The following is a 134,617-nucleotide window of genomic DNA, read 5'->3' on the forward strand; positions in this document are numbered from 1 at the left end:
CATTATGCCTTCAATCGCTACATTTAAATGGCTGAGATGTGTGCAATTTGCAGTGTTATACACAAATGATGCTAAAAGGTCAGTTGTATGGTTGAGTACGGCATGTTGGGCAACTTAAAAAATAAAAAAAACTGGGCAAAGGACACCGCTGTATACAGTATACACCCTTAAACCATATTCCGGGCGGGCTCTGAAAGGTAAGATTCCGGGCAGGCAGGGCAGGCTTATCAGCCCCCCGTTATTTCTCGAAAACCACGCATCGACGCAGCAAACGGCGTTTGATAGGTCGGTCAAAGAGCTACAACTTTTAAATAAAAATGCGTCAGGTCAATATTGAGGTCACCAGAGGTCATAAAAATAAAATGTTATTGAAATAGTAACCTAAGTATAGTAGATAAAACTTTTGAATAAAGACATAAAATTGACACCATTGTGCTTCTCTTGTCGAGGCGATTCGAAACAAATACTTGATGACCTTCATTAAGGCCAATTTAAAACTTGACCTCTGGTGGGGGAGAGGTCATGACCCAATAGGGGCGGGGTTGATACGTCACGTTGTATAGCAAACGACGCGTGACTTGGCAAGGCAAGCAGTTTGGTGCCACTTACATGTCTTTAGCGCCAATTTATCATGGTTTATTGACAAGCAACTATTGATGACCTCGCACGAACTCAGATGACCTTTTCCTGTCTCTGTCAGTAAATGATACCTGGATCGTCATAGATGATTCAATATGTCAAAATCCTGAAAGACTTGAGTGGTTTTGACTCGTTTCCACAAAGCGGTGCGCATTTCAAATTTATCCATAGGCTTGTAATGTAAAGATAATGAATCTGACCTGACCTTACCTCAGGTCATAGATATACAAATTCTGAGATATACAAAATGGACATAACGGTAGGTCATTGGGGGACCCACCCATAAGTTAAGGTCATAAGGCCAAAGTGGGTCTTAATTTCATTAAAGGTGACCCATAAGATAACAAAATGCTAAAACTGAGCTGAAAACCATTTGGGATTGAGAGACTCTTCAAGCTTTGGCCTATTGACAATACACTAAGAGGTCATGACCATAAAATGTCTTTGAATGACCTAGTTAGGCGCGGGAACCGGGGGGGCTAGCGGGGGCTGAGCCCCTCCAACTTTTCGGCTGGGGGGCTCATTATGTATTTGAGCCCCCCCCCCTCCTCACAGCTGGAGGAATCAAAATCGGAAATCTACCAACATAATTTCATAGATTCATACAGAGGCACAGGAACCGGGGGAGGGGGCAGTGAGGGAAGCTTGCCCCCACAACTCTGGGGCCGTGGGAGCAGTGCCCCACAACTTTTCATGAGACCAGGAACTATTAGGGCAGCTTGTCCTCCCCAAATTAGGGGTAAAGTTAGAAGGGCTCAGCCCCCGCTAGCCCCCGGTTCCCGCGCCCGGCGCCACTGCCCAAAACCTACACTTATAAACATGGTGTTTTCCCCTAAACTGGATTCAGATTGGGATCCTGAACACAAGTACATACTTCAAACAGGTTAGTGCACAATGTAGGGCAGCCCTGCATTTTGTTGAATTGATCCGGAGCCAGAGTACCTACATCATTAATTGACCCCGAGGCCTGAGATCTTGTAAAGAAATAGCAAGTAGCGGCTAGCCACATTTCAAGGGTAGTCGTAAAGCAGGCGTAACACTTCTTTTAGCAACCAAGGAGAGGTGCTGTAGGTTAGGTTGTAGGTTGTAGGTTTTAGGTGGTAGGTTTTAGGTTTTAGGTTGTAGGTTTTAGGTTGTAGGTTTTAGGTTGTAGGTTTTAGGTTGTAGGTTGTACTGGTTAGGTCAGGTTTGGTTAGGTTTGGTTAGGTCTATTTTGGTTTGGTTTGATTAGAAAGCATCTCTGGGTATAGTGACCATCCGGCCCCGCTCCTTGGTTGCAAAAAGAAGTTGAAGTGTGACGCCTGCAAGTCCGGCCCAAACAATCGCATGGCAAATCGGTACTCTGCAATACCAGTATCCAACAAATAGATGTCTACAAATAATTTCCACTTACCTCACAGACTTCAAAAAGCTCCCAGCACAAAAAAAAACACAAATTAGTACCACCCAAAGCTTTATCTCTTCCAAATCCCAACACTGACACCGCCACGTGGTGAGCCGTGCCGCGCCGATAACACCGCAACAAAAAACAGTGTTGTTGCAACTACACAAAACTTCATCATACTCTAATTCACGGGTTTCTAAGATACATAATATAATTAATTTATTTTTACACTTTTTTAAAAATAAAACAAACGTCTATTTTGATCGCTTCACATTCCACAGACCACACTATAAATCATATCATGTTACGTTTTTGCTGCATGCCCGCGCTAGCCCGCGCTGATCAAGGCGTGCGTTTCCGAGCTTCAACACAGAGCCAGCCGATGGTGGCGCCGTCTGTGGCAGATATTGGAACTACGAACCATCAAATTTTTTAGTTTAGAGATAGATGGCGCCTAAGGTGGACAATTTTTGAGTCCACCGAAACAGACTTGTTCTTTCGGATACGTTTACGTCCAGCTAAAAGGTGTTCTGTGCGTTTATTTTTACGTGGACTTTTTGGGTCCACCAAAACAGAATGTCCACAGTAAATCAGAAAAAAATCTTGAAAAGTCCACCTAAACCAGAATTTGGAAAGCAACAGATGGTTTGATGAGAGTCTCGGCGCTCTGATACATCCGTTGGCGATAGGTGAAGGAAATACACCACTGGCGCGGCATCTCGCTGAGGAGTGTGGAGTTCTGAGAACATTTATTCCAGCGCACGCATGCTCTCAGAATGGTGTCTAGTTCACATCGTTCAGCGTGCACCATCAGGACATTATGCTGACGCACTCGTGTGTTTTTGTTCCTGCCTGGCCTTGCGGCGAAGCCCTGCGGCGGGCGCTGTGTCACTCGGATCGTTTCTTTGGCCCGCTGACCCGCCGGTCCTGACCTTCTTTGTCACTGTGTTTTCAGAGGCCGGCTGCTCCCGTTGTGGTGGTGAACCGATGACCTGGCCGATCAAAGTATCACACTGCTCCGTTCACCCTCCGTGTCATCTTTTTTGTTGGTTGATCCGTGATGCTGAGACACAGATCGCGCTTGCTCTCTCTCTCTCTCTCTCTCTCTCTCTCTCTCTCTCTCTCTCTCTCTCTCTCTCTCTCTCTCTCTCTCTCTCTCTCTCTCTCTCTCTCTCTCTCTCTCTCTCTCTCTCTCTTCTCTGTGCCTTGCCCACCGCCCAGTCATCTCTCAGTAGCGGCGGAACACCGTCAATTAAGGGGGGGGGGCACTGACGACTTTTGGTCCCATTCTTTCCATGAAACGCCCATAGGGTTAATGTTAAAATGCCAAAATCAAAGGGGGCACGGTGCCCCGGTGCCCTCCCCGTTCCGCCGCCTATGTCATCTCTCACTATCTTTGACTACTGTTCGCTTATATCAGTACATTTATCGGCGTGTCCTGTGTATTGTGCAATATCTCTGCGGCTTCGGTAGAATGTCAGCCTTATTGATTCCAAGTCTCCGTAGTCCCTCAGAACAGTATTTCTCCACCCTATGCCCCTGCGCTGATGGCCACTGTGGCAGCCCACCCTGACCAATACCCAAACCTCTGGGTGGTCTCCACTCCGACCCCATGTAGCCGTCATCCCTCCACTACTTCTCCGGTGGCCCACCATCACTGCCATGTTCCGCTCCCAGACCACGCCACATCCCTTCCCGCTCCCGCGCATTGCACATGCACTGTGTGCACTCGCAGAGGGTGCAGCTTGCACGTGACGGCGGCATCTTACAGGAGATCAGCTCTCGGATGGTGTCGGCGCCACAGCGTCGCCCCGACGCCTCCCTGTCCGTCACTGCACATCAGCATTAGCGCCGATCGACATCGGGCGTTTACGGCGAGCGCTAAGCCTGTGCTGAGGTTTACGGATGACAGTGTATGCAATTGTATGCATGCACATTGCACGTATTCAGGCAGCATACAGAGATGGCATGGAGGTAACACAGGAGGGAGAGGTCAGTGTAGACGGCAGCTATACGTTTGTGGCGCAGGGCCGACAAAGACGGCGCCAGCTCGTCGGCAAAGCTTTACAGCTTCACAGAGGAGCGACGAAATTAGCGCTCGGTGGGACGCTGGGGACGGCGATCTGCCGTCATACGCCATTTGGCGAGCGACCTCCAGTTGGGAATAGTTTGCCACCGTCCCGCCGCCTTTCGACTGATTGAAGCACTTTACGAGGGCGTAGAGCGTCTCTGACGTCAGTTCCGCTGTCGTCGCCCACATTGCGTCGGCGGCGTCGGAGCCGACTTTGTGTCGACGATCGTCACTTGACGCAGCGCCGCGCCAGTTGCCACCCACGCGGCCGTAATCCAGCTCGAAGGAATGCCTCTCACGTGTTCTTATCAACAGTCGGCGGAGCTCTTTCCACATAATTAGGGAAAAACATCACGCCGACCAAAAAACATGCCTGCCGGCCTGCGAGCTGCTGAATAGCGGCATTTTCGCGGAGCCGCTGGAGCATGAGAGGATGTTAGAGCACGTCAGTCGACAAGAGGGTCGACCCATGTCATTTGGCGCAAGCGGTGTCTCACGTCATTTGGTTGATCTCGTGTAAGTTGAAAAGAAAGAGTGATGAGATTGAATTCAGGGGCTGAAAACGTTGAATAATATCGGTTGAATTGAGTGTTGGCAAAAATCAATACTAGCCATCTCAAATCAATCAGAAAAAAACCTTTCTCACGTCAGTTGTAGGAAGCCTTCCCAAGGCAGTTGGTGGTAGTTCCGCTTTAGATCAGTTACTGGAAGAGCCGACCCACACTCTGCCGCCTCGTGGAGTCCCGGGCCGCCTCTGTGTGTGTATTTATATCGGCTTGTATACGACCGAAGACCCGCGGCGCAGGCCACCGAACCGGCAGCTCGTTTCATCCTTGCCGCCCCACGGGGCACGAGGGGCCGGTCGTTCTCTATATGCGGTAGTTCTGGGAACCGACGGGTGGCACGGGTGCTCTGAATTTAATCAGTGAACGGAGAGAGCACTGGCCCGTTCAAACGTTCAGCTTGATCTATCTCTTCTAATCATGGACTCCGAGCCCTGTAACGGAGGCTCCTGCCAAAGCTAATGCAGTGGCATTCATTATCAGCTCCCCGTTAACGACCATTAATCCTGAGGATTTATCGCTCCAAGTTCTTGAGCGACGTCATTCATTTTACACCAGTCAACGAGCTACTGCCACACCTCGCTCTGATGCAGCCGATATGGGTTCGCCATCGCGTTTATCCAACCACTGCCTGAAACCCGCAGTGCACATGGGACAATGGGACATGCAGAGGACGCCTGATACCCACCTCATTGTTGATCCTATCATGTTTTTATAGAATGGAATAACACGTCCCATTGAAAAACAAAATGTATGGCGTTCCACCGATTATTCCTACGTGCTGCACTCCGCAGCGATCCTGGTGCATTCTGTCCCAACGCGATCCCAATGCAGTCGCAATGCAGCCCAGGTGTTCTCGATGCGATGACCTCCCAACGTATCCCGCCCCAACGCAATGCCGATGTTCCCATCCACGACGATCTCGACGTGGCCCTTCCTCATCCAATGTGTACCGTGCCGCGGCAATCCCGATGTGTCGCGTTCCGTCGGCCAAAGTGCGGTCACGTGTTGTGCGATCGATCCGAGCCCGGACCGCCGTCAGATTAGCATAGCCAGCGGGGCAGTAAACCGAGCGGGCTCGGCGCGACGGGGCCTGACGACGGGCCGACGGGCCTGACGACGGGCCGACGGGTCTGACGGCAGACCGACGGGGTCTGACGATCGGTGGCCAGCCGACACAGAGGATCAGCCCCGGCTCATAGATCCTTTACAACAGTCGGGCTTTCAGCTCGAGACCAAAGCTTTTGGGATTGAAATCGACGTGGCATCCGATGCTTTAATCAGGTTCCAGTGTAGTTTTAATCGGATTATTAGAGTAGTTTTAATTAAACGATTGCTTGGAAGGAGTCTAGCAAGTCCTTTGCAAGAAAACATGCAAATTATTATTGAATTACGGGATAAACGTAGGTATGTGTGTGTGACAGAAACTCACCTGCGTAGGGCTTCTCCTCGTAGAAGTCTCTCCTCTGCTGCATCTCCTGGCTGAAGAGGTCCGGCACCATCTTGTAGACCAGCGTTTGCAGGGTCGCGTCCGCCCTGAAATAAAAGGACACCTGTTACAGCAGGTATCGGCAGGCACCAAACATAATTGGGAAAGAAGTGGCAAGGAAAATTCAGCTTACATCGTACTGAATTTTCCAGTTATCGTAACGAGACCTGAATGCCGTGAGAAATAATGATACAGCTTGCATCCCCACATAAAGGTAGATGGCAATGGGATCAGAATCGAAGTGGAATACCTACTTTATCAGCACCACTACGGTGCCACCTATGTGCAGAAAGGCCGATAACTTCACTGATCTTGGTGCTGCCATCGGCCCTCCTCTGGGATGCTCGAAGGTGTTGCAGGGAGAGAGTACCTACTGCGCGGTGTGGAGTCGAGGGGTGCCGCAACACTCCCAGCCATCCGTCTCAGCAATCCTGTTATCAGGCGTCGTCTTGATGAACGGCCTGCCCAGCGCTCTGCCCAGCCCAGCCCCCCGGTCTTTCCTCACGACCTCGCCCGCTCACTCCGAGCTCACCCGAGGCCCGACCCGCTCACCACGAGCTCAGCTCACGGCACGGCCTGCCCAGTGCTCACTCCGAACTCAGCTCACGGCTTGACCTGTTCTGGACCTGCTCAATGCCCAGCGGTCTGTTCCTGGCCTGTTCCTTACCTGGCCTGCTGAACACGACCCAGCTCATGGCCTGACCGGTCCCATGTCTCAATGCACTGTCAGAGCTATCGGCCACGTGCCGCTTGCCGATCTAGCCGTCGCCTCCACGGCTCGGCGGCTCTGGCGTCTCCCTGGTCCGCCGACACAGGAGGTGAGGTGCTCGGTGGCCGCGTGCTCAGGCCGCAATGAATCACTCGCGGCCAGATGCTATCGAGCGCCGCCGCCCAAAAGCGGTCTCTATGCAAATTGCGCTGCTGATCGGACGAGCGGCCGCCGAGCGGCTACAAGCCATCTGAGAGGCCGGCAATGGCGCCGCGCGACGGGCGATCCATCTGCCGGACGATGCGGACGATACCGGACACGGTCCGATTCCGACCGATCGACCAATGCACCGTCTCGGGCAGACGGCGAGCCCGGCACAGGTCAGCGGTAAGACGCTCCAGATCACACTGTACTCGGCTGCTGAATACGGCCCCTTTTTGTCAGGCTGTTGTTGGAGCGAGAGATATGTCGGCATGTCTAATGCGATTTGACATGCGTTTATAAGCAGGGGGATTTGCATGACCCGTGAAATGTAGGCTAGCAGTAGCTAGCGTGTCACATTAAGGCAAGGGTTATGGCTGCTAATTAATAACCTAGATCAATTTGTGTCGTGGCTAACATTTTGGTAATCGTTGGGCACTCCCCCAATACAGTTGTCGACGAAACCAAGGACCACCAAATAAGGAGCATTCGAGCATTACCCGAGCATGATCATGAAGTAGCACCGTCCGAAAACTTCCAAAGCCCGGTGCCGCCCTTTGCCCGGTAGCTGCGCCCCTCAGCCGTCGGCTGTCGGGTGTGACGAACAGTCGCGTGACAGTGTCTGACAGGCGGGTCTCGTCAGACGGAGAGCCTGAGGTCCATCGGCGCTGACCAATCCGCGACGCAACGGGACCCAATCGCGGCGGGGCGGCGGTCGCAAAAAGGCCGCCGCGGTACCGACCGATGATCGCTGGGATGATAAGAGAACGGCTGGACGATTGGACCGCAAGGAGATACATGAACGTTGAGCGACTGGGCGGGAGGACTGTAGATTGTCCTCTACAAGAAAGCTGAGCTGCAACAAGAAACTGGACAACAGTGGACGACATGGCTGGAAGGCAGGGGACACACTAAACGTTGAATACCTGAACGTTGAACAGCTGAGCTGTGTGGGGAAGGAAGGGAGGACTTCATGAAGCTAAAGGACTTCTAAACTCGAAAGGCTGAACCGCAGGACGACGAGCGGCTCCCGTGCTGGACGGATGAGCCGAGAGCCCTCCTGTGATCGGAAAGAATGAGAATCCGCGAGAAAGGAAATGAATAAAACAAAAGTGAGTTCACGGAAAGGACACGACAACAACTCATTGCCCAATGGCGATCTGAATGAAATCGCTGGTATTGGCGTCCCCCCTGAAAATAAAATGAAATAAACTCAAGCATCGCGGAGATTTCCAGCGATTTGTGAAATGCATGCAACTCCTGAGCAGGGTTGTGCTCGACTCAAAAAAACTTGCCGACTCGACTCATCATTCAACTTCAGAAAGCCCTGACTCAACTCTGACTCAAACAAGGAGCTGATTTTTTCCCTTGACTCGACTCATGACTCAAGCGGCTCAACGAAAATATGAGTTGACTCAAACTTGACTCAAATTTTTGTTGAGTCAAGTGTGTTGACTCAAAATTGACTCAGATAAAAAAGTTGTTGAGCGGGGGGGGGGGGTGAAAAAAAATCCGGCAGCAGGGCCAGGCCTAAGTTGTTAAGCGGGGGGGGGGGGGGGATGAAAAGCTTACCTATCTGTATAATATATTGTTTCTACTTTCTAGAAAGTTGAGTCAGCTGACTCATGTTCCTAAATGTTTTTGACTCAACTCAATGTCATAAGTTATTTTACCGACTCAACTCTGACTCAACTCAACACCTTTATATTTTTTTCCGACTCAACTCTGACTCAACTCAACAGCTCAACATTTTATCCGACTCGACTCAAATCTGACTCATTTGAGTCAGAGTTGAGTCAAACTTCTGACTCGACTCATGAGTCAAGCACAACCCTGCTCCTGAGAGCACAATACAGCTGCTCAGTGACTGGTGGGAATTCGCTGCAGTGTACCGTGCAATTTTGACGCACGTCCATACAGAAGATAGGCACTTACGTCTTACCCTGACGGATGACTGCAATCGTGGCACGCGACACTGAACATGGCGCCTCTCCGATATCGGAGAGGTGTGGTGCCATAATTGACACGGCCCATCGGGGATTAAATGTTCCCAGAGCAGACGAGAAATTCGGCCGAGCTTGTAAAATATCGCTGCATAAATTTTCAATTCCCCATCTAAGCCCTTGGGGCTGAAGTTTGCTGAACAGCAATCTGGTAACATCGCAGCTGAAATAATGTTGATGTGTTGAATTTCATGGCGCAGCACTCTAGGAATTCCACGGCCGCTGGACAAGTTTTCGCCATCACAGTTTGACGGAGGCTATCTGGAATGTCTCATGTGAGACCACCGCAGAGTTGTCGCCAGACCACACAACCAGCGGGATCGTTTACCTCAGCTCAGTGCCTGCCGGAGCATGTATCTTTGAGCACAGTATGCAATTATGTATGGAGCATGGATGTGTGCCCTCTTCGGAAGGCAATAAATCGCTGCGAAGTGGTGGCCACCCAAAAGGTGTAATTCGATGTTCTACGTTACGTATAAATCGAAATCAAAATTTGGAAATTACCTTATGAATCTAGCACCTATAGTTGCAATTCGGTAGATGGAAGGCTGTGATCATTGAAAAATATCAGTAAAACCGATCTTAGGCTGAATGATCACTTTATTCTTACGCATAGGCCTTCTTTCGAAAGTTCGAGAGTCCTTGATGGGTGTATCCCTCGACACTTTAGCAACCCTTGGCACGTCGTCAATTGCCCGAGACTTGAGAACCCCTTGGTCCGGTAGACTGGATGGGCCGAAGACTGATTTCCGAAGACTGGATGGGCTCTTGGCTTGTCATCTTACCTGAACTTGAGGATCCCTTGTCATCTTACCTGGAACTGGAGGATCCCTTGGTGCTTACCTGAGACTGCCGGAGCTCTTGGTGCTTACCTGAGACTGCCGGAGCCCTCGGTACACACCTGAGGCTGGAGGAGCCCTGGTCCTTATCTGAGACTGGAGGAGCCCTTGGTTTAGAATCAGCATCTTACGGAAGACTAGAGGAGTCCTTGGTTCTCACCTGAGACTGGAGGAGCCTTTGGTGCGGTGTATGGTCCCCGCACAGACGGGACAGCAGCTGCTCGACTCCAGGTGGCACAAGATGCACGACCGACAAACTGAAACAACAACACGCTATGTGTCACAAACAGCGTGATACAGATTGCATGCCATGGAATGCATGGCACAAAATTCATAATGTAGAGTGCAAGACCAGCAAACTAACAAAGCCACTGGCAAAAGGTCACGGACAACATGGCACATGACAAAAATGTAGGAAAGAGATGTAGCACATAATTCATGGTATAGATAGAACGTACGATACACATTGCGAGATCGACAAGCAGACACAAACAGGCAGTGTCAAGCGCTATGACCCGTAAAGCATGACAAAACATTCACGATCGACATTCTGAATCGGCCAGACCGGACGTTTAACAGGCTCACTTTCGTGGGTTTCATTAGAATGAATAGAGCTATGAATGCTAGTCTCAATTTGAATGAATGAGGTGAAACCGGGAGGTGATGAATTATGGATCATGCAGTAAAACATTCAAATCCCCCGGCTCATTTAAATCTGGAGCGAATTACACATTACAGTGCACACGGCATACAAATCATTCTCGTTCGATTTCCCCTGCGTGTCGCACCAAACCTCAAATCACCACATCGTTGGGAGAGCTCAGAGCAGTCGGCCACCCTCGCGGGCGCCGTCTCAGATCATTAACCATAGACTCGTCACCGTCCGGCCCTCCCCACCGCCCCATCGCCGAGCATTAGATCAGTCCAGCGAGCGACTGCACATGCCGCATGTTATGCATGCCAAGTACGTCCCCGTCTGCAGGGCGCCCGGCCGCCAGCCGGCGGCGGTTCCAGGAGCTGGCCAGGGTGAGCTGGTTGGTAAACAAGTTGGACGGCAGGCAGGGCGGCGCGTCCAGTTGCTATCGAGTCTGCAGGCGCTGATGATGGATGAGTCAGCCAGCGGGTCGGGGGCCGCCAGGAGCTGGCCGGTATGACAGCTTATTTATACCGGTGAATCGTTACCCGGAACGGCAGCCCAGCCAGCCCAGCCAGCTAGCTAGAATACCAGCCAGCCGGCGAGCTCTGCCTAGCCAGCCCAGCCAACCAGCCAGCTAGCCATCAATGATCTAACCAGTTCACGCGGCCCAGGAGGCGGCCTTGGGGCCCGGGAGCTATGAGCACTGAGCAGCTCGGGCTGCTCGCTACTCAGAACAGTCTGGGCAGCCCGGATGGCGGAAGATGGTAAGGACACCCAATTTGCTGTGGACGGTCGTGCGGCATGGGTCACTTAGCATGTGTTACAGCATGGTTTACGGCGGCACGGGTGGGCCACCCGTGTATGCATAGCAGGAGCGGCAAGGACGGCTAGGACGGTGCAGGGAACTGTCAGAGCAATTGAAGACGGTGAAGTCGGCTCAAGCAGACGACTCCTTCGCCGCGCACTTCATTGACCATTCCATTCCCAGAAAGAATGTCTCCGTTTCTCCCAGCCGCGCCTAGCCAGTACAAACCACAGCGGCCGGTTTTGGGGACAAAAGAGTCACTGAGAATCGTTTCCAGTTGTTCCGCAACAGGGGATCGGGCCGGGCGGGCGGCGGCTTGATCTAACATTCCTGAACCGCCAGTATTGCATTTTTGCCTGACGCGGACGGGGCTCTCGCCAGCCGGCCGGCCGCCCGGAGACTGTGATTGTTCTGCAGCCGAATGGAGGGGCTGATCTGTTGCTAGGGTCGACAGTGAACGACATGGTCCCGAGCCGTGGACAGCATTGCTGGAAGACGCGGTGTTGAGGATATTGGATATTGATTTGCTGTCATGGTCGCCGCGATGCTAGCCTGGGCCTGGGTTGAAAGAGATTGATTGTTAATATTAAATAATTTAAGGTGAGCTGTTGATCTAATTTCATTTCAGTGTGTCAGGTGTGTTCATGTGCAGATATGTTTGTCAAGGAAACTACGATATAAACAAATATTTCTCAATGTTGAAAATATCGGTCTGCATACCGACAATTGATTAGATGGCCATAATTATGATTCAGTGCTGAAAGGGAAAAGAGCATTTAATTAGAAGTAGTTCTGTACTTTAATTTTCATTCGTTCCGAGCTTTGACGTGACAATCAATCTGATATGCACAATTGTCTTCACCCACATCTGATAAGATGCATCATTATACTAGCAGGCCTCCTCGGCTAAAAATGTTTTGCAACTTTACCAGTCCCACCAGGCTTACCCACCAAATCCGTCTCCCCATTTTTTCATTCCTTTCTCCATGACTTCCAAGCTCGCCAGTCCGACCCGTAGCGACAGACACTCAGGGAATTCGGTCGAATGACATCACTGTCGGAGCAGCGCGGCCTCGGCCACCGTGACCAATTCGTGAGGTCATCAAGGGTTGAGCTGACTGTCTGGGATAGCAGCGCAATCGCGCTGATCGCTATCAGGTCATGTGGTAGCTACCCTAGTGTATGAACTGAGGCCACATGATGTCCGCCCTGACCAGTTGCAGTGATTGAATTCACGTGACTTACAAACCTAATGTTGCCTCAGGGCTCAGTATCAGAGCACATGTCGCTTCCCATAATATGTGTATTTGTATTTGTATTTACCGAATAAGGTCGCTCCACTGGTGCAGGGCTATTCTGCGACCTTCGTCATATACAATGCAATATGAGCACACAATGAACACTTCATAAAAGACACCTAATAAGACCTTGATAACACCGATCAATACAGTGGACCTAATATGACATGTGCCTTATTTCACGTGACTACCACTCCGACCGGTGTCGCAGGTCATGTAGGGTGCAGTGCCTTATGTGATGTGACATTCACCCTGACTGCTCCTCATGTCACGTAACATCCACCCTAACCGCTCCTCATGTCACGTGACTCCCACCCTGACCTGAGCCTCTGGTCGGGTCGTTGAGCTGAGCTGCAGCACCGGGACCGGCGGGTTCGACTGTGAATCGTGGTGAATCGTTCTAATGGACGGGTTTGTGATGGATTAGGCCGGTCGCCGGAGTCGGCACCGCGCAGTCAGCTGCGATCCATCAATCTGGCGGCGGCAGCGCCGGAACCAATGGCAGCCCGCACAACACGGTATCATCTATCATGGGACTTTTTCTTATTGTCGTAGGCAAAGGGTAAGTGCGTTAATTTGTATTTATGTGAACGTTCTTGTGATGGTTTTAGAAGATCAGGCTTTTTGTTACCGGCCACATAACGCTTACCTGGGATGGAAAGACATGTTAGATACATATATAACTGAGTCTTAACTTTTGTATCATGTGCTGCAGTGCCAATGCGACAGTGATATTATGAACATGATGACTACAAGGTGCTAATGACTTGTCATTTATCTTCCGCTAATAGTCAGTTTCATAATCACACCGCCCTCGACACCCTCATGGCTCCCACTAGATTCATCACGGCCGTCTTCGCCACCACCTCATGAACTGCCACCGCCAACGGTTCCAGAGCTGGCGTCACCACCGTCACCGCTTTCATCACTGTCACCGCCTCCAAAACTGCCGCCACCACCACCACTACCGGCTTCATCATGCCACCTCTATCCACCACCTCATAAGCTACCACCACCAACTCCACTATTTAGTAGTTAGCTTTCATCACTGTCACAGCCCTCAAAACTACCGCCGCCACCGCCACCTTATAAACTGCCACTATGACTACCGGCTACATCACAGCCACTGCCTTATCTGCCGCCGCCGCCGCACCCACCGCGGAACAGTAGTAGTCCCGCGGGGGTAATTAGACCAGTGGGAATGGCCGCAGGCGGCGCCACGTGCCGGCACGTGCCACGGGCGGCCGGCACGTGGCGGGTCACCGCGGTGCCACGTGCCACGCCTGCGTTCCTGATGGACTGCCGAATGGTAGTGGCTTCCGAATGGTAGTACTGGCTACCGGCTACCGGCGAGGGGATAAGAGAGGGGAGGAGGGAAGGAGAGAAGTGACTATAGAGACGGAACTCAGTTCGATCTGCGATAGCTCAGGTAATTCGGTCGGCTCCGGGCTCCCATCAGATGCTTTGATGAGGGGTCATCCAGCCCTGCAATAGGTTCAGGTAAGGAAATTGCATGTCGCATGATTGTCACATGATTGATGATATTGCGTGTAATCATAGGCTGTAGGTATATTACCATTAAACGAAGGAACATATTTTAACAGATTACAGAACAACTAACTTTTATGCATAGCGGGTAAAGGGCATATTATTACATATATGATAAGCACAAATCAGGGCTGTCGCCTGTCAGTTAGGATATTTGTTCTGTTTAGTTAACCTGCCGCGTTTTGTCGCGCATCTGTCATGTCCTTTTGATACCCGACATGCAACTGTCAAATGACGGGTTAACCCCGGGTGATTCTGTTTTCAAAATGATCCGTTGTCAAGACTCAGAACCGGACACATCAGTTTAAATTTGTTTTTATCATTAATCGCTTGATTTACGGGACTGGGATTACAGGCTTCAAGAAACAATCCCTTCCCTGACTCTGTATAATTAGCGTCGCATAAGGCATTGAGAAAGGAATGGCAGCTGGAAAGACACTGTTACTCATCGTCGTAACAACCACCACATATATCAACAGATGCAGTTCACGCGTTCAAGTTTTGTTGCACATCACTAAGACACTATTCAACAATACGGGTGAAATTAATGCGAAAAGTGTGTAGTGATTCAACTACAATGCTGCGTGTCTTAATTGGACACCGAGGAATAATGATGAAGATGAAAGTGGCAGTGCTCTAAGTGAAGGTGTTAAACATAAATCACGAAAAGATCATGCATGAATCAAATCGAACCGGTATCGCGGCGTTTAACGTCTCATTTATCTTACAGATACAGTCATTCAGACTAAAATGAATCATTTGGCTTGACGGAATCAGGCGCGGATACAAGGGGGGGGGGCCATGGGGGCCATGGCCCCCCCTTGGCCGATTTTTTTCAAAAATAAAATAAAAAGTTAAAAAGTTAAAAAGCTGAAAAGGGGGCCTCCTGAAAATAAAGTGGCCGAAATCCGATGAGTTTTTTTTAACCTACCCACTTAGTTATTTCTTAGAAGACTAGCTGAGAAGACTTCTTTGTTAGAAGATTGGTAAAGCTTTTCATAACTTGGAGGTCTCTTATACTCACAGAGATGACCACTTTTACAGGGCCTCCTAACCTGCACAGAGGGCCTCCAAGCCTGCACAGTGCACAGATGTTGAGATGTTGCCTGAACAGCTAGATAAGCTCAATAGACGCAGTTTTTTTGGGGGGGGGCCAACAAGTGGGAAGATGGGGCCTCCAACAGGTGGGATTATGGGGGGGGGGGGCCTCCTGGTTTCTAATGGCCCCTCCCTTGGAGATTTTCTGGATCCGCCCCTGGACGGAATCATACAATCAATCGATGCAAAACGCTCATCACGCACTACCTGTGTACGGGTGAAGCGAATAAAGTCTTACATCTATAAACCAAAAAAGCAAGTCATTGCAGTAAACTATAAGCAAGTTATGAGGCTCTCCAGAATGAAAGCTGTTCTTCATAGTATGTGTTTCTGAGCTGAGATCGCGAACTAAACTCAGCTCAGCGAAAAGCCGCCAGCAGGCGTGAAATGAAAAAGGCCCAGCTTTCCATAAAAACTACGTCAACATACGATTACCCGTGCTGGGATCCCGGGCCGGATATGACGTCACCGTGACGTAAGCGCCACTCCGATCGATGGTTGGTGCGTGGCTTCTGACAGTGGGCTGTGTGTGGCGGCTGGCAGCGCAGACTGAACTGGGAGACGGGGAGGGGACGGCGCATAGCACGTGGTCACCCGTCCGGAGGGTCACGTGGGCAGCCATGGAATCATCGGATCAACCAACTGACGTGTTACGTGGGTGACTCGTGGGGTCATGTGAGCGGAGACGTGGAAGGAAAGCTAGCTTGGCGGTTGCGGTGGATGTTGCGCTGTGACATGATAGACAAGGTGAGGTATTTTTCTGATTTATGAAGGCATGTTATTGAACACTCATTCAAAGCACTGCGCATCGTATTTGTGCTAATTATTTTTTTTCTAGAAAAACAAAAACAAACATTTTCTAAATTTCATTTTTTCAAAAACCTTTTGAAGCACTACACATATGCACATAACAGCAGGATCGTCTGTAATTTTTTAAACGCTTCTGAATTATTATTCTTGCTTGTTGGAAGCTTTAGTTGCAAATACTTTTCCCACTACTTGCATGCCACTGCTACTACCCAACACGACCACGACGGTGCGGCGTTGCGGCAAGTGGCGGCGGCAAGTGGCGGCGACGGGCGGCTGCGGGCGGTGGCGGCGGCGGGCGGCGGGCGGCGGGCGGCGGTGGCGGTGGCGGGTGCCGCTCGCCACTCGCCCGCGCCACCGCCACCCACCGTAACCGCATACCGCCGCTAAGGCCTCCACTGCCGGCGCCGCAGTTGCAGGCGGCAATTCTCTGGGTCACACGCGAGTCGGCGGCATTGTTCGGGTGCCGCCGGCGCGTGCAGCCTGCTGACTGTTGTCGGTGTGGGACGGCGCGGCGGCTGACCTACTGTACCCGTTTGAGCCGGGGCCGCCGAGGCCGGCTCACTCGCACAGAGAGCTGCAGACTGAGCTGACCCGGCCGTGGGGATGGAGGAGGGGGAGGGGGTGAGGAGATAGGAGAGGCTGGGAGGGACAGAGGAGGGACTGTGAGGAAATAGGAGAGGCCACTGGTAAAGAGAGAGGGGCATGCGCGACGGAATAGAGACCGTTGAGGTCAGACAGAGGAGGCTGAGGCGAGTTAGGAAGAAACAGAGAGGTGTGAGTGTGACTGTGAGGAAGATACGACTGAGAGCAGAACAGGAATGACTGAGACCAGAGCTGTGCAAAGTGAGACCGAGACGGAATCAGGAGTAATCAAAACAAAGAAGACAGCAAAATGACGAAAGTTGCGAGCTAGCCAAGCTGAAACCTAAAGCTCGGCACTCGACAGCCGTGCATTACGATGACACCGTTAGGCGTTAGTCGTTGGCAATGCTTTTAATTTTGCTAAATAAGCCATCGGATATGTTCCTTATTGAACCTTGGTGGAAGGAACGTTTGGTTGAATACCTCATTCGAGTTTAGGGTTGAAGGAAATCAGTAAAATGGAAAAGTGTTAAAGGTCGTTAACATTCTCCACCACTGACATTCCGGAATATAAAATGAGCGCTCGTTTTCCCGGGAACAGATAGAATGGATTTCCTTTTTCAGCTCCAAACGCTGGTCGCCGCGGGAGCAGTACGGCCCGAGAATGGATGAGCTCCGCTCTCCAAAGAGCAGCTGTTCGATCGGCTCACGCCACTGATGAGGTCATTAAAATGCCGCCGGGCTGCAGCTTTTACAGCCCCAGCACAGTCCGCCCGCGCCGCAGTCAGCTCCAGTCAAAAACCTGAGCCTCCGACGAGAAAAATCTGAAATGAAAACTGGGGGATATGCTGCATATGTTGAGCTCACTTTTAGCCAAGCTTATTCATCACTACAAAGCACAAAATTCAGTTCAGTATGAGCAAAAACTCAGCAAATTGAAAACATTTACATACACACAGATCTGACCGACGATCAGTTCGCCATCTGCATTGGTCAAAGTTCAGAAACATTACTAAATTTAAAGCAACTTTTGAGACTTGCAGCTGTCCTTCAGACTGACACCAATCCGGCTGCCTACCAACGGTGGTAGTTTTGGAGCGCCTAGACCACCGGTCGCCAGTCGTAGCGCGGAACTGGCGCGAAACTGGCGCGGAAGTGGTGCCTTGTGCCATCCAGTGCGGTCCGAGTTCGATAGATACCTTATTGACCGCTGTCAGCTGGGTAGCGCCGTGGAGGGGGCACTCGAGATACGGGACGAACGGAGGAACATAGTGTGACAAAAAGACACCGCTCCGAGACAAGAGAGACACTCCGAGACAAGAGAGACACTCCGAGACAACGGACACACCGACGCAAAGAGGCACATAGACGATACACATAGACAGTATGGCGCAAATAAATGTGTGAGATGAACGAGCAGCCGGGCAAAGAAAGGCAAGAAACATTGCCACACAAAACATCATCGACATTAACAATTTGGAAACATCTTGATACAGGCAGAGACAGTCTTGATATACTCGAATAATTGAAAAATAGAGACACTTTTTCACCCGGAGACAAATTGATGCGTGTTCCAAAGGGACATCCTTACACACATCGATACGTATGGCACTAAGGTAGAAAAACACCACCCGTATGTAACAAAGAGATACGCAGAAACTCAGAAATGCACTGCACACAGCGACAGGCTGTCACGAAAGAGGCGCCGATAGTGCGGAAGGAAACGTTGTGGCATAACGTCCGTGTTCATATCCTGTCGTCTACGGTTCTAGACAAAGCCTGCATCCGTTACAGGGTATGTCACAACACACAGAAACCGCAGTCACTTATCATAGTTTGGTGAGAGGGAGAGAGATAAGGAGAGAGAAAGAGAGAGAGAGAGAGGGGGAGGGAGCGAGAGGACTAAGAACAGCAAAAAGAAGACAAGAGTTTTTACCTACGTTCGAGGTTTTTATCGCGAGGTAAAACCTACGAGCCGTAGCTCGTTCCGTGGGGCAGCACCGTTCCAGGCAATAAAAACTGCGCAAGCAAAAACTGCTTCCATACCTATGGCTAACGGGTCAGACAGACAGGTCGCATTCTTCACTATGCTCTTTTTGTCTGTTTTTTTTCTCAATCACAAAACCTACTACACACAAAAATTACAGACGTATCGTGAAACCGTTAACATGACACATGGGGGGGGGGGGGAGGGGGCGGTACTCACATGTGTGCAGACATTCGACGATGGTGGTGGCATCGATAAAGTATCCGGCACAGAGGACACAGGTGATGTGTGACCTCAGGTCACCTAGACGGGGTCGGCCGCCCGGTCGCTCCGCCGGGTCAACGACCGCCGACGCCATGGCACCAGCACCTGTAACCGATTAGTCATAGGTCAGACACGGTCCGGGTTCAGAGAGCACAGCCAGGTGTCACCCGACGGCCGAGTGTCACATGACAGTGTGTGTCAGGCGTGCGGTCATCGACACAGGTAGCAGTCACACAGAAACAGCTGTCACCACAGCGTTACTGTCAGCCTACACCACACCGGGACAAACATTCGAGCCGGCGGCTCTGTCAGAGGCAACAAGTGGGCGCGCATTAGAATTGTTAATCACCTTCCGACAATTAGGAGCTGGCCAGACGGACTTGGTGCACTGCTGACGACTCCACATCACTAAAGTCGGCACCACTCGCATCAATAATAAACGCACCGCACCATTCAGCGGGCGTGGGCGCGCAGTTTCTAGCTACCAAATCGCTCCATAATTTGTCGGGGAGTGGTGATAGAAATGGAATTGTTTTCAGCTCTCTTCAATCGCCGCTAATGGCGGTGGCGGCAGAGGGGTGGTGATTTTCACGGCGGCCGCCTGCGGGCCGCTCATCCATCATTCGATGAGTGAGACGGCCTCGGCCTCAGCAGGGAGAGATTCCTCTCTTCAGAGGCTCCTCGGCGCTCTCTGCCTCCGGCAGGGGACAACAGAGCGCCGAGACAGGGAGCGAGGCCTTACAACATGCCTGAACAACTCACAGCGACTGATACAAATGTGAACTAGTGCATACTGCATGCAGGCATGCAGTGTTCGGATCATCCTACAAAATTAATGCGTAATATTCGTGTGATTGCGAGGAGCGGACGTTCGGAATGCGGCGGGGTTCGGCTCTGATTTGGCGCCATTTTACCGGTAAATTTGGCGCCACGTGCAGGCACCATCTGTTTCTGCTAAACAGTCGGCTGCACCCCTGCGCCGCTGCCTAGCGGCGGCTTTAATGGACGCCAGTTTATGAGGTCGTTCTGTTGAGAGATTGCATCCTCATTCCGGCATTCATTCACGACAGGCTGCCGCCGCATAGCCACCCCTGTACAAGGACAACCACCTCACCAATGGGCATCGTACAGCGGAATGAACACGTGCAGTTATACAGCGCATTGTCGAACGCTGAAGCATTGAAATCTTAAAAAGCCATCTCACTTCTTATGAATGTTTAAGGTTGATTTTTATTTTTATAGGTAGCGTTTCCTAGCTTTCTTCGAAATTAACTGTCGACAAATTAAACTCCCCATTCAACGCTATTATAGAGTAACTGTTTTGACGTGGAGCACACAAAACGTTGTGAATGTGATGAAGACAATGAAAAATGAATAACTGTGTCAAATAAAACACAACTTTTAAAATGATCATAAAAATGCGTAAGCAGCATCGCAGCGGCTGCATCTATTTCATTTATTATTCCACGAAATTGATATCGTATATAAGCTCGATCCAATGTCTCAGTTGAGTCTGTTTCGCCGTAACCTCTTCTTGACTTTCATCCTAGCTGTTCTAACGTGACTCTAGCCTGTGAGTTCATCTCTCTCACCATTGCTGTAAAGACCACGACCACAGACCAAACCCCACCTTGCCCCAGTGCCTCAGGCCGTAGACCTGCATGTCATGAGAACCCAAACTGAGTTTATAGCAAAAGGGTACGTCTCCTGTGCCTGCATAAAACGGCATTTAAAAGAGATTAGATGGGCGGGAACATGCAAGGCGTAACAATTAAATGGAGGGCGGCGCACTCGCCGAGGGGGGGGGGGGAGAGGGAGGAGAGGGTGGTGTGCGACTTGGCTGACCGGTGCAGCGGTATCCGCCTGATTGACGATGGCGCTATGGCAAATCGATTATAAACATCGAGGGATGGTCTCATTGTGATTTACAATTGGTTTTGCTGTCTGCAATACCAAATAAAGCACTGCTATTTGATCATTATACAGTACAGTACCTATAGTAGCTGGTTGGAAAAGTAATAAATTAAAAGCAATTAAAGCCATGAAGCTATGATCACAAGTTAGCAGAGCTACGGCTAGCGTACTTTGCGGCTAGCTACTCCAACACAATTTGCAAGTGATGGCTCCATGTGAATGTGTTGGCTGAAATGAGTCACGGACGGCTTAACCGACGCTATTGGGGCACCTATCAGACAGGACCACCCTCAACACTTAATGCTTCTCATGTGCTGATAGCACCCGCCGCCGCCGCCGCCACCTTTGCCGCCGCCGCCGCCGCCGCCGCCGCCGCCGCCGCCGCCGCCGCCGCCGCCGCCGCTGTCGTACGGCCCAGGCCCAATATGGTCCGACGGGCGGCTCGGTAAGGTCAGCCGGACCCACCGCCACTGATAAACGGCCCGTATAGGCGGGCCCGTGTGTGGCCCGCTTTGGTGTGCGGTCGTCGCCGTAACCGGCAGCTCTTTTTATGATCCGGTTCATTACCTTCTATGAGCCATTGGAGCTGCCAGATTAGGCAGCGTTCGGTTGCCGCGCCGTCCGTGATAGGGCAGACACTAGACAGTCGCCACCTAACCGATAGTGATTATTGGTGGTGGCGGGGGAGGCACAACCTGTCGTCCCACGATCTACTGGGCCTCATCTATGTCAGACGGGGCTAGCGGAACAAATCAGAATGCGAGCCATTCATCTCTTGATATGACCTTATCTGCGCATCGCTGCGTCACAGGTGCATCAGCAGAGTAAGTCTCTTCCCTAGGGGTTGAGATGACAGGAGCCTTTCCAATCGTCACCAACAAATTACTAATTAATCGGCAAAACGGACCAGCTCACGGCTGCACCGTTCCGAAACGAAGGCTCAGCGGCGGCGCGTAGGCCCTTCTTGCTCGCGTGTCGGCGTCTGGCGTGGTAAGAAGGGCCTACGTGCGGTCGGCCGGGAAATTCATTAGTGGGCGCGCCTGGCGGGCCGCGCGCGGCGGCCGCGGCGGCTGTGCTCCTCGGGAGCCGAGCCGGAGCCGGAGCCGCGGCGGCACGTCGGAGCACAGCCGGAACCGGAAATGGGACGAGTCGGCACGGTCGGTGGCGGCGAGTTCGCGTTCAGAAGCCCTCCGACTAGCCGAGAGGAGGCGGTTCGGTGCGTGGGAGAAAACCGGCAGCCGTGGGAACCTGTCGGAAAAGCGTTCGTCCCGCTTGAATTAGACTGAATTGGGAGCGAGATTGGCTCGGGAATGGGAGAGTGGGGCGTACGGGCGTTTATACAAGGGCTGCTTGCCCAACACATGGGCAATACATGAGTGAGGTATGACCTGGCACAGAACCCGATCTGGGTTCAACGCCACTGACTTCCGGAAGCTCACAGCTGAGATCTATGAGTCTGAGACATGATCCCGCTTCAAAGACAATGCCGGGCTGTCTCACCAGTGATACACTCAGCTCAGCTGCCGCCTGTCGGTCTCAGCTTCACCGGTCAGTTGATACCAGCGCCCACGGTCCGCCAATCAGCTGATGTCGGCGGCTGATCAGCTGATCGGCGACAGCGACTCGCGGCGATCAGCTGATACGCCGTGTGAAGTCAGCTGATGACCTTGTCTAGGACCGGCTGGTCAGCCTGGGACACTCCTGTGGCCACTAATGAATGACCGTATTGGGTGCGGGGCCACCGCCCGTCTGGGGCTTCCTGGTCTTCGGAGGGGGGGGGGGGGGGATGCCGGTTAGATCCATTGGGTCCTGGCGACATTCGCGTGTCGGAAAGGTCTGTATGAAATTGGTATCGCCCAAGACGTGCCCCCTGAAATGCCAAATGTTCGCTTTGATATTACCTATAACTATAACACGGATATGTAGTTCTATCAGTCAAAATGTGGAAATCAACACAAAACTCCCCCAGCATGGCTACCGTTAGACGTCTGGTAACAGGTGACAGCCGTTAATCGAGATCTGAGGCGCGATGACCATGACTTTCGGTCGCATGATCCAGAGTTTTCCAGACGCTCCGTGCCGTCGCAGCGGCATGGACAACAACAATGCAGTGGTGTCCATATTTCCTGGTCGGGCGGGTGGCCACGAAATCGGTAAACCAGCCTCAGTGTCCCGTGCTGTCCGAACCGCACTAGAGCGACACGCAAAAATTCACATGACCAAGCATCACGAAAAGTGCCAGCTCAATTCATTAATTACAACTGACTTAACTGTGAGTAGTGACCTGGGCCCCTCACTAATCGAACAGTTAAGTGCGAGCTGCACCTATTGTGTTACCCCCTATTCCCAAACGGAAGCACTACGGCTCTCAACCACGTGATTTCATGACCTCCGTGACCTCTGTGGCAGGTCGTGACCCTTGGCGCGGGGTCGAGCGCCACTTTGTCGTCGTTACTCAGGGCCGTGAGTGTTTCTGACCGCAGCTCGAGTTACTACCACCGTGTACTACACGCACGTCACGAACTGAACACCGCTTACTGAGAGCATCAATTACATTTGGTAGTTTAGTTGGTGGTTTACAGTTCTTAGCGGAAGGCATGCAGCATAAGCGAAATTTGTGTATTCTGGTACGAATAACAGCAATAATCACAATAATCAGCATTTTTTACAATGCCTAGCACTGCAAAATATGTCACTCCAGATTGCACGTCACTTATGAAGAATGACGTAAATTTTGGAGAGCCTTAATCCTAAAATGATTAATATTGTTTTTTCACCTTTTACCTATAGGTATTGTCAACACAATCACACATTAAGTATGCGTTAATGTGCCACATACCTAATTTCAATCCTAGATGTCCAACAGCACCACTGCTGTCATTCGAAAAAGTTGACCATCGAGCTGAAGCCTTCTCACATTACACTCTGGTCTTATTCTCTGACAAACCCGTTCGCTTACATATACCCGTCCGGCGCGGCGTTGGCCGGGGATGTCGGGCGGACCACGAGTGCTGGTGGCGGCTGGGGCCGCTATTGTTCTCTAGCAGTGCTCCGGTGTGGCTGTTTACGGTAATTTAATGGCCGACATGCCAGTAATGATTCGGGCCAGGCGCGCCGGTCATTCCACGCTTCAGTGAGCGACGACCGAGAGAGACCGCCGGAGTGGAGAGCGGTCGAGTCGAGAGTCGAGAGTCGGAGTTCAGAAACAGAGAGGTGATATGCATAGACGAGAGTAAAGAGACGAGAGACGAAGAGTAAATAGTCAAGAGTCAAAAGACGAGAGATTAAAGACAACAAGCGAGAGTCGAAGAGTGAGGGTTCATAAATAGGGAGCTGGCTGATAGACGAGAGACGAGACGGCGAAAGACAAAGAGATCAGTTACGACTTACGAGAGACGAATAATCGAGACACGAGAGACGAGATACAAAGACGACAGACGACAGACTAAGCAACGAGCAGTGAGCCTCATAAAGGCCGGTCCCTCCCTACCACCTGGCACACAGGGTGGTGGCCCCACCCCACCAGGCGGCAGGCCTCTCGCTGTATGACCTGAGCCGCGCTCGGCTCAGGCGCCTGCATAGCGCCGTGCCAATTAGGGCCGCCTTAGAAATCGACCTCACTGACACCGGGTGCCGGCCGTCCATTCAGAGGGAAAATTAATGCCGGCCGTAATTGTGGGCAAACGTTATTTCCGGCGGCGATTAAATATTTAGGCCTGGTTAAACATCGATGGCGGCCAATTAAGAATGCGTATGGAAGGGGAGCTAGAGTACACATTAGGGGACAGGACCCTGCGGAGGGGGCTGGCGGGAAAGGGCTGGGGCAGAGACAGAGGAATGAGTCCAGCTGGAACTGACGGCTGAGCCTGGCTGGGAGGCTAAACGGCTAACTGACCAACAACTCAAAGCAGCACCTGGCTTTGTGTCCTTAGAAGCTCACCAGCTGGTCAGCAGTTCCCACCAGCAGCTGGTGAGTGCCGTAGCGTTCTCAAATCAGCTCACCAGCTGGTCTCAATGAACGGCCAATCACAGACACCGAGCTGAAATATGAGCCAATCCGGCCGGCGGCTGCTCCCACCCGTCACTCTGCCAGCCAGCCGGCTCCCATCCATCGCCTTATATCCCACCGTGAACTCGCACGCTCCGATCTGATAAAGCAGCGACGGTGACTCTGTAGTCTGTTCCGCTCGGGCGCCTGCCGGTAGCGACGGAATATTCAGATCATCGTCTGAGTCGCCTTGGTTAGCGTTCCGGGAAAACTCCCGGTTGAAGCAGCTCAGGCCTGACGGTCTGCGTCCGGGCAGCTCCGGGTCCGGGTTTGATCCAGCATCTCCGGGTTGAATGGGACAGTTCCGGGCTCCGTTCCCGGACGTCCCTGCTGTGGTGCACTGGGCTGTAGACGACGAACAAAGCTCACAGCTCGGCTGCAGCCCTGGATGGCTTTCTCCGCACCGGCTCCGGCCTGCCGTGGCCTCGGTAATGGCGTGCGAGCTGGAGCCCAGCTCCAGCGCCAGACCCGCCACCGCTGCTAGGACGGCGCCGCGCCTGACTGGGCCGACAAACGAGCTTTTAACGGCCCCGGCACGACGACAGCGGCGGCGGAACGACGGTGGAAGGGCAGTGGAACGGCAATGAAACGACGGTGGAACGGCGGTGGTATGACGACTACCGTGGTGACACGACGCTAGAACGGCTGTGAAACGGCAGAGGAACGAAGGTAGCGGTGGAGTGGCAGCAATACGCATGCACGACGGCAAAATGCGTTGGTTGACCACTCTTTCGTCCGCCCGTGCTACCATCCGTTTCTCCCGTGCCTTCCATGCCACCACCAACGCCACCACCGCTGCTCGCCATGTGCGCCGCGAATCAGCGCTCCATCAGGTGCGGTCCGCCCGTCGGCGGCGGCGCGTGCCCCATGAAGCGGCGGCGGCCGCTCTCTGTCCAGATCCCATCTGTGGCTCGTGACCGGCTGGCGGGTCGATGGCGGCTCGATCGGGCGTCGTTCGAGCCGCTCCCGGCGCCCGCCGCGCCCCGCGAGACTCGTTGGCAGGTGCTGCGAGTACGGCGAGAAAATTGCACGGCGGCACGGCGCTTGCAAATGCGAGCCAAGTATTTTCACCGTGGTGTTATCGCGGAAAAAGATTAGGGCAAGAAATAAACCTTTTGATACTGACGTTAAATTTGAATGGGTGCTATTAGACGATGGAGGCCCTTAAAGGGACCCTCCCACCTTAACATTAGTTTTGAGTTGAGATAGCCAAGTTTGCGGCCAGGCTCAGAAACCACCATTTATCCTGGTCGCAACCCCCGCAGCTTTATGGTGTTCAAGAAATTTCTTCCCTTTACTTGCAGGGTGGGACCAGCGTGGTCCCTATCTCTTAACCATTACGGGAATCTGATGACGTCATCAGGCTTTCGAACGTCCGTTAAATGTTTGACTAAAACGTTTTGTAGCACGCGGTGGTATATGCTGCTTTGCGCGCAACAAATGCTGCACTTTCAAATAAAGTCGCTAGGAACAGCGGAGATCCCAAAAAGTAAACAAAAGTAAAAGTCTAATATCTTGAAAACCGGTGAATATTTTTCGATGAAATTTGGTAGATATTCGTTTTTGCTCTTTCTGAACCGAGCGACATCACTTTCATGCCAATTCATTAACTTTTTTGAAGGTGGGAGCCGGAGGGTCCCTTTAATAGGAGTGCTAATTAGTAGTGTCGGAGGATTGAAAAGGTGTCGCCGCGCTGTCATGGTCTGCCACCCTCACCGCACCACCCGCACAACACCCACCACCCGTACCACCACCCGTACCACCACCACCAACACCCGCACCACCACCCGTACCGCCGCCACCGTCAGCTGGGAGTCAGCCAGGTCGGCGGCGGCGGCGGCGGCGGCGGCGGCGGCGGGTCGACCGTCACAGGCGGCGCCCCGCCGTGTCGCCGATAAATAAAACATGACGTGCCGCCCTGGGGCGCGACCGACGACTCGGCCGCCGCCGCTCCCGCCCCCGTCCGTCGTCGGCACAGGTGGACTAGCACAGGTGCCAGAACAGAGAGCAGGGCTGAGCGAGCAGATGGAAAGGTACAGGTCTCGCGGGTTTTAGCGGCAGATTTTGCCCTTATGAAATTTAGTAAATTTCCGGCTATGTCTTCTTTGTCTTAAGCTTTTAAGGATTGAGCATGCGATCGATTTATTCGTACACAAACTACACATGCTTGCCATGATCCTCTAAAATGGCTTCATCGTATAGGTATCGACTATCGATTAGTTTCTGAGATATATCCGGAAATGTAAAAAGGCAAAACTTACCGCTTAAACCCGCGAGAGCCGTACCACACAACTTGCTAGGAACAAACCCATTTTAGTTTATCAAAAGACGCGATTAAAGTGGCTGCTGAGGACAACTATCTGATCCGCGCCTGTATGATTTAGTTCAATCAGATACTGTCTGGTCTGTCCATTTGGATCGCATCTACCATGACTCGACCGTTGAGATCCACGACCCTAGCTCCTTGCATGACCTGAACCACGTTAGCCCACTTCTTTCTCACCTCAGATGACCTGAGATGGCGTCGGGAGGCTTTACACGGCGAGGAGGAACTGTAACGGCTCAGTGGGGTTAAAATTATTGAGTGTTGGAAACCAGTGTTCGCCACGGGCCGGGCCAGCCCAACGGGCCACGGGCCGGGCTGGGCTACGGGCTGGGCCGGGCCCCCAAATATCATTAGTTAACGGGCTATGGATGGGCCGGGCCAAGAACTTTGTGCACTATGGGTTTTGCGACTAATGTCAATTTAAGAAAATTTGGAAACTGATGCAAACAAAACCCACTGGGAAAATACAAAAACTAAACCAAATTTAAGCAATGTGAAAGAAAACCTACTTGATATTGAATTTAGGGAATCTTGAGAATTATCCAATATCACATCATGTCACACATAGGAGGGTTTTCATAAAAATTCCGCAACCAAAAAGATCAGAGAATCTCTAGCATCATTAGTTTGTTAATAAAAGTTAAAATGTAGTCATCAGAACAACTTACTTAGCACTACAACTCCAAAAACTAAGAAGCCACTCAACAATGATGGGCTACAGGGCTACATTAAGTTAACACTTATATATGGCGATAGTGAGACAATTCCAACACAGTCTTTTTTCCTTCACCGACGGCTTTTTAACGAACAGAACCTTAAAAGGATACTCACAAAACACACTGTAAGTAACGAGGAACTCTACAGAGTATTTCGCGATGAAAGCTTCTTTAAATGTCCATAAATTTGTCAAAATAAATCACAACAAACCAGCCCCTTCTCAACAAAATGTGCAATCATGGCGGCGGCGCTATGTTTATGTGGCGGCATCTAGGTAGTATACACAACAGTATATCAAATAAATACGTTTTTTAAGTGAGTATCAAGGTGAAAACAAAATTAAACCAATGAAAAATAAAACCAAAATCACGAAGTCTGAAAACTCGAACGAAAAACAAAACAAAAACTTGATCATATATGTTTTATTATACAATTCGTCAGAATCGCTACCTGCCGCAGCTGCGACAATCAAGAAGTGTTCGCTCATTTTCGATTGATGATGATGATGCGTACAAGTCGCAAAAGTACCCAATGACATTTCAAGCTTACCATGTTTTCTGCTTACGCTGCTAGCGATATCCATATCTTGAAAAGAGCCTAACATAAAATAGCAAGGAAAGTAGCAGATAGTTGTCCACAGAGATTCGGTTGACACGTGGGCATGAATTGAAAATAGATTAAATCAGTTTTGCTGATAAATGGATGGATTTTCTCTTTTTTTGGAAGACAGTGCTAAAGTTAGTGTCACCTATTTTGTATGCTTTCTCAGGCTTTTGATATTGCAGCATCTATGGAGTGAATTTAACAGCAAGGTCAATCCCAGACAGATTCATCAATTCCCATAAGTCAAGCTTTTTTTCTGCTGGTAAGTGCTGGGAAGTATAGAGTATGTTGCAAATACTTCCTTCAAGTATGCATTAGAGTCACCAATTATTAATGATAATGTTCACACACATCAGCTTGCAAGATAACTTTACTCATAGAATGTAGTTAATATAATCATGTAAACTTTTTATAGGTGTGTAATCATGACCTAATTGACTGAGGTGCTTGCTGTTACTGTTAAAATTTGTGCCATAGGTGCTTGAAATGATTATATTCATTGAAAAGAAGGGAGTCATGATTGCCATGTTAATATTCATGCAATTTGAATTGTTCTCAAAATAGTGTAATCAATCATGCTTATTATAGCCATAGACTAAGACAATAACTAGATTGCTATTTTTGACGGGCCGGGCCGGGCTGGGCTTGGAATATTTGCCAAGAGCGGGCTACGGGCTGGGCCGGGCTCTGAACCCATGGGCCCGGGCCGGGCTGGGCTGGGGATTTTGGGGCCCGTGGCGAACACTGTTGGAAACCGTCGAAGGATCTGTTTATGTTGCACGTGGCTCTGATTAGCGACGCGAGACTTCGCCTGCCGATGTGAGAGCCTGTCTAGTGGCATGTGGTGCATGCGTTACACTATGAGAGCCCAGATAGTCGGCGACATTAGAGCCTGCCTAGTGACATAGTAGCCAATTGATATCCTAGTCTGAATGGAGATATGTGACTCTATCTACTTCAACAATCGGCGTGCCAAGCGACCATGCAAACCACCATCACTCACGCCATGAAAATCCACCGTGTGACCTATTGAATGGCCTGTAAATGCCCCAAAGCTCGTATATCGACCAATAAACATGTCATACACAGAATCACACCGGCTGATTTTGGTCAGCGTAATGGCGTCCGGAGTGGTCAGCGGACCATTTACTGAAATAACGACGCCGTTATATCGATAAAGCGAGTGATCAAGCGAGTGATCTGAGCGGCCGCAGTTGCAATAGACAAGCGAGCGCCAGTCCGGATAGACCATTAGGGACTGATACACAACAGGTGACAAGCATACATTGCTCTATCTACGTGTTCCTCAGCTGCCAAGCATACATTGCTCTATCTATGCCTATTCCCAAAGACACATGTGCAGATGCAGGGCTCCAGGAGGCCGAAGTTGCACTGCCCACATGAGCACACTACATCACAAAGATGCAGCACGGCACACTGCCAACCATGACGCAGACGCCAGTACACAGACAATTTATGATCATCTCCCCGTGCCGGATTCGGGGCGCGACATACAGCGGCTGTGACACCGGTAAGAAAAATCACCTGTCAACTCGGCCCCCGGCGGCGGCGATTCAGACATTAGATCTTCCACCGCGCCGCAGCCGGCAGAACTCCAGTGGCAACCCGCGGCTGAAGTATATCGTAACGATTGGCACCTGTTCATGCACGAGTTTCTAATTCCATCTGAATTATGAATGACAAATACTATGAATACAAATCAAAGACATGCTGCGGACCGGTTTTCCAAGAGCTCCGTCGGTTCAATTCGGCTGACAAATCAGCGTCCGCCGGATGTAACGTGATATGTCATGTGGCTGTCATGTAGTTCAGCTGACAGTTGGCTGACAGTTCTGACAGCTCGACCGTGCAGCCGGGCCGGAGCGCACACAGCGACGTCCGTGATCCCTCCCCTCCCCTTCCGATGCATCCCCTCCCCTCTCCCCCTCCCGGCACGCTATGTCGACAAGGCCGTGACGGCGACCTCGTCCGCCGCTCCGGTGAGCTGATCTGCAGCGCGTCACGAGCTCCGCGACTGCACGGCGTGCCGTGGCGGGGGCGGAGGCGGGGGCGGCGGCGGCGGCGGCGGCGGCGGCGGCGCAGATACCGACCGCAGACCGTTACCTCCACCGGGTCCGAGTCCGCTTGGGAATCGGTCGCGCCTCACTGGAGGCAGGGACATCCAGAGCTGTAGCGATAAAGGGCTGGCGGCTGCGACAGAGGGCTGCGACAGCCGCTGTCTGAAAGTCACCGAACCGTGACAACTTGAGCTGCCAGCTAATGACTGTGACAGAAGAGTTATATGTTGGATGGTGTCCGCGTCAGTGTCCCGAGAGCGTTGACACGGATGGTGGTGTCAGTGCTACTGCCATTCTAATATGAGATCCTCGGTGCCCGTGACAGTTTCTTGACAAGTGCCATCATTGACACGGATGTTAGGGTCAGTGCCACAGTACTGAAAATTTTACAATTCTCAAACCGATACCGATATTGAGCGCGGGATGAAAAATTCGGGTCGCTGTAAAAACGAAGCTTTCAAAATTTGCCGCCCGCAAATTTACGATGCTGAAATCTGAGCGAATCGAGAATCGGCCAGGATTCAGGAACATAATAAAACGACACTAAAATCAACTCGACGCTTTCTATCAGAAGCTCAGTGACCAGTAATCGGTAGCGCTGTGTTCACATGCATCGCCTCGGACGACCGCCAAGGGCCTAGATATCAGCCAGCCGAGCTCAGTGAGAGGAAGAATTGTGGGTCTCTTTTTGTAAGGCTGGCTGGCTTTCGTGGAGCGGATTAACTCTGACCCGCCGGTTAGCGGGATAACTCTGGCGCCACCAGACGCGGCTATGTTCCGCGTGGGTGGATGACGCGTCTGATGATGGCCGAGCTTGCGAGTGAAAGGTATCTGATAAAATTGCATGTTTCTGGAGAACAAGGAAATAAGAAATGGAGGATGAGGCAGGTCCGGTAGGTAGTTTGTTAGCGGCTTGTTGCTGGTTGCCCTTCCTTCTGCCAGCAGTACGAAAGATAAGTGTTATCCGTTTATCACAGACTCCGTGCTTCAGGACGGAAGCAGGTCTTATAGCTCACGCGACACGTTACGGCTAGTTTGGACCAAAGCGCTTCGACATGAGCAAACATCGAGGTACGGCATGTCGCATTCTGTAAGTACATCCGTGTGCGAGGAGACGTGCATTGTTAACCAGCAGGGCGATCGTGTCAAGCTGTCGCTACAAAATGAACGTAAGCTGCACCCTAAACCGACGCAGCCGGTTACACGCATGTAACTGCTCCCAAAGTAGCATTAACAACATAGCTTAGGAAAAACAACGCAGGCTAATCCACCACTTGCCAAGTGATTATACGGTTTTTATCATTGTAAGCAGTTAACCTGGCATTCTTCTTAAACTTCCCGTCTCCAGAGACAAGGAAGTGCCCACTTCACCACTGCCCCAACTGCAACTCTCCCTATACATTTGTCAAGGCTTGGCGCGAGGTACCGGCCCCTCCGTATAGCTGTAATATATCATCGTAATGGGAGCGGCCGGCAGTGTCCTTGCCAGACCGGCCCTGTGTCGTATGTTGTGGATGACGTGTCTGGGGGCACAACCGCTATCAGTGTTCCTGACTGCGGCGCCCCGGTGCCGGCGCTAGCCTTGGAGTCAGCTCGAGCGGCCATGACCGCTTTCCGTCTCACGATAGCCCGTCCGGGCCGTCCTGTCTGTTCAACATGCTCGCGTACCTGTCTGACAGGACTTCATGATGTGTTGAGAGTCGCCTGTCCAATCCAAGCATCCCATAGCTTGTCAGGCCGACAGAGCCCCATGGTTCTTCATTGCACGCCGGACAGTTGCCGGCCGTCCCGTCTGGTCAACCCAATCCCTCACCGGCCTGACCAGACTCCTGCCTGGTCTGCTGGCTAGCAGGCTGGCTCGATGGAGGCCACAGTCGAACCGACCGATAGACGGCCTTCGCAATCGACCTTGCCCGCCGTGCCACTACCGCCTCTCGGCTAGGATGGAGTGGCATGGGTTATAGCCGCCATACCAAGCCGTCCATCGAATGCATTGGAACGGCTGTCTACTGAAGCTGTCGCGCCTCTCTCTCGGCAAGGGTATAGGCAGTGCTTGCAAGCTTCGGTTGGGATCAGGGCTACGGTGTCAGAGTCGGAGTCGGAGTCGGAGTCGGTAATTCTGCTCGGAGTCGGGGTCGGAGTCAGAGCTGATTTTTGGAAGCCGGCGTCGGAGTCGGAGCCAGCGAAAATCGAGGGACTCCGCAGCACTGGACTTGGGACAGACCCGGCACTTGGCTGGACTGGAGCGAACCTGACCAGCCGGCAAACGTCTGCAACTACCGTGCCCAATCCGCGTTCCTCTCCCTCCCTGTCTCTTCCCCTCTCTCCCCGGTCGTTTAGTTCAGGCGCGCCCTGTCCGGCCCCTCCGGCTAACAGGGAACCGCGAACACTAAACAGGGTGTGTGGTTAGAGAGGCTCGTGAGTAGCAGCTCCGTGAGCCTCACTCCTGGTATGAGATTAGCGGTCACCAGCTGGTGGGTCCGGCGGCCGTCAGGGGCGAGAGGCCCCTTCCGGGTGAAGAGGACGGAACACTGGGGCTCCTGGCTGAGTGTCAAGAACGCTAAGGGTCGGAAAATTGGAAGGACTACCCAAACCAGAAGGTAGATGCATTCATATCGATGATTCCCGCGCCTGAGAGTGGTTCCGACGCTTGGCGCTACAGTCACCGAACAACTGAGAAAGCCACACAAAGTCAGCACCGCGATGGTAGTTTATCATAGCACTGGGCCAAGCGAGGTCTGTGCTAATGTCAACCCACTACAAAACTCGGTAAACTGAAAGTTATAGGTTGGGGACATAAACGTTGGAAGCTCACGATCACTCTCGGACGCATCGTTTGACTAGCAAATTGATTCCCTTCCTACTGTCAACAAAGCGAAACACAGTTGACGCTTATCGATGTTCTCTGTTTAAACATACACTTCATGGGTCTTGCTTATTCTTTGCACTTCGCTGTGCAGTTAGCTGGCCACAGAGCACACACAACTCTACAAAAGGCACATTATGCCTTCACCAATATTTGTCTTACCAAACACTTGCCACTTTACTGGACTTATTTCGTATCAGTTTTATATTTTCGTAGTATGAATTGATTTCTCATACAGGCATTTCTCTGCAGCATCCAAACGATTTTCGACTGTCATTTCCCTCGCCCCGCTCGCCCTCATGGCACCTGCCCGCCACTCCGCGGCGCCGACCCCGCCCTTCATTACCGAGGTCACGTGCCGTGGCGACTTCTTGACACCTCCTTGTCACGTGCCGAAACGCGTTTCTCCGCACCGTACGAGACACCACGTGATAAGCACTACGCATTGCGCAAAACACCGTGACATCGCGCGAGACAGTAGACACGAAGCGCCGAGCGAGGCACCCAATCAATGGATCCACCACACATGGTCCACCAATTACTGGGTAGGTATCGAGCGGCGGCGGCAGTCGCAGCTCGGGGGGAGGGGGGGGGGAGGCGTGCTGAGAGCGGCGCCGGCTGCAATGTGCAAATTGAGACCGATGGCTGCAGCTAATGGTAGCGGCGGCGGCGCACTGTAGAGAGGCGGCCGTCACGAACCGGCCGGTACGCTGACCGTATACGGCTGATCGATGACTGTGGGTGAACTGTGTGCCGCGCAATGCGCTCAGAGCGGAAGAGACGGACGGTACGGACCGGAACGCGATGAGCACGGCACAGAATGTCACGGGGTGGTAGAGCGGGGCACGGATGAACACGAGAGAAACGGCATAACATGAAGAGATGTTGCACAGAACGGAATGCGTATCAGCACCGATCAACACGGCACGCTTGCAGGTTTGCGTGGACAAACCAAGTTTCCATTCGAGTCGACGATAGATGATTATTTTCTGAGAATGTTTCAATAATCAGTATTATCTAATTATACATCTGTTTTAAAAGCGCATCCAACATACCTATCCTTGCTGGTATAGCGAACAAAGCCAACCACAGAACGTAACACTCAACAAGATAATGAACAACATCGACCACACTGCCCATAAACCTTTCCTTGCTTCTGACAATTACAATTATCACGCCGAGCCTCGGTTGCACCGGGATTCCCTCTGCCTTCTGCGCAGCCATAGAGAAACTTCTAGCAGCTCCGGCACGGTGGCCGTGAAAATCCTTGGGAAGATTTGTGGAGTGGCGCTCCGGGGCTGCCGTGAGTCATGAATTTCGGCAGGATCCGGGAACATTCACCGATCTGGGAGCCGGACAAGACTCCGGAGCGACCCGTAAACAGTTTGGAATTGCCAGGAGCTTGTTTGGATTGCATACTGCGGGAATGCTCTAGATCTTCTGTGACGTCATAAGGTGTGACGTGTGAAGTGTGTCTAATTATTTTATTGATATCGATCGATGGCATTTATTAAATGCAAGCGCAGTAACTGGCTAACAAGGTCAGATAGATAAACTTATTGATAAATACAGACAGGCAAACACACAATTTTACAATAGGTCGCACTTACTAGTCCGACCACACCTCCCTCAGGCCCGGGTGTCACTGTCCCTCCCCGTTCCCCCCCCCCCCCCTCCCCACGGTACGGAGTCAGCGGACCAAATTGAGTCAGTCGCCGAGCTAATGTCATCAGCACGCCCGTGTGAAGAGCGAGCGTGGATGTGCTCGACGACGCGACTCGATACGACTCAACTCAACTCGACGCCACACGACGCGACTTTGTGCGACTCGACACGACGCCACGTGACGCGGCTAGGTGGTCCTAACTAAGACAGCTCATACAGGCGGCAGTCTGATGTGGGAAGATGGGGCCGTGGTGGATTTAACTAAAGGAGAGGAAGGTTGGGGACGGAAAGGTACGGCTGAAACTTTGTTGAGAATGGTTGACATAAGATAGATTGAACAGACGCGGAAATAACAGACGCGGAAAGGAAGAAAAGGAAGATGCAGCGTAGCATTGAAATTGCAGAACATTTATGGAACGGCGCGCGTTGAATGACAACCAAAAGAAAACATTTGAGGATGATCGTTCCAGCCCAGCACTAACCTTCAGAGGCTGGTCCGATTAGGAAACCCGATCAAGAACTTCCTTTTGATATCGTTCCTACAGCTGCTCCCATCCCCAGCTAAGGTCCCTAATGGCGTCCTTTAGGGAACGCCCCTAACACTCTCCATAACCCGGTGGGCCCCTAACGGCAACCATTTAAGATCGCCAGCACCGCTAACGACCATTAGCCATGGTCTGGTCAGCACACAACATTACAACATAGCCAGGGTCGCCGTGTCCGTGCATGGCTAGAATGAATCACACCGTTTGCAAAGAAGCTAATCAAACCAATGGCCCGCGTTATGTCCATAATGAGATAAATGGCCCGAACATAAAGAGCTCACACCCAATGCAGCGTCAGGTTATACGTGACCATCGGGGCCGTTTGATCGGGCTCCTTTCAACACGGCGGCAACAAAGCCGAAAAGTGGCCGCTCGCCGGTCGCGGCACCTCTCTTGGCGAGCTCACGTGACCATGCTGGGTGCTTTGGTAACGGGGTCAACTGCAATAGGACGTAATTGATAATGAGGAACGTGCAATGGCAAGCGAATGGTAATTGAAAATTTGTAATGGGTAATAATCTTAAGGATGCTAAGTGCGGCATAAGTATTATATTTCACGTAATGGATTATGATGGCTTCTCTCTAATGAGCCGACCATTTATTTATCCGTTCTTCGCAACAAAACCCACACCTAATGAGTAAAACGACCTTCACCTAATTCAACGCTGACCCGTAACCGACCCTGTCCGAGCCCCTCTAATTACTGAGGCTTTCACAGATAATTTGTTCCAGAGGAAAGGCCCGGGGTTAATTAGGGTTGATCCACGCCGGGCTAAAGCCATCCTAATGATACTAGCAGCTGACTTAGCGGGGGATGCTAGCAGGGTCATTTCGATAATGTTCTGAGGTTGTTAGGGGTCCAAACAGCCCCGATTGGGTCTAGGGTGATAGCTGGAAGGGATGCGAGCGATGGTCAAATTTTAGGAGATGGGATCGAGAATTTGTAATCCTACAGGGCGAAATTGTGTCGCATAGTTCATGCATAATAAACAAACGGCACGCGCCTTGGTCAAACAATGGTTTCCCAGGAGAATTCCCATTTCTCCATTGCCGTCCAGGGTACCTTTCCCCGTGGCGGGCGGCAGACCTCGACTCCAAATCGGATTCCCAGCGGCAATTGTTCCGCTGAGTGAGATATACTGCGTCCGACGGCGGAGCCGCTGCGTCGTCCGCGACGAACCGCTCAAACAAAGGGCCCCGATGGGCGGCTGATGAGCTAGATTATGGCGTTATGTCTCGGACCGCGCCGCGAGGGTCGGTCGGTACCGCTGGCTCGGACAGGGGTGCCGGAGGGAATCTGCAGGGGACGGCGCCGACGGGGAGGAGGGGGGCGTCGTGCTCGTCGGTGACGATGAAGATTGGCCGTCGCTGTCGTCGGAGAGGCGGCTCAGACGCGAGCTGATTAATCCACCGATTTAATTACCGCGCAGGAGCATGATGCGGTTATGGTGTGAGGGTGCGGATCATAGGGTGTGATTTATTAACCGCAGGTCGTTCCGAGGGACTTACTAGAGGCAGCGATCACTAACCGAAAACGAATGAGTTGACCACAAAGCTTGATGAGTTGATCAAAATGGAGGGAGTGATTCTGAAGTAAGCATGAATCATATAAAACCGTTAAAGATATTTACTTGCATGATTTTGGACAAAATTCACGGCTAATCAAACAACACAATCTTTTCACGAAGCGTTAAAATTATCCCAAACCCACTACTCGCGGAATTCGATGACAAGGGAACACTTTCAGTTTATGGCCCTTCGCTGTGGTGTTAGCGCCGCCATACATCCATAATTCTGTGCTAAGCCGTCAGGAATTTTCCTCTCTCGACAAACGTCCGTTCCGTGGCAGCGGGTTACGACAGGAACGACCACATCGTGGCACGGATCCGACGTCGTTAAAAGCAAAGACATAGACCGAGTGAATAAGGTCAGAAAGGAAGAGAGAAAGAGGAGAGCAAGAGAGAGAGAGAGAGAGAGAGAGAGAGAGAGAGAGAGAGAGAGAGAGAGAGAGAGAGAGAGAGAGAGAGAGAGAGAGAGAGAGAGAGAGAGAGAGAGAGAGAGAGAGAGAGAGAGAGAGAGAGAGAGAGAGAGAGAGAGAGAGAGAGAGAGGTGGGGGGGGGGGGGCATAGAAGGAGGCACAGAGAAACAATCAGCCTCAGATGTTCGTTTAAAAGCACGCCAAATGCGCAAGTTTCTAAGAATCAAGAATGTAGTTTCATCTTCAGCCTGCATTAAAATGTGAAAGAGTGATCATGTAAAATGTGATCATGAGAGAATAAGAGAAACCAAGTGCTGATTTACGGAGAGACTGAGCATCGACCCAAGAAGGCACCGTTCGAACTTTGCTTCTCAATTCAAGCAGCAAACCAAGTTATCGCTCGTTAGATAACTCCGTTATGGTAAAAGTTTGAAGGGAGAAAGGCATGCTGAAAACTGCAGAAAGAATAGCAGAAGACTGGAAATCCGAAATAAAAGGGTGTGCGTTTTGCTTATTCCCCACGCAGTAAGTTATGCCAAGGGTTCTGGAACATCTGGTGCGTCTGAGAGAGAGAGAGAGAGAGAGAGAGAGAGAGAGAGAGAGAGAGAGAGAGAGAGAGAGAGAGAGAGGGAGAGAGAGAGAGAGGGAGAGGGAGAGAGAGAGATAGAGAGAGGGAGAGAGAGAGAGAGAGGGAGAGAGAGGAGGCGGAAAAGAAAACAAAATAGAGCAAACATTTAACACCAAATATGAAAGCTAAAAGTTATTTGAAAGTAAGAATGATAAAGAAAAGAAATAACTCACATTGGTATCTAAGCAAGTGATGTTAAAAGTGTGAATCTACATAGAGCACAAGGTTATATTAGGTAGGATATGCGTGATAGGCAATCAAGGTTTAGTGAAGGACTCGTGTCCCAGCACTTAGGTAGATCCTAGAAATTTCAGCAAACATTGCTTAACAATTGCCGGTTTTGTTTCTTTCAAAATGCCACTAACATGTAAGCTGGTAATGCAGCCAAGCCAGTGTCATGATACCCGTAGGTATAGCTATTTGTTAATTTACCTACTAATTTATCATGAATTATCTTATTTGGCTCAAATCACTGTGCATTCAGCTGAAGTTGCGCAAATAGGCTGAGCACCTAAATCGTTCATGTTTGCAATCCTGATCTGCAGGCGATCCTGCCTTGCATTTTGCGAAGGAGTTGGATTGCATAATTTTCCGACAGCACAACTCCTTGTGCCCAGTCCCCATTAAAAATCCATGGCATGGTCTTTGATCCTGAAAATAAGGAAAACAGAAGGGTACCTACATAGGTACCTACATGATAGTGAACAATGTTCATGTTAGTGGAAGGGACATGATAAATAAATTGAACACGTCGCTAATTTGACAAATATCATGTGAAATGATGAATGATGATGCTCTAAAGGCATGATACCGAGATAATGACCGGAAATTTGCCGCTCGCCCTTTCTCACGATTGTCAGATTCGTTCCATTAATAAATGAAGCTCTCCGGTGGTTCCAAGTTGACTAAATGCCAGGTGTTGCCATTGTGCACATTAGTTACAGCTTCAAAGTGTGCTTGAACCTATCTTCCGTCCATTACATATCGATTCAATAAAGTAAATAAATTACCGATCATTGGACGCATGAGTAATTCAAGGGACATCACAATCACCAACGACAATTCAATTTTGGCCGATGGTGCTTAGTGTCACCGTTAATACCGGCAATCTGCCAACATCAGATCAATATTTCACTAGAGGTGCCATACCTTTCCGATATCCTAATTTGACGCATGTCGGGGCCTGGCATTATGTGTAGAACGTCGGACATTACATCCCATTACTCGATCATTGTCTGGACCAACCATCCATCACCTGGTGGACACTACGGCTCGCCGACCCGCACAGCCGACCCACCACCACCACACCGGCCCAGTCTATACGGCAAAAACAAACATCACACATTCCTCGAGAAATGGGATTCGCCCTCTAATGATGATTTATGACAAAATTACCGCCGATAAGATAGTCGGCGGCGGTCGGCCGGTAGCGGAGCCCGGGTCGCTCCGATGCCGACCCGTCGATGCTCCGGGGGATGTCTGGCCCCAGATGGCGGGCGCGCGCCAAATGTCTGACATTCCGCGCGCCCAGCCGGAGGTATGTGGCGCCCGGCTGGAATTGGACGTGACGGGGCGCCGTTAGAGGCGGTTCAGAGGTCCCGCGGCGCCCGGTGTATGTGTCCGCGGCGCCCCGCGAATGTGTCCGAGGTGCACTGTGTATGCATTCGCGGCGCCCGGTGTATGTGTGAGCGGAGCAGTATGGCCATCAGACGGGGGAGGGAGACAGGTCGTCAATGACGGGAGAAACGTCTGCTTTGACGGCGGCGGGTGGTAATTGGTAGAGGGGGCATTCCACGATAGATCGTACCAGGCCCGTCACCCTCATCTCTCAGATTTTAATGAAAATCGGTCCTAGGGGTAATCATAGGCCCCAAAGACGCCTGGCAAAACATCAGACTTCTCAGATCAAAACTTTTTGAGTTATATTGCATTACATTTTTTTAACTTCGGTATGTAACGGTGAGTTTGATGGCCTATAACTCAAGAACGGGTTAAGCAATCAACAAAAAGTAAACAACACTAAGCTTGGTATGAATCAAAAATTAATATTACTATTTAAAAATTCCAAAAAAAATTCAATGTTAAGCAAAAACCTTAATCTTTTTTCATTTGCCTCTAATGACTTTTGGGACCAAAACTTTTCACATTTTTATTTTTTCAAAATAATCTTCATGTCATTGCAAATCGACATGCAAAAAATTAGAAAGGTGTTCTTTCTATAAGTTCCTCATTTTCCCGCAAACAAAATGGGTTTCGGAGGGGTTGATACGACCCCAGCACGCCGTTTCGCTTCTAATAGAGCTAGAGCCTCGCGGAAAAAACGAGCGTGTGTGCCGTTACAAGTCGCAGCGATTGGTACCCGATTTTAAGGTCTCAGGTTAACCGGTAGCGTCTGAGGTCAGGTCACGTGACTGAAGTTACGGGTTCGGTTTTTAGTAAATAACTTCGCAAAAAATGGCCGCAGAGCCGCGATTTTGGCATCATTGTGTTCGCCTAGCTCAGGTGCATCGAATGGTATACTTTTTGCTAGGGTGAGGTCAACTTGAGTAGTTGACCTCGGGTCAAGGTCAGGTCAGAACCCCTCAGGTCACGAAGCTGGGCAAAGGGTATCATATGGCATATCATTCGATTCGGAAGGTCTTCCCGAGTCCATTGGTGGCTTTCCCGACTCTCTAGCTCCATTTGATCGGGAGTTATTGACGAAAAACTCGTACGACCCTAGTGACGTCATAAATGACGTCACGCAAGGTTAACAATGCAAAAGTAAAGCATTGGACTTTGCAAGGATTGCATGAAATCACGATACCATGTACGTGGGATAGTTTTAGATCATTCTCGGCGCCAAAATAACAGTTTTTATATTTCCCCATTGATTTATAACAGTGATGTCACGTGACCGACCTGACCTCATGTAACCTTGAAAAATTCCCAGATATACAAGTTGTGAGACCTCTGGAGGACACCATGTATGCGTCCTGTAACTTTCATCTCGGACAGCTATGGTCATTGGCGTCCAAAACAATGTCAGAACCAAACAGCCTTTTTCACCCTCGCGCTTATAGGAAAGAGGGTTGAATGAACCCTCTTTTCACTTTTTTTCAGATGACTCAGACTTGAATTGAAATTTCAGTAACCCGTGATGTCACTAGGCAGCTTTACCACGCCATTTGTAAGCTCCCCTCCCGAAATCACTATTCGAAACCGTTATCGTGACGTAAAATAAATACATTTATAGACAGAACACCTTCCTAATTTTTTGCATACTTCTTAACAATAAGCCAAATATTTTTTTAAAGAAATAAAAATTCAAAAAAATTTGGTCCAAAAGTCCAAAAAATACAAATGAAAGAAAACTCGATATGTCATATATCAAAAATAGCGTATTTTTCGAAATTTCAAAAATACATATTAATCTCTGTTTCATTGCAAGTTCAATGTTATATAACATTTGGCATTTGAATAATCCGTCTTAGAGTTACAGCCCGCCAAACTTAGCGCTGCAAAGCAAGATCCAAAAAATGTTATACACCATAACTCAAAAAAACTTATCTGATAAGCCTGAAATTGTTACAGGTGGATTCAGAGCCCCTGATTACCCCTGAGACCAATTCTCGTCAAATTCCGAGAGATGAGGGTGTCAAATTGGAAAAAAGTGGTACGATCTATCGTGGAATGCCCCAGAGCTCTCATATACCTCATGTAGATGGTGAATAGTCTGCAGAAACATGACAAGGAGCGTATTACATTGAACGGGAAAAACCAAACACAGCGAATGAAACTTTCGGATAAGTTATATGGGTATTGGGTAAACATAAACCTGAACTCTGAATACACATGACGCGAAAAAGAATCCCGTCGAGCCAAGTAAGTCTATTGACCAATGACCATGTCCGTCCAGGTATGCCCCTGGTCCGAACCTTGTACTCGCAAGTACAGGAAACACACCGCATCTATCTAGAAATACCGCCAGCGCGCCAGGCTCGGTCCCGGCTCCTCACGGGTGGCTGAAGCCGAGGCCAACGTCCCAGGCGCCGAGAGGCAGTTTCTCTCAGCACGGGCCGCGTGTGACGAACCAAATTAGCCCGCGTGAGGGGCGGCTCTGCGGGGCGATGACGGCACGGCAGGTGACTCGAGTGGTAAATAATGCGGGCGGCTTTGGTTAGAGTGAACTAGCCAGTAAATAACTCGGGCACCTTTGGTAAGAGGGTGACCCGGCCGGTAAATAACACGGGCGCCTCTGGCTAGCGGGGGAACTGGCCGGTAAATAACACAGGCGCTTTGGTTAAACGCAGTTCACACTTGCCCGTAAGGTCTGCCGGTGACGGGCCCGACACCGTCAAAACGGCCGAAACCGACGGAGCGACGGCCGTCAGGTCGACGGGCATGTGTGAACCGGCAGCGTTTGACGGCCGGCAACAGCTGACTGCGCCGGCGCCGGACCTGACGGCCGTCGCTTTGGAAAGTTCAGCAATGTTCAACTTTTGACGGTGACGGGCCCGTCGGTTTGAATGTCTGCGTGTTGGAGGAAGAGGAAAAGGAACGTTATCATGCAGCATGAAGCTTAAATGCATTTTTAAGATAATTTATATCATTTTCTATCCATTTGTTGAGATGAAAGTGTTTATTACGGCACGATATCTTGAGATTCGCTCCCTGCTTTAAGTCAGCGAACCGATGTGTCTTTCATTAAAATAAAATTGCAGCGTTATTTGACAAAAAAAATGTAAAAGCGTGGTATTTTATTTCTGTAATTCAAAGAATATTTTTAGCTTCTCGGCCTCTACCCTCCCTGTACCCTCCCCCATCCCCTTCCCCCATCTGCGTCCATCTCGAAAATGGTGCGCCATTTCTGTCACAATATATGGCAGCCAATGGGAGTTACCAAATCTCAACTTTCGTTTGACGGGCTGCAGGCCGTCAGGTCGACGGTGACGGGCCCGACACCGACGGACTGACGGGCATGTGTGAACTGCGTTTTAGAGGGTGGACTAGCTGGTAAATAACACAGGTCTTTGGTTAGAGGGTGGACTAGCCGGTAAATAACACCAGCGTTTTGGCTAGCTAGTGGATGAGCTGGCTGGTAAATGCCACAGGCGGCATTTGCTAACATGTGAACAGGTTGATGTTAAAACTGAAGTCTGGCGCCAAAGCAGGTGGTTTGAAAGCTTAATAACGCATACCTACAATATTGGCTATAGTGAGTAGCTGGGCAATAAATGGCACAAGTATGTATCACTGCACAGTAAATAAATCAGGCGGTTATTGGATGATCAAAAGCGGTCATCAGTAAAAAAATGGATCAGGAGATATAAAATATGTCTTAATATTAAGCTACCATTGGCAGCGTGGGGATCTATTCAACTGTCGATGTAAAACGTTTAGGGTGCAGCAATAGCAATGACATCAGATTTAATCGGTGTAGGGCTGTCTATATGTAGATCGAGGAGCGTCGTGCAGGCAGCTGTAACACCTGTCCCTCGACCAGCATTTGGCATTCGCCATAATCCCCCGGTACTAAACAACAATTTATGCATAAGCTTCATTAATGAAGCAGCAATCATATGAACCCTAATTAGACCGTTAATGACAGATTAGAGGAATCATGTTGCAGATTGCAGCGCCTCAATCTGCTCGCTGCGGGGTGCGCGGTTACTCAGCAATAACTAACAGGCAATCACCTCGTTCAGGCCGCTGAAAGCACCGGTGTCACGCGTCATCTCAATCCCACCTCACCACTCCTTGGGGAGTGGCGCTCCACGCAATTACGCAAATTTCGGCGCATGATTGCGCGCCCGTGCGGCTGCTCTACCGCTTAAAATGCATCAAATATTCAACATCAAAGGCGCGCCCGCGATGAAGGGTTGGCTCGACGGTCCCGACGGGTGCCTCTCGACGGACCCTCGTCGGCACGGTGGCGGCGGCTCGGTTTAAATTTGCCTTCCCTATCATTAAAGCTCGCACTTGGGTGAGCGTCAGAGGCGGCTGTCGGGATTTTAATAACGGAGCAGGGCCGGAGTGGGGCGGCGGCGGCGGCGGCGGCGGCGGCGGCCGAGCCATTGTTTGTTTCTCTGCGGCCGCCGCGAGGAAAGCCGACCTGCCGGCGGCGGCGGCGGCGGCGGCGGAGGCGGCGGCGAGGGCGGTGCCGTCGGGGCGGCACTCGAGCGGCAAAAAGGAGGCTTCACGGCAGCCTAGCGGCGGCGGTGACGGCAGCAGTGGTGGCGGCAATGACAGTGGTGGTGATGACGACGGCGGCGGCAGCGGCGGCGGCGGCGGCGACGACGGTGACAGCTGACGCCGTGCGCCGGCGGCTCCCCTCAGGCGCAGACCGCCGCCCCTCCCCTCCAGGATAATCCGGCCGGTCATTAGTGTCGGCACGACCGGAAAGGAGCCGCGTTGCTGCCGCCGTCATCGTAATGAAGCCGTAATGCAGCCAGCCGCGGCGGGCGGCGTGCAGTGCCCTCGAGCGCTCGGCTCAGCTCAGCCAGCCTTCTGCTTTGATCGTGACGGCGCGGCGGTGACAGAGAGCCTTCCGGGATTTTCCTCTGCAGAGTCGTTTTGGAGCGATATCCATGGCTACTCAGCTTGGTTCACGGCTCATAGTTCCATCCAGGGCCAATGACCGATCGATGACTGACAGCGATAGCGATGAACGGTCATCCGGAGCCGTCACTCGCTGTCACCAAAAGGGTGATGGCCCGTGACCTGACCGCAGGCCGTGCATGTCGTAGACGTGCACGGCCTTCAGCGTTACAGCCATGCTTGGTATGAACACAACAGCTGGATGATGGTAACGATCCGCTAGCTTCGACAAAATCATAATTTTTGTCCACCAGCTGTGCTGTCCAGATGAGGAATCATACCGAGAGTTCAGGCATGGAGTACCGTGGGTGTCGGAGAGAGTTGCTGACCGTGTCGGAGAGAGTGCTGGGGGCGGCGGCGGCGCTGCAGCCGGGCACGGTGAGGCCCGGGCCGGCCGCTAATCTGCGGCAGCCGCCGTCTGTTTACAGTGCAGCCCGGCTGACGGCCGTGCCGTCTGTGCCTGTTTGCTCACGGCCGTACTGCCGCCGCCGCCGCCGCCGCCGCCGCCGGGGCTGTCAGCGGTCGGCAGCCGCCACGGCTGTGGCTGGGGCGGCCGCTGCACTGTGGTGGCGGCGGCGGTGGCAGGGGCGGCGGCGGTGGTGGCTGTGACATCAGTTGCGGCGGCGACTTCGCTGGCGTTGGCGGTCGTATCGGATTGGACAGCGGCGATGGTTGTAGTGGTGGATAGGGTGGCTCGGTGGGGGCGGCCGGCTTTGGCGACGGAGGCGGGGCAGCGGCGTTGGCGGCGGCAGCGGCGGCGGCGGCAGCGGCGTTGGCGGCGGGGGTGGGGCGGTGGCGGCGGGGGCGAAGGCGGCGGTACACTAGAGAGGCGTGTAGCGGCGGTGTGACTGACCGCAACAGCGCACTCTGCGGTCAGTGGCGTTCTGCGGTTGGGTCGGGCGTCTGAGCGGTTGGCCAGTGACACGGGTGCATTGCAAAGCAGACGGAGTGAGGCGGTTAGCGTTTTAAGTGAACAAGTGAGTTATAGCGTACTGTGAAGAAGTTTGAGAGGAGGATGACAGGTAACGAGAAGAAATGGGAAAGGGAAGAAAGGAGGAGAACGAGAAGCGTACGAAGAGAGAGAGAGAGAGAGAGAGAGAGAGAGAGAGAGAGAGAGAGAGAGAGAGAGAGAGAGAGAGAGAGAGAGAGAGAGAGAGAGAGAGAGAGAGAGAGAGAGAGAAAGAGAGAGAGAGGACATAGGGAGGGAGAAGCAGAGAGGCAGAGGGAGAGAGAGGAGGGAGGGAGGGAGGGAGGGAGTGGCGGACGGCCGGCCGGAGGGACGGACGGAGGCCCGCCCCGGTGTGTAAAAAGGATTAAGACGGGCGCACCTGATGATTACATCTCCCCTCCCTCCCCTCCCACGGCGGCAGAAGAAGCGTCTGATCAGTAACGCCAGGAATGCACCGACGCGCCACCCGTAATCACATGCCAGACACGGGAGCGAGCGAGCCGCTCCGCCACTCTTCCGCGACAGGATGGCAGAGCGAGGGAGCCGGACGGCACGGTTCACATGGGACCGCTGCGGTAGGAACACTGACGAGAGGCCAGCGAGAGGGGAGCTCACACGGTGCCCCAATCGGGAAAATCACATCGTGCCCTATCGCCCAGCCCACCATGTGTCCTGCTCCCTTTGTCAGGCCCCTTCTACGTCCCGCCCTCGTCGGTCCCACAGGCCAGTACTCTGTCCCGCCCCCCGTGTCTCCGTCTCGCCTTTCTGTGTCTCCCAAGTCAGCAGCTCCGTCCTGTCTCCCGTTCTTCAGTCTTGTCTACCGTGTCTCCCAGTACACCGTTCTGCCTCCCGTCTTCCACCCCGATGTTCCGTCCTCCGTCTCCCACCCCGGTGTTCCGTCCCGTCTCCTGCCCCTCCCCAGCACCCCGTCCAGTCTCCCTGTGCCTCCCATCCCGGTGTTCCGTCCGTCTCCCACCCCGGTGTTCCGTCCATCTCCCTCCGTCTGTCTGTTCGTCAGCGATGGCGGTCAGAGATAGCCGCTGCTGATGGATCGCGTGTCGCCGCCCGGACGGCACACACCGCGCCGCGCCGAGACAATTGTGGGAGAGCCGCGCCGCGTCTGTCTCCGCCGCGCCGCTTCCGTCTCCACCGCGCCGCGTCCGCCGCCGGCGCCTAATTAGCTCCCCTAGCGAGCTGCGTCAGCCGGCGCCGCACCGGCCGCCGAAACACGCCACCGATAAACAGAGTGCTGATTGGTCGGCTCTCTGCAGCGTCAGCATCTGCGCCGCTGACGGCGAACAGACGCCGGCCGAGCCTGCTGCTGACGGCTCGGATGGCTCACAGCTCACGGTGCTGATAACCAACAGCTCGCGGTTTATGGCGGGATGATGCCTCACAGCTTTCGGCGCTGGGAATCTCAGAACTCACAGGACTGAGACCTCACAGTTCCCGGTGGGCGGATTGTCTCACAATTCATGGTGCTGAAAGCTCACAGTTCCCGACAAACAGGGAACTGATGCCTCACAGCTCACGGTCCTGCCACTGTACGTCTAGATGCCTGCCCACTCCCTCAGTATCACACGGCAGCGGTAAGACATTGGAAAGGCCCGGGCGAAGCCGTTGTTATGATTCATGAGCTGAGCTACCTCAACTGCTTATCCTCAAACCACCACCAGTTGAATAAAACAGCTTCGCGTTCCCGGTGCCCTATTGGTTGAATAAGTATGTACATACCCTCTGTCGGTTGGCGCCTCATCCATTTGACCAACGCGCCACACAAAACTCCCGGCAGAGCTCCGCAGAAACAGATAACCGGCCTCTGCTGGGAAGCGGTCCTCATTTCCCTTGTAAAACCTGTAGCTGGTCTGTCATGTCGTCGCCGTCGGGCTGGTTAGCAGTGATTTCCGACGCCAAACATTCAAACGTCCCTTCTGACCCACCAGTACCGGCGTCGGCAGTCAAAGTCAGCCATGTCACCGCGGGCATGGGCTTTCCTGGACACGAAACGGAAAGGACGTCGAATGGGAAGGACGCCATTAAGCATCAACTGAGCGACCACACATTGTGTTGAAGGGATAGGAGCTCAGCAGGACTCCAGAACCGCCAAGAAGTGACGTGAGTGTTGGGCAAACACGCCCGTCAAATCTGACACATTTCACACTCACTGTACTGAGTGTACGCACTCGAAGTGCCTCAGCGGACGGCTAAAGACCAACTGTTGATAGATGAGTTTGCAGACCCTGTCAGATTAGCTGCTGCGCATTCTGGCGGCTAACAAGCACGATGATGCGATTAAACTGTCAGTTTTGGCCGTACGCACATCCCGTCAGAGAAGCGGCCGCCGGGACTGAAGAACTGGCTGCATTCCGGAGCTGCCGACCAGGCTACAGCGGAAGTAGGGCTGGGTAGGATTGTCGAGCGAGGTGCAGCGAGCGAAACACATGGAGCCGCTCGGTTTCTGAGAGAACTAGCAGTAGGAACGGAATCCGCATACACCGCAGTCGCAAACGACCAGCCTGTCCCATCTGATCCCGCCCAGGGCCAAGATCGGCCCCCGTAGCGTCCTGTTCCATACAGGTGACGTCAACCACTCCACTGGTCTGCACATGCCACCCTCTCTGTGACGAGTTTGTTTTCACAACGCGACACACGGCCACGACGCCGCGCCGGCTGCTCCGTGAGGCAGCCTTGTGAGACTTCGCCGTAAGGCAGTCACTCAATAAGACATTCTGCTCCGTGAGATAGCCCGTGAGACTCTCTGCTCCGTGATACAGGCAGTAGAGGATTCTATTTCGTGACGCAGCTTGAAAGTTGGAGAAGCATACATGTCCCTATCAGTATGAAGAATTTCAGTCAGCTATAATATGAACACCACCGTTTTCTTCAGCCACTGTGATTCTCCCTCGTAACAGAACCCCATCGGGAACGACGCAATAGAAAAGCTCTACCAACTGCCAATAAAGTCCGTTTTGTAGCTGAGAGTGCAGCTTTTGGCCGGCCGGTCTGCCAGCCGTCAGTGGCTGTCCGTTTTTTTTTTTTGCGTTGCCCGATTATAGCCACGAAACCCAGCAGAGAATCCCTTCGTCTGAGAAGGGCTCCAATATCTGAGAGAAGGTTTTGATGATCGCGCTGAGGACGGCTCGATGGTCAGTGAGCAGGGCCCGACTCGATCGCCGGGCCAAATTGAGCCCCCTGCGGCGCGGACGGCATCGATTTCGAGCCGGTTGAACCGCCCCCGGCCAGCCCATCTGGCAGAGAAGATTGGGTGGGATGCAATCGGCAGAGAAAACATGGTAAGAGACAGAATGTGGTGATGAAAAGACCCAGAAATGTTTGAGAGAAAATACATAGATCGGTTTAAAAAGCACTGGTCGAATTCGTACGCTCTTAGAACGCAAGATAATTTTCTTCACTTCTTGACCTCGTGTTTTGTAAGGAAGGCACGATCTAAAATAAGAATATCCGATGCAACTTAAAGCTTCAATAACGTCACCGCTGTTTTGTCCAGGCCACGGTAGAATCCCGTGCACCACAGTGCCTCTGCTGTCATTCTGTTGCAGCAGAAGACAATACTGCAGGAAGTGGCGACCAGCCTCACCCGTCGTGCGGAGGGGTGGTCACGAGGAGAGCAGAGGCCGCCCCAGGGGCAGAGTGGGGAGGAAGGGTTGGTCACGAGGAATGCAGAGGCCGGGCGGGCCGCACCAAAGGCAGAGTGAAGAGACACAGCTCCGCCAGCCGGCCTGCGGGAGACCAAATGAAAGACAAACAGACCGGGCGGCGCCGGCCGACGGGCGATGGGCCGGGAGGGGAGGGGAGGCGGGGAAGGGGAGGGAGAGGGGAAAGGAGCAGAGTGTGATTGGCCGGATCGTGACTCGGCGGGCCTTTGGTGCAGCGGTGTGAGCAGTCTGCTGCAGCTGGGCCGCGCACTGTGCAAGCTGCCCGTGCGTTGTGAAGGTTGAAATAGGCAGCCTGTCGTAAAGTGGAGTTTACACCACGAGTTTTCACCAGCTGCTTAGCACACATCCCACGTGCCACCAATATTTACTGCATGTCTAATTTGGCAGCAATCACTGAATATTGGACAGGTATGAAGTTACTGATGACCGCAACCAGGTAACCCAAATCTCACCCCAACCCACCTATTACCCCACATTAAACTGGCCCCGCCCCTCAGTGGGTTGTGTTCACCCCTCCTCCCCCCCCCCCCCTCCAGCCCCGACCGGCCACGTCCGCTCGAGTCTGGCACAGCGATTACACCATAACTCAATGGTCTGAGACGTGCTACAGCCACAGTCGTGTCGGAATGGGGTGGAGGCCACAGTATCAGCGACACCGGCCCCACAGCTGGCGGGCCGAGCTGCCGACCGCAGCGAAACGCCGCACACGACAGCGACAGCCGCGGCGGCGGCGGCCGGCCGCTCCAGCCCACACAGCCAAATCTACAAGCTGGACTGGCCCGTCCGGATTAGCACTGGCAGACACCCGGAAAATCGCCAGGTATAATCTCATGGCTCCCTGGATTCTGAAGGCGTGCCACGACCAACCGCAACCGCACCAGCGACCGCAAACAGATGGTGCAGCGATATAGCTGCAGAATCGCGGCCGTCCGCGGCGCCGACGGGACGCCGGGTCCGGCCGACCGGACACCTACTTCCGCGTCAGCTGTGTGGTGGCGGTGGCGGTGGCGGTGGCAACGGTGGCGACGGTGGCGTTGGTGGCGATGGCGGCGATGGGGACGGAGGTGGCGGTGGCGTTGGCGATGGCGATGTACGACAGGGCAATGTTGGTCGTAAAGGTCGATTACAGTCTCGATTTGTCGCAGGGATATGGCACGTGGTGTAACACACCAAAGTTGTGGTGTGACGTGTGCTGCAAAGTGACGCGTAGCAATGAGTACCGGAAGACAGCATGACCATCATTTTCACCATCGTCTGCCACCTATCCGCCAGCTTCCGCTTCTGCTTGACTACTATATATATATATATATATATATATATATATATATATATATATATATATATATATATATATATATATATATATATATATATATATATATATATATATATATATATATATATATATATATATATATATATATATATATATATATATATATATATATATATATATATATATATATATATATATATATATATATATATATATATATATATATATATATATATATATATATATATATATATATATATATATATATATATATAAATAAATACTATATTATATTATAGATTGTAGCGTTCCAGACGTCCACATCCGCACCGATAGCAGCGTTTCGCAATGTATCCCTTCCGCTCCGTCCAAGGAATATTCGGTCGCCTTGTTTCATCGTTTGAGACGTCCTATCACTAGAAGTCCAGAGTCAGACATCTGAGGCTCGTCAAAAGGTTATGTGAGTATATTACGAGTGAAGATGATTCCAGACTAATCCGATCACAACCACGTCTGTCTGGAGTCCCGCGACACCACTCGACCAAGCACCGGACATGTCTGGCTAAACATCGCCAGAAGTTTGTCATCTGAAGAATGTCAATCGTCAGAATATCGTGATGTCGATCAGATGTTGACCTCCCATGATTTCTGTTGCCTGTCGACTAAATACAAATTTTGCGATATTACAATACACAGTCCACTTTCACGACGCATGCATATATAGTTACGACGCAAACGAAAGCTTGAAACTTACGGAAGTAGCAACAAATTGTGGTGTACGATCTTTGAATCCCCCTTTTAAATCGTAGGTTTCATCAGAATCTTTATGAATCAAACAAACCTTTCACCAGTCCATTCCTGCCCGTGACTTTTCAAACGCACCAACCGTTGACATCGGGCGCCTTTCTGTTGCATATTTGAACGGCACGCCGTCTCTGGACATTCCATGGCTGGATTTTCGCCACTCCAAACAGCAGGTCCTGGACTTTCCAATCCCTTCACGGCACGTGACGGGGCGTCACAACACGTGCATGGCGCCACGTACGTATTGCTGGAAAAGAGTCGTGCAGCCATGGCATTCAGCTTTTACACTTTTTGGTTTACTTTGCATAATTCAGAGAATTGCTGAATGTGGTCTGAGGTATGTGCTTGCTTAAATGTAGATTATCTATTTTTGGTGGAGTCAAAACATGAAATATCAATGAAAGGGTGGACAGGTGCAAAAGCATCGTTTGTGACTTGCAAAGGCAACACCGTGAAAAAAAAACTTACGCAGCCATGCCTGAAATAAAACATAAATTAGAAGTTTCCAAATCTATGCCCAGGTGCTCGATGGAAAGGGCGCGAATATTATATGAGTTATAGCAGAACTTTGTCAACTACGTAGGCCTGCGTTAGTCGCACATTATTGGGGTGGGCCAATTCATCGCGTCTATGCAGGTGGAAGCTTTTCATCGGCCAACTGCGTCGCTGGGGCCCGCGCAGTTACAGGACAGGGTGCGATAGGGCGGGGTGGGGGCAACGGGGCAGAGGGTAGAACGGCGCAGTGGAGGTCTGGCCACCCTGCCATATACAACCTATAGGCTATAGCTGTCAGGTGGCGGTTAGAACGGACCATCAATCCATCTGCGGCTAAAGTTTATCTCCATCCCGCCCAACTGCACATTCAGAGCATATGACGTATGAACTGCAAGTGTAGCAAATAAGAGATACCTAATGATAAATGAACGTGGTATTGTTTTTAGGCATCTGTTTACTTTCAATATTCAGTCATGCTTCCACCGTTATCGCCCCACGAATAATCTCACTTTGTTCCCATTATCATACACCAAGCAGATCTTTTTATTCAGCAAATACATTGCTGTATGGTGTTGACATGTCGTGGTTCTGCGTTAGTCCGGTCTGAGGCCCATCGGTACCCGAAGACTGAGGTCACTGAGTCTATCACCTGAGTGCACCCATCACCTGCACCTGTTCCACAGCCGACTGATGTGACGTCACTGACGTGGCTCCCCTCGGCAGATGACGGATGATGACAGTGATGGCCATCAGGGCTAATAAAGCTGCTCCCGTCGACCGCACAGTTGCACACCCAGTTCAAACTGCACAGTGCGCACGTATTGAACCGGAGACCTCATGTGTTCATGCAGGTCATGCGATGCTCCATGCATTCCAAATTATACTTTTTGCTTTCTTATATTTAATGGAATAACCTTCTGTTCAAAATTCTAAAAATTGCCAAAAGTTACCAAAAACACTTGAATATATTTCGGAGGCCTCCGAAATATATTCAAGTGTTTTTGGTAGCTTTTGGCAATTTTTAGAATTTTGAACAGAAGGCTATTCCATTAAATATATTACATATAATGCTGTTCACCAGAGTGCTTCGTCATTTTTTTGCTTTCTTTCTAAATTCTACCCGTAAAATCCTATGGAAAACACAATAATAGTATAACATTTGCTCTAAAACAAATGTAATACAAAGCATTAAAAAAGTTTGAAATATTTGGTGTGGAATAGCAACGAAGTTGTGCGTTAGTGGGTTAAAGCTCGTAAATAATGGCAATGTGCAGCACTGGATGTTGAAAAATTATTGGATGGTCGCCATGTGCCAGACAATTATTTTCTAGCATGCAAGGTGGACCGTCTACTGTGAATGCATGCAGATTGCAGTTCCAAAATCATGCAACCACAATATCCAGTGAAACCGAGTAGATAAATTGATTATGAGAGCTTCAAAAAGGTCTTGCAATGCGAGAGAGAAAGAAAGGGGCAAGGAGGGGGATGAAGAAAATTGCCCATCGTTAGCAATTTAATTTCCAGCCAGTCAGTGGACTCAACCGATTTAGGAGAAGTGTAAAATACAAAATGCAGCAAGAATAAGAAAATGCGATAAACAGACGAAGAAGGCAACCAGATTGCGTGCAGTTTCTGTCTTACCTGTGTTGCGTTGCTCGCCGTTCTCCATCCTTGGTGCCTCAGGACTCGGAGCTCGTGGTCCTGTCCGCTCGTAATCCAGGCCGGAACTCAGCCACTCATGGCACCCACTGTCACCGAGCACACACTCCACACACCCTTCCGCAGGTGTCACTGACAGTTGACCCCGTGTCACTGACACTCTGACACGGCGTGACACGCTGTGTCACCACCACGGGCTCGACTGGTGCACCACCCGTATCACTGCCAATCACAGCAGGGACTGGTGGCTGGAGAGCCACTCGCTGCCTGCTGACAGCTGCACACACACAGCCCCTCTGGGACACACAGACACACCAACACACACCTGGGACCGACTCCGGCAATTCTCCCACCGGGCCGGTCGGAATCCTTCGCCTCTTGAGAGCGATCACCGCCGTGTCGCTATAAATCGGCCGCGATCACACCGCTATTGTTGGAGCCGCCACCGGTCGGAATGGGCCCGGCACGGGATCCCAGAAGCAGCGGCCCTCCGCAGGGGACGGGCGACACCGTATCCTCAGACGACAGCCACACCGAGCGGGACTTCACAGCGACCTCTCGGCGCGGCCGCCCGCGCGCGACTGAGCTGCAGCCGCCCCGCCGCCGCCGCCGCCGTCCGGCAGCCCGCCGACCGCCGCCGCCGCCGCCGCCGCCGACCGTTGCCCGCCGCTCGCCTGACCGGCCGACCGCGCGCGCAAGCCTGCCAGTCGCCGCATCGTCACACGGCTCTGCGGCTCTGCACAGCCGAGTCTTATGACCTCCCCCATGGGCCTCTGCGTGGACTCGCCCACAGCTCCTGCCCATACCCCCTCCCCTCCCGCCCTCCACCTATGAGCTTTGTGAAGTTAGAGTCCCCCGATCGACCCGTGTCGTGTTGAGGTCCGGGCCTCGGCCGGCGGCGGCCGGCTCTCCTCCGATTGCATGAGTGGTCGCGGCGTTCTATCGCGGCCGCCGGTCTTGATTACACGGCCGCCGGTCCTGATTTATGGACCGCCTATTCAGCGCGGCCCAGAAGGCCAGCCAGCACCGGCGGCCGCGAGCGCTCGGCGGCCGGCCCTATGGCAGGGGTGGGAAAGGGTGGGGTCATAGGATGCCTCAGGGGATCAGGCGTGGCCGATCCCGGCGCGTCCCTCCGCCATTTTCTTCCCAGATCTTGCCTGGGACAGACATTGCAGTCATCTCCCATGTTTCAGTCCCGATAATGCCCAAAGCTATTTCAAAACCATGTTCATCACCTTTTCTTTTCCATGCCATTCTTTTCAATGTCCCATTCTTACAGCTCACATGCGCAATTCCGGCATTTCCATTTTCCCTTTTAGGAGACAGGAGATTCCACTTCAGTGCTTCAACTGGTACACATGAATTTATTCAGCTGCCAGTCGCCAGCAGAGCACATCATGGTGGAAGCACCCAGCAGAGCAAGTCGTGACGTTTTCCTGCTGGCATCAGCCCAGGGTCGAGTCGCGATTTCAGCACCCCAGTCACCGATCTCCTACATCGGCTCTACCGAAACATCAGCTCATCAGCTCTCTGTGTCCGTTTAGGGAAGGAACTGAGCCATTGTTATGGTGTTTAAAATTATATTGGTGTTCGTGAATACGTAGAGATGGCGCAAGCAGTTACCTATTGTGGAAACATTGAAGACAGCAGGGGGAAGCATGCTCGTAGGCAAAAGCTTAGAGCTCAAATGACTGAATTAAAATGGCATTTCTGGCAGAACACTGGCGGACGTTTGTGCTGTTCGGATGTTGTGACCATGTGAAGAATCTGCTGCGCGCTGTTTTGACGTTCCGTGGCCAGCACTGTGCGCCGGCCGCACTGTGCGCCGGCCGCACTGTGCAGTCTCCATTGTAAATGCACCGCCACGGCTGCATTGATTGACCATTGTTGCGCGGTTCGGCACGGGCGGTCTAAGGCTCCTTTGTTGCCGGGCGCCTTTGGTGCGGTGCCCTACCATTATTCCTGCGCAAAGGATTGTGTCGGTGGCCGGCTGTATGCGTGTGTCACGATCACAACACTGGGTCACTGTGTGTGAGGGGTGGGGGTGCGTATGATGCATCGGAGCGCGCGAGCGGCTTTGGTCGGTACTTCGCTGCCCGATGCTTAGTTCTATGACAATCGATGGTCGGCATTTTGCCGCTCGATGCATAGCTCAATGCAATTCGATAAAAGGAGCCCTAAAAATAGTGTGAGCCCAATCTTCTACGCAGTGAGCAGTACGTTATGTTGCCTCATCCATTTATAGATTTTTTTCAACACGTTCTGCATAAGTTGTCATACAGCTCGTTCGATCCGATTCCTTCCGAAAGTTTTCTCTTCGATGAAATCGAAAGTCCTATCAGGTGCAACTGCAGTGCATTCTATGTTAGTTTCTGGCTACATCTCATTAATTCATTTATCCACTTACAGAAAAGCTTTATGTCCTCCTCCCTTGTCGGCTGCGGCAGAGGCCAGAACAGTCCTCGTAATGGTAACATTTGCATTGGCGAAGACTGTCCGAACGCACGACGCCGAGGCTAAGCAGGATCCACCTGACCATACGACTAAACACACCTTTCTAGTTTTGCCACTGGGATTTATACGTACGAGTATATTATTATAATCAGAGCAAACTATATCCTGGGGACGACCGCCTGTGACCACTGCGTCAGGCGACGTCAGACCATGCCCCTGCTGTCTAGTGACCCCTGATCGTGTCCCCGCTATCTAGTGACCCCTGACCCTGACCTCACTGTGACAGGTGCCCCCTGGCCGTGTCCCCAGTTCCAGTGACCCCTAACCCTGACCCCACTCTGACAGGTGCCCCTGACCGTGTCCCCTCTGTCTAGTGACCCCTAACCCTGACCCCACTCTGACAGGTGCCCCCTGACCGTGTCCCCACTGCTCAGTGACCCATAACCCTGACCCCACTCATGACAGTCTAGTGACTGTCTAGTGACCCATGGCCGTCACCTACTCCTGCAGACGTCAGATGCTGGCTCTGCATTGTCTCGGGGCCGGTCAGCCCGCCCTGTGACCGGCTCAGCAGTCTGTCGAGCGATGCTCAGCACGCCGCCGCCGACAGAGACCCATTAAAAAGATTGGCGAGGCGCTGCAGTTGCCATAACGGATGGGTAATGGCCCGCGCAGGGCTAGGCGGCGTGCCGGGCTGAGACGGGCAGGGCAGGGCGGGGCAGTGTGGGACAGGGCAGGGCAGGGCAGGGCAGTGCGGGACAGGACAGTGCGGGACAGGGCAGTGCGGGACAGGGCAGGACAGGACAGGGCAGGGCGACTAGACGGCGTGCCGGGGTGAGACGGGCGGAGCAGGGCAGGCCAGGGCAGGGCCGGGCAGGGTTAGGTCACACGTCCGGCACCCGCGGGGGGCAGGGCAGGGCGCGCCGAGAGCCAAGGGTTGCCAGTATTGCAGGTGCTCGTATGTGGGACCGAGGCTACCGAACTAAATACAAGAAAGACACATTTACATGAACAACTTAGTATGGAATAAGCTCACCTTCATCCGGTATGCTTATTTTCCATCAAACATACAGTCCGGGAAGCTGGTTCGATTGACGACTCCTTGCCATTTCACCTAAAATTATTGGTGAGATGGCAAAAATTATAGTTGGCATTAGGCTCCTTGGACAAAAGAAGGGTTATAGTAGGACAGTCTACCAGTCCCCTTCTCATTTAATTTCGCCCATTAGAAGCTGTGTGCATTTCGTTTGATGAAATATCAACGATAAGTGCACGAAACGGCGACGCTCTTGTCGGTCTTCCGGTAAAAAAGTCGTGGAAAAAACCCAAACTGTGCCATCGCTCTTAGAACCATGTGCACAATGCACATTGCACAAGGACCAACTACCATCAGAATTGACCATCGAGTTATTTCTAAATGGTCAATAAGTTTAATTATCAGATAAATCAAGTGTAGCCATCAGGTAAATACATATTGCATGTCATGCGCCGGATACCTACATAGCAACTGAGGCGCCGTCTTATCGCAGGTTTTAACCGAGCCTGCTTGTTCCTTCGGCCCGCAGCCGGTGCCGTGTACCCGTCGCCCGCGTGCAGCCCGATAACGAATGACAGTTCCATTTGTTACCGGGGCTGCCGAGCCTGCCACCGGGCGCTGCTGTACGGCATGGGCGACGGTCGTGTTTCTTATTCGATACCGGCCGGCGGCGCGGTGTGGTGCTAAAGGTTTGGGGATTGGCTGGAACGCATCGCAAATTGCAAGGTTCTACCGGGTGAAGTACCGTGAAAAGTTCAGCCTGCATAGTCAGCTACTGCACCATTAGTTATGTGATCATCAGGCCGTCCAAACTGCGCACTGAGTGGTCAGACGGCAGACCCACCCCTTCCCCTACCCACCCCTTCCCCCAGCCGTCATTGCCGGCAAACCGGCACCAATTACTCGCGCCATAAAAGGCGCGCCACGACAAATGAGTCGCTGTTATTATTCGGCGGCGGCTGTGGCGCGGCGCGGCGCCGAGTTACGATCGTGACGCAGCTGCGACGATGTGCGGCGCCGCCAGCCGCACTAATGGAGCGACGCCCATCACCTGATCGGTCGACCGACATCGAATACTGCGCTCCGGCGTGGCGGGGGGGGGGGGGAAGGGGGGGGGGTCGTATCGCTGAACACGACTGGGCCGACGGCTCGAATTCAGTGTCGGTGTGTCGAGAGACCACTGGTATGGTAATGCAGCTCTGAGCTCAGCATTCAGCAGCTGCGGGGCTGCGCCAGGAGGCCGGTTCTGTTTTACCCTTACCGGTTTCGCTGTGCATGAGAAACCGCCGGGTGATCAGATGTCACCAGAAACCAGGTAATACGATGACGTTCCACCGACCACCAGTATGCACATTGCACATTGCATATTACATATCCTCCACTCAATGCTGACAAGAGACCGCTGCCGTAGTTTAGTTTAAAAATACCTTCCTTCTGAAACGAGCAAATGTAGCGTGAATTGGTGAACAGCCAACATTCTCTAGCGTCAAAGCAAGAGACTGACCCAACAACAACCAAAACAAGAGCCATCATGGCTCGCTGAGCCTAAGCGACGGCGGTGGCGGCGGCGGCTGAGCGGCGGCGGCGGCGGCGGCGGCGGCGGTGGCGGTGGGACGGTCCAGGACCACGTCATCGCCGGCGCCGGATGACGCAGTACCGCCGTGAGTTATGATGACGGCCGCCGCGCCGCCAGCCGGGGACCGTTACAAACACAGACAGTGGGGCGTCACGATGTCTGACACCTCATCTGACACAGTCCGACACTGCGGGTGTGTTGACGACAGTGGCTGATAGATAGATGACGATAGATAGTGACTGAGTAGAGTGGTGTCGCAGCATACCAGACTGCCGCATCTCGGGATGGTTTCCCGTTTCGTATATGCATGTCTCAGGCTGCTCAGGCTGCTTCAGACAGTTTTTTTCAGACGTAATTAACATTGCACAATGTTGCTAGTCCTGCAAAACCATTACATGATTTATCAGTAATAGTCAGAAAATGTGTAACTTGGAAAACACAAATAAGCTTTTGTTTGGTGCTGCTAGGCAGTCAATAGTTTTTTTTTTTATAAAAATTATCCATTATATTGTCTTAATTTTCATATTTTTCTATAGAAAATGCGATCCTCCATTATAGACAATACCTACACTGAGCCCATTTTTTCGCCTCTCCATCACCAGACCTGTCAGTGCATATTGACATCTACATTTTTGAAAATGTTCACCACATTTACGAGCTTGCCTTCTATCCAAGCCTTCAAGCACCCTGCACCCAACATTCGAGCTTGATCCTCTTATTTTCCCTTTCATGAAGCTAACAAAACCTTTATTATTATTAGTATCGATGCTTCAACTTCAGCGTCATGTCGGCATTTATGCCAATCAGTATCTGGACTCGTAGTTAATTTACCATTTACATCACATGACTCAGATCACTATGTCTGACATGTTTTGTAATTTGTTCCCATGCATCTCAGCCCTTCGACCGAGCGCCGGATCGCCGGATCGCTATCGTCCGTCTGGTCGGATTCAGCTCGTCAACACACGAGTCTTCCAATGGCCGCCAACCGGTCCTGCGGCCTCCCCAGCCTTGAGATAGGTCCCCATGGGCCTGCTGATGGGGGAGGGTCCCCCCGGGGGCGGGTCACTGCTACATACAGCTAACCACTGCCAGCATGATAAACAAGAGCTGTCTGTAGATGTCATCTGTCCCATGTCCGGCCCCATTCCAAGGCGGCTGATTTCGTATCCGAGGACGCCCTTTGACTGGCAGTCGAGGGCAAGTGACGACTTTTGCAGCATTGAACCTCTCGACAATGCTTGGAAGAACCGATTGATTGATGGAATGCAATAGATCACGATGGAAATATGCGGAAGAATAAATACATGCCAATAATTTAACGAGATTCAGTCAATTTAGCATCGAACAATTAATCGTAGTTCACTGGCGGTCGCAGCCGCTAGCAAAAGGGGGGGGGGGGGAGCCAAAGTCACACTCGCGGGACATAACATTTATCCGTCACCGGAGGGGGGGGGGGTGATCGGCTAATTTTTTTACGCTCACGAGGCGCCGAAAAAGTTGGCATTACTTATGCTTCATCCACCTCATTCTTGCGTGAAATCTTTAAGCTCAATTTAAGGCAAAATCACCAGTTCCATTTCCCATCCCACTGTGTTTCCACCGGTCGGGCCACTGCACTATGGCGACGGATCGGTGTAGCATATACTGGAAGGTCGGGCACGCGGATTCATGACCTTACCACTATAAAACAATTCGGAAAAGTACAGATACCTCTTGCTTTGAACCATAGACCTCTGTTTTGAACAAACATGTGAAACCCAGAGAGCATTTTCAAACCATGACATTTACCCATATAGATGTGTAGCGGCGGGAGAAAGTAGGTATGTACCTGGAGACCCCCGGCCCCACAGGTTCCTGGTTTTCAAAATTGGCATCTGAGGGCCGCGCGCGACTCCTGCGGGGCTTCGCAACGGCTCTATTGGGGCTCACTCAACCTGCCTAGTCCTACTGCTAAAAAGACTGGCCCTGAGCCTTAAGGACTTCATCAGTCTCTGCCAGCCCCACACACCGGCTCATGGGGTCCCGACGTCGAAATATGAGGGAATCTGCGCGGGACCATCAGGACGTAAAGTAATCTCGATCAGGACCAACGTAAGGCTGTGCAGGAGTCTGTGTGAGCCCTGTGATCTTCAGAAGCCCACCCATGTATGTTTTCACTTAGAGGCCAGTTTAGGGCCCTCAGAGACCAGTACAGGGCCTGCAGACTGCAAAGGCCAGTAGTTTGAGACCATCAGAGACCGAGTTGGGCTCTCAGAGGCTAATGTGGGTCCTTACTCATTACAGGCCAACATGGGGCCCTCAGAGGTCAGCGTGGGGCCCTAAGAGACCGGCATGAGCCGTCGTTGGACCCCAGAGGCCAGCAGAGGGCCCTCAAAGGCCAAGATGGGCCCTCCTCAGTGGCCAATGCAGGCCCTTAGAGGCCGACATCGGGTCTTCAGCAGCCAGTGCGGGGCCCTCATTGGCACCTAAATGTTCGTCTTGGGACACCAGAGACAGCAACAAGGCCATTAGAGACCGGTGTGAGACCCTCAGACGCCGGTTGGGGCCCCTGAGGCCGATTAGGGGCCCTCATATGCCAGATGTGGGGCCTCAGAGGTCGATGTGGGCTCTTAGCGGTCAACGTGGGCGCTTGACCGCCACTGAAGTTCCATCATAGGTCAGTGTAGGACGCTCAAAGACCGGTGTGGGAGCTATATTAATAGCTGGGCGTGTTTTTTTTTTAGCCTCGTGTCGATCGAATCAGGGCCAGGGCCCCATACACCTATGGGGGCCCATCGGTTGCTTGAGGGGGGGGGGCAAATGATATGACGGCCCCCTTTATGTGCCTTGGGGGGCATGGCCCTGATGCCCCCCCCCCCCCCAGCGACTGCCACTGTGTACACATTACATACAGGCCTCTGAGATTACATACTAGCTCATGCAAACTCTATACAGGCCCCGGAGGTCCCACGCTAATCCTTAAGAAACCAAGCCGGCATACGGCGTCACCACCGGGCTTCTGAGGTGCACAGCACCAACCCATGAGGTCTTATGTGTCGTAGAGCCACGCTCATTTGGCAGGGCCCACCCGCCACTGGCGAAGAGGGTCTCATGCAAGCCATTGCTGGGCCTACGAGAGCCTCAAGTAAACCCACGCTGATATTCCATATAAGATCCGGCCATACTCGTGAACCGGTGCCAGCGACGCTGACCGCCAAATTGACAGAATGCGAAACTGAGCCCACTCATGAGTGAAATTTACGTCCTTTGATGGCGCAAGAGAGAAAATGAAACATACAAAAAGCTTTTCTAGGACCTTTGTTCGATCTGGAAGGTGGGGCCAAAAGATAGTATGGCCCCACCTTTCAGCACCAAAGGGGGGCCATGGCCCCCGTGGCCCCCCCCCTTGGGACCGCCTATGTCGTAGTTGTTGATTTCCTACCGTTGCTGCAGTGGCCAGTGCCACATTACCGAAGCGGTCTACTATCGCAGTCGTCTCCTACCCCCTCCCCTCCCCCACTCGAACCGCCCTCCGCCAAGCCGTCGGCACCTGTCTTCCTCCCACCCCTCTCCCCATCTCCCCTCCCCTCGCGGCGCCCGCGGCGGCATGTTTTGTCTCGTGCCGGCGATTGCTTGGCACGTGGCCAAAGCTGGCAGCCTGGCTGTCGGCGGCCGGCGAGTCAGCCGTTTGAGGGGGAGGATGCCAAAGGGTGGAAGGGACGGGGAGGCGCAAAGGGAGGCAAATGAAAAGGATGCGTTGTTGAATTCGACGTAGTGATAGGTGAGCACAACAGCGGTTTTGATGCCAAGTCTTGTGCACGCAATTTGGAACTGTCATGACTGCTATCATTCACTCTGTCAGAAGGATCGGGACCCAATCCACCATCGTAATCCCTCATCTGGTTCCTCGTGTCGCCGGTTGCCAGCAGAATTAACGAGCGCTCTGCTGTCGACGGCGACGGTTTGGTGACGTCACGGCCGCCGCCGGCGACGCTTTGATGTGAGCTGGCGCCGCCGGCGCTGAGAGAGCCTGCCGTGTTTGTGCTGCGGGGAGGCCGTCCTGCAGCGGGGCGGGGGCGGGGGCGGGGGCGGCCGCTCCCCTGTAGGCGTTTGTTTGGGACCGGGCCGCCCCGGCCATCGCTCGGCGGCCCGGACAGGGGCACGCCAAGGAGTCCGGTGCGGAGAGGGTTTGTTTGGAACTGCTCCGACCGACACATGGATGGGTGCTCACAGCTCCGAGACTTGCTGTGGTCAGTGCAGCGATACAGTAAGGTCTGTGTCAATCGGAAGCATTGGACTTACATTCTTTCCATTATGGAGGAGCGCGATACCCACAGCCTAATGTTTCGCTCAGTGGAGTTCTTTGTCAATGTCATGGATTGTGATAAAAAGATCGTTAAGACGTTTCTAACTAAATGATAGTTTTAATTCTTGTTGCGTTCAATAGCGATCAATGAAGTTGTTTTTCATGGCACGAGCGCACAAATTTACTCATTGTTCCATCAGCAAATTTAAACGATTGCCATCTCCGGGAAGATTTGTCTAACTTTTTAACTTCAAGACCATTCTGCAGCATTGAATTTTTTAATTGCTACGTAAAACAGGTATTATTTTACCTCCAGATACTATAGGTGTTCTGAGCGCTCTTGGTTTTGCTCTTGCCTTGACATTAAAATCAAAACATCAAAGCCAAAAACATTGCCAAAAACAAAGTTTCAATGTGGTGTATGTATAAACGAAGTGTCACTTTAGCCAAACGGTTTGCAGTGTTCTGCGGCTTCCAATTTGTCATGCAATGACAGCCATAACGACGTGCAGAAGTTGTTTCCGTCTTCCCTGAATGAGCATCCTATAGATTGCCACACATCAGAGATACCTACTCACATATTGATGCTCGATGGATATGAACAGTAGCACGGAATATAGATAAAAAACGAATGATGTCAGCATCCGTGCAGAACAGCAGCGCCTTGCAAGATTGTTTACTTATTGTTATCAGGTCTTTCGTTTGGAGGTATTTCAGAGTGGCAGTTGATCGAAACCAGACTATGATTGCATCTTCTGAACTAGTTCGAACTGCAGGGTTGTATACCAATCAAGTCGATTGAATTGATTGATTTGTTTCAACGCGTATTTTGAGTTGATTGGATTGAGTCGATTGACTTTTCAAGATGACTGGTTGACTGACTCGTTTGACTTCAGCGACTGGTTGACTGATTTGATTCCCGAAAATTAGAGTGACTTGTATGATTGAGTCGATTGAATGGAAGGTTCAAATAAGTTTTAGTTGACGAAAAATAATGACACCAATTGATGACATCAAAGATCACAAAACTACACTGAAAACTGCTTATCATCACATTTCACAACTGCAATATGGGGTAGAGGGCCAAATAAAGAACAGGGCCTAAACATGAACAGCCAACTTTGACTTTCAACTGCAATAACTGCTCCAATCCTGGTGATAGAACCTGGCGATGCACCTACCTACCTTTCTGCACTCAGCAGGAAACTTTTTTTTTAAATCCAGATGATAAAGTGCAAGGCCTTATATACTACTAAAGTGTGATTAATTAATAATTCACATCTCCACATCTCCTCAGAAACAACCCACTGAACTCATAAATATCTGAAACCCCTACAAAAATAACTGAAACAAAAGCGCCGTTTTCGTCTCGCTAATTACGTTTGCGTACCTAATTAATAGCAAATTTGCTGCATTGTTTAATATGCAGCAGAACGTTTGTTGATCCTTTTCTCCTGAGAGCCTAAGCATAACATATTGAATATATTTCATTTTCCTTAAAATATTTTACCGAATATTATTAAGTGGTTTTAAATGAAATACCTAATAATTAAAACAAAATTGGTGTTGTACAACCGATTTATTTTATGATGATCTACCATACTACATGATAATCAATGACGTCATCTTACACCAAAAAATCAAAAGACGTAGAATAAGGATTTGTAAAAGCTTAGCATACTTATTGGCAAAACGTTTTCTTTGATTCGCAGTCGCACTGTGCCGTCTTCGCGTTTTAATTTTCCTTGTTCCTACTTCCTTTGTCCTTAACTTATCCTGTGGTTCCAGAGTCCCTGTCCTCTCCATTTCCTTTTAAATATATTTTTAATCCTCATCCCTATCCCCCAGTCCTATCAGTTTCAAATTGTATTGCAATAAAATGTTTTGAATTCTTCACATAGGTACCTAACATTAACATGCCACGTCCAGAGTCGTGGACCGCTAAATACTTCAAATCTCTTCCTTCCCAATCTGACAACATCCCACGTCTCAAATGCACATTGTGTGGAAAGATTTTTCAGGCTGCCCGTCAGTCTCTGTCTAACCGAAACCGTCACATGGAGGTAAGATATTTATTTCTATTTCCCTATGGTTAATATGTTATTGATGCATATTATCCATTAAAATAGACATGGTGTAGGGTAAATGGCCACATCACGAACACTGCCAAAATCCGAGCAGCCAACATTCAACTGCAATATCTGATATTTAGTGTACATTGAGTTGGAATATGGCCAAAATTAAATTGACAACTTTTAGGTGAAAGGTGGTGATTTGGGTTAAGGGGCGAGTCAACTACTGGGTTATTTTGCACCCATTAAATGAATCTTCTGCTACAATGCTACCCATTGAACCTCAATATCATGATCCACCTGTCCATCACTAGGTATCCTTCCTTATTACATAGAAACTTTGAATGGCATGGCAATTTATAATTTTAAATGACAATATTCTTATGTTTCTTCTGTAGGTAGGTAGGTAGGTAGGTACCTAATGTTTATCTTGGTTTGAGTCGTTTGATTGAGTTGATTGATTCCTTTCATTGTCGCGTTTGAGTCGATTGAATCAATTCCCGAAAACTGCTCTGACTTGATTGATTTGATTGGTTTCCCAAATTTGTCATGATTGAATTGATTGCTATTGATTGAGTCGTATACAACCCTACTTCGAAGTATGTGCAATTGCGACAAATGGCGATTCACAGCTCATAAACTTTCATCTAAAGATCACAATGTTGTTTGAATTAAAAGCAGACTTGAGACAGCAATAAGCATGATGAAACATCCGGCGCAATGATCCAATGCCAGACAACTGGCATTGGCACGGTGTACAGATGCACACAACCCTTTCTCAGGACTGTGCTGTTAGAGCGCAGTTCCATTATCAGCGTATAGTTTATTTACATTCACATGATGCCGTCATGCATTACAGCGCCGACCGATTGCATCACTAAAACACCGGCAGCGTATCATTAGTGGGATTTATCGCTCGGAAAGGCATTAGGGTGAGCTATCGGGTTGCATCATTATCTCATGGTGGTGTTGTCATTGCACCCCGGCTGCTGACGCCGCCATCGCGCGGCTGCTGGTGACCGAGTGGTGCTGAGGGTGTTAGCTACACTACTAGTACCACCACCGCCGTTGCCACCATCACACCACCATCACCATCGCACTGTCGGCACCACCACCACCAGGCACTACAAGTCGCAATCAACCCCATCGCCGCTTTGCACTGTATTTCGGGTCCTTTCATTACACGGTACGTGATCTGTCGGATACTTGCATCAATCAGGTGTTTTATAATGATCAGCTCAAATGTTTATCAGATGTAAATTTCATCAGATTTATGTTTATCCCTATTTAGTATTTCACTCCGCTATTCCACTACATTCATATTAGCCAAAGCTCACGGCCACAGCTGTTGACTGCGCCACACTCCTTATGGCTCGCGACAGTCAAGAGGCCGGCCTGGGTCGGGGACGGGGTCGCACGGTCGGCCGCCGCTGCCGCTCTGCAGCCAGCACACCTTTAGAGGCCCGCCACCGCCGCCGCCGCCGCCGCGCCGCGCCCTGGAAATTGAGGTCAGGTCACGGCGCTAGCCTCGGCTCGGCTCGGCGCGGCACGATACGGTACGGTGCCGGGCGGCTGTACAGCTGTACACCGGCTGGCCAGCTTAGCTGAACACGACATGACCGAAACCTGCCTCAACCAGCCACTCATAGTCAGAGTCACAGCCAGTTGCAGGATAATACACTGTAAAAATGTTTACTCATTTTCTAGTTATCCGACCGCTTTCACTAACAAACATTTTTTTACAGTGTAAAGGCGGACTGCAGTAGTATATGGCACACGGCTACAATTAAAAGCCCCATGCAGCCACGAGAAATCAGGCATAAATACCAACAGCCAGGCACAACTCACAGCAAGCTGCATCAAACCGCAGCAAGCGAGAGCCTGCCAAATCCAATCTTTACAACCCTCAAATGTCTCTGTTGGGCCCCACCAGCAGCACTGCACGGTCCCAATACAGCTCGGCTCATCGCGGCCCGTCCCGTCGCGGCACGGCCTGGCGCGGTGCGGCGCGGTGCGTCCGCCGGGCGAAGATTTATGATGGCACGGTTCCGACAGGCCGATAGCCGCCGACACGCCGCCACCCTAACGACCGGCTACCGGGCCCGACGGGGGGGGGGGCAGGACCGCCCCCCCCCCCCCCCCCACGGCCGCCGCCGCCGCCGCCACCACAGGCACCACCGCATTATGCGCCCCAAGCGGCGCCTCCGTCACAGCCCAATTTTCCGCTCACAATTCACATCCAATCACACAAATCTGTCCTTGCGACCGCCAAGGCGGGCCCGCGCCATAACGCCACGCCCCAGTGGCCTCGCTGCCGCGACGTAGGCCTGATTTATGATGCGGTCCCGGCATTTACATGACAGGCGGGCGGTCGTCTCAGATGTGCCGCTGCTGTTAGGTGGCGCTGGTGCCGCCGTGGCGCAGCCGAGACAGCCGTGGCGCAGGCGAGACAGTCACGGCGCATCTGAGACGGACCGGGAAAATGTGGGCGGTCGCGGCGCAGCTGAGGCGATTAGGCTGCGGTAGCGGAGCGTCCGACCGGAACTACCGGTCGGCGGCGCGTCCTGTCGGCATCACGTGGCTCGTATACATATACAGGGTGTAACGAAATTATCCGGACATCTATTTTTTCGCCATATCTTCTCGCACAGTTTCTTTTTTAATGTCAGGAGCTAGAAAATTGGATGAATGCATACCTCTGGTATCTGCTCTCAACTCAGCAGTGACATGACCTTGCGAAATGACTCTTGCTCTGAGTAAGAGTCGAGTCGCCGACGGGTTCAATTGATAGTTTTCGTTTAAGGCAGTGGAGAGAAGGGAGTACAGTCTCTCGTTTCGTAGTAAGGCTACTTGTTGGTGGCACGGTGGCATGCGCCAGAAGCTGGTCTGTCAGCAGCTGGACATCAGCAGCAGCCAGTAGCACATCTGCCTGAGGCGTAATAAGCTGGGACTTGGTGGGAGACTCAGCCCGGCCTCGATCGCAAAAGGCGCCCTTTGCCAAGTGGTGAGGAGAGTTGTCAAGATAGCGGCAAGGAAACGGCACCAATTAATCCGCATACTGACTCGAAATCTTACCAAGGCAGATAATAAGAGGTCCCACATCATGATTCACCGTTACCCGCCCTTTAGCTTGGTTTTACTGCCCTTCAAACTGGAAAAGACAATGAAATTGACGGGAAAACAACCAGTCCACCACCTTTGGCCTCAGGCCAGGGCGTGTCCACTGGTCGAAGGAAGGCATGAATGAGGTGACCTGGTCGGATAGGAAGCTGTTCGAGCTGCGATATCCGTTGAACCGTCAAATCGGTCATGTGTGGCTGCCAGCAGCTCGAACATGCCGGCAGTCGCCGGCGTCAAACATCCGGCCAAAATCCAGACCTGGAGCATGTCCAGCTACTGTGTAATATTCAAGCTGTTCATGACGACACAGAAAACCACTATCAGTGATGAGTATTACCGGCGCAACATCCTGGCTAGCGATTGGTTGGAGACACTCAACCAGACGGCACAGGAGGGCTCGGTTTCTGAACGTGTACCGATGCCTGATTCAAGCCATATCACCATATCAGGCCCCATCTCTCCCGATGACTCTCTTGCAACAAGCTCGGCTTAGCTGGAGGGCATCGGGAGGGATGGCAAGACAACATGCATGAATTAGACCAGACCTGATTTACCCCACTAATGTCCCCTTCCAAGTGAGTGTGTGCGTGTTCCTCACTAACAATGTACGATTGAACCCTTAGCGGACAGTTGATGCTAGATTTGGCATTAACTACTATGGCTCTCTGTATCTACTAACCAAGTTAAATAATATCATACGTAGTCAATTCCGCTTCTTTTATGTTTTTTCCTCTTCTTAGCAGGGAGTGCCGCGACTTTTCAACTTTGATTTTTATTTTGGTGTTAACGTAAGGGTTCTTTGCGTCGCTGGGACTGAGGGTGGGGGCACTCCTGGTTGCCTGATCATGGGTAACGGACTATAAAAAAAAAAAAAGCCGCGGAGTCTTCATGCGGGGCGGCGCACCACCTTCAAGTCCCTGGCAGAATGAGAAGTGATGCCGAGAGGATCTATTTTTCTCCTGGGCTAAAGGGCTATGGCTTGGAAATAGTTCCCATGCAATTCCATCGATATCTTATGGACTATTGTCCATCACTGATAAAAATTTTGACACCCCACCTCCACGACGACTCCATATTTCGGAGTCTGAGTGCTTAAATTTTGGTGTCCGACTCCAAAATGTATGGTCATCGCCCCATCTTTTGGCGTCAGTTTCCGACGACGTCAAAATATGGTGTCCTCCTGAGAGGGTCATGATACCCTTAAATCGGATCAGTGAGTTCTGCGAGGGTGTTCGACACCAAAAGAGGGATACTTGACGCCTTTGTTGGGGAGTGTCTATCTCAAAAAAGGAGTCGTGCATTTTGGCAAGGGAGTAAGAAACCTTTTTATGAGAGTCACGTTGGAAATGAGGTGTCTCGACTCCACATTATACACTCATTTAACATGGAGTCGAGACTCCTTTTACACATTTGACTCCCAGAAACGGTGTTTTACTCTCTTGTCAAAATGTTCGACTCATGATCAAAGAAAGATGACTCTCTTTTAAAAATATATGACTTTCCTTTGAAAATAAGTGACTCTCTTTTGAAACTGTGGGAATCTATTGAAAATGAGCGACTCCCTTTTGAACATGTGCGAGTCTCTTTAAAAATGTGCAATTCCCTTTTAAAGATGTTCGATTCCCTATTGGAAATGTACGAATCCCTTTAAAAAAGTACGTTTCGTCTTAAATAATACAGGACGCCTTAGTTCAAATGTATGAATTCCTTTTCAAGGTCTCCTTTTGGTGCATACGACTCCCTGTTGAATGATCCCCAATGACCTACGACTCCCTTTTGAAAATTACCTTTGATGATACGGCATTCTTTTGAAGATCTGCTACTTAATACATCGCTGAAAATATACGCCTTTCTAACTAAAGTGTTACGCCTCATCACGGGAATGTTTAACCGTCTAAACGGAAAAAGTATACCCCCTAAGTAAAGTTTCGGACTCCTCTATGACTCCCTTAAACGGATGTCATAAAGGTGGCGCTGGCATCGGCTGGTACTGCTAGTTTTAACTTTTCTCATAGATGTCGTTAACTGTCACAGCCTTTTTTCGGGTCAAACTTTCCGCTCTTTCTATGAAGGTTTGAGGAATCTTGTCTTTCTTTAATAATTTTTACGAGTTTGGCAGCTTGTGGTATAAACCAGGGCCATCACAACTTCTGTATGATGTAAGGTGATTGTGTGATAATGCTTTAGCGGCTAAAACTATGTGGAAAGACTCATGCTGTAAATAATAAAGCCTAAGATTTTCAGACGCGTGGCCATATGGATTTGACTCCAATCTTGGAGTCGAATCTAAAACCGGATGGAGGCATTGAAGTCTCACCTGGGAACTTCCGAGAAAAAAAAAACGTTTGGAGTATCTCTCGGTTATGTCGTGACTCCATGTAAAGTGATATGCCAAAAAGTCCGCCCCACAGGGGTATCAAAAGAGTCTCTTTTGGGGCATCATATAACCCCAAAAAGAAAGAGTCCTAAGGGAGTCTTGACTCTATTTACGGGAACATGCCAAAAAGTCCGCCCCACAGGGGTGTCAAAAAAACTTTTTTTGGGCATCCGAACTCCGAAATATGGAGTCCACGTGCGCCAAGAAACGGCGTTTATGGACACCATATTGCAGTGTTATGATGCTCCAAAAGGGAGTTGTTTTGACACCCCTGTGGGGCGGACTTTTTGGCAGAGTCACCCTACCCCCCATTTGGTGTCATTTTTTCTTTCAGTGATCAGGAGATGAATGAGGGGACACCCGCCACCAGCGCCGCCCAACTGTGGGCACAGGTTAGTAAGGCGCTACTCTATATGAAACCCACTGTGCTGGAAAATTCAGTGGCTGGAATGCTCCAAAAATGTGTACCTGCGCTCTTATGAAAGGTGGCTACATAATAATTCAAAAGGGAAAATATCAGAATGTCTTGCTTCTTAATTACAGCGCGAAGAAAGATGTCCGAATAATTTCGTTACACCCTGTAGGAAGGAAGTGGTCCCGGGCCCGATAGTGGAGCGAGCGTCTGTCTGCGTGTTGTCCGGTCACCGGCCTGAGATGGTCGGGGCGTATCCGGCCGGCCCAGTCTGGTCATATGTCAGTGCATGTGTCCTGCCTGGACTGGACCACTATACAAACAGTCATATACGCAACTGTATTCCGGTACGACGGCACCGGCTCGGTTCGAACACGCAGTTTGCGTGGTTCCGTTGTGGCTTTCGGCACCGCATGCAGTCAAAAAACAAGATCACAAAGTACAAACACCAAGAACGAACTACAGTCGCAGCCATGCAAGGTTTTGTCCCGATACCTGGCCGTTCAGCAATGCCATAAAGCATCATGGAAAAGTAACAACTGATTTATCTTCCGCTCATATTTTGTCAAAAAGCAGCCTTTCATAACTCTATCCGCCGATGCAATCGGATTCCGTCTACGTACCTACTCAGCTTCGGCCGCTTTGTCAACAGAACCGTTGTACCGTGTAACGGCGTATAGTCCGGCAGCTGTAGTGTCCGATGGCCGATAGTCCTGCGACTGTGCTGTATAGCGGCCTATAGTGTGACGACTGACGGCTGTCCTGTGCCACAACCACCACTGGTCCGGCGGCTGTGCTGATCCACAGGAGTTAGTTCAGCGGCTGTCCTACCCAACGGGCGTAAGTCCTGTTCGGCAGCTGTGCTTTGTGATACTGATGTCCAACGGGCGCTGGTCCGCCGGCCGTGTTGTGTCTGTGGTGTCCGTCCAACGCCTGACGGCCCGGCACAGCTGCAGCGGCTGCCACGCCACTAATCAGCCGCATCCGAGCACAACCGTGGTCATGTTCCGCCCGTAACACAACACCGACACCCGCATGCTCCAGTGCAGCCCCCGGCAGCTGACGGAGGCGCGGCCGACCGCACGGGTCGTCCAACTGAAACACGGGCGAACACGGACGCTGTTAATTCAGGGACGGCTGATGGGAAAGTAAAGTCAACGTTCCTCTCTTACGAAAGGAAATAGGCCGAAATAAAGTGGGTGAAACGCCAAAAACAAAGATGGCAGATATTTATCAGGGGTATCGTTTGTAACGCGGTTGGCGAAGTACTTTTTACCCCTGCCTCCTGGCCTCCTGCCAGAGCCGGTTTCAGACAAAGCCAGTTGCCACCACCTGGCACCATTGCCACTTTCCACGGTGCTCTACCTCTACCTTCCCATCTCTGTCACTGCACCATCCCCACCACCTCCAAGTCTGACCACGACTCTCATCCATCCCCCATCTCCCACCAACGGCGTCTATGTATACCCATTTCCAGTTCTCCATCCCTACCCCTGCTCCACATCATTCCACATCCGCGTGTACCACTACATCCATCGCAGCATCCACCACACATCCACCGCCGCCACCCTGTCCCAGCGGCGGGCCGGCGGCGGCGGCGGGGCTGTTTGTGTATTTTTACGGGCGGTTCCGGCGCGCCGTGCGTCCCTAATTGCTGGCTCTGGCGCTGAGGTAATGATACCGCCGGGATAGCCACCGATAATGGAGCCAGACGGAACACGGAACACCATGGAGCCCGCCGGAGCACGGAACACCATGGAGCCCGCCCGAGAGCACAGGGAAGGCTGGAGAGTACCATGGAGAGTCGTTCCGTGCTCCAGCACGGAACGTTCCGTGCTGGACGTTCCGTGCTGGAGCACGGAACGTCACAGAACCTGGTGGAGCACTGAATGCCATGGACCCAACTGGAGAGCGCTTCGGGCCAGACAAATAGCAGACTGCAGAGCCCATGGGACAAACCATGCCAAACTCCAGAGCCCAATGGGACAAGATCATAGCACCAATAAATCCACCGAGGAGCACCATAGGACCATAAGCGGCGGAACGGGGGGGGGGCACCGGGGCACCGTACCCCCTTGATTTTGCCATTTTAACATTAGCCCTATGGGCGTTGCATGGAAAGAATGGGACCAAAAGTCGGCAGTGCCCACCCCCTTAACCCTAGAACGCCTAGGGGGGGGGTTGTATCAACCCCCCCCCCCCTGAGGTTTTTTCGAAGTGCACGCTAAACGGCTTGTCGTAGCGGGCTGAAATTTTCAATACCCTCTGGGGCAACCTTTGCGCATCTTTTGCCGAAAAAAAAATTGATCAGGTCATGTCAGGTCACGGAGTTATGACGTCATAAGAGGTACAGCCTCCGGCCGACAGTTACCAAACGTGTGCGCCGAATCCCTAGGTTTTCTGCCGGTGATACCCACATTGTTTGATGGATCATGATGAAACTTCCCATGCATGTTGGGGCAAACATTGGCTATCGTGTGGTGCAAGAAAATTGACCGGGTCAGGTCAGGTCACGGAGCTATGACGTCACAAGAGGAACAGCGTCCGGTACTATTTTTGAAAAGCGCCCGAACCACTATTTTGCTAATTCTTGTCACCTCAATGGGAATATGCAGCAATATTAGCTTCTATAGGGAGCAAATGGACCTCCCAAATCCAAAAATACAATCAGATTTCAAAAATTTAAATTTTGATTTTTCGAATTTCTGCCGCCGACTGTGACCTTGCCGACTTCCGGCGCTCCCAACGCGCCATTTTTAGAGCTAGGGAAACGAAATACATACCAAACGATAGAGAATTGATCAAGGAACACGTTAGTGAAGGTTTCAAGTCGATATCTCCCATCGTTTTGCCGCAATCGCCGCGGAAAGTTGAAAAAGTTTGATTTTTTTTCGGAAAATTTGACCTTTGACCGGTCATAAGTAGGTCAAATGTTGACCTAGGACCAAAAAATATACCACCAATCGCGAGATCTCGTTGAGAGCAATCCCTTGGTTTTTTCCGCTAAGCTCTACGACCTTCCGTTTCGAAACGCCAGGGGGGGGGGTCGTAACAACCCCCCCCCCTGGTCGTTCGTGTTATGAGAAATGGCCTGGTCGTGCGAGGGTTAATTGAAGGTGTTCCGCCGCTACTGCATGGGACAGATCGGAAGACCATGGTAAGCAGTAATCACAGTTCGAATCACCAATGAAGAGAGGAAACTATTGTGGGACAGTTTGGAACTCTTTCTGTTTGAACAGAGAGGAGAGTCATGGGACAAGACAAAGCGCCTTGGAGTACATTGCTCGCTATTGCGAAAGGAAATCACAGCCTATTGTTTGATAAGTAGGCTGTAGCCCAGTCTATCGGTCACCATTGGTACAGAATGAAACCAATATAGCATTCCGGTACTGAACACATATGTAGCTTGAGTCTGGTTTGGCCGCTATTCGCTGCCGCTTATGGTCGCTATGTCAGGGGTTGATCTGCAATAATCGGGAAGGGCATGCTTTGTTTGCATGTGTATTTTTACGCATTTTAAGTGATGCCATTTGAATAAGACTAAAAATCGACACACAAAACAGGTGATATTAAACCGTCAAAGAATGGAAATTCCAAAGTAGATTCAAACCACGAAAGCTTCCGTCATCTGCTATTGAATTGACCGCCCTTTACATGTAAAATGCAGATACCATTTTGTTACATCATTGACATTGGAAGAGTTGTATTAAAACTCAGAGGCGCATGCATGAATATCGTTGCATGAAAGACTATGGATTACGGATTGTGAAGAGTGCCAAAATAGTGCTATATGCGAGCGTTCCACAGTTGAAATATCTGTCAAGTTCCAGCCTCCATATTTTCTTCTGCACTGCAACACATGAAATTAAGATAGCCACGACAAAGTTATAAAACAACACGCAGAATGTTGGATGCCTAGCCATCCTACATCGTTCGTTAAATCCGTCCAAATCCGTCCCATCCATCCCTCAGGCTATAATTGTGCAGGGAGTTCAGGTCACCGACAGCAGCTGCCGTGCAGTCTTTGATGTTGTTCATTAGCCGCAATCACTTATGTCGAGAGCACGCTAATTAATCATATGCGATCTGTCTGAGCCATTAACTGATTTGGTTGAAACCAGAGGAGGAATTAGTGCTAGATGATTGATGCATAATTATATATTAGATGACTCCCTCTCACTGCACTGGAGCAAACATACGCTGTCCATTAACTCAGTGGCTGGCTAAGACAAATTTTAAAAATCCTTCACGTAAGACAAATTCTGACTTCATTGAAGTTTCGATTCAGCCACAAAGCCAAACACTTCATAAGGCTGGCCCTCTTGGGATAATAGTGCTATGCGTCATTAGATCCCGCCAAATTGCGCATAAAATGTTTGCTTGTAGTCGCGTTTTCCATAGTCTTTCCGTGAAACTCTGAATGAATGACCGTTTATCTAATTTGTAGGACACGAACTAAAACTCACATAGTCAAAAAACACACAACAGTCGTTAATTTGTAGGCATGTCAGACTCTGATTGCAGTGTGTCATGCTTTCTACTCCATGGCACACCTGTAGCACGGAAGAATGATGCACGCGCGATATCGAAAGATGGCATGTGTTGCCGTCGCATTGTTACACGCCACAAATGGATTACCTGCAGTGGAGTGGCGTGGTGGAAAGCACAAAGGAAGTCCATTGATTACACACGCAGACAACTGAAGCTGCATTGATCACGCAGTTGAGTGCACTGAAGTGCACTCCCAGCCGGTCAGCCATCACCGAAATACACATTTAAAGTTTTCGTAATGGGGGAAGAGCCGCGTGTTCCTTTTTCGCTGCAGCATCGTCATGATTCGACGCAAGGTAGGCATGCATTTATTAATGCTTTACGGGTTTTTACAGAAAGAAGGCAACTTTCCCAAATTTCACAAAGTGGAAAACCTATCGTTTTTCACTTTTTATCTCGCTTCTGGTCCTTGTGCGCCCAATATGCAATGTTTGCGTCTCATGCTGCTACACATTCGTCGTTTCTTAAAGGAGCCCCACTGCAATGAGCTTACCGCTGACTGGACTCACATAGGTTGCGGGATCATACAGCGTCAGGTCGGGGTCATCGCTTGGTCATCGCTGGGTCATCGCTGGGTCATCGCTGACTGGAGAATGGCCAGTGACCCTCGCTCCACCGCGACTCAGCATCCGCTCGCTACGACACAACTACCATGGAGCAGGAAAGTACACCAATCGGTGGTGCATGATTGTTATTCAGTCACTAGCTACTGTCGATCGAGTAGTTGTTCGTATGGTCAGTCCGTCAGTCGGTGTTTTTGGTCTATCGTCCAGCCAGTCAGTCGTTCGGTCACCGTTGTTGTCATTTGTTCGGCCGGCCGGCCGGTCGAGTCGCCAGCGCCGCTGCATCGCTCCGTCGGCGTCACCCGGTCGCCCCGTGCCACCCGACCCGACCTGCCGGCAAGGACCGCCGACACGACCGCATCAGATGCCGACCTTATCATTTGGCTGTTTTAATGTTGGCGAGACACACAAAAGCATTTCTGTTGCCTACAAATCTCAGAGGGGCTTAAAAATGTGATTGGCTTTTCAATCTTTACATGGTTTAGACTTCTTAAAAGTCGAACTACGTTCGCTCAAATAAGACTCTTCCAAGCATGTTCATGAGTTGGTGCTGTGACGTCGGCGCTTTCGCCAGACTTACCAATGCATTAGCTGGGACTCGTCCATTTTCCGGCGAGGGGAGGCAGCTGTGGTGCCAGGCGGATCGATGCCAGTCTGTCGAGTACCGGGTTTCGCCACGGACACGGCACTAACGCAGGCGCGGCGGCGCCCGGTCCCGATCACGAGAGAATGGGAGACTGATTGACTTTCTCACGGCATAGTGCATACTGAGCGGACCATTTGACTGGGGTCTGGGATGGTCGTACAGCTGGTGATGAAACCCCCGGTCCTGGAGCCTGGCTGGGACTAAGCGGGTGGGGGGGGGGGGGGGCGAGTTTAGAGATGCAATTTCCCTCAGCCAGTGGCATGGCCCACAGGAACGGTGCATAAGGTATCATCACCGGAGCGATAGGTCCACCAAGAGACCTACCGAAGGCAGGCCTGTAGCCCTGGTAGGCACTTAGAAATCGTTAGTAAACACTCGGCCTGTGTTTACTGAATTCTCACACGGAGTTCCAGCCCAACATACCAGCCCACAGCCAGATGCCCATCCGCCCCCAGTGACCTATGTCGTCCGATGCTCGTATCTGGAAACCCCGTGTCGCTGGCCATCTCATGGTTGATATAATTAAGCATCACTGGACTATGTCTCGGTGTCGAACTAATAAGCTTGTTTTCATTGTACGGCGAGCGCAGTGGCTTATAGTGAGCAGGACGGTGTCTGCTTAGCAAGAGGTCGAAGCTGTTTCCCCCGATTTTGTCCCAGTGGCCACTTAGGCACTAAGGAATATAAATACGGGGTTGAACAGTTTGAAAATGACATTTTTAAGTTCTAACACATCGAGGCATTACTTACTCTACAATAAGTGACCCAAATAAGTGTCCCTAAGTGTCCCAAATAAGACTCCGTAATAAGTGTCCCTATAGGGACACACATATTACGGCATGCTGACCCGTCATCGCCTCCATCTGGGGAGTGATCTGATTGGACCCCCCCCCCCCCCATGCTATCTTGGAAACCACTGATCATATCGAGTCCCGCGAGTATGCGTTTGAAAGCTCTTCACGACGAGACATTCCCAAATCATTCTAACGATTTCAAGATTGAGGTCAGCTTTCGGGTTAATATCAGGTCAAAGGTAAAAGTCTGGGGTATCTGCATGACGAGGATTATGAACGGCGGAATCGTTAGCTTCTGCCCGAAACTCAGTCCAATTGACTCCAAAGGCTTAGTTAACCCGCGCACCGACGGGGGTCTGCGCCAACTTACAACCGACAGTCGACCGGTGACAGCGGTCAAGGCCGGGTGTGCGCGCGCGGTGCTCCGCCACGCGCGACCGAGTGGTGCGGAGTCACGTGTGGGCGCGCCGCTTTTGGCCTGCGAAACCGGTGACTTTTTGGTTTTCTCTCGCTTAAGTCAGCCATGCTGGCTGAATAAGCTTTGACGCGCGGAGCCTGCACCAGTACGAACTTAGTGCTTTCGTGCAATTGTAAGCGCTGTGAACTGTGTGTGCGCGCACCATGCCGCGCACCAAGAGCACCAGCGATAGTGCCGGAGACAGTGAGCGTGCCGCAGGAGCTCGTGACCAGCTTCTGGACGATGAACAAAGTGATCGCCAGTCAGTGAGTGAGCTAGTTAGGACTTACGGCGACTCGCACAGTGATGGGCAAAAGCGTGATCGCTCGGAATCCGGAGACCCCACACCAGCTGGGAAACGCGGCGCGAGGGACCGTAATGGAGAGCCCACTCGCAGCCCATCCACATTCAGCGGTCGCAACTTCAAAGACCATCTAGACGCTGCCATCGAGGGTCTCGAGAGCCGGATCACTCTGTCTCTCTCGCGTGATCTTCACGAGTTCCGTGAGACACTCGCGACTGAAATCGACAGGCTCAACGAGAGAGTCAGAGACCTTGAGAAGCATGTCGAGGAAAGAGACGGCGTCATCGCTGAGCTCCAGGACGAACTACACCAATCGAAGAAAGAGACAGCCGCCCTGCTTACTCGTGTTGAAGAGGCAGAAATCAACTCTCGCCTGCCGTGCCTCATTCTCTCGGGACCGGCCATGGCGTCCCGACGCGCTCCCCGCCTGGAGCCGCCCCTGGCCGGCCAGACAGCGCCCGGGGCGGCAGACAGTTCCAGGTCGGGTGCACCCGCGGAGCCCGCTGACCTCAGCCGGGGTCAGGCTGCCGTGACGTCACGCGACCAGCGGGCCGAAGCAGAGGGGAGGAGGGCCAGTGAGTCGGCTTCGAGCGGCGGTGACGGGCGGGGTGACGGGCGGGGTCGGGCGGTGGCGCGCGGCGGCGGTGGTAATGGTGGCTGGGAGCAGGAGGACATCAACGCACTGGTTGTTAACACGCTCAACCAGTGCATGCCGGGACTCAACCTCGTCAATGGTGATATAGACCGCGCTCATCGTCTCCCAGGCCCCAACCATCGAGTGATTGTGCGGTTCGTGCGTTCGGGGCAGGGAAGCGTTCGCGATGCGGTGATGGCGCGGCGCCTCGAGCTGCGCGGGAAAGAGCTCTACATCAACGAGTCCCTGACCAGACTCCGTGGCCTGATCTTCCGCTCACTTCTGGCAGCAAAACGTGAGAAGAAGATCTACACGGTGTATTCGCGGGGAGGTCAGGTGTACTTCAAGGAGCAGCAGTTCGGCGTGGGAACCCGAGTCGACTCCCTGCAGCGGCTCACAGACCTGGGCTACAAGGTCATCGAGCGCTGAACGGGCGAACTCTCCCAAGGAGGAGTTGTTCGGCACCAGTCGACGGACTGTAGTCTCTTGTGAGGCGTGTACACCAGCCTCTTGAGGTAATGTCCTGGGATTTCTTTTGTTCGTTAGTAGTCATAAGAAGTGTTAGTTTAAGTGTCTGCAGCTTCACGTTGTTGGTACTTACTTGACTGTTTCGATGCACAGTATACAGTAGCGTAACTGCATACTTCCACTTGTCTTGAACGGCTGTAGTTCTACTACCGTCTGCGCTTGCCGTTTTTTTGCGACACGATTGTTACGTACTCGTTAGTTAGTTTATTTAACCTGAGTTGCAGGCTCCGCGTTAACTCTCTTTTGTTTTCTTTTCTTGTGTTACCACTGCAGTTTTTGTATTTTTGCTTCGTCATGGCCGGTTTCATTCTTTCTGCACTTTTGCTATACACTCACGTACACAAACACACGCACCTACACACACATACACTTACACACCAACACACATACACACAAGCCCTATCGGGGATTTCGGAGATTCTATTGTGCTGCCCTCACTGCTTTCCCTTCTGCTTGACCATACCTCCTCAATATGGTTGAGTTAAATATAGTGACGATCAATTGCAGAGGTCTTGGCGACGTAAAGAAACGTAGAGACGTGCTTAATTTCATAAGAAACCAAAACTGCGACATTGTTTTCCTTCAAGATACGCATATCACCAGCAAGTCGGTTAAATATTTTAACAGTCATTGGCCCGGGAAGTGCTACCATTCGTGTTACAACAGTCGCAGTAGGGGTGTAAGCATCTTGATTAAGCGAACCGTACAGCACGAACTGATAGAAGCAAAGTTTTCAGACAGTGGAAACTTTGTTATAGTAGTATGCAAAATAGGCACACACACATACAAACTTGTAAATATCTACGGTCCCAACCAAGACAACCCCGGTTTTTATGAAAACCTTACAGATATATTAAGATTATACGATGCAGATCACACAATTGTAGGGGGCGACTTCAATTTCGTACTAAATCCGTCCGTCGATTCAATTAATTATGCACGAGAATATAACACAAATGCAAAGCGCGTTTTCCTCACTTTTGCTAATGAGGAATCCCTTATTGATATATGGAGGGTAAAACATCCAAAAAAATTAGAATATACCTGGTCAAAAAATAACCCTCTTAAATGTGGCCGATTAGATATGTTCTTTATTAGCGATCACCTCGTTACGTCAGTGTTAGACATTAAAATAAAACCAGGATACAGAACCGACCATTGCTTCGTGGGAATGACATTAAACTTACCAGAATTAGAGAAAGGACCAGGACTCTGGAAAATGAATGATGCAGTTCTGCAAGAATCTGAATACAGAGATATGGTAAATGCAACAATAAGGAACACAATTAACCAATATGCAGTCCCCATATATAATAAAGAATATGTAAGCGATTTCGCAAATTATGGTTTCATTCAGTTTACAATAAGTGAAAGCCTCTTGTACGAAACACTTTTAATGATTATCAGAGGCGAAACCGTAAAGTATTGTAAGAGAGAGGCACGCAAAAGAAGAGAAATAGAAGAACAACTGCAAAATAAGATCAAAGTAGCACACGAAGTATTCAATAGCGAAAAATGCGATGCAAACGCAAAACTGTTAAGTAAAGCACAAGAAGACCTTGAGGACTATAGAAAACCTTACATAGAGGGATTAATAGTGAGATCGAGAACGCAATGGCACGAGGAGGGAGAAAGAAGTTCAAAGTATTTCTTGTCATTGGAAAAAAGAAATGCGGTAAGAAAGACAATACAATACATACAACACGAAGATAAAATTTTAACTAAACAAAGTAAAATTTTATCACTTTTCACCCAAACACTTCAAAATAAATATCGAACCGAGGAATATAACGAAACGGATCCAAGTTTCATTCAAAATAACATTACACGAACTCTGTCCGAACAGGAAAAAGAGATTCTAGAAGAAGATATATCATACCAAGAATTGACAGCATCTCTCCACTCCATGAAAAAAGGAAAAACCCCAGGTAGTAACGGATTCACTGTAGACTTTTTCAGATGTTTCTGGGATCCATTAGGAATTCTATTACATCGCGCTTTTAATTATTGTTATTCTAACGATACCACAATACCAACACACCGCGAAAGCATTATTACTTTAATACCAAAGATAGGGAAATCTAGTCATGCGTTACAGGGATGGCGACCGATATCTCTGTTGAATGTTGACTATAAGATTATCTCCACAGCAATAGCAAATAGATTTAAAAAAGTAATAAATAAAATAATAAGCCCCACGCAATCGGCTTACATGAAAGGTCGATATATAGGGGAGAATACAAGATTAGTATATGATATTATAGCACACACAAAACATTATAATAAACAAGGCCAAATATTAGCGGCCGACTTCGAGTCCGCCTTCGAAACCATATCGTGGGAATATGTAAGAGCCGTCCTAAAAGAGATGAACTTTGGGGTAAAATTCATTAGCATTGTGAATAAATTGTACTTAAACAATCAAAACTTTTCTCGTATACTGCAAAATGGTTTCCTTGGAGAAAATATCTATATGCATAGGGGAATTAGACAAGGGGATCCAACTTCCGGATTCCTGTTTAACATAGCGGTCGAAACATTAGCTCAGCAAATCACTAATTCACAAAAACTATCCGGAATAGCTGTAGACACCGACACGGAAATCCGCATCAGTCAATACGCTGACGATACAATCCTATTCATCGACGGATCAGATCGCTCGCTAAAAGGTGCAATAGAAGAACTTGATCATTTTTCATCGCAATCTGGTCTAAAAATTAACTGGAACAAAACGTCTTGTTTATCGCTTCAACCAGTTACACCACCAATATCTTCACATCATAATTTATCAAAGAAAATAAGATTTGTGGATGAAATTAGGATATTAGGAATACAATTCAGTCGGGAGATTAATAACATAACGGATCGAAATCTCGGAACAAGACTTACACTACTCGAAAGCGAGATCAAACAATGGAAAAGACGTTGTCTCACCCCTATAGGCAAAATTACTGTAATCAAATCATTGCTACTGGCAAAAATTGTTCACATTCTAATAGCACTCCCGAACCCTTCACAGGCGTATGTAAAGAAAATAGAAAAAATGTTTTATAATTTTCTGTGGAATGATAAGCCAGATCGCGTTAAAAGAATTAAAATAATCCAAGGATACAATTTAGATGGTCTTCAGATGGTCGACGTAAACACATTTATACATACCTTAAAGTTAACATGGATCAAGCGGTTAACTAATGATTCCACCTGGATAGCAATTGCCAAAAATGAGAAAATAGACCCGTATAAGCTCCTAATGTATGGCACAGAAAAACTGAGGAGTGTGAAAAAACGAACATATAACGCCTTCTGGTGTAATGTTATAGAAGCACTAATCGAATTTAATAAGGTGGTCGAAATGGAACCAAATAACATAATCACAGAGTCCATCTGGTTCTCAGATTATACTAACTTTAAAACCTCGATCGTAACTTCGTGGGAAAAGCAAGGGCTAAGCTTTATTGGCGATCTCTTCAATCCAAATACGGGAAACATCCTAACAAGGGAAGAAATAAAAACCAAATATCGAATTTCCATGTCATTCCTAACCTACGAATCACTGATTCGAAGTATTCCCTCTGAAGTCAAAAGAGCAACAAATGTAATGTTTCAAAGACCAAATATACCATACCGGCTACAAATAGTACTCAATAAACCAAAAAGTCAATAAGTACATATATACGCTACTAGTCAAGGCCATGTATGAGAAATATTAAGTTACAGATGACAGGTTAAAACACAAATGGACCCGCGACGTTGGTTGCTTCCAAGTCGGAAGCATGTTTCAACTGAAACGGGCAACGAAATCTGTGTATTTATTATACCTTCACTATCGAATAGTTAACAGAATAATAAGCACAAATACATTCTTACACAATATTCAAATATCTAGTACTGAAGCCTGCACTTTTTGTAATCGGGATTCAGAAACAGTAGCACATTTATTCTGGCACTGCCCAGTAACGCAGACATTCATTAATAACACAGCTAGAGTTCTCAGCATGAAATATGACATATCTTTTCAAAATGACGTGCGATCGTGGTTTTTCCCCCAAGACAATAATACACTTCAAACACTTCTAACAACAATATCTAAAGCAGTAATCTTTAAAGCTCGGAATAAAGGCGAGAAACCAAGTATAGAACATATGACGACAGCAATAAGATACGAAGCTCAAAAAGAATATCTTGCCAGTCGCCTTAATGATAAAATTGACCAGTTTGAGCAGAAGTGGAAAGCATTGGGGCGCATTATTGGGGCACTCCGATAACAGCAAATCTCATCGTGCCAGTGAGCACGTGCACTTTTACATCAATCATAAACCCAAGCACACACCTAAGCACGCACACACCCACACTCACACCCTAACACATACACCCCCCCCCCCACACACACACACTCCAACATCCTCCCCCCCCCACACACACACACACACAGACTGTATCAACTTATTTATTTCGATTGAAGTATTTGGACTTACAATTTATATGTATTTTTTATGTATTTACGTTTGTTTCCTTTGTGAACGGCTGTTTTGTTCAAGTAGAAAGAGACAGTATCGCAGGGATAGTGATACGTGCAGCTGTACTTGTGTATGTAATGGAAAATAAACTAACCCTTCAGTGGGACAAAAAAAAACAAAAAAAACTTACAACCGACAGGGGGGCGGATGACCGCCCCCCTGAGATCTCGAGAATGAAGCAAGATAGCGACAAGCGGTAAACAGCATGGGGTACGCACAGACAAGGTCTACAATTTTTACGAAGGTCATTTTCAGGTCAGGTCAAAGATGACGTCACAGGGGTCAAAAAAGTCAAAATGGCGGCGCTAGATATGGAGAGTTTTTCTCGAATAACTTTCGAATTAGTCAAGCTAGGAACAAACCAAGGGCATCATCGTGATCCTCTCGTCCATCTGCATTGAATCACATATATGTTGACCTCGAAAGGTCAAGGTTAAAGGTTGACCTTAGGTCATGTGACCTCGAGGTCATCATGTATATCATTCGATGCGCCTTGACGAGCTGAACACAATGCGACCATCCGCGCGGCTGTAACTTGTTCCTGTAATGAGTTATAAGCAAAAAAAAAAAACATTTGGTGACATTTGATGACGTCACATGACCTTACAGCTGCCCAACAGCAAAACAGGCCTCAAGGAAGTGAAGGCTGATCGTATATGAAGTCATGTATGGTATATGGGGCCATTCCGACGAGTTTTACTGCAAATATCTTTACTTTATGAATTTATTTTAGTGTTTGCTCGATGATGCTCTCTGATAATATGACAAAGCAGGCATATAAGCAATTAGTGCAACCCTAGCTGATAGCTACTAAGAGATACACTGAACCTAATTTGACCAAATCTGCACCTAATCTGCACCAAATGCGCACCAAATGTGTACCAGATGGCCGTCGTGAAAACGGCTGGTAGCTATCAGCTAGGGTTGCACTGTTTGCTTTTATGCCTGCTTTGTCATATCATCAGAGAGTATCATCGATTAAAACACAAATAAATTCATAAAATAAAGATATTTGCTGTAAAAGAAATTAGGTGCAAATTTGGTCAAATCAGGTGCACTCGCCGGATAGCCCGTCATGAAAACGGCTTATATGTAGTTATTGTACGCCCCGGTCTTAGTCCAAGAAGCTCTATCTTAATTTGATCAAAAATTATCAGCGAAAAACTTTTGACATGTTTTAGCGAAATTTTCACATTTAAACCCTCCCAAAAACCTTGAATATTGACCCTGAGATGACGCCCCCTTCTTTTCATCATCCTCAGTTGTACGCCTCTGAACATTGCATGACCCTTACCTAAATGACCTGTGACCTCTGACCAGTTTCTCGAGCTCACGTCAGTTCAGAATTGCAATTTGCTGCAGTTAGCAAACATCGCCTGTGCCTTTCTAGACTTGTTGTGATTAAAACCATCCCAACACGTGGAAGGATAAATTGAAAGATATGTACAGCATGACACCCCTGAACTAACCTGACTGACTGGTCCTTTTCTTTCGGCCGAGTGGGGACGGGGGCCTTTTTTTGTCAACCTGCCACTTTTTTGCGTGTGTATAGAAAACTGCGGCGCGCAGCGCCTCTACACTTTGTACGGCTTATGAGACATCAATTTCGCATCGTATGTAGAATTTTTGGCCTTGGTTAACATAAGGTCAAGTCACCAGGTCAAGTTAAGTGACCATGCCTCCAAAAACTTTGTGATTCATTCATTCCTACAGCTTACATTTCAGAAGTTTGAAATTAAGGATATTGCATGAGGGAATCAGTATCAACAATTTCTTTATCTCGAAATTTTGATATCAGTGACCTAAGGTGGGGTCAATTTTGTGACCTCTAAAATATAAGTCAATGGGAAAAAATTGAAATGCTCTTCTTTTGGCCGAAAACACCCTCAAACATCGGAACGCATGTGAATATGACGCACTGAATAGGAAAATTGCACGTATGACCCCTTTTATGCCCCGCAGGTCATCTCAGGTCATGAAACGTAACTAACAGCTTTTCGACCACAATTTTAGATAGTAGAGCGCTGGAAACACCATGAATTTCTTCAGCTGAACAGTATAAATCGAATGATATTAACCCGCGCCCTGCTGGGGGTCCTGGATTTCCACGCCCTGCTGGGGGGGGGGGTGTTTGAACACCCCCCCTTCTAACTCGGCTCCTGGGCCACGTAGCGATACGCGGAAGGCGGCGTTCGAAAGAGCGCCAAAAATAATGAGGAAATCACTTCGGTCAATTTTTTGGTCAGGTCAAAGGTCAGGTCACCAGAGGTCATTGAAGGCAAAATTTCGCCGATTTCCAGGTCGAATGTCGACAATTTCCAAGAAGCCAACGCATAACTCGGGAACCAATAGAGCTACAGCGCCGCGGAAAAGCGCATTCGATAGCCCTATTAACGCCCTTTCTGAGTAATGTTCTCAGATTTGACCTAACGTCAACGGTTTTGCCTGCAGGGGGCAAAAACTGCAAAAATAGCCGATTTTTTCGGAAACAGTTTTTCTGCAATAACTTTTGACCCAAGCCTTGTACGAGCTTACTTTTACCGGCATCGTGTTCCTCTCGTCAAGACGCATCGAATGAACAATAACTTGACCTTGAAAGGTCAACTTGAAAATTTGACCTCAGGTCAAGGTCATGACCTGACCGGAAAGGGTCATGTTGCATATCAGTCGATCCGTATCGTTGAGCTGAACACATCTAAGGCGTTTTCATCGCTCTAGCATGCCTCTATCAAAAGTTATTTGCGAAAAACTGTTAGATACCATTCGTGACCTAAGATGACCTCAGGGCATAAACAGGGGTCACGGACACCATTTTCATATACAGTGTGTCTAAACCACTTGTAATTCAGTGTTTGGGAGTGTTTATAATGTCTTTCGTCCAAAAGAGGCGCATTTCAATTTTCTCCCATTGACTTATAATGGGGAGGTCGCAAAATTGACCTGACCTTAGGTCATCGATATCACAATTCTGAGATATACATTTTGTACATGCTATTGCCCTTAGCAATCGCTGAAAGTTTCAAAGCGATCGGTCACTCGGTGTAGCTATGACAGACATTGAAACTTTTTATGAGGTGAGGTCACTTCAAGTGACCTGGTGACCTGACCTTGAATGACCTTGGTCTGAAATTTTCACAACATGTGTAGAATTGATGTATGATAAGGTGTACCAAAAACGGCGGCGCTCCGCGCCGCCGTTTTTGAGATATTCGCGAAAAACCACAAGGGGGGGTGTTCAAACACCCCCCCCCCCCCAGCAGGGCGCGGGTTAAGCATCATGACTTTTTTTGTTACCTTGACCTGGGGTCAAATTTTTAAGCTGACCTTTCCAGGTCAACTTATAGTTCATTCGACGCATGTCAACGAGACAAGTGTGATGCCGGTGAAATCAGCGCAATACCTATGTACAACTTACAAGCTTGGAGTCAAAAGTTATTACAGAAAATCATTTTCCTCAAAAGCGTCAAATTTTGAGAGTTTTTGCTCTCTGGAGGCTAAAGCGTTGAGTTTGGTTCAAATATGAGAACAATGTTCCAAAGGCCCTTTGAAAGATCTATCGAATGCGCTTTTCTACGGCACTGTAGCTCTATTGGTTTCCGACCTATGCGCCGCTTTGTGAAAAGTTGTCAAAATCGGGAACAAAAATTCCCGATAATTTTTAATTTGGTGACCTCCTATGACCTCAGCGATGACCTGATCAAAAAATAACCTGTATAATTCTGAAAGATCTTATAGAGAGCTTTCTATTGCTTTTTACTGCGTCTGTCTGGCTTGCTTACTTTCTGAGATAATGTGGTCTGGCCAAAAAGCTCCCCCCCCCCCCCTCCCACACCATGACGAAGCTGGCTGAGAGGCCCACCCGGGCGCGGATTAGTTGACCTCACCCAAACGTGAAGTGTATATCTTCGTACCACTACCTATTCATGGCAAACACGATGGTGCCAAAATTCTTTGTGGCTATTCCTGGAAAAGATATTCACTAAAAACCAATACCCTATCTTAGGACATTTGAATTGACCTCACAGGTAAATGGTTGACCATTAAGGAGATCTGATGATGGGCTATGCCTGAAACTGTTATCTCTTTGTTTTCGTTCATAATTTAGAATAAATTTGCTGTTATGAGGCTTCGTTTTCTTTTATCATGATAGTTATCATCATGAGCCCCAAACAAGCGCTTTTTCATATTATTCAACAAAAGGACCTGAGGCCTTAACCCCCTCCCTGGCAGGGGGGGGGGGTCGATGCGACCGTAAAAACGGCGGCGCGCAGCGCCGCCAAATTTGATTCAGCCTATGGGGCAATCTTTTTACATATGATCTGAAAATTTCAGGTCCGGGTGACCTTAGGTCAGGTCAGCAGGTCACAGAAACCGATACAAGGTCATGGTCGAATTTCAATTTTCTTTTTGCACCTGTCCAACTTACAGTTTTGGACTGATTTCCTTCAAACTTTCAGGATGTGCTAAGTTCACCGAGTTGTATAACATATATTCCGGGTTTTCTGATCTCACTGACCTGAGATCAATAAGAGGTCATTACCTCGTAATGTAAAGCCTATGGGAAAATACTAAATTCGGAAAATACTGGAGATATCCGCTTCGTTCTATCACTTTTGCGCTTTGAAGCCACCGTACATAACAGCAGGTCACTTGGTGCTTCTTTTTTGGTATACTTATCCATGGGTCAGGTCAAATGAGGTCAACTGAGGTCAAATAACGTTTTTGCCAATAACTTGGCACATAATGACGCTAGAGCTTAAAAACGGTTTCATTGTGGTCCTGGTGATTAGCAAAATCGAAAGATATGGGATATGATGCAATTTGGTGAGCTTGAACTTAATTGATTAATTAAAGTTTACTTAATAATTAAGAACAACTTTAAGTACACTTAAGCAAGGCAAAAAATATATCATTCGACGCGCCTTGACGTAATGTGTTCACTGATACTTTTTGTTTTGCTCTATCTTAATTAGATCAAAAGTTATAAGCGAAAAACTTTTGACCTGTTTTCAGCGAAATTTTTACATTTATACCCAAAAAACCCTAAATATTGACCTAGAGCAACCAAATTTGCACAGGGGCGAGAACTCCAGGGGGCCCACCTACCTATAAAATTTGGTGTTTCTAGGTGCCATAGGAGCCAATCGCGAGGGGGGGTCGCATCAACCCCCCTCCCCCTGTCAGGCCGGTTTATGAAAAATGCCCTGTCAGGGCGAGGGTTAAGCTGGAAAGTGTAAATAGCTTTGCCCAGTGAAGCTTCTTTGAAAGATATTCGCCAAAAATTCATACCTATCTTTTTTAGTATTGACCTGACATGTGATATCACCGGTGGACCTGAGACCTCAAAATGAAATATTATTTTAGCTTCAAGAAAGCAGCAGCTTTTTCCGTAAGTGAATACCTTCATTAGGAGCCAAGCACCAGGGCCGATATATGTAATTTTGTAGCCTGTACTTACATATTACCAGTGAAGAGTTGTTTACACATGGCCTTGAGTTGGTTGCTTGCAGGTCATCTCTTGTTGCATGTCGTTAGGAGCCCGTAGGCATGAATTTGACGTGTGAAATGAGAGACATTTTCCGAAAAGCTGAGTTAAAAAAGATCCTGCAAATCACGTCAAACCAGCTTTATTGTGGAGACTCCAGCTGTTGATTGTAGGAGCAGTAAAATAAAAGATGACCGAGAAAGTACGTAGGGTAGGGTGGGGTAATTTGAACATGTGGGGCAATTTGAACATAGTGTGAATAACAGAAAATTACGGAAAATCCATAAGTGGCATGACAATAAGACCAATGAGAGAAATTATCGTAACTAAAAGGGCTATCATATGAACGGGGTTTAAAGTTTCAGGGAATGAAGATGTTGACGCACAGTGTAAAAAATCAATTTCGCAAGGAAAAACGCCTAACAACACGCCATTGCAACTTCATTGCAGCGCAAAATCTTGCATTGCTAGCGCCTAATACGCAACGGCTTTTGTTGTATAATGACCTAATCAGTGCCTTCAATCCAAGAAATTTGCTTTTGAACCCTGCTTTTAAAAATGGCAAAATAACTTTTAGCGTGGGGTAATTTGAACATAGTGTGAGAATTTGAATGAAGACAGGGATAGCTCCGAAAAAAACAACGCTCCCAGTTTTTTTTTGCCAATATTTTCGACCCAAGGCAGTAGCAGATAAGTGATGCCAGTTTAGAAAATTTACGTCTAATATCCGTCTAATGTCCGGCATTTTTGTTGATTTTCCGTCCAAAAATGTTAAGGCCTGGCTACACTATGCGTTTTCTGCGTGCGTTTTTTGCGTGATTTGCGTGATATCGTTCCAGAAAAAAAGTTATTTCTAATATATCTTCTTTAATATTTATTTAGAAGTTAATAAAACCTTTATAATAATTAAAAGTGTATATGAAAAACATATAACAAAAACGTAATGTCGTTTCTTTCTAGAACGATATCACGCAAATCACGCAAACTCGCAAAAAACGCACGCAGAAAACGCATAGTGTAGCCAGGCCTTTAACCCTATTAGTGGCAGGGGGGGTTGTTTTTATCCACCCCTCAGGTTTTTCGGGAATATCTCCGAAACCGCTGAAGCTACGATGCTGAAATTTTCTGACTTTTCCTAAAACTAAATTGGGCTTATTCCCTGAAAATTTCAAGTTCATAACTTTACCAGGGGCGGCTCCAGAGCACTGGGAATTGGGGGTCCTATTCGTGAAGCGAGTCATTTGGGCGAAGATCACGATGCTGCACCAGTTTTACGAACAGTGAATGAAAGGTATACATGTGATAACATATACAGTTATTGTGCATCCTCTTTTGACACGTTTTTGCTATAATAGGCGGATCCAGGCGTCCAAAAAGGGGGGTTATGTTTTACCTCCCAACATAGGTGCCCTGACACCGCCTATGCATGACCAATACAATTGTAGTCGTTCTCTCATAAGAAAATTGTAACATAACAAGACCATTACCACCCTTTTTAGAAACAGTACCAACAAAAACCTTATTTACTATACTTTTTGTGTACCCCCAATCTCAATGATCTGTATCCGCCTATGATTTTTGAAAATGCATATTTTTAGGATCCATGTGAATTTCTGGTTCATTCTCTATCGATCGGCAAAAGTTGCGTTAGGATTGGTTCAGAAACCTGGCCGTGATAAACAGTCTAAAATGTATCTGCAATTTGCCCGTTTTTACCCCCCTCTACCCCCCTGTTGACATATTTTAATTTTTATTTTTTAGAAATGTAGATCACGTTGAGCGAAATCGAATGCCGTTTGAATTTTGAAAATCGGCCCGTTAGATCTCGAGATATCAAGGGGGGGTCGTAAACAGCCCCCCCCTGCCACTAATAGGGGTATACCAGGAGCCTGCCACTAATAGGGTTAAAGTCAACTATTTGTCCAAATATGTCCGAAAATCATGCAGCTATCAACACTCAAAACCGTCATTTATATTGCTTATCATGTAATTTTACCAGCCGAAAAGTGTTCATTATATTGAGAGCTTAACAAGCTGTCCATTCGCCATTCAATGCTATGCACGATTACTTTATAAAAAGCGCTGAAGTGTAGCAAGCCATCGTCCAATGTTGTCCAGTCTGCTACCTTTGTCCAACCAATTCCGAATTGGACATTGGACAAAATCAGAACTCCAAATGTCCAGGTTTCCATTGGCACCACTTTAACAGATGTAGTACGGTTGGGAGAGTTTTTATCGAACAAAAATGATAGACGTTCTGTTAATTGAAGAGGGGCGAATTCTGTCAACTGACCGGTGTGCAGCGTGCAGATATTGATACTCTGCAACTGTTATTTTTGCTGTTGTGTTGATTTTCAAGTGAAGGTATGTTTAGAATTGTTCTGCCTATTTGTTTATGGGTCAAACAACATCGGTGCTGGCGAGACTATCGTTTTTATGACAGGTAAAGGCAGTATGTTCAAATTACCCCACGGTGGGGCAATTTGAACACACCGTGACTTATTAGAAGGATGAAGAATAACCTGTTGCTCATTTCTATCAGAAATAGAAAAAATAAACCAATATATATTCGGGCGTGGCCCTTCTTCAGTGGTACAAGATCACAATTGTGATTGTGATCTTGTACCACTGAAGAAGGGCCACGCCCGAATATATATTGGTTTATTTTTTCTATTTCTGATAGAAATGAGCAACAGGTTATTCTTCATCCTTCTAATAATCTTATTAACAATGCTCAGCACAACGTTCAAATACCTGAAAACACCGTGACTTGGTGGAGAAGTGAGGCTATGCTATTCAAGGTATGCTCGGCTCGTCCAAAAATGAGGCTTGCATGGCGATTTAGCAAATGACACTTGCGCTACTGAAGCAGTTTTTCTTCATCCAGGGTTGAACTGGAATTTGGTACAACGGAGAAGACGTAAACATATGTTCAAATTACCCCACACTACCCTATATAGTATCTTTTTTGCTCGCTCAGCTTCTATTGAAAACATTGTATTCGTCTGGATTACAGGGTTGTATACGACTCAATCAATAGCAATCAATTCAATCACGACAAATTTGGGAAACCAATCAAATCAATCAAGTCAGAGCAGTTTTCGGGAATTGATTCAATCGACTCAAACGCGACAATGAAAGGAATCAATCAACTCAATCAAACGACTCAAACCAACACATACATTAGGTTTTTTGCCCCACCAACTTGGAAAAGTGGCCATAGCAGTCTGGTGTACCTACCTACCTACCTTCCTACCTACCCACAGAAGAAACATAAAAATATTGTCATTTAAAATTATAAATTGCCATGCCATTCAAAGTTTCTATGTAATAAGGATGGATACCTAGTGATGGACAGGTGGATCATGATATTGAGGACGTTCAATGGGTAGAATTGGAGCAGAAGTTTCATTTAATGGGTGCAAAATAACCCAGTACTTGACTCGCCCCTTAACCCAAATCACCACCTTTCACCTAAAGGTTGTCAATTTAATTTTGGCCATATTCCAACTCCATTTACACTAAATATCAGATATTCCGGTTGAAAGCTGGCTGCTCGGATTTTGGCAGTGTTCGTAATTTGGACAATTTACCCTACACCACGTCTATTTTAATGGATAATATGCATCAATAACATATTAACCATAGGGAAATAGAAATAAATATCTTACCTGCATGTGACGGTTTCAGTTAGACAGAGACTGACGGGCAGCCTGAAAAATCTTTCCACACAATGTGCATTTGAGGCGTGGGATGTTGTCAGATTGGGAAGGAAGAGATTTGAAGTATTTAGCGGTCCACGACTCTGGACGTGGTATGTCAATGTTAGGTACCTATGTGAAGAATTCAAAACATTTAATTGCAATACAATTTGAAACTGTTAGGACTGGGGGATAAGGATGAGAATTAAAAATATATTTAAAAGGAAATGGAGAGGACAGGGACTCTGGAACCACAGGATAAGATAAGGACAAAGGAAGTAGGAACAAAGAAAATTAAAACGCGAAAACGGCACGGTGCGACTGTGAATAAAAGAAAACGTTTTGCCAATAAGTATGCTAAGCTTTTATAAATCCTTATTCTACGTGTTTTGATTTTTTTGTAAGATGACGTCATTGATTATCATGTACTATGGTAGATCATCATAAAATAAATCGGTTGTACAACACCAATTTCGTTTTAATTACTATTTCATTTAAAATAAAACCACTTAATAATATTCGGTAAAATATTTTAAGGAAAATGAAATATAATAAATATGTTATGCTTAGGCTCTCAGGGGAAAAGGATCAACAAACGTTCTGCTGCAATTTAAACAATGCAGCAAATTAGCTATTAATTGGTATACGTAAACGTAATTAGTGAGACGAAAACGGCGCTTTTGTTTCAGTTATTTTTGTAGGGGTTTCAGATATTTATAGAGTTCAGTGGGTTTTTTTTTGAGGAGATGTGGAGATGTGAATTATTAATTAATCACACTTTATTAGTATATAGGCCAGGGCCTTGCACTTTATCATCTGGATAAAAAAAAAACGTTTCCTGCTGAGTGCAGAAAGGTAGGTAGGTGCATCGCCAGGTTCTATCACCAGGATTGGAGCAGTTATGAGTTATTGCAGTTGAAAGTCAAAGTTGGCTGTTCATGTTTAGGCCCTGTTCTTTATTTGGCCATCTACCCCATATTGCAGTTGTGATGACAATTGACAAGCACTTTTCAGTGTAGTTTTGTGATCATTGATGTCATCAGTTGGTGTCATTATTTTTCATCAACTAAAACTTATTTGAACTTTCCATTCAATCGACTCAATCATACGTGTCACTCTAATTTTCGGGAATCAAATCAGTCAACCAGTCGCTAAAGTCAAACGAGTCAGTCAACCAGTCATCTCGAAAAGTCAATCGACTCAATCCAATCAACTCAAAATGCGCGTTGAAACAAATCAATCAATTCAATCGACTTGATTGGTATACAACCCTGGTCTGGAAGTAGGTTTGGTCCACTATTTTTTTTTTTTTTAGTATTTGGTGCATTAGGACTAGACTGAGTCATCAAAAGAGCATTTTCAACGTTAGCTCTTGAAATCGCTGAGAATGATATTCGTTTGGACCTCGGCTCTACCACTAGCTTTTAAAGAGTAATCACTTACCTACCCCCTGAACAGTCGGTGATTCGTTAGTGGCATTGGTGGAGACGCGTCATGGGATTTCTTAGTGCGGCGAGAGTCTCAATTGTCCAGTTTGCGTATGGTCTCCTAGTCCTGACCAGTAGCGGCGGAACACCTTCAATTAAGGGGGGGGGGGGGCACTTCCGACTTTTGGTCCCATTCTTTCCATGCAACGCCCATAGGGCTAATGTTAAAATGCCAAAATAAAAGGGGGCACGGTGCCGCGGTGCCCTCCCCGTTCCGCCGCCTATGGTCCTGACGCCTCCCACAATCTGATTTTCCTACTAAATCTGCATGCCGTTCAGCTTTGAAGCATGTGCCATAGTGTTCAATGTTCATGTTCTTCTTCAGCAAGTCAGGTTCCCTTGTATTTACCCTGCACTGTGATAGGTACACCTAAAAGTCGTGGGCAGGGATCGTTACATACCTATGTAATTCTGATCACCGACGAGTCTAGGAGTTACGAGGGCATTGTCGAAGACATAGGTGAAGGAACATGGGGGACGGGGGGGGGGGCGGTGGCCCTCCACTTTTCATAGTGGGGGGCCAAAAATGTTAACTGCCCCCCCCCCACTTTTTGCCGAATATTAACACGCGCACTGCAGCGGGTCTGAGCCGAACACGAACTGCAGGGGGGGGGGGTTGAAAACAACCCCCCCTGAGATCTCGAAAACGGCGCAACGTAGCGACAAGCGGTAAACGGCGTTGGATAGGTTGAGATGAGATCTACAAGAAATACTAAGATCATTTTTGGGTCAGGTCAAAAACGAGGTCACCAGAGGTCACCGAAGACAAAATGTTACGATTTTCACAACAGGAATTTCGCGGTAGTTTTTCTTGAATAACTTGTCTTGCACACAAGACAGAGGATCGATTCGAACGCCATCGTTCTTAGCTCGTCAAGGCGCATCGAATGATATATGATATGACCTCGAAAGGTCAAGTTGAAAAATTGACCTCAGGTCAAGGTCATGACCTGACCGAAATAGGTCATGTTGCATATCATTCGATCCGCATTGACGAGAAAAACACGATAAACGTCGAACGGAGTCTCTATCTCTATTCAATCTCAAGTTATTGAAGAAAAACCGCTGGTGACCTCAGGTGACCTAAGATGACCTGGAGATCACCTTCCAAAGGTCATAAGTGATATGTTTCGGTGAAATCACCAACAGGGACCTGTAATACTATGATCCTGAGCGTATTGAAGTCATAGGATGGCATTCAGAGTAAGTTGAAATTTCTCCCATTGACTTATAATGGGCTGGTCGCAAAAATGACCTGACCTTAGGTCATCGATATAAAAATTCCGAGATATACAAGTTGTAGCTCGTGATGACTTTACTATTTCCTGTGGGTTTCAAGATCATATCTCAACAACTGTGGGCTTGGTGGGATTGCAAACTTCGAAATTTACGTTTCGAGGTAGGGTCACTTGACCTGACCTGGTGACCTGACCATAGGTCACCTGGGGTCAAAATTTTTACTCAAGGTGTGCAAAAGTTGGGAGAACAGGTATGCAAAATTTGGCGGCGCTACGCGCTGCCGTTTTCTCGCGATTTGCGAAAAACCACAGGGGGGGGGGTTGAAAACAACCCCCCCCTGCAGTGCGCGTGTTAATGTATTTGTAGGTACCACCCCGAAGAACAACCTTGACGGTTCTCCGGCCTGCCCTTCCATGACGATTTCCATTTGTGCTTCATCGTTATTGAGTGCAAATTTTCCCCCACCCAATGAAAGAAAATTTTGTCAGAAGCAATAAGTGGCAGCTTAGGGGCAGCGCGCGGTGCAAAGAGAGACAATACTGGCGCAGCAGAATGCGTAAACGGCGTAAACTAACAATTTATGTTAGGCGGCCTTGCATTAGTTGATAGGTTACTGGCATAGGCGTAGGAACAGGGGGGCAGGGGGCCATGGTCCCCCACTTTCGAATGGGGGGCCAGCAATGTTAACTGCCCCCCCCCCCCCACGCACACCTCTTGCTGACTTTTCACTTCTCACGTTTCACGCTCGCTCGTAATAAAAAATGTTTTTGGATTCTTCTGGAATTCGCATGGGTGCCAACCAGTGGCGGATCCAAGGTGGGGTCACATGGGTCATGCCCCCTTGGGGCCCGGGGGTACCACAGGCCTACCAGGGGCACCACCGACCTATCAGGGGCACCATAGACCTGACAGGGGCACCACCGGCCTGTCAGGAGCACCATCGGCCTAGCAAGAACACCACAGGTCTGCCAGGGGCACCACAGACCTGTCAGGGGCCCCACAGGTCTTCCAGGGGCACCAAAGGCCTTCCAGGGGCACCACGGTCTCGCAGGGGCACCATCGGCCTCGCAGAGGCACCATGGGCCTGTCGCTGGCACTTCAGGCTCGTAAGAAGCACTACAGTCCTTCCAGGGGCACCACAAACCTGCCAGGAGCACCTGCGGCCTAGCAGGGGCACCACAGGCCCGCCAGGGGCACTACAGGCCTGCCAGGGCACAAAAACAAAAACAAAAAATGAAAATAGGGCACCATCAAAATTAAGTGGCCGAAATCCGTTGAGGTTTTAATTTTGGGTATAGGTAGGGGCACTACTTCGATTCATGACCCTCCCCTTGGAGTTTTCCTGGATCCGCTCCATGGTGCCAACGCGGCTGCGGAGGCCAGGGGGACGCGTCCATGAGATTTAATATCTGGACGGGAGTCTCCACGAGATTTTGTTCGATTTTTTTTTTCTTGTCACTTTTTTACCGAATTGAGCATGCTTGCGAAAATACAGCGGCCGAAATCCGAGGAGAAAATGGATTTTGGGGGTAGGTGAGGTTTTGTGCCTCTGGGAGCCTGCCCCCCCCCCCCCCACACACTTTCGAAAACGTTCCTACACCTATATTATGGCCGTAGAATAAGAATAGAAGAATGGCCCCAAAACAGACCCTTGAGACACATGGCTATGTGACCTCGCATCAGTATGATCGTTTTGCTTCCCGAAAAGGGCACTTTTGGCCTTGGGGCTCTGTCTGCTCGCAAATAGGTCATATCCATCCAAATATTATCCGCATTCCATAGTTTTGGCGTTCAACAGCTGGTCATGGAAGGACTTTTCTGTGAAATACTTCCTCCGTCTTTTATGGCTTGGTTCCATTTTCCTCTAACTTCATCGGGTTCTTAAAGGGACCGGACGAAATCCGTGTTGATGTAGGCCGATACCTGAGATTTCTTGGCTTCAGAGTCTTCCATAATTTCATCCATCATTTTGCCGTTATTGTGCAGGGTACCTACCTACCTACCTGATGCGGACTGCAAAAAGAAAGTTTATGGGTGCTGCTCTTCCTGTATTCTTCTCAACGGAATGGGAACTGCGATGGCTTGCCGCCATTGTATCGCAAACAACGTTCGAAATAACCGTTCGCCTTGACGAAACTCGATGCTGACGTATTGCCCAATTTCAACCAAAGCACAGCTGATTTACCCATACGCAGGTTCACAACCATTTTATTTCCTCTGCTCAGCTCCAGGGGTGTAGGGATCGTTTGACCGCACCCCGTCAGTGGCCCGTCGCGCGCGGACGCCCGCCCCCAGCCGGAGCCACATCCGGGAACTCGGGTCACGTGACCGCCGCGGTGGCGTCGCTGGCGCAGTGTGAGGCCCCGACCGTCAGCCGGAGGACGCCGCGTTAGCTCCACGGAAAAATCAACATTTTGGCGCAAAACCGGCGAGTTGGACCGAAAACTGGGTGTCATCACCTAGCGCATCACCAAAGGTAAGTGTTGAATGCATTTGCTGTGCCTGATCGCCTTTTATATTGCTGTAATCTGCTTTTTCTAGGTGTCAGTTTTATGCCGTTGGAGTGAACAAGATGGCGGAGAGCGGAGGTAGCGTCCGCTAGGCGGCGGGAGGGCCGGCCGGGGCCGCTGAGCGCGTGGCGTCTCGTGCAGCGTTCCCATGTATCGCTACCAGCATGTCGGTGACCTTTTGCTTGCGTGTGCCTGAGGATAACTGAAATTCACGAGAGGAGACCATAGCGCTGGCAAAGCCGACTGAAGTGTTCGTTGTTGTGTTTGAGGCCAGCGTAACCGCATGAGACCTACAGCAGCAAGGTAACGAGTCCTTGCCCTACGAAATCTACAGCAGCTAAGTAACGAGTCCTTGCCTTACTTCTTGCATGCCTTTGAATGCAGCGTGCCCACAAGTACTACTACTATCTAACGAACCTTTTTCAGTTACAAGACTGCCCCTCCACAGTTCCACAGCCTGGGGCCCTGGGCGACTTACTTAGCCTAAATGACCCGCGCAGAATTATGTGGCACTCCTCCGTTCCGTCTTTCCCGTCCTCATGATGATCAAATCCTTCTCTTACATGCCTCAACCCCCTGTTCCGGGCTAAACGTTCACCTTTATCCCATGCGGGGAGCTCCACCCAGGAGCAGACCCGTAGTCGGGTGCGGTGACAGTTGGCGGGCTGGGTGGCCTGTCCACGTGATGGGCTCAGTTCCGACAGTCACCATGGTGCCCGCTCACATGTCTCCCCCTAATTCTTATCATCCTTCCGGCTCTGAAACGGTCTTGTTAGACCGGAAGAGCCTAACCCAAGAAAACAAAGTCAAAATAAGCATGTGGTACTGAATTTTCCAGAGAAATGTAAACCCCCTGGGCCCTGGCTGTTAACTGACAGGTGCAGACGTGCGTCCAGCCTGTGTGTCGTCAACTCTTTTATTGCATGTTTCTATGACGATGGTTGGCGGTGCTGTGCCAATGTTGAGTATTGATGACTGGCGATCGTGAATGAGTGACGAATTTCCAGAAACAAACGCGTGAAGCCTGGATTGTAGAGCCTCACAGCTTCTTTCACAGGATCTAATTGAATTCTCCCGCGCAGAATGGTGGAGGCTACGTGACTTTTTCTGTGTGGGTATGAGCATGCGATTGTGTATGAGTTGTGGTCTTTTGTAGTCTTTAAGTTGTGAAACTAAACTCTGTCACTTGTGTAGATGTTAAAAGTCTTATACCTATTGCAAGGGCGTCTTCCGTCTCAATTCTGTCATTTTGTCAAGATCGTTATCCCGATCTCCGTTGTTGCTGTCGTTGCCACCCCCCCCCCCCGCCCGTCTTATCCATCCCAAGAGCTTATGTACATATTGACTGGTCGGCGGTGATGGCGGAGACAATTAAACCGTTTATTGTTTTATTGCAATTGAATGAATACGGCTGCTTACAACAGTAGGTATACCATGTGTTTGAGGAAATAGCTTACTTTTAACATGGGGTTTTGAACTGGAATAGCAGTTTTGTAGCTTGAGCTGGGACCAGCACAAATCAGGAGCTTTTACGGCCCAACGATCACCCTATATGCATAGGCGGCGGAACGGGGAGGGCACCGGGGCACCGTGCCCCCCTTTGATTTCGGCATTTTAACATTAGCCCTATGGGCGCTGCATGGAAAGAATGGAACCAAAAGTCGGCAGTGCCCCCCCCCCCCTTAATTGAAGGTGTTCCGCCGCTACTGCCTATATGCAAAGATATTCCATTTCTCGTTCCGAAAAGAGTGTCCTAAACAGCAAAGTGGCGTCCGTGGATCCGTGGATAGCGAACCTTTATAAAGGTTCGCCATCCATAAGTTACATCTACAGGTATATTGTGAAGGCTCAACCACCACACCTAGATGTCGCTGTCTCATACAGTTTTGAATTACAGCAGTTTTGTAACTTTTTTGCACCAATATATATTGGCACATTGGTAGTTTTCAAGTGGGGCGAAAGTAATATTGTTAGGGTGCATCTTTAAAACCTCTGCTTTATTCATTACGGGACGATTGGCAACGCTTTTTCTTCCGAAACTAACAAGTGAAACCACTTTGATTCTTATATTGCTCACGAAAGTAGTGGCAACACATCTTCATGCTTTCGGGCGGTCTGCATGACTGCTGGTGATAAGGTCATGTCGAATCTTCTATGGGACTGAGTTCGATTTGACCTTTCCCACCGATGTGAAACTTTCTCACCGATGTTTACTGGGTGTGATATTGCTATCTTATAGATATCTTCCCGCAAATATGGACAAGCGTGGGAGTTTTTGGGCCCTCGTGACTCGGTCGGCGAATGGTAGGCGTGGAGGGTAGTTCCTCTCTTGGGGTTTGTGGGGCGCGTCTACCAGGTAGGCGTCAATGGTTACCTTTCGATGGAGGGGTCGCGAGCCACTGGTGCGCGAGTAGCCGTGGAGGGTTACGACTTTCCAGAGTGAATTGCAAAGTGTAATGCCCTAACTTGACTCCTGGGAGGGTGGTTAAAAATGGTTGCGGATAGGGGTACCCGCGAGGCACCGGTTTACTCGCCGGTTTTGGGTGAAATTGTTTTCAGTGTTGCATGTCTCGCCTCGGCCTCTGTTAGCTCTACATGGTGGCTGATATTCCACGGTAACTCGAAAGAACACTACTGAGAGTGCCTCACTCACCCACCCCCAAAGTTGCCTCACAGCCCTTATGCTGATCTGAGAGGACCCCACGACAGAAAATGTCTCCACTCTCCACTCAATTCTCAACTTGAATAAGAGCCGCATGGGCTGATATAGGTCATCAAGAGCCGGTGCGTTCTAATAGAGGCCTGCGTGGTCTCGTTAGACGCTGGTTTGAGCAACCATTTTCTGCCGTTGGGCCATCAGAGGCCGATGTAGACCTCACATGGGCCGACATGGTTCAACTAATGAGTAGGTATTTGAGGCCCTTGCCCTTGGTATGGGGCCCCGCATGAGCCAGTGCGCTCACACAAGCGATATGGGTCCTTGTAAACCTCTGATGCTAGCGTCGCCCCATCTAAGGTGTTGCAAACGCCTGTTTCAGGCCGTCAAAAAAGGCCTAGGGTCGTCAGAATCCCGTTTTTTTCCGTAGGGGAGAGCGGGGCCAGTTGAAACACGGGGTCAGATGAAACATGGCTTTATTTTCAACGGTATGCAACATATGGCGTTGCCGACACCACTGCGCATCCGCGCTCGACCACTTCCTTTGTCAACGGCGTTTGGGCGGCAAACGGACGGTAATTTTGATTTGACACTTGTTTTTGTGTTTTTGAGGGGCGTTTGGGAGAAATCGTTTTTATGAATATTTTGTGATATCTCATATACCTTTGTTTGCTGAAAGAAGAACTCCTGGCTCCGGAATAACACGTTATTTGGCCCTTCATTCAGCATGATGCCGTCCCTCCAGCTCGTTTGACATGTGCTTTACGGCGCGTGCGAGATGGCGGGAGCGGATGGGGTCAATTGAAACGCTTCTCTGAGGGTCAGTTGAAACAGGGCCACAGGCCGTTTCAATGGACCCCGGTGACCTTTGCAATGGTTATTGTTCAGAGGCTGTAAACATTAAAGGAAATAGTCCACCTTTGAAATGAGCTTTTAAACTGAAATAGTAGTTTAATAGGGCTCAATTTTTAACTCCTTTTCTCCAGCCTTTTGCTTGAAAGCACACTATAGCCTGAGATATTTCTCATTTTCCTCATCCACCCATTTTACCATAGTCTATGTACTTTATGTCACCTATTATGAGGAACTTTGCACTTTTAGCTTCCCAACGACCTATTGAATGTAGCATTTGGAAAAGTAAACCGGACAAAATATATCCGTAAGAAAGTGGCCTTAAAGAGGAAAACATCCCATTGTTAAGGATAGGTGCAATTGACCCCATGGGCTGGTTCAATTGACCCTCGCATCGGGGTCATTTGAAACGGGCGTAGAGCTGTTTTATAAGCATGCGTTTGGCAGCAAAATATGTTTGAAACATAATTTTACATATCTTAAAACAAAGCCAAAAGAACATATTTTTTCATGGTATTGTGCCTTTTTCGATATGACAACTAGATCTCGCTGTGCATGTCAATATATAAAAAGTGGTTCAACTGGCCCCGCTCTCCCCTATTCGTCCCCACCAGCATGAATAGTTCGAAGTTGGCGTTGAACCATCAGGGATGTGATTCGCTAAAGGCTACGTGAGGGCCTCGTTATAGGGCCCACAGCAGCCGACATTAAGCCACTCTCCACATTAGCCTTATCTGGTCCGTCCTACCCCACCCTCCCCTAATATGAATTACGAGCATGTCCACATACACATTCCAAGCCGGCAGACACAGCGTGGTCCCCGTCGTCACCAGCTGTGCTAAAGAGCAGGACCTCTGTTTGCCAGATGCCTGCCTGTGCCGACCAGGCTGGCGTGGCCCCTCAGCGGGCCGTGACTCTGTCGGAGCTGACGCCCCATCTGGTGTGCCCTCTGTGTGGTGGATACTACGTGGACGCCACCGCCATCGTTGAGTGTCTCCACACGTGTAAGTATGATGGCAGGTGGTGGAGATTACCCAGGACTTACCCAGGAGGATAATATGCGATCATTGCCGGCAGTGTGGGCAAGTGGGCATGGGGGTCATGTCTTCTTCCTAATGTTACCGTTTGACAGTGCTTGAGAAAAGCTCAACACCCGACCAGCCTATTTGGCGGTTGCTTCCCTTTTAGCCCGGCTCAGGCCGTTGGTGTATGATATATTTGATAACTTCCCGCGTTTATCGTTTTACGTGTTTGAATTCTAAATTGATGTAAAGGTGTCAAAGATCTAAATTAATTTGACCTGCGCTTAGTGACTTTGACGCTTCTGTGACTCACACGTATGGTAAACATTATCGTTCGTATCTACGTAAGCAAGAGGTGATTAATCCGGGTGGGTGTTATGCAGGATATGGTTATGAACTAACAATTCCCCGAGTGACCGCGGTGGACATCCGGTTTGTTTTAGTCTGTCGGTCGTGCATCCTGCTGCACCTGCACACCACCAGACGTTGTCCAGTCGAAGGCTGCGACGTCCTGGTCCAGAAGGCACAAGGCGCCAGCGCAGCTAATCTGAGGTAATGCCTACTCGCTTGGCGCTCAGACGAAGTGGGCTATGCTTTTATCATATGGCTGCTCTAAGCTCGGTGGTTTGAATGTTCCTGACTCAATATCTGCTTCACAGGAATTCCCGATGAGCTGCGCCTTGGCGGTCTTTCCCATTTGAACAATGATAGGTGGCGCATTTTGCTGTGGCCTTTTTGTGTGTCCGGCGCGTCCTATCGTTAAGATCAGTGTGCTTGTCGCGCCGCTGGTTCCTGTCGGGTTTACGACAGGTTATGGAGCTGTATTCTTCGCAGCGCCTGTGGTCGTGACGCTGTGTTGTGAAGACAATGGATAGTTGCCGCGAACCTTAATCTGCTGCTGTCCATGAGTAGTGAGACGGTGCTCGCGATGATAGTACGGCCTTGAGGTTTACCGGTATGAAGCTGCTGGGCTCATGCGGGCGCCCGGCATTGTTCCACAGCTCTGTCCTCCTTTCACTGGTATTATGGAGTGCCGAATTCAGTCAGCTCGGCTAAGCCGCCGCTTCCGTTTCAGGCCCGACGCCACTCTGCAGAGCATCGTGTACAAAACGGTACCAGGCCTGCACCGGGATGAGATGCAGCGGCGTCGGCTCTTCTACGCCGACAACCAGGATAATGGTAGGTGTCATTGAATCGTCAAACAACCCACGCTGGGCAACGGCATACCTGTCTGGTTGTACGGGTCTACAAAGCGGACAGTCCTGTCCTCAGTACTCGGAGCACATTCTTTTCGTGGTTAATACGCCTGTTAAGTTTTGTCAAAAGTAACAGTGGCCGTGGACAGAGGCTTTTAGTGACTTGTGACACGTTTTTGCCCTACGTGCAGCTGCCGGCACACCGTCAGGCCCTAAAGCGACTGAGGAAGACCAAGGCTCGGCTTTCTACGACGCGAGTGATATCATCGACCTACAAATTCAGTACGCACCGCAAAGGTAAGAAATCGAAACCTTGGCACAGATTGGCGTGGTGATACCGCTACTGTAGAGGAAATTTAGTTTTAACTGTCATTTTAGCTGACTTTATTAATGCCCATTTCCCACCTTTGCTGCATTGGTGCATGATGGTCAATAATAATGAATTGCATATGTTGTGAGGAGCGTTAAGTTGATGCATTTGCCAACTTTCTTATTTAAATTATGTTTGCATTGCTAAACAACTAGTTACCAAGGCGCTATCTTCCAGGCCGGGAGACGTCGTGCCCGTGCGGTATCTACGATGTCCGGCCGGGACGCCGTTATCAGTGCTCAGCAAATTCCTCCGCAGAAAATACCAGCTCTCCGAAGATCTTCGAGTAAGTGAAAAACTCACCTCATCACGAAATACCTCCTTGTTACAATGGCTCAGATTGACTTTCGGGCTAAGTCATAAAAGTATTTGCAGAGTATTACTGAGAAGGGATTCACTAAATGACAAGAGGCGTTTACGAAAGCGGCGTGCACAGTCAGTGTCCGTGGCCTGTCGGGCGGCCGCAGATGCCTATCTGGCTGGCTGTGCGGGGTTGCAGCCGTAAGCTCTAACTCAGGATTACCGACCAGGCGGTGGCCGCTGAACGGACGAAGGCGCGACTGTAAGCCAGCTGTGATGTCGACATGGGTGATCTGCGGCGACGATCTCTCTGTCGACTGATCGAGGTACCGGTCTATTTCTCACAGGTGGAGCTGCTATGCGATTCCAGAAGATTACCAGGCGATATAAAACTGTTGGACGTCCTTTACATGGTCAACTGGGACCGGGTGAGATACTGAATACGTGCGTTGTGAGCGATTATGTATTTCATCGCATTTTGTCATCATTACTGTACCGCAGATAATTCCCTAAAGTTTTTTTTTTTCGTGTTTATACTCTATCGATTTCTTGGTGATTTAATATCTCCTTTTTTCCAGGAATCACCCGTGAAACTGGTCTTCAGGCTGCACAGATCAGGGCCTGTCTTCAAAAGTTCGGTAGACGTACTTTCTGAACAGTCTTCTTCAAAAGTTCGCAAAACGAACATAAAGAGCGCATCGGCCTCATGTGATCCTGAAGCAAACGGTACAGGTGCAGGTCAAAAAGTGCAGACAAAGCTAGTGGCTAAAAAGGACGTTCCCATATCCAACGATAAGAAAGCTGAAAGTGCGCATGAGAGCCAAATTATTCCAGGCGGTCCATGTGATGTTGAGAAAAGCAGCAGGCCTGCAGGCGCATGTTCGCTGGGTAGCTTAGGCTGTGCCAAAGAAAAGACAAACCACAGGAACACCAATTCGCCGGCAACTGTAAGGCCAGTGTCATGCGGTAGGTCTGAAGTGGAACCACCTTCAACAGCCAGGGACGAAAACATCGATAAAAGTCTGAAAAGAAAAAGCGCAAGCCTTACCGAAGCAGGCAAAGATGGTGCCGGTGATTCCACAGCAAAACCAAACAAGCGTGCAAAGCTATCTGCTGATGACCAAAAGCAAACGTCTGCCGGCAAACCTCAAGCAAAGTCCTTAAGTCAGACACAGAAGCGCGACAGCGCTGCTGCGTCCCCTCTGAAGCGTGTAGCAACTGAACCTGCTTCGCCTAAGAAGGATGCAATGCCACAGAGTACATCAGCGAGTAAGACAGGTGAGCCTCACAAAAAGGAATCTCGTACTCCTGGCAATGAGAGGGTAACTAAAGAACACACTGTGTCAGAAAAGACATCGGGCACAACCGTCCAAGACAGCAATGGGAACACACTGAAGTCAAAAGAGGAGCATCGACAACAGAGCAGCGTGGGAAAAGAAGGTCCCCGACAAAACATCTCGTACAAGAAAGAGCAGATCAAGTTGCCAGAAGCTTTTGTTGCCATCCACAAGCATCAGCCCCATCAGCAGAAGATCAAAGATGCCACTTGCAAGCAAGCATCTGCAGAACTGGCTCTGAGTAAATGTGCGAGATATGGAGCCACGTCATCAGCTACAGTCAAAACGAAGCGAGACGAAGGGAATTCTCACAAGACCACTTCTCACGGGACCAATACATTTCTGTCCTCATCGCCTCAGATGAAAAAGGCTCAAACATCAGTTTCAAGCCATCAGGCTAGAAAAGACACTAGACCGATAGCGCCAACGGAGAACAGGACCGATGGCTCTACCGAGGTCAAGTCATCCAAGCCGACCTCTCAGAAGCCTGCGAAAGAGACTAGTGTCGCGGGTGAGCAAAAGCCTGCATCGAAAACTATATTTCTTTTCTCTGGCATGAAAAAGTCACAGAGCAATAACAGAATCATGTCGATTGTTGAGTCATTAGCACAGAAAAGTTTGCTGTCGTCAAGGACTATAAATGAATCTTTCTCGACTGATTCTAACCGACCGGGAAAGCAAACTGATGCTGCCAACAGCACTGCTTGTTCCACTTCGACTGCGGCGTCGAAGGCGCAAGCAGTGACCAGTAGTGTCACGTTTGTCGCCCCCGGCTCCGTACCGGTGAGGTCAGCGGCCATGACGCCCGTCCGCCCGGTATCCTCGCCGCTCCACATTGAGACGGCCTCTCTGAGTCTGCGCTACGGCAGTGCCGTGCCGCCCCTGTCCAGCCTGTCCCGGCCGTCATCGTCTACCACCACCACCTCCTCGACCTCCTCCAGACCGGTGTTCCCCGTTCCTCCGCTGCCACAGAGACCCAAGAGCCAGAACGTGCGCGCCATCCCAAACCCCTCTCTCCTTCGTCAGAGGTCTGCTGAGGAGCGTGCGCGGGACTCTGGCAAGGGCTCGCCGACGGCGGGAAGCACGGCCCCGGCCATGTCTCCGCCCACCATCAGGGACATCCACAGCCTGACGAGGCAGCTGCAGGAGGCCGGCACCTCTGTCACAGTCACCAGTGCCTCTCGATGAAGTCGCTGATTGAGCAGACATTCCTCAGCTTACACCACGTCTGGCAGGAAAACTGCGGGAGGCTCCTCGTCACAATGATTTGCACGATTCGTGAAGGGTCAATCCAGTCCCACCGTCTGAAGAGCACGCTGCTTCATCGATCATTAGATGTTTATGGTTTGGTGGGTTGTACGGCATACGCAAGTTCGGGATAATGCACTTGTTTATGCACGAGGAAATTGCACACATGACGTGAGCATAATATTTAAACACTTAAAGCTGTATCACTGTGCCTCAGGGTTGTGCTTGACTTATGAGTCGAGTCAGAAATTTGACTCAACTCTGACTCAAATGAGTCAGATTTGAGTCGAGTCGGATAAAATGTTGAGCTGTTGAGTTGAGTCAGAGTTGAGTCATTAAAATAACTTTTGACATTGAGTTGAGTCAAGAACATTTAGGACATGAGTCAGCTGACTCAACTTTTTAGAAACAATATATAGTATAAGTTTTTCATTCTCCCCCCGCTTAGCAACTTAGGCCTGGCCCTGCTGCCGGATGTTTTCACCCCTCCCCCCGCTTAACAACTTTTTTATCTGAGTCAATTTTGAGTCAACACACTTGACTCAACAAAAAATTTTGAGTCAAGTTTGAGTCAACTCATATTTTCATTGAGCCGCTTGAGTCATGAGAGTCGAGTCAAGGGAAAAAATCAGCTCCTTGTTTGAGTCAGAGTTGAGTCAGGGCATTCTGAAGTTGAATAATGAGTCGAGTCGGCAAATTTTTTTTGAGTCGAGCACAACCCTGCTGTGCCTTCTGTATTGCATGTATTTGTGCTGTTATTGTACCTAATTCGGGCTGTCATGTACGACGTACGTAATGAAGTACCTACAAGAGTGTGTTCCTGCGCCATTCCTGTTCGGTGTGGAGTATCGACATAGTTTCGTGTATGCATGTGGGACGTTTTGGCCTTTGATAACCGTTCTGGTGTTGACGATGCAAGCATAATCTTGCTCTTAGAAAATGTTTTTACCAAGTAACTAGAATGCATTATTTACCTTGAGGTGGCCTTTCTCGTTAAATTAGATCTGTCGAAGTTGTAGTTAGCTACAAGGAGTTGTCAATCATTTGGAAATAGACGCACGCAAGGACCTCTGCCTTGCTCACACACGTGAAAGTGATTTCCTCAGATGTGCTTGCTGTACGAGTGATAAATACAAGACGTATATAGCAATATCCTTGTCGTTTTTGGAAATCATGCTGCATGTATGTAATACCAAATGAGTAGGAATAGGTATAGGTAAGAAGGAGTACGCTATTCGCTGGTCGGCTATATCCATTTCATTGAACATATACCTGATAGTGGACGTCTGAAGTAAAATGATAAATGTTTTACAATAATATAAGCAAAAAATAATAAAGAGCTGCCGGGCACAGACCGAATCAATCCTTCGTGACATGGGATTTCCCAGAATTAGCGTTGACTGTCACGAAGGCGATGTATTGCCAGTGGCCAGTGCATCACGAAAATCACGGAAAACAACACATCACGAAAATTGTGGTACAAAGAGGCACCAACGAGATTCGAACTCGGGATCTCCTGTTTACTAGACAGGCGCTTTAACCAACTAAGCCATGGCGCCGACGATATCGTGGAGATTCGTCCCATGCGCGCAATCTGTATTTCACTTGTTTTTTTTTTTTATCTTATAGTCAAAAAAACACGAAAGCTGTAAAAAGTGGAAACTAGTGTCCACACTGTCCTACCTTTAACCTTTAGTCCTTGACGTCGTCTTAACGTCCCCGGCTCACGGCTGACATGCGTACAGGGTGGGGCAGCATAATCGGGAATAAATATCAAACGGGATTATTTGGTCATGAATCTAAAAATATAGCTCCAAGCACTATTTTAGCAACATCCTATCAATCGGTCACCTTTTACCTATCCCTCATCCTATTTGACCGCCCTCGGCGTCGATGACCTTCTCAAGGCGGGTCCAAAAGCACGCGCATGCACGTGCAACCTCCTGCTTGTCCATGATCGCCCATCAGCTTCGTACCTTGCACTGAAGACTGTTTTTACTGATGATAAGTTGTTCATTAAACTTCTACCAAAAAACGCTCCATGTAAAGAATTTGGTCGGATTTAAATCGGCGGAGTTGAAGGACCAGAAGTTTTTGGTTCATCTCAGGTGGAGGTGCCCTACACAATAACATGTCGTCCTCACTGCAGTACCAGCACGTACAGAGTCCTCGTAAGACGTGATTTGGACCGTCAGTGATCCTCTCTTCCGACGGCTCCACGTGAGTCTGCCAGAGTGCGGTTGTATTTACCAGAGGTGCTCATTTTATCCGGGCTCGATGAAGTAGGGTGCACCACGTGCACCTCCCTTGAAGACCACCCATAGGTCCATCACCCCAACAGGATGTTTACTTTGCATGACCGCTGGAATATTCTCGATACAATCCCCTATATGGCATGCCATTCTTTTTTATCGTATTCCAGTCGGTGATAAGATTTTTTGTCGCTGAAGTTTTGAACATTGTTTCTTTTTAATATGCTCAAGTGCTTCTTCCTTATATTCAAGTGAGTCATCTTGTATGTCCTCTGCTAAGAGTTATTTTACGACGATTACGTTAACCTGTTGTCCTAAGTATCCCCACACAATCCTTATCGTCCGTGATAACACGTTGACCTGCCCAGCAACCTTTACGTGGAATTGCAGGGTTTTAAACAAAATGTTCTTGTTTTACTTGTTTAACATTAGTGTCTATGGGCGCGCGCAAAGCACTTGGAGCACCGTCGAACTATTTTGCTGCTCTTTTCCAGGAAGTTGCATGCTCATGGATGTAGTCATGTCAGATGATGCACAACTTTTGGGCGTTTCATTGCCATAATATAATTTATAAAAATAATGCCATGCCTACTCATGATCAGAGCCCAAAAAGCATTCCCGATTATGCTGCCCCACCCTGTATGTATGGAGCTTAACCCGCGCCCTGATGGGGCCTGCCGAGCAACGCGGTCGATCTCGAGAACCACGCAACATAGCGACAAGCGACAAACGGCGTTGGATAGCTCCAACGGGGAACTACCTTGTGACCCAATTTCATTGACCTCGGTCTAACCGATGACGTCACAGGCCAGGTCAAATGTCGAAATTTTCACCGTTTACAGGCATTTCAAGAAATACGAAAATCGAGCAAAATGCATGTCATTGAAAATCGGCGATGGGGAATGGTCCATAAAACACATACTCTGCTATTTGAGGTCACTGATACCAGGTCAGGTCACTGAGGGTCAGAATATGAAAATATTTTGTGATGCATGTTTTATGGTCCATTTTACATGGCAAACGCGAGTATGTGGGTCAGGCATCCTTTGGGGCCAGTTTAGGTTATGTTCTGGTGAAGGTCAGGTCAAGGTCAAGTCAAAAAAGGTCAAATTTCAAACTTAATATTTTGCATTATCAATTCAATGCAGCTCGTCACGTGGAGTCTAATGGAGGTCTTTGTTTTGCGCTACGTGTTCTAGACAGGGGCGGATCCAGAAAATCTCCAAGGGAGGGGCCATTAGAAACCAGGAGGCCCCCCCCCATAATCCCACCTGTTGGAGGCCCCATCTTCCCACTTGTTGGGCCCCCCCAAAAAAAACTGCGTCTATTGAGCTTATCTAGCTGTTCAGGCAACATCTCAACATCTGTGCAGGCTTGGAGGCCCTCTGTGCAGGTTAGGAGGCCCTGTAAAAGTGGTCATCTCTGTGAGTATAAGAGACCTCCAAGTTATGGAAAGCTTTACCAATCTTCTAACAAAGAAGTCTTCTCAGCTAGTCTTCTAAGAAATAACTAAGTGGGTAGGTTAAAAAAAAAAAACTCATCGGATTTCGGCCACTTTATTTTCAGGAGGCCCCCTTTTCAGCTTTTTAACTTTTTAACTTTTTATTTTATTTTTGAAAAAAAATCGGCCAAGGGGGGGGGCCATGGCCCCCATGGCCCCCCCTTGTATCCGCGCCTGGTTCTAGAATTGCTAAAAATTGAGTTCAGAAGTTAGACGTCATCAATTTTGAACAGTTTTATCGCTATAACTTGGCCAAAAAAGGAGGTATCGATCTGAAATTTGGAATGTAGATAGAAGAGCGCAGGGACTATCATATGTATTCCGGTTTTTATCGAAATTCGAAAAAAGTTTGGGAATTTTTTGAGTTTTTCTAAAAAAACATTTTTTTTTTATTTTTGGGGGTTAAAATCCCAAAATTTTGAAAATCCGGGATAGCAGTTTTGTAGCGCCATCTTTTTTCTTCATGACCAAAAGAATTGCTTGTTAACTGTAGATTTTGTGAGCGTTTCAAGATGTCATACATTTTGCTCAATTTAGCCCGAACATGACCTCAATTTGACCTCAATAACTCCTAAGCTAAGGTAACCTGTGGCTTAAAATTTTGTGTGAAGGTGTCAAATTGATGTCCGGGAAGGTACTGAAAATTTTTTCTCGCTGTTCAAGAAAAACCACAGGGGGGCAAAATCCCCCCCATCAGGGCGTGGGTTAAAATCGGGTACCCGTGCACCGGGTTTCGTCAAACAGCATTTATGCCCTTTCTCGCGAAATTCTAGCTCTATTACCGGCGAGGCGTCCGGCTCTTGGCCGAGACGTAGGAAACTGATTGGTCCAGCGAGGGATAAATAAATAAATAAGTTTATATTCCGAGGCTGTAGCAAATAAAAGTTAAAAGCTTATCACGTTGGTGATGAAATGCCTAAACTTGGTATTAGGCATATATTTTTGTTTCGGTAGGTACCTATGTAGATGCATTATCAAATTTAATAACCAGGTCAGGCTGTACCTTGCATCATTCTGTGGGCCCGACACAGATCGTCGCTGGGGAGGACTCCCGTCCTTTATAGATCCACACATCCACGCCTCCGGATCGCGAAATTACCGGATCGCGTCGCCACTCCCAATGAATGGTACCGTCAAGTTGGAAAAAGTAGTACCTAAAGCTCGACATATTGTGGGATGCAGAAATAAGTATACATACCGTTAACCCGCGCCCCGTAGGGCTACCGGCGGACCCTACCACCCGTAGGGGGGGAGGGGGGAGGGGGCGTTTCGGTCCCCCCCCCCCTAAGATCTCGGAAATTTACCGGCTGATTTTCAAAATTCAAACGACGTTGATAGTCCCACCGGGGAACTACCTTGTGACCAAATTTCATTGACCCAAGTCAAACCGATGACGTCACAGGTCAGGTCAAAGGTCAGATTTTCACCGTTCACAGACATTTCAAGAAATGTGTTGTGAAATCGAGTAAATTGGTAAGTTATTGAAGACCATCGATGGTACATTGTTCGTCAAACACATACTTCGCTATCTGAGGTCACTGATACCAGGTCAGGTCACAGAGGTCAGGTCACTGGGGGTCACAATATGATATGAAAGTGTCGTGTGATACATGTTTTATGGTCCATTTTACATGACAAATGCGATTATGTGGGTCAAGCAGCCTTTGGGGTCAGTTTAGATTATATTCCCGTGAAGGTCAGGTCAAGGTCGGGTCAAGGTCAGGTCAAATTAGGTCAAATTTCAAAGATGATATTTTTGCATAAAATGGGTATCCACTATCCATTCGATGTAGCTCGTCACGGGGAGTCCAATGGTGGTCTTTGTTTTGCCCTACGTGGTCTAGAATTGCCAAAAATTGAGTTTGAAAATTTAACGTCATTATTTTTGAACAGTTTTTTCGCTATAACTTGCCCAAAAAAAACGAGATATCGATCTGAAATTTGGTATGTAGAGAGAAGACGGTAGGTACTATCACATATATTCCGGTTTTTCGAAACTCAAAAAACTTTTTGGATTTTTTGGCTAATATATCCAAAAAATTGTATTTTTGATTTTTGGGGGCCAAAACTCAAAAAGTTCAAAAATCCGAGATAGCAGTTTTGTAGCCCTGTTAATTCGACACCTTTTATGTCTTGATCATTTTTCTGTATCTTTAAAGCTGTAGGCCTGATAGCTCTTCTCGCGAAGGTCTTTTTTTGGTCGAGAATGGCAGAACATGACGTCATTCTGACGTCATTTGTGGCCAACCTATCTTGGCCTTTGGAAAATTTTGGTCACAATGTGTAAAATTGATGCCCGGAGGGGTCCTGAACGTTTGGTGGCGATATCTCCAGCCGTTTAGGAGATATCGACGGAAAAGGACGGGGGGGGGCGTTTCGTCCCCCCCCCCCCCTACGGGGTGCGGGTTAAAGATGTTAGCGGTGTCTTACTTGACTATGGCGTAGCTAACTATAATACTATCACATCAGCTACTAAATATGACCCAGCCAACTTACAATACAACCAGGTCTACGTATTTCATCACGACATTGACATCACAGTTCTTATATGCTTCCTTTAACCAGCTCCAGCGTTACACCGCCCGGCTAGCTCAGTCGGTACAGCATGGGACTCTTAATCCCAGGGTCGTGGGTTCGAGCCCCACGTTGGGCGATCTTTTCGGTAATTTTGCGGGATAAGTCGATGAATTCACCTAGGCCCATGTATCCGATATATTGCTTAGATTAAAATCGTATTTACGAGAGACCTTCACGTGCCTACCGTTGTTATCATATTCTACGATACAACATGTACCAATTGTATTGAAGAATTTGCACACCACCTGAACACTCTTGAGACGAGCGATAAACTGCACCGATAAGCTCCACCTGCCCTTTGACCAGCCCGTGAGACACGTCACACTGTTATTCATGGTTACGATTTTCCGGACGTGTTTTTATTGCTAGATTTTGAAAGCCATATTGAAAACTTGTAAGTCAATCGACCTCGGGGTCAGTTTGTTTTGTGTTCGTGCAGGGAACTGCATAAGTCAGGCCGTAGTCACTAGCATAGTAGCATACCTGTAACGTATTCGTTTTTCGTGACGTCATACTATAGTGTGAATTGTGCCCTTTTTCTGAGGAAATATCTTTAATAACTAGGGGAAGGTGGGGTAAAGCGGGGTAGTTAAGAAATGTCCTAAGTCTGCGCTTAATGTGCCGCATGGATCTCCAAGTAAATGGGCCTAGTAGAAAGGTCCTAACTTTCCTGTTGATGACTTTTGTCTATGCCTGGTATAAAGTGACGGAGTTTCACCGTGAATAAGACGAGACACGTTTCTGATTTTAAAAATCATGGGGGTAACGTGAACCACTTGGTCCACTTTGCCCCATTTAGGCAGAATAATGCAAGCCCGCCTGGACCGCTTTACCCCATTTTCAAATTTCTTGTTTGATCACGCATTGCAGACCACATGCGGCAAATAACGATTTCTGTTCTTTCTAAGTTCGTCAGACTTGAGTTTTTGAAGACTATCATCACTGGCAAGGGCATGGATGGCAGCGATTGTTAATTCTTTTGGTGAGAATATCTACCTTTATCTGAGGCAAACTCTATGCAGTTACTTAAGTTCGTTTTTTTTTTAGCTTGACCCTTACGGTAAACATCTTTTTGAACACAGCACGAGAATTACTGCCTGAATTACTGAGAAAACTGGTTAGCGCACTTTATACTGGATATGTGAATAATATTTTTTTTTTAAATGGATCCCTCGATGCTCAAAGATCCCTCGATAAATAAGAGAGCTGGTAAATCCCTGACGACATTGGTTCAGAGCCGAGCGCTGAGCGACGACCGCCAGCCGCCGCGCCGACGCGTGTTTCTTTTTTCCAACCAAAGGAAGGCGCTGTACCCGAAGATGCTTCTTTGTAACCAAACCAAACAAAAACTAACATAACCTAACCTAACCTGACCTAACCTACAACCTACAAACCTACAACCTAACCTACAAACCTACAACCTAACCTACAAACCTACAACCTACAACCTACAAACCTACAACCTAACCTAACCTACAACGCGCCAAAAATTTCGGCCGGCTGCGGGATTCGAACCCTAGTTATCAGATTATCAGGCGAGTGCGCTAACCACTACGCCACGCAGTCAGCTGACCGGATCGAGGTGTAAGTCACTTTTCAATGACGCAATGGGTTATTCTCCGTATAGCGCCTTCCTTTGGTTGGAAAAAAGAATTACGCCGCGCCGACAGACCAAGATCTGTGGGATCAGATACGAATCCATTTTTTCTAATCCGTACCAGAGGCTACACTGTAAACCAAATCTACAAGTTGGCTCTTTGTTACAAGTTTGGTTCCAATTCGCATAGGCGTCACCTTGTCGATTCACCAACCCCAGGCTTGTTGGCCAACAAACTAACAGTTTGTCTACAAGTTTGGTTCCAATTCGCATAGGCGTCACCTTGTCGATTCACCAACCCCAGGCTTGTTGGCCAACAAACTAACAGTTTGTCTACAAGTTTGGTTCCAATTCGCATAGGCGTCACCTTGTTGAGTACTAGTCTGGGCCTTGTGGACCTACCAACTTCTGGATAGGCATATTCGTTTCCTTGTCGGTTCACCAACCCCTGGTTTGTTGATGAACTAGCCTTTGACTGGGCATTGCTAGCTTACAAATTGTCAACAAGTAAGTGTACTAACGCTCTGTTCGAACTTGTCAACAATCGCTTTGTTTGCGTTGATAACCTTAAGAACTTACGATTCGCGTTCGTTTTCAATTGCCACGATACTGATTCAGGAAATATTTTCTATACGGACAGGTTATTTTTTGGCTGGAAGTGGTGCACAAAACCATGACTGGCATCAGTTATTGCTCAAAGGCTTGCAGTGCTGACAAGAAACTGATGGGTTATATAATCAATGAATGCATACACCATATCCATTCGGAAGTTTCTGGAATCATTAGTATTTATTACGGTCACGTAATTAATACTATTGACTGGAGACAATTCCGAGTGCATATTTTCGAATGGATGTGGTAAATGCATGAGGTAGGTATACCCAGTAGGTATACCTATCGTGCACCGTCAGCATATAAGTCTTTGAAGCAAGAACTGCTGCGTATGTGGAAGAACATGGTTTTGTGCACCGCATCAAGCCAAAAGTATAACATGCCCGAATGACGAATATTTCCTGAACATTGACCATAACAATCATGGCAGTTGCACCATCACGCAGATAATTCGAATAAATCATGATCGCCAACCAGATTAGCTTTTACAGCCCATATATGTCCAATGTCCATCAGTTAAGTTAAAAATACAAAGAGTTGAATTAAAGGCAAATAAATGTATTTATATATAAAAAACACCGACCGCAAAACATCTGCTCACATGTGCATGCAAAGGTCTGGCCCACTTACATTGCGCGCGCAGGGGAAGGGAGGCGTCTCGACCGCGGGTATAGGCACGATTAGTGCGTCCCGCAGGCCAGAGTGGGCCTCACTCACAGCACGAACACCACAGTTCACAGATTTCACTTTTTACTGCACAAATGCTGGAACAGCCCTCGTCGCTGATCCATGCTGCACGGCGGCCGCGCGACAACTGCTGGTTTGAACGGTTTGAAACCGCCGCGCCGGGGCCGGACGGCGACCGCTGATTGGTCCGCCAAGTCTGACGTCACGGGCGCAGCTGACCATGTGTATGCTGACCAGCTGACCAGTACAAGTTAGGCGCCGGTTAAATAACCATGCGGCAACAAGTTTCCAAAACTGGTTAAGAAACAAACGTTGAAACAAATGTAGAGTTGGTCTGGATACTGAGAAGTTGGTGCGCATAGTAACTATTGACTCGTAGTTGTCACCTGACAAGCAATGCACCAGAAAACGGCTTGTTTGAAAAGTATCAGTTGGTAAACATACCAAGAGATGATTGGTTATATTACACAAGACTTGTCAATTTGGTTTACAGTGTATGTTTGATGACGAATCTTGTTTGCTATCTATTTCCGAGTAGGTACGGCCCTCCATCAAAAGAGTGGTTGGTTAGCCTATGTGCTTTTGGTGTAATAACTTTGAATGACAGAGACACATCTGTAATATGACTCAATATCAATGAGAAGAGGGTTCGTGCACACACTTTGGCAATGGTTTTCAACAGCCATTAAGCGCTTGTTACACTGCCGAATTTTGGTACACGAATGTGCACGAATATGCAAGTCATCCTATGTCGCGGATCGATTCGGGATCTTTCTTCCACGGTCTTGGCATTTCGCAGACCAGTCGGTGCCCACCGCGCGACTTTAACGGTTCGTCACGACCGCCACGAATATTTCATGAAAAATGAAAATTTCGTGGCCGTTCGCCGAACTTATAATAAACGAACATGATCGCCAAACACTCGCCGAGTCACCGCCGACATGTCGCTACGTGCGCCGACTTGTTGCCAAGGTATCGCCGACTATTCGCAACAGATTCGCCATTCATTCGCGATGTTCGCCGAATCATGGATCAGCTTCGACCCGCGCACGATTAGGGGGGCCCCCAACCGTTGTCTGCAAATCGGGCTCTGTCGGCGAACTGTTCGCCTCTGTCGGTGAACTGTTCGCCGATTTCCTACACGACGTGATTCGGCGACAGGGTCGTGGCCAAAATTCGGCAGTGTAACACGGCCTTTAGACATATTCACCAATGCAGATCGCTTATTGTGATGTTGGCAACCAACCACTTAATACCTGGAGGGCCGTACACAGTGTTTCAACTTAACCCGCGCCCCGCTGGGCTATTCAGCCATACGCGCCCTGCTGGGGGGGGGGCAGATTCTGCCCCCCCCTGTCTAACTTCCGAACCGATGGTCGTAGAAAGACGGGGAAAACGGCAATCGAAAGCTCTCAACAAGGCGGATCTTAAGAGCCCAAATTTTCTTGCTTAAGTAGGTCAGAGGTCGGGTCAAGGTCAGGTCAAGGGTACAAAATGCAAGTTTCTACAGTATCGGCCTTGCACCGTAGTTGCCGAAGAATGGACTGAGACTGATTGCCCAAAACGTGTTCTTAGACTACCAAGACAATATTCGTTGCACACAATGTCATTCAAAGGTCAAGGTCAAGGTCAGGTCAGGTCAGGTCAGGTCAGGTCAGGTCACCAAAAACAAAATATAGAAAAGGGCATGTGCGACACATGTCTTATGGGTCATTTTACTCATGGAATTCAATAGGCACACTCAAGATTACTAGAACATAAGGTTGGACAAATTGTGACGTCACTGGTGCTTGGAATATTTTTTCTAGTATCCCACTAGACAGGCCTAGTTGAAACTAAATTTGAAGGGAGGGCAATTCATTGCCAAGTATCTGATTTTGTGAAAATAATTGTTGGAAATGTAAAGTAAGACACCATGGACTTGTTTTCAATTGGGAACAGATGATATAAAAAGAAAAATAAATGTTTTACGATACTACTAAATCAGATAATTTGGTACAAATTCATAGACGTATAAATAAACTGGACTGGCAATTCGAAGGGACCTCCCATGGAAGATAGTGGCGACGACAAAGCGGCGCCAAAAATCTGTGCTGTGAAACGTTGTAAAGCAAATAAATTTGTAATTATTTTTAAATGGATGTTCGGATCGAGGTGATGGTGGTGCCGTTTGACGTGCCATTTCTGGAGGCAGGTGATGGTATAGGTCCCGGGTAACTCGCTGTCACGTGGCGCGTATGACTTGCCGACAAACACATTGAGAACAAAAACCTTTTATCTACGCTTTAAGCCAATCCAAGGGAGGTCCAGGTGCCAAATTTGTAGGTCACATGTCCCGGTACCAAACCACTGACATATGGAATAATCGGCACCGAGAGATACATATTGCACATGCTCGGGACGAAAAACATGTTTTGATGAGGCATTCTCCGACGTCCGAAAACTTTGACCCAAGCACCTAAAACTCGGCACAATGGCACAACATGGACAAGCGCTTGAAGGCGTTGTACGAATAGGTGTGCTGAGGTGCACGGTCCACATGCTTCGCACGTGAAAACCTTTTGATATTACACTTCATGCTACGCATACGTGCGGAACGATATATTTATATTTCCGAGGCTAAGCATCGTAGCGACACGTGCCAGGTGGCGTTGGAAAAGTTTTACCGAGGCGCATCAGAAGTATGCCCTAAAATTCCGAATTTGAGGCAACGTGGTGAAGGTCAGATAAAATTGACCGGAAAAGGTCAATTAAACCCTCGCCGTTTGGCCACTGATTGAGCTAGAGCTTCGCATAAAAAAGAGCGTGTTGCCCGTGACGAGAGCAAGCCGATGATACCCAATTTTAAGGTCCTAGCTCATCGGTTGACATGTCAGGTCAGGTCAATGACCCAAAAGTCGGGAAATCGGGACCTGTTAGAACGTCGTAAAGTGTGGTTGCTAAGAGGTTTTTCGCGGTGCTGATCACGAATATCATGTTAGTTTTGATCACAGATGATGTCTTCATGCATTTAGGCCAGGTCAAGTCAGGTCAGGTGAAGGTCACCCAGCAGGGGTCCAGCCGGGTATTCATTGTAGGTGTCAACCGCCACTGACAGCTTCGTTACATGTTACGAAGGCACCAAAACTACTTCGAAGCTGTTGAAAGAACTGCTAAATTCGAAATCAGCTTCAAAAACTAGCCGAAACATGTAAAACTCGAAAAAGTGAACCGAGGTCATCAAAGGTCAATAACCTGACCTGACCCTCAGGGGACCTTGACACCCACAATAATGCATGGGACCAATATCATTCCACATGTTTAAATGTTTGAAACCACAAAAACACTGCAATCGCGCGGATACTAGCTGACATACGCAGAATCGCGATTCCGGCCAAACATGGTCTCGAGGAATAGGTTACAAGTCAAATGTCAATTTGGCCAGGGTCATGATTTTCAGGATAGATTTAAAATTAATTACATCGAGGGTACTGAAAGTTTTGTCGCGATCGGCGACTTTTTACGCGAGTTAGGTATTCGCGGGTCCGGTCGACCCCCCCCCCCTCCCCCCTATAAGCGCGTGGGTTAAGAATTTGACCTCGGGTCAAGGTCACAGAAAAGGTCATGTTGGATGCCATTCGATTTGTATTGCTGAGCTGAACACATTAATGGTCATTTCAGCTCTCTAGCATATTTCTATCTTAAGTTATGTATTGTCAAAAAATGTTGGAGACGTATCATGACCTGATATGACCTCAGGGGCATAAACGGGTCATAGGAAGCATTTTTGGTTCAGTGTCTTCATGTTCACCTGTGTTCCTTGATGTTTGAGGGTGTTTTAAGCCAAAAGAAAAGCATTTCAATTTGTTCCCTTTGATTTACGCATAATGGAGAGGTCACAAAATTGACCTGATCTTTGAGATCAAGCACGTGAGAGATCTCACGTGCTTTGGTCGTGAATGTAGCAAAAATGTTTTGCTCTGATATAATCCTGTTATTTAAAGGGTTTTAAACGATTAATAAGTGGAGTTTTGACATTTACAATTTTTTAGGGTGCTAATTACCCTAAGGCCGCAAATTGCTGTCATATCATACATTATTTGCCAAGTTATTCGCTTAATTCCAGTCTGAACGGGCCGTGCCCCAGCCGTGCCCTACTTCGCAGCAAGGTCATCAACATGACCTTAATTATCAACGAGCTTCTATGCTATATGTTATCGAAGATTTATAGTGTCCCAACGGATACTTTGACAAGACTAGTGACTGAATCTTTTTCTGACAATGAAGTGGACAACGCGAAAAATCTTTTGTGCTCTCATGTTGATGATGGGATCAAGGCTGGCCCTAAGCGTGGACCAGTGGCGGATCCAGGATTTTCACTGGGGAGGGGCTGCAGGTCATAATTGGGCGCCACGCCCCGGATGGGCGCCATAGTCGCATCGTATTGGCGCTGAAATATTGGCGCCCAGTGGCCCTGACAAGAGGCGCCCAGGATCAGTATGTACAGTGACACCACACGATTGGAAATATCGGTGCGGAGCGTACTGAAACGACGTTATTCGACTGATTTTTGCATCCTAGTCCTAGTATGCGGCATTCCGATGAGTTGCGAATTGAAAATTGGCGCCACTGCGCCTTCGGCGCAGTGGCGCCAGTTTTCCTTGGGTGGGGGCTGCCAGCCCCCGCAGCCCCCCCCCTGGATCCGCCACTGGCGTGGACAGAATAAAAAGAAGCATGATCTTGATGATATTGTGAAGATGCTGATCCAGTGTGACCGGAGCAAGCTTCCCATGTTCGTGGCATTTGACCTGTCGAAGCTGCCCCCGATCTCCATCGACTGCATCGATGTTAGCTCGCTGCTGAGGAAGCAGCAACAGCAGGATGTTGAAATCGCTGACCTGAAGCAGCTGGTTCACGACATGGCGATTGTGACCGCTGAAACGTCGAAACGAGTCGAAGAAAGCCTGCGCTTTAATCCCAACGGCACTTCGAAGGAAACCACCACACTGACTGGTGAGTCAGATGCGTCCTCTGCGTCTCCTAGAGAATCTGTTGCTAGTGGTGATCGCGGCCACGGAACTGCACCTGGCCCCACCTACTCAGATGTCGTGCGGGATGCCGTTGCCAATCCTGACGTCACGGAGTGGACGCTTGTGGAGCGACGGAGGCGAGCGAAAACAATGGCTCCGAAGATGTCTGCGGATGCTGAGCGGAGTGCTCGGCCAGCACCGACAGGTGCTCCGCAGGTGAGGCCGACAGCCAGCAAAGTGGTGATCGGCTCTGGGAAGACTGGACCGATCAAAGCCGTGACCGCAGTCAAGCGCCGCTCCGTCTTCATGTCCCGTCTGCCTCCTGGCACTGGTGAGGAGGCGGTGAAAAGGTATGTGAAGGACCAGACCGGCGCTGATGATGTGATCGCTGAAAAGCTTAAAGACTCGCTACGATTCATATGAGTCTTATCATCTGGATATTGTAAACCCGTCTTGCGATGATGTTTTTAATCCAGAGATATGGGCCCAAGGTCTTGTGGTTCGTCGCTTTTTCGCGAAGCGGCAGTCACCTGGCGATGAATCATCTGCGACGGTAAAATCTTCTCCTTAGGCTGGGGCTGCTAAGTACAGATGGTGAATTATTTAGATGTTGGCTGTCTTATTTATTTTAGTCAATGATCCGGGTCAGTTCATATAATTGTAAATCACTCAAGCGTAATACTGGAGGCATTGTGAAGCTTTGTAATAGTTCAGATATTGTATTCCTTCAAGAACATTGGCTATTTCCTTCTGATCTTCCCTTGATTAACAACATTCATGTTGACTTCGTATCGTATGGTGTTTCCTCCATTGATCCTTCTGAGGGATTGATTGTTGGTAGACCCTATGGGGGTGTGGCTGTGCTATGGCGAAATTCCTTGGCTTCACTTGTCAAACCCCTATCTTTCGATGATGATCGAATAATTGGACTAGAATATATTATCCATGATGTTAAGTTCTTATTTTTGGGTGTATACTTACCCTATAATAACAGGCAAAACTTTGATAGGTATGTACACTACCTCTCAAAGCTGAAATCGATTATTGATGACTATGACTCTCCTAATGTGTGCATCATAGGTGACTTCAACGCTGACGTCAAAAAGCAGTCAGAGTTTGGCAATGAGCTTCATTCGTTCTGCCAGGGGGCTAATTTGAAGATTGCTGATAACTTACTTTTACCCCACGACTCAGTTACACATGTTAATGATGGCAGTAGCGGAGAATCTTGGATTGATCACATTGTATGTACAGATGGGTTTTATTCACTATTATGTGGTGTTAGCATTGATTCGACAATAGCATCCTCTGATCACTTTCCGATCATACTTCAATTTGATCCTGGTCGGTCATGTGGGTTTGCAGATGTAAACACGAATAAGGAAGGAGATGTTAGATGGTTTGTTGACTGGAGCTCTATGGCTGATGGAGATATTTCCAGTTATTATAAAGCGGTTGAGGATTCCCTATCTATGATCACTGTTCCACTGGATGCTTTGCGATGTAGTTCTCGTGACTGTCATCTGCATAATGAAGCCATCTGCGATTATTATGAGTCTATAATTGGTTGTGTTCGTGATGCTTCTCGTCGTCATATTGCGAGTAAAAAGCACAGCTCTAAGCAAAAGGTCATACCAGGGTGGTCAGAATTCGTTGATGAGAAACATAAGCTTTATGGAGACTTGTACTCACTGTGGGCTTTACTACACGGAGAAAAATAATTACTCCCCCCGGGAATCACGATCCCCTATTTGGGAATCAACTGACACCCATGGTGTAATCCGATTCTGAAAAACAGTGTCCATACACCGTTTTTTAGTGTAAATTGATCTCGGTCAGAATCACATACTCAAGGGTCATTTGACTCCCAAAATTTTGACTCCCATTTTAGGTGTCGTGTCAAAAGATCCTGCACGGTGTCAGTGTAAAATAACACATCTAAGCGTTTTTTGACGCTATCATGAGGAGTTTTTATATCATATTGGTGTCATTTTACACAGTTGAGCGTTTTCGCAATCCGTGACTCCCTTATTAGGTGTAATTTGATCCTCAGTGGTGTCATAATATTCCGTTCAAATGACTTATTGAGTGTAATTTGACCCTCGGTAGTGTCATAATATTCCGGTGTCATTTGAGCCCCATTGGGTTCAAATGACACCGGAATATTATGGCACCACTGAGGGTCAAATTACAGCTAATAAGCGAGTCACGGATTACGAAAACGCTCAACTGAGTGAAATGACACCCATATGGTTCAAAAACTCCACATGATAGTATCAAAAAACACTAAAGTATTACAGAAATTGTTTTGACGTCACTGGTGGTATACCACCATCTCTTGACTCTGCAGTGTTGGTTCCTATATGAACCAACACTGCAGAGTCAAGAGATTTTCGGTGAATCAGACTCCGAATCCAGCTCCGGCTTCCAATATCGACTCCGACTCCGACTACGGCCAGAACTGTCGTTTCCAACCGACTCCGACTACGGCCAGAACTGTCGACTCCAACGGACTCCGACTCTGATTCCGTAACCCTGCCCCTGGTGTAGGTTCAGTGATTTGAATCAATGCCCCGAGTGACGTCATGTGTGAGCTAGCCATGGCTGGTCCGCTACGAAGATGAAATAGGCAATAGCCCAATCAGTAGGCTGCACTGTCAATTTGCGGACGAAGATTTGCGGAACAAATGCGAGACGAAGAAATGCGGGGACGAAGAAATGTGCGGACGAAGAAATGCGAGACGAAAAAATACGGAGACGAAGAAATGCGAGACGAAGAAATGCGAGACGAAGAAATGCGAGACGAAGAAATGCGAGACGAAGACATGCAAGACGAAGACATGCAAGACGAAGACATGCGAGACGAAGAAATGCGAAACGAAGAAATGCGAGACGAAGAAATGCGAGACGAAGAAATGCGAGACGAAGAAATGCGAGACGAAGAAATGCGAGACGAAGAAGTGCGAGACGAAGAAATGCGAGACAAAGAAATGCGCGGACGAAGAAATGCGAGACGAAGAAATGCAAGACGAAGAAAGGCGGAGACGAAGAAATGCTCGGACGAAGAAATACGAGACGAAGAAATGCAGGACGAAGAAAGGCGGAGACGAAGAAATGCGCGGACGAAGAAATGCGCGGACGAAGTTTTGCGGACGAAGAATTGCGCGACGAAGAAATGCCATGCAAAGATTTGTCCGGATACGCTGCGGTATCAATTTATTTTCGGTGACCCAGACTCCGACTCCAGCTCCGGCTTCCAAAGTCGACTCCGACTCTGACTCCGGCCACAACTGTCAACTCCACCCGACTCTGACTCTGACTCTGTAACCCTGGTGCGAACCACAGCTCAGGTCCAGTGGTTTGAGTCAATGCCCGGCCAATCAGCAAGCTGCATTGTCGTGTGACGTCATTTGTGTTCTAGCCATGCCGGTCCGCCACGAAGATGAAATAGCTCGACCTTGCAGGAAAACCGTTAGGAAAGCCGTTGACTTCAGTTGCCGGAAGTGTGCCCACGTGGGTGCGTGTGGTGTGAGCGGGGAGAGGAACTTATTTGAATTAACGCGCTTGTAATGTCGCCAAACGTTGTTTAAAGTGTAGATTTACTTCAAGTGATAGTGCTTTAACGATAAACTGATTTTATTTGTAGTTGCTCAACATGCGTATTTAAATAACGAGGCGCTGCACTCGGCGAAATTTTGAAGTAGGACAAGATAGCAACGCACCATGGAGACGGAGGTAAGTTTTTATGTCATTAAGCTGCAGAATAACTCTACCTAAGTAGCAATAATCACCGGTTGATGGAACATTGTTGAAATGTGAGTAATTCCTTACGGTGAATGAAGTCACGGACCCATGAGCCTTACGATAAGTTTTCATTAGATTTTGCCATACATTTCGTGCCCAAATGTTTTGGAATTTATTTTTGCATATAAAATAAAGAATGACATGCATGTATTGTTAATTTGTGTCACGTGGTTAACAACTGCAATTATGACTCTGTTGGACAGTGTATTTTGATCCCATAAGGTGTATGATTCCGAGAATCATTTGACAATATCTGGTATAAAGACTGATTGAAAAGAAGACGTCATCGTCAATAGATAAAATTGTAGCTGCAAGGGTGAAGACACATGTAAGCTACATTTAATGTCTCGTTGCAGTCTGGCTAATCGTTCCTATAAGCTTCAGAAGCAGAACATACCCATGGGTATGTTGGTTAGTTGTACCATACTATTGGTCTCAAGATAAGGGCCCATGGGTGACCTGTTTTTCTGAGCTGATGTATGACGCTAACAGGAACACGCTCTGAGCCGGTATAGAAAAACCATCCCAAGAGTCATTTGACACCGTTGAGGTGACACCTGCAGGAGTCAGATTACACCCGGAATCAGACACTTCCTAGAGTATTATGACTCTGATTTGGGGTGTATTTTATACCACATGTCGTCAAATGATTCCCGGAATCATACACCGTGTGGGATCAAAATACACCCTCAAGATCCGATTACTCCCTGAAGTGACACCTAAAAGGGGTGTTTTTTGAAGCGTACCAAAAACGCGCAGTTTCCAGGAGTCAGATTACACCCGGAATCAGACACTTCAGACACTTCCTAGAGTATTATGACTCTGATTTGGGGTGTATTTTATACCACATGTCGTCAAATGATTCCCGGAATCATACACCGTGTGGGATCAAAATACACCCTCAAGATCCGATTACTCCCTGAAGGGACACCTAAAAGGGGTGTTTTTTGAAGCGTACCAAAAACGCGCAGTTTCCAGGAGTCAGATTACACCCGGAATCAGACACTTCAGACACTTCCTAGAGTATTATGACTCTGATTTGGGGTGTATTTTTATTCCATAAGGCGTATGATTCCGGGAATCATTTGACGACGTACGGTGTAAAAATACACCCTCAACCAGTGTCATAATACCCTAGAAAGTGTCTGATTCCGGGTGTAATCGGACTCCAGAAAACTGCGCGTTTTTGGTACGCTTCAAAAAACACCCCTTTTAGGTGTCATTATTTTTTTCAGTGTAGGCAAGCCTAGGGATGGGTATATACATGCCCAGATGCGTATTGCGAAAGCCCAATTCAAGTATGCATTGCGTTACTGCTTGAAAAATGAGAATGCGCTTCGAGCTAAGGCATTGGCTGATAAGTTTGTTAACAGCCCACGGGATTTGTCTGCGTTTTGGAAGGAGGTTCGTAAGTTAAATTGCGACCCTCCGGTAGCTCAATCGGTGGGTGGAGTAAATGGAGCGGATAATGTCGCTGAAATGTGGAAGGGTCATTTTTCAGAAATTTTGAACAGCGTAAAAAATGACAATGCTAGGGATGCAGTGCTTCACCATCTCAATGCCTCTGGTAATTCTGCTGATCCTTTTTCGGTACATGAGATTGCTTCGGCCATTGCTGAACTATCCTCTGGGCGTTCGCCTGACTGCGACGAGCTTTATGCGGAGCATTATAAAAGTGCTGGTGTACCATGCGCTGTTCATTTAGCCATGTGTTTCTCTATGATGCTGAGCCACAATGTCTTGCCTTCTTCTCTGACTAGGGTGGTACTGTGTCCGATTGTCAAGGATAAGAATGGTGACATCTCTTCCAAGGATAATTACCGACCTGTGGCTTTAGCTACGGTTAGCTCAAAAATCCTTGAAAGAGCTATTTTAAACCGGTGCAAATTAAGTCTTACTACAAGTGATCATCAATTCGGATTCAAAGAGGGACATTCTACAGATATGGCTGTGTATGCACTAAAAGAGGTAGTAGACTATTATCTACGCAATAGAAGTTCGGTGTTTGTATGCTTCATAGATGCTAGAAAAGCGTTTGACCGGGTCAATCACTGGACGTTGTTTGAAAAACTGATTCGCAGAGGGGTGAATGTGGATATCGTGCGGTTGCTTTCAATGTGGTATGAGTCTCAAAAGTTTCATGTGCTTTGGGGAAATCACCTGACTGAAGGCTTTCATGTAACGAATGGTGTTAGGCAGGGTGGAATATTATCACCTTATTTGTTTAATGTATATATTGATGATCTTTCGATGATTTTGGACCAGAGTAGGGTGGGATGTCATTATTTAGGCAGTGTCAACCATCTGTGCTATGCCGATGACATGGTGTTACTTTCACCAACTCCACAGGGATTGCAAAAATTACTTGATTTGTGTGCTGATTTTGCTAATTGCCATGACATTATATTTAACACTCGTAAGACTGTTTGCATGGCTATCCTTCCGACGTTTCTTCGACACATGGTGCTGCCTGAGATCATGTTGTGTGGAAAGGTGTTAGATTATGTTGATAGTTATAAATATCTCGGTTATCTGCTGTCTAATTCTGGTAAAGTGGATGATTTAGAGCTCCAGCATCAGTACCGCCTATTATGCTGTAGAGCAAACTCGCTTATAAGGAAGTTTGCTGTGTGTTCGCTTCCTGTCAAAAAGCACTTGTACCGTACATATTGTGCTAATGTGTATGGGGTTCATTTGTGGCATTCTTTTCGTGTATCAGTGTTGCGTAAATTTATTGTATGTTTCAACAATGCTGCCAGGATGTTTTTTGGCTATGCTCGTTTTTGCAGTGCTTCTCAAATGTTTGTTAGCGAACAAATTGATAACTTTAATGTCATGCATAGAAAAGCTGTGTTTGGCTTCATGTCACGCCTCGACAAGACTGAAAATCGAATTGTGTCGGGATTGTACAATAGTGACTTGGTGCATATGTCCTCTGTGAGGAAAGCGTGGCACGCCACTCTACATTTATAGTTGTATAGTCTCATCTAATGGACCATGAGTCTGTAAATACAGAAATCTCTTTCTCTCTCTCTCTCTCTCTCTCTTTAGTCACCGATATCCAAATTCTGAGAGAAACAAATTGTTGGTACTGATTCCCCCATGCAATACCTACCCTGAGTTTCAAGCTACTGGAATGTTAAATGTAGGAATGACTGAATCACAAAGTTTTTAGATTCATGGTCACTTCACTTTGCCTGGTGGCTGGTGACCTGACCATAAGTGACCTGGGGTCAGACATTTTTGCACACGTTACGAATTTGATGTATCGTAAGCCTTAATAAGTATGGACTTTATCAGGATTTAATCAATATCACAAGTTATTTTCACAACATAACATTCATAAATTTCATTTCTTTGTTGCTGACGAAGTTAGCTGACGATCGTTTGTTGAAGGTGCAACGTCTTCACTTTCGGTTGCCAGGGACGCTCGGTTGCTAGGACTGGCGTCATCAGTAGCAAAATGCCGATGCCAGATGAAGATTTGGTGGGGGCTGGGCACACTCAATAAGTGATATGGACCACCTCTGGATGAATTTCAGGTCGAGGTCAGGTCAAGGTCAGGTCAAGTGAGGTCAAATTTTGAAGTTGGTTGTTAAGGCCTAAAAAGGTGTCTATCCGATGCAGTTTTTCACGGCGAATCGAATGGTGCTATTTTTGTTTCCGTACGAGGTCTAGAACTTCCAAAAAATCATTTTTCAAAAAATTTGTGTGTCGTGACGTCATAAAATTTTGAATAACTCCCACATTTTTGAACCGATTCTTCTAAAAATTGGTATGTAGGTGCACATAGACCACTTCTTTGACATATATTCCATTTTTTTCGATAAACTCAAAATTTTGGATTTTATAAATATTTTCCCAAAAGTCAGTTTTTTTGAAAAAAAAAAATTGGACAAAATCCAAAATTTTCAAAAAACCAAGATAGCCATTTGATAGACAAAGTAGAATCACGTATAACCTTTTTTGTTACGTCTTGATTCCTTTAAAAATAAAGATGTTAGCGGCGTTTGAAATTTTGCCGTTTTTGAGGCGAAAATGGCGAACATGACGTCACTAAAACGTCAATTTCTCCAAAATTTTCCGACGGATTTCACTTAAATTTTCAGGGAACGTGTCAACTTGATGTATGATAAGGTACTGAAAGTTTGACGTCGCTGGCGTAACGCGTTTAGAAGTTATTGGCGAAAAACGGGAGGGGGGCAGATTCTGCCCCCCCCCCCAGCGGGGCGCGGGTTAATAAGTCGAGCGAGGTGGGAGCTTGATTTACGGCTTGATCATGGCTGCTTTGCGCAGACATTAGAAGTGCAAGGGAGTTTGGAGCTGCTTCTGGCTTATAAGGACAGCAACGTTCCATTTATTTATATCATACGTCATGCATTACCTAAGACTTATTCCACGACGAAATTTAATGTTTATAGCTTCGAGTGTTGTATGCAGTGATGTAATGGGCGATGCGTCGATTTACAAATAACAGCAGCACGGTTCGCCGGTCGCCCAGCGTCAATGCATAATCGCCCTTGGATACAACAAATACCTACCTTACACCTACCTGCAGTAAAGTCGGGAGACGTTTTGCCCGCGCAGCTGCGGTAGGTATGCAGTGCGCGCGCCCCGAGGCACCCTCTGCGCGGAGCGGGCCTGCATCGATCGCGGCCCGTCGGCCGTCGCTCCGCCGCCTGGCAGGCTCCCAGGAGGCGCTCCCGTCTGCCAGCCCTCCGTCCCGCGCCGCCGCCGCCGCCGCCGCGCCGGGCGGTGTCCTTCAGATGACCTCTACGCGGCGCGCGCGGTCGGCGGGCGTCGCCGAGCGTACGGTGCTGCCCTCTGGCCCGCCGAGTGAGGCCACACCCACCGGTCGGTGGAGTGATGACTCCGCCCTTGTTCCCGCGCGGCGGACACCAACAAATGAACAACGGCAGATGAGATTCATTGATTGGTTTTCGGGTGAGATTATAGGAGATAGCTGCTGGGAAGGACAAAGGGCGACCACTTTCCTTGTTTCATGCTTTAAGCAGCGCAGCTCGGTTGCAGGGTCAGACCAGACCTCTTCGATAGGGACGACTCTTGGTTTCCGAGGCGGTGCGGTGGCGAGTGATGCCTATTTATAAACATGAGTAGATTATTCGACGCGCCTGGCTACGACAAGCACGATGGTGCCACAACCGCGATCCTGTCAGAACCATTTGTAGCTAAGTTGTTTACCAGAAACCAAACCTCTACTTTGGGACACTTGACCTGACCTCAGGGTCACCGGCTGGCCCAAGACCTACATTTTGTATAGGTACCAGTCGCTGTGTCTCGTAACGACGCACGCAACGCACACGCCTTCTCCGCAAGACTCAATTAGGAGCGAAACGGCTAGGGAGAGAGAGGGTCTTATCCAACCTTCCTTTACCGTGTTCGCGAACAGTTCGTCGTGAGCGTTCGGGAACTGTTTGCTGTTTGTTTACTAAAATTTGGCCGATGACGTCACTTGATAGCGGTGGTTACCTTCTGGCGTACATACAATGACACACGGTCGTGTAGACAGCAGAGCTGCTGGGAAGCATATAAGCATGCGTTTTACCGCACCGTTCACTCACCGCTGAAAAGCGCGCCCTAACATTTTTACAATTTTCCACCTATTTCTTACGCTCATATATTAGCAGCTTGTCCAATGTCCTACAGAAATGAAATGACATTAACATTTATTAATTTGCTTAACCTGCGCCCTGCTGGGGTTGTTCCCCCTGCGGTTAATATCTAAAAATAGCTTATCAGAAATATTTCCTTCACATGCTGTGAAAACTTTAAACAAATGTCACGCAAGGCCAGGTCACCAGGTCACGTCGTGACCTCACCTCATAAAAAGTTGCAATGCCTACCATGGCTACAGCCTACAACGAGTGACCGATCGCTTTGAAGCTTTCAGCAATTGTTAAGAGCAACACCATGTACAAAATTTATATCTATTTGATATATACAATGACATAGGTCAGGTAAATTTTGCGCCATCTCCTTTAAAAGTCAATGGGAGAAAATTGAAAGACGTATCTTTTGGACGAACGTCATTCTAAACGCTTTCAAATACGGAATTAAGTAAACATGACACACTGAGCCGGAAAATGGCTTTCGTAACCCCTCGTTATGTCTCTGGGGTCATCTCAGGTCACGAATGGTATCTGACAGTTTTTTCGCCAATAACTTTTGCTAGAGGTATGCTAGAGCGATGACAACTCCTTAGGTGTGTGCAGCTCGACGATACGGATCGACTGATATGCAAAATGACCTTTTCCGATCAGGTCATGACCTTGACCGACCTGAGGTCACATTTTCATGTTGACCTTTTAAAGATCCAGTCATAGTTCATTCAATGCGTATTGAAGAGTGCAACATGCTGCTGCTAAAAGTAAGCTCATGCAAGCTTTGAGTAAAAAATTATTGCAGAAAAACTGTTTCCGCAAAAAAAAAACGTTTTTTTGTAGTTTCCGTCCCCTGCGGGCTTTAGCGTTGACTTAAGGCAAATCTGAGATAATTATCCAGAAGGAGCGTTAAAAGAGCTATTAAACGCGCTTTTCTGCGGCGCCGTAGCTCTATTCGTTCCGGAGCTATGCGCTGGTTTGTCGAAAACTATCGAAGTTTGACCTGGAAAATGGCGAAAGATTACCTTCAGTGATTTCTAGTGACCTGACCTTTGACCTGACCTAAAGAGTGATCAAAGTGATTTCTTCGTTATTTTTACGCTCTTTCGAATGCCGCTTATGTCGTGTCGCTATTATACGTGTCACCCAGGAAACGAGTTTGAATGGGGGATGTTCAAATACCCCTATAGCAGGGCGTAAAAATCCAGGTTAAAAATCCAGGTTAATAAACGCTGTTAGTGTGCATGCTACCGAATACGAAGAAAAGTATTGAATCGGTATTGAGCTAAATTCCTTCAATTAACGCTCATTAAAAGTAGACACAAAATATCGACAAAAGAAGGGTGGTGTGGAACGTGGTATTGTATTTGGGCATGTTTTCCTTCAATGTTCAAAACCCTTGCGGATTGTTCTTCCTTATGCGTTGTTTTGTAATTCATTGTTTATTTTTCCCTAATTAAACTGCTAAGTTTTCTTTTTCATGTGAGCAGTAATGCAAGCCTTCAAAATCCCCAAATCCCAGCTCCTGATATTCGGCAGTGATTCGTACAAAGATTCCACAAAGTTGAAAGCGTAGTTGTTCTGATAAATTTAAACGAATGGAACAGGTAAAAGAGCTTTTATTACACATCGATCGAAAAGATAAAATATTTTTAGCGCCACACGAGACAGACTGAAGATAAATATATCGAGCGCGATTAAACGAGCAGCAGTATTCAATAATCAGCAATTACCGCTTTTGTGATTTAGGTCAGAGGTTGCCATTGTCAAAAGAGTTGCGCCAAGGAATACGTTTTAATATTCTGGCGACAGCAAAACAATGCCTAAAGATCAGACGGCGAGCGCAGACTCGTGGTCTCGCATCAGTTTCTTTGTTGCTCCTGCCGTGACGAGCTCACTTCTCTGCTCGAGTGTGCATCGGGGGTCCCGCTGGATCCCATGCTGGTGTCTGCTGGTCTCACTGGTCTCGCACTGACCCCAATTGGTCCCCACTGGTCTCGCACTGACCCCAACTGGTCTCCACTGATCCTCTCTGGGTCCCACTGGTCTCCACTGACTCCCACAGGTCCCCCCCCCCCCACTGGTCTCCGCTGACCCCCAGTGGCCTCCATTGACCCCCCTCCCACTTGCCTATGCTGGGTCCCCATTGACCCCCACTGGTCTCCGCGGGTCCCCTGCTGTGCCCCGCTGCAGCCTAGACGACCGGGGTTCCATTTCCTGACGGGCCGATACGGGCCGTATCGTCGGGCCGCCGGCAGCTGCAGCGCGCCCCGTCAGTCTCCATTTCCTGTTGTTTATGCGTCGCCGCAGCGCCGTCGGCCGTTCGCCGACCCCTCCAGGATAATTGCTGACCGCCGCTTCGGGGCGGCGCCGCCAACGCCGCAGCGCCGCTGATTGAAGCGGGCGGCGGCGGCGGCGGCGGCGGCGGCGCAGCGGCGGTTTTTGTGGCGCGGCGCGGCAGCCAGCGTCGGTTGAGCGCTGAGCGACGACCGCCAGCCGCCGCGCCGACATGGTCGCCTTTCGCGGCAGAAGCCGGCGGCCGGTCGCCCTTAGCGACGTTGCGACACAGCGGTGAAAGCCGCCGCCGCCGCCGCCGCTGCCGCCGCTGCCGCTGCGAGTGACTGACCGCCGCACCACGCCGCGCCGCGCGCTGGGGAGGGGGAGGGGTGGCCGGCGGCCCGGCGACTGGCGGCGGGACGGGGATGGGGGGATGGGGCCGAGGAGGGATACATGGCCGCCATTCTGAACACATGGCCGATCGTCAGTCATGTCCGACGCCAACCAAACAAAAAGCCGGCCAAAAAGAGATGGATGTGAGGGAATGGAGGGACGACTCCAGCGATTTGCTTTCAAAGAGTGATAAATGAACTAAATTGGATAGCGTAGAAAATTCCAGAAATACAAAAGCGCGACTGGGTTTCCCCCTGCATTTCAAGAGATCGAGCTTGGTGTTGTGTCCCCACGTTACGCATCATACCTATTTGCTTCATGTCCAATAATATGAAAACCTTGTGCTTATTTGCACAAATGCATCGTTTCTTTTCAGACCTTAGGATATGTTTGCTACCGTTTGCCTATACCTATACCGAAATGAACTGAATTTGGATGAACAATCATGATCAGTGATGTTATCATACGATTTCAAGTGTTCGATCACTTTTCTTTGCAATCACATCAGAAAAAAAAGATACAAGCCCCAACATTTACTCAAATTTCGTCAGTGTCTGTACTGGCGTCGTGCGGCCTGTTCAGTTTCGCGAATATATGTCATTTCGCGACGGTTTTTTATGTCGCCCGTCCCGCGGGTGCCGTCCCCAGTTGTGTCACCAGGAGCGGGGTGGGCTCCCACATTAGCCGTAGTCTAGGGAGAGGGGTAAGGAAGAGGAGGAGCAGGAGCCTTCCTGTAAGTGGGCACATGAGCCCGTTGGAAGGATGACGAAAAAAAGAGACCTTGAGTATGCACTTCTAATACCTGTGTGCTGTCACTGCAA

The 134,617-nt window shown here is 48.9% G+C and overlaps 2 protein-coding genes, 1 long non-coding RNA gene and 2 other non-coding genes across 8 annotated transcripts in view; 2 read left to right on the top strand and 3 right to left on the bottom strand.

Moving 5' to 3' along the window:
• LOC122387296 overlaps positions 1 to 2,637 on the bottom strand; it is a 7,216-nt gene extending 4,579 nt beyond the window's left edge. For 2 of the 3 annotated variants that reach the window (XR_006257547.1, XR_006257548.1), the window contains exon 1: positions 2,033 to 2,637. This is a non-coding gene — a long non-coding RNA (uncharacterized LOC122387296). The remainder of the gene's footprint in view (positions 1 to 2,032) is intronic. The other variant, XR_006257549.1, reaches the window with a different exon arrangement.
• A 2,000-nt stretch (positions 2,638 to 4,637) lies between these two features.
• On the bottom strand, positions 4,638 to 54,318 carry LOC122387292 (polycomb complex protein BMI-1-B-like). Its single transcript, XM_043377389.1, has 4 exons — positions 53,717 to 54,318; positions 18,883 to 19,032; positions 10,059 to 10,155; positions 4,638 to 6,193 (listed from the first exon to the last, which is right to left on the bottom strand). The coding sequence occupies exons 1-4, from the start codon at positions 53,742 to 53,744 to the stop codon at positions 6,040 to 6,042; spliced, it is 429 nt and encodes a 142-aa protein (XP_043233324.1). The 5' UTR covers positions 53,745 to 54,318; the 3' UTR covers positions 4,638 to 6,039.
• A 44,009-nt stretch (positions 54,319 to 98,327) lies between these two features.
• Positions 98,328 to 108,616, top strand: LOC122387295 (polycomb complex protein BMI-1-B-like). Of its 2 annotated transcripts, XM_043377395.1 has the most exons (9): positions 98,328 to 98,451; positions 102,859 to 102,997; positions 103,459 to 103,567; positions 104,091 to 104,194; positions 104,403 to 104,508; positions 104,759 to 104,867; positions 105,229 to 105,309; positions 105,460 to 107,671; positions 108,189 to 108,616. In XM_043377395.1, the coding sequence occupies exons 2-8, from the start codon at positions 102,859 to 102,861 to the stop codon at positions 107,404 to 107,406; spliced, it is 2,595 nt and encodes an 864-aa protein (XP_043233330.1). In that variant the 5' UTR covers positions 98,328 to 98,451; the 3' UTR covers positions 107,407 to 107,671; positions 108,189 to 108,616. The 2 variants fall into 2 exon arrangements, with proteins under 2 accessions (XP_043233330.1, XP_043233331.1); XM_043377396.1 differs by having other exon boundaries at positions 98,345 to 98,451; positions 105,229 to 107,671.
• Positions 108,617 to 108,951: 335 nt separating this feature from the next.
• Positions 108,952 to 109,025, bottom strand: Trnat-agu. The gene has a single exon. It is a non-coding gene; the product is annotated as a tRNA-Thr (tRNA).
• Positions 109,026 to 113,799: 4,774 nt separating this feature from the next.
• Trnak-cuu lies at positions 113,800 to 113,872 on the top strand. Its single transcript has one exon. It is a non-coding gene; the product is annotated as a tRNA-Lys (tRNA).
• Positions 113,873 to 134,617: the final 20,745 nt, after the last annotated feature.

This window comes from Amphibalanus amphitrite, unplaced genomic scaffold, assembly GCF_019059575.1.
Source record: "Amphibalanus amphitrite isolate SeventyFive unplaced genomic scaffold, NRLGWU_Aamphi_draft 000280F_arrow, whole genome shotgun sequence".
In the NCBI taxonomy this organism is placed as follows: domain Eukaryota; kingdom Metazoa; phylum Arthropoda; class Thecostraca; order Balanomorpha; family Balanidae; genus Amphibalanus; species Amphibalanus amphitrite.

What these genes read in the sequence shown, in the direction of transcription:
- LOC122387292 (XM_043377389.1), bottom strand. Translation starts at nt 53,744, where the DNA reads ATGGAGAACGGCGAGCAACGCAACACAG. An exon ending in CGGCGAGCAACGCAACACAG is followed by an intron (nt 19,033 to 53,716) that starts GTAAGACAGAAA and finishes AATCGGTTACAG; the next exon opens with GTGCTGGTGCCATGGCGTCG. An exon ending in CGTCGAATGTCTGCACACAT is followed by an intron (nt 10,156 to 18,882) that starts GTGAGTACCGCC and finishes TTGTTGTTTCAG; the next exon opens with TTTGTCGGTCGTGCATCTTG.
- LOC122387295 (XM_043377395.1), top strand. Translation starts at nt 102,859, where the DNA reads ATGCCTGCCTGTGCCGACCAGGCTGGCGTGGCCCCTCAGCGGGCCGTG. An exon ending in CGTTGAGTGTCTCCACACGT is followed by an intron (nt 102,998 to 103,458) that starts GTAAGTATGATG and finishes GGTTTGTTTTAG; the next exon opens with TCTGTCGGTCGTGCATCCTG. An exon ending in ATTCAGTACGCACCGCAAAG is followed by an intron (nt 104,509 to 104,758) that starts GTAAGAAATCGA and finishes GCTATCTTCCAG; the next exon opens with GCCGGGAGACGTCGTGCCCG.